This window comes from Nuphar pumila, chromosome 6 (genome assembly GCF_984573655.1).
Source record: "Nuphar pumila chromosome 6, dmNupPumi1.hap1.1, whole genome shotgun sequence".
In the NCBI taxonomy this organism is placed as follows: domain Eukaryota; kingdom Viridiplantae; phylum Streptophyta; class Magnoliopsida; order Nymphaeales; family Nymphaeaceae; genus Nuphar; species Nuphar pumila.
In genome coordinates, this window is record NC_143254.1 from 82,629,295 (window position 1) to 82,744,756 (window position 115,462).

At 38.6% G+C, this 115,462-nt stretch overlaps 2 protein-coding genes and 1 long non-coding RNA gene across 3 annotated transcripts; all 3 read right to left on the reverse strand.

The window, feature by feature from the left end:
* Window positions 1–923: 923 nt before the first annotated feature.
* Window positions 924–63,255, reverse strand: LOC149834970 (TIP41-like protein). Its single transcript, XM_090011629.1, has 8 exons — window positions 63,053–63,255; window positions 59,568–59,753; window positions 58,639–58,726; window positions 4,141–4,257; window positions 2,538–2,597; window positions 2,393–2,434; window positions 1,954–2,088; window positions 924–1,199 (listed from the first exon to the last, which is right to left on the reverse strand). The coding sequence occupies exons 1-8, from the start codon at window positions 63,217–63,219 to the stop codon at window positions 1,101–1,103; spliced, it is 894 nt and encodes a 297-aa protein (XP_089867755.1). The 5' UTR covers window positions 63,220–63,255; the 3' UTR covers window positions 924–1,100.
* On the reverse strand, window positions 7,936–8,583 carry LOC149834971 (uncharacterized). The gene is made up of 2 exons (XR_016432808.1): window positions 8,497–8,583; window positions 7,936–8,420 (listed from the first exon to the last, which is right to left on the reverse strand). It is a non-coding gene; the product is annotated as an uncharacterized LOC149834971 (long non-coding RNA).
* A 15,055-nt stretch (window positions 63,256–78,310) lies between the features above and the next one.
* On the reverse strand, window positions 78,311–80,722 carry LOC149834972 (cyclin-A3-1-like). The gene is made up of 8 exons (XM_090009495.1): window positions 80,431–80,722; window positions 79,747–79,990; window positions 79,585–79,660; window positions 79,390–79,466; window positions 78,950–78,983; window positions 78,682–78,831; window positions 78,455–78,589; window positions 78,311–78,379 (listed from the first exon to the last, which is right to left on the reverse strand). Exons 1-8 carry the CDS (start codon window positions 80,720–80,722, stop codon window positions 78,311–78,313), a joined length of 1,077 nt encoding a protein of 358 aa, XP_089865621.1.
* Between the last annotated feature and the right edge of the window lie 34,740 nt (window positions 80,723–115,462).

Here is a 115,462-nt window from a genome sequence, read left to right on the forward strand (position 1 = left end):
AGAATTTGAGGCTATTCTTTTGAAAAATTCTTCAGAAAGCAAATTTGGATCCGGAATTTGAGATGATATTCGAGTTTTGGACCTCGAATTGAAGAATATAATGCGATGAATCCAAACGGATACCGGACAGACTGTCTGAGCTTTTCAAAAAGTTATTTTGGTAATTTTGAGAATTTGATTTAAAATTGGATAACGAAGCTCAGATTTGGATTCTGATATTGGATCTGAATCCGAAACCGAGTCAGATGAATTTAATTTCAGTAAAATTTGAAAAATGAACTGGTATTTTAGATTTAAAACTGACTCAATTACTTAGAAAATGGAATTAGGGGCAAAAAGAAAATATTTAAAAGATTTTGAAAATTTTGGGGTGTTCACGGGTAGTAACTATTAGATACAAAAAAGGATAACCCACTTTTTCCCAACCAGTAAGATCATGATATATTTTGACTTATTTATCGCTTATTTAACACATGATGCACCAATACATGCTTTTTTTTAGTATCTCTGGTATCAGGTCTTATAGTAGGAGGTCTAGGAGTGGTAGCTCAAGAGTGGTTCTGCTGCTTGCTCTCCTGTATAAGCAGTTAAGATGTTTTACTCCGTTCTATAACTCAATCCACTGTACATTTATGATTCCCAACTTATTGGACTCAACCACCCCTTCATCGAATCCCTCTCTGGATTTCTTTCTGGTTCAGTCTCTCACTGAAATTTTTTGAATTCCAAAAATGATCCCAACTGGATTTTTTTTCTGGATCGACATCTGTGCAGAAAAGCCAATTGCACTTTGGTTCAAAATTGACAACAATCTCAAGGATCAAGGGTAGAATAAGATAGCTGGATGGTAAGGTCGTACTATCATAACCGAGGGGTCTTGGGCTCGAATCCCATGGGGGCTATCCCCCGGCATCCCTATCTTAAAAAAAAAAACTTAAGCATCAAAAAATATTTCTCAAATAAAAATTCTGGGTCAGGGAACATACATCTCAATTTCTCCCATATATGCATTGCAATTTGGATATGCCAAGTTACAGAAACCTTTTTATTTTACAGAAGTTAACAGTATTGGCAGTATAATGAAACATTTGGCGCATTGGTCACAAAGACAAATTTTGAGTCTTCTGCAAGATGACTGGGAGACGTTGGCTGATGAGGTTCGGATCACTATATGAAGCTGAATCAGATGGAAAGCCTCTCTGTATAACAGCAAATCAGTTAATGAACTTCAGTATCACTGTTATCATACAGCCATGCATAGAGGAACAACTTTTGAAGCAAAAAGTGATGAACCTACAGGCGCCCATTTTCAGAAATTATTCACATATTAAATCTCAAGCACTGTATGCTACACAGGAATGGTCATAACAGAAGAAATGAAGAATGAATACAAATGCCCCACCAACATAAGGCTTTGTCTGGAAGCTAGACGTCAGAGGGAGTGGAGTGGTTGGAAAAAATTAAAGAGGCATTCAATTCCTGGAACTGACAGGTACCTCCTAGCGAGAGATGAGCAAAGGGACAAATTCATCAAGTGCCTGGCCAACACGTTCTTTACAAACAGCCACCTTGAAAGTAATTTGACCGAACTCTCTAAATTCACAACTACTGCCCCAAATTAGCAGCACTCCCAAATAGAGGTCTACCCCCACCACAATGAATGTGTTGAAGCTAAAATGATATTCTAAACACAAAAAAATGATGTACGTGAAATGAAAAAAATAGATGGAAGAATAACATTAAATAGATGAGATGCATGCCAGTTTATGATGAGAACATATAGAAAAGAAATAGTATTTTGGCAAATAACTTGCATGGCAGAATATGAAACACATGAAAAAGGCACGTCCGTGTTCATCTGAACATGATCAATCATACCATACTTCTTAAATCAATGAAGATAACCCGTTCTACCAGAACTGATGGAAGATGTGTGTGTGATGATATACTTACAGCAGATAAAGCCTTGAATGTGCACTCTCTCCAGCAACATTCACGTAGTATGGTAGGTATTTTTTCCTGGTCATTTGTAAAACCGCAGTACATCCTAGTGTCTCGTAATCTCATCAGCACCCCATCCACTCTAAGCTGCAAGCCATATAAATAACTCTATTAAGCAAATAAACCCCATTTTGTGCTATAAAACTTTGTCCTGGCCTAAAAGTTCTATTAGAACTGTCAAACCCAATCAACGGTACAAGATTAACAACCAAAAAGGAAAACACAAGCAATAGTTCTCTATATGATTAATTGAAATCATCAAATACTATGAAAAAGAAAAAACTTTCAAGTAAAAGCCCAATTCCCGTGTAGTGAAGAATTTGACCACGATGCATCATTAGAGAGATCATAATAAAATCCAATATAAGTCCAAATGACAGCATAGACTAACCCAGAAACGCAAGAGAAGAAACCAGCAAGTTGGCATCACTCTCTGCAAATTAGAAGCACAAGGTGAAACAGTTCTCAGTAGCTTTTGCACCAAAAATTAACAAAGTTTGCATAAGGAAAATCAGAACAAGCCTTTCTGCACTCACCACTTTTACTGTTAAGAGTGAGACACCATTATCTGCCAACTCATCTTCATACAATACCACCTGTTTGGATCAAGCAAAAATGCCACATCGAACATACAGAAGAACAGAATTATTGAAGGCAGGCAGCAAACATGTCATTCAGGATCAGATTAGGGCTATGTCACATGGGTACGGGTGCAAGGGAACGGCTATATATATATATATATATATATATATATATATATATATATATATAAGAGAAAAGAGTTTGGGTCTGGATCCACATATGATCCAGACCCAAACTCTTTTCTCTCTCTCTTATATCTCTTATAAAAGGGACCTTTTTTGCTCTCTCTCTCTGTGATTGTTGCAGGAAGAAAAAGAGGAGGCACGCCCTTTCCCCCCTCTCTCTCGGATTGTTGCACGAAGAAGAAGAAGAGGTTCTCTCTCTCTCTCTCTTCCTCTTCCTCTTTCGTCGTCTTCTTCCTTCTCCTCCTCTTCCTCTTTCGCCTTCTTCTTCCTTCTTCTCCTCCTCTTCCTCTTCCTCTTTCTCTTTCTCTTTCGTTCTCTTCTTCATTCTCCTCCTGTTTCTTTTTTTTCTTCTTTCTTCTTCCTTCTCCTTTTCCTTTTTCTTCCTCCCTGCCTTCAAACAAGGGCAAAAAAAAAAGTGTTGGGTCGAGGTTGGACCCGACCCGATCCAAACCAGCACGTACCCGTGCTGCATCCGGTACCAGTACCTGTGTCGGGTCATGTCAACACGGGTACGGCTGCCTGGTTGCCGTGTCTATGTGACAGGATTAGGGCAACACCTAACATTACATGAAGTACGATTAAATTTATATTGTCTTTGAACATGATGCCTAATCCAAAACCAACACCAAACCTAAGCATATAGATCATGACCCAACCAAAGAAAACATGCATGGTAACTTGTTGGGCTTGATTTAGAATGGAGATGACTTGTTGCACCTTTTCACACTAACCAGAGAGACCATGCATGGTTACTTCTCAGGATTTATGTAGAATGGTGAAGATATCCTAGCTGGATGGTGGCAGTCCCATCACAGACCCATAAAACAAGTGCTGCAGTTGAGTAAAGGTTTGGAGCAATTATCCCCCCATCTAGCACATGCAAGTCCAGACAACAAATGCAGTACTGCCCGATTAGGATTTGGGCATCAACGACTAATTTCATGCATTAGCAGCTGGAGAATAGTGAAGCTGGCACTATCCAAACCCGATGGTGCCAGCACCACTAATTCCAGCTTCTACTATGGCAGAAAAGGGATGTGGAAGGGGGCAACATTACCCAATCCTTAACCACTGTTTTCACCCACCATCTTTTTGGCACTTAGCCTGCAGGTTTCTGGATCATCGAGGCCTGGAACCACCCTTGCTTCCAGCTTCAATTGAGCTGGAAATTTTGCATGTCAGTTCAAAGATATAAAGATTCTGCTCACATCAAACAAAATCCAACTCTATTGGAATATGATCAATTCATGATCTCTTCAATGTCAATTCGAACGAGACACCAACCAGATGACTACCATAAGGGTCGCCTTCCACTTAATCTGATCCAGCAGTGATATACACAAAAAATGTAAAATAGCGGGTTCCCAGATACCTCGTCAAAAAAGATTATAGGTTCTTTTGGAGCCAAGGCAGCAAGATCAATCCGCTCATCACAATCCTTCCAACGCAAACATCTACTTGAATCTTCAGGCACAATCCCCATAGCCATCTGGTAATCTAATAGAATGAGTTAGTTCGTGGATAGTTCAAAGGACTTTGAGTTAAAGCTCTAAAAATATAGAGCACATTGTTTGAAAATATAATGCCAAGAAATAACTGATAACACACAGCTCCAACACACATTATTCAATTCATGATAGATTATCCAAAAAGGCAGACCAGATCAACTAAGGGCGCCATCTTTTCTTAACATGAAATTTATAACTATATATATAGGGAATATATAGAAAAAATAAGAACAAGGGTGAAATGACAAGAAAATGAACAAAGATGAACAATAGAAGAAAGTATAGCAGATCAAGAACCGTCACATGGATATATATATGGGAGTGGGACACGATGCTGATAAGCTTAGTATGATATGATGATTTTCAAAAATTAAGACACAGGGACATGGCTGTACACCACATAGATGTATATTTATGTGTGTGTGTATAGAACAACAATTTTAATCACTACATTTAGGAACATCAAATAATGAAACTAAGTTGAAATTGAAATGTAATGTAATTCATGGCAAATTTTAAAAGAAAAATAACTCGAGTGAATATGAAATAAGTAAATAAAATAATAAAAGAAAATACATAATGTTGACTGTGCATGAAAAGCATGTCCGTAAAGTGTCTGAGTGTCATGTTGTGTCAATATGAGATGCACATGCTAAGTAAAGTGTCCGTGTGACATAGGATCAAGAAAGTTGTTAGACATTATTGCACAAAGAGAATTGAAGCATTAAGAAGAAGAAGAAGAAAAAGAAGAGCACTCAAAGGGTTAGTGCTTTATTAGCTTAAAAAAGAATGAGAATATACAACATATAGGGGTCAACCCCCTTTGCTACACAAGAGGACAAAAATAGTTGACTAGGGTCCCTAATGTTATGTTACTAAAATGCCCCTCAATAATAAACATATGTACACAGTTATGAGGGTAGCACATATACATGTAATATCAGTGTTGTGAGAGGCGTACGCCTCAGTACCTGAAGCGTACGCCTCAGAGGCGAGGTGCACGCTCAAGGTACTGAGGCGTTGCTGTGATGCGCCCCTCATCAACCTCCAACCAGTTGTGACCACCGACCACCGGAGTTGCTGTGCTGCAGCTGCTGCTCAGTCTTCTCCGACCACCGGACGACCGGCATATCCCTCGCTTCCGTACCAGCTGGGCGGGTGCTCCTTCTCTTACTGCCTCCCCTCCCACCGCTTCACTTCCATTCCAGTTGTGAGAGGCGTACGCCTCAGAGGCGAAGCGCAGGCTCAACGCCTCGCTTCGCCTCATCGCATTTAACAACCTTGTGTAATATGGCATTCTTTAACACTCCCTTTCAAACTTGGGATGATGAGAACACAATCATTCCAAGTTTGAAAAGAAATGGTTGGAATGCCTGTTAAATTATATGTAAAATATAGTTAGAATAGAATTAGTCTAGTTAGAATTAGTTTAGTTAGTTTTTTACTTTTTCTTCTTTTTCCTTTTCTTTTTTGGACTGTTTTTGGGCTTTTTGACTAAGTCAAACATTGACTAGTCAAAAAGCAAGAAAGTCGTTGAACTCCCAACGGCTCTATTTAGAGCCGTTGGGAGCCCAACGACTCCCTCTCCTCTCTCATTCATTGTGTATAAATATGGGGCAAAAGTCCCCTTATTATGTATGAATTTCAAGGGCGTTTTACCCTCTTAATATATATACTTTTCCTTCTCTTTTTGCATACCCTTTTTTGGGTATTGTTGTATGAACCCTTGTGGTTCTTGTGAGTCTTGATCTTTGGTGTTTTGGTTGAAGCCATTTGAAGCTTCGTTCGGTGTTGATTAAAGAACTCATGTTCTTACATGGTATCAGAACTCAGTTGTGATCAAGCAACTCTTATCGGTGCATCGAAAAGCGTATCATTCAAAGGTTGAGAAGAAAAGTGATATTCTTTTCAAGTATATGTGAAGTTGTGTTCTTACAAAAGCTTGGAGGAGCGCTCGTACTCACTATCCGTGGTGGAGTACATTCTTTCTCCTCTCTTCTTCTCTCTTCTCTTTGTCGTTTCAAACCTTGTAAAATGGATGACAATGATAATGTCACCATTAAACCCATTAAACTTAACGATACAAATCATGTTACATAGGCTTCAATTATGAAGCATTTTATATGAGGAAAGGGGTTGTGGAGATTAGTGGATGGGACCAATTTAGAACCTAAGCTAATTCTTACAAAGATTGAAGGAGAGAAAGAAATCCTTCCTACGATGGGCAATGTCACTTTGGTTCAAGAAGAGCTAATTCTTCTCATAATTCAGACAAACGATTGTTGTATTTTCTAATAGTTTTATCCCCTTGAACCATATTCTGAACTTGATTTTGTAAATTGCATATATGGGCAATATCTTTAAGAGAATACATTCTCTTAAGATAGTCTCAAGCATCATTGACATGTTCAAACTTTGTAAGGCTTGAACATTTCTTGATGTCAACGCAACTTACAAGTCAAGACATAATCTTGACGTGTCCTATTTTTCATTCTTTCCACTTTTTCTCGTAAGTGGGCATATCCGATCCAAATAAATCCCTTTGGCTCCTTGATTCAGGTGCTTCATTTCACATGACACCAAACATTGATATGTTATCTGAATGTTATAACTCAAATGGATCAAATGTTTTTACTATTGATGGCACATCCCTTGAAATCAAGGGAGTAAGAAATTTTGAATAAGGTTTTCAAAACTCAAAAGGATTTTATATTCCACAAGTTAGATATATCCCTAATCTCAACCTAAATCTTTTATTTGTATTACAATTGTCTGACCATGGATGTAATGTTCATTTCTCCTCTCGTGGATGTCGCAGGATCACCAGTCAGGGAAGCTGATTGGGAAAGGCCATAGAGAAGGAGGCTTGCACTACATAGATTTTTTGGATATACCCAAGAAGACATTATATTGTAATGTTCAAAAGGTTGACTTAAATCTATGGCACAAGAGACTTCGAAACCTTATTGTATCTAAGCTCAAGTTTTTTCAAAGATGATTTTTTTTTGTAATTTTGAAGCCTTTACATGTGAAAATGTATTCTGGAAAAAATGAAAAGATTACCTTTTCAAGAAAGAACTTTTGTCTCTTCACGACCATTTGAATTAATACATTTGGATGTATGGGGACCCGCACCTGTTATATCAAAAGAAGGTTTTATATATTATGTAATCTTCGTAGATGATTTTACAAGACATACTTAGATTTATTTTATTAAACATAAATCCAAAGTTTTTCCACACTTTCAAATATTTCATAATATAGTAAAAAATCTATTTAAAAATTATATCTCAATTTTTCGTACTGATTTAGGGAGAGAATTTTTATCAAAAGAATTTAAAGATTATTTGAACATACACAGTATTATACATCAAAAATCATGTCCCTATACTCCTCAACAAAATGGTTTAGCCGAAAGAAATCATAGGCAGATTATAGAAACAACAATAACATTACTTATTACACATCAAGTACCAAAAACTTTTCGGGGCGAAGCCACTTTAACACCAGTTTATTTCATCAAAAGAATGACATCTTTTTCGCTAAACAACATCTCTTTTGTGGAAAAACTTTTCAAACAAAATCCAAATTACTCTAGGTTGAGGGTTTTTTGGTGTAAATGTTTTGTTTTTACCAGAGTTGCCAGTCGAGGAAGCGGGAGCGGGAAGCGATACGGGAAGCGGAAGCGGGAAGCGAGGCACTTTCAAAAATTTAGGAAGCGGGAAGCGTGGGACCACTTAGAAGCGTCTCGGAAGCGACATAGGAAGCGTCTCGGAAGCGACATAGGAAGCGAACCGGAAGCGACCTAAGAAGCTATAAATTTCTAAATTGTAAATTATAAGCTACAAAGTTCTAAACTCTAAGTCTAACCTTAAAATTAACATAATCCACTACTTCACTTCATCATGCAAGATTCAAAATAAAAGTATACCAAAAAAATATTATAAGACCATGACAAAAAAGTAACATAAAAGTTTTTAAGTTGGACAACTCCAACTACATCATAAAAAAAAAAATAATTCAAGAGTTCATTAATCTGTCATCTTTCTCTTCCCCTTCAAGTCAGCAATAGATCGCGAACTTTCTGCATCATCACGTGCATCTTGTCCTCCACGACCATGTCTTCTGCTCCTTCCTTCATTTCCTATAATGAATACGTTAAAAAGTTAAAATGTTCAAAAACCATAATTTAAAATATAAAAAACACAATATCAACATACCTTGCCTAGGTCTCCGGCTAAAGAAACGATCAATCCGACCACGAGGAACTGATGGTCGCTCTTGTATATCTGCAGTTCTACTAGCTCTGATGGATTGATTTGTATCCTCTTGAACTTCATTTGTACGTATAATTATTGGAGGTAATGGAGCTCTTGGTTGTACATCTTTATGTTTGGATTTGGAAATAGTGCTTGATTGTTGTGCACTATCATCCAAATCTCTCCATCGCATATCCTCTAATCTCAACGTATTTTCTTCTACAATAGAAAGTTCTGGATTGATATCCCATTTTCGACTAGGCCCTTCTTTATAGCGACTGTTGCACCTTTTATAACAAGAATATAAAATATGAATGCTAATAAACAATCAATGATAAAAAAAAGAAAAAAAAATACCAAAACAAAAGTACAACACAGTTTAATTATACCTGTCAATCAATCGAAGATTAGAATGAATATACACTAAGGTATCAGCACGATCTTCATTGAGCCTATTTCTTTTAACATTGTGAATGTAACTATAGGTGCTCCACACTCTTTCTGCAGAAGATGTGCTAATAGGTTGAGATAAAACCTTAATGGCTAATGCTCTCAACTCCGGTGTATCACCACCATAAAAACGCCACCAATTAAGCACTGACATTGTAGGATTCAGTGCATCTATTCGTGCTGCATTTCGGCTAAATCTTCCACTTCTTGATGCAAAAGCCACAAGTTGTGACCTATAAAGTGTAGATAACTCTTCATTTCCAGAAGATATGACTTCAAGCGCAAGCATTGCACCGTCTAAGATATCATTATCCTTTTCTGCAAAAAAAAATGTTTAGTAACTATAACAAGAGAAATGCAAATGAAATAATAAAATAATTAAATCATTTAACTTTAAACTTTATTAAATAGATAGAATTAAATTTTTACCAGGAGAAACTCGTTTGACCCCTCCTGCTGCTGGGATTTTGAGATACTCCGACTCGTAATATTTTGGAGTAAGCATGTGGGTCTGGTTGTCCTTTTAGATTGTCTTTGATTTCCCCCAACATGTTGTCCATGCCTTCATACACTTCACCAATTATAGGGCCTTCCTGATCACAAAATTTAATCATCTTATAGATGAGTTTTGTAATCAATAATGCTAAACGTACAGAATCCCAATATTCTTCATCAAGAACAGTTGTTTCTGTTGTAACAGCCCTTTTTTTCATAATTTCATCCGTGCATGATTGCTTCCAATCGCTCCATCTATCTGAAATTACTGTGAGCCTTAAGCTCTCCCTCACATCAAGCAAGCGTTTCAAAGTAGTATAATGTGAAGCAAACCTTGTTTTTGCAATCTTTATTAATTCTAATTTTTCATTGCTTCTAAAGATTGCTAGTGCTTTTGAATGATTTGTGATATACTTCACAATTTCTTTACTCTGCAAATATGTTTCTCCCAACCAATGAAACTCATGTGCCAAATCCTTGAAGATCAAATTAAGTGTGTGCACAACACAAGGTGACCAAAAAATATACTTGTACGTTTGTTTTAATTCTTCACCTGCTAACTTGCAATTTGTTGCATTGTCTGTAATCACTTGCACTACATTAGAAGGCCCCACAAGTTTAAATCCCGTCTTCAAAAACTCGGCAATGTTTGCAGCTGACTGTTGCACATTAGAAAAATCGCTTGCATATAAGAACATCGAGCCAAAACAGTTTGAGGCAAGTATATTTATCAAGTGTTTGTTCTTGATATTTGTCCAACCGTCTGAGACAATGGAAACTCCAAACTCCTCAAACTTTTCTCGAAATTCATTTAACTCCCTGTGAACACACTCTTTCTCACTGTCAAGCAACGTTGTTCGCGCTTTTTCATATGATGGGGGTTTATATCCGGGCACTTTACTAACTGCAGATATCATCTCTTCCCAATATGGTGATCGAAGCACATTGAAAGGTATACCATTTGCACACAAAAATCTGATAATTTTGTGATTTACATCATCTCTTTCTACCTTTTTAAAGGTATCACGAATATCAACTGTTTTTCGGCTTCCACTAGATGATGTAGTCATACTAATAGGCTTCTTCGGAGTATCAATTCTTGATCTCCTCAACTCAAATGCACTTGATGAAACCTCCACTCGACGAACTTGCCTCTTAATTTTTTTTGCCAATTCTGCATTTTTTGCAACTTCAGGGCAAAAGGCAATCCCAACACTTTGTCCCTTTGGAGATCCCATGAGATGTGCAAAAACTCGAGTATATGACCCATGATAAATATTTTTTCAGTGCCTGCACATAAAAACTTGGGTTCCACCTTGCTTTCCTTGCCCACTCTTCTTTTGTTTCAATACATGGCGCCATAGCACTGTTGTTTTATGCATGCTAGGTGGTTCATCATCTTGGTCATCTTCAGAATAGTAGTCATCCAAGTCATATTCTTCTTCATCTTCCTCATCAAAACAATTTTCGTTTCGGTCCTCAAACTGATATGGACAAGCAGAAGACCTCTTCTTGCCCTTCCCAACACCACTAGATGATTCATGCTCCAAATTGTACAAAGAATCGTCATCGTCATCAGAATTATCGTGATCATAGCTTGAGATGGTCATTAATGAAGCAAAGAACATGCAAATATATTTGCATCATAAAAGTATCAGAATCAACCTAAAACACTTTAAAAAAGCTATTATTAACAGTAAATAATGGAGAGTGAAGAACACAAATCATTACTCATAATTTACCAATTACTAAAACAAATAAATAAACATCATTTAAGGAGGTGAAAGATCTATGATTCTATAATATACTATGATAAAGCAAACAAAATTTAAAAAAAAAAAAGTTCTTTCAAAAGTTTGCATTTATGAAAAAATGCCAAAATAAGATAACATAACAACGAAGAAAAACAAAATTCATATTGGCCGACTGTTACTAGCAATAATGATATTTATTTAAAATTTTAAACAACTAGCTGCAGCATACTAGTTGCCCCACTCTTCTGATAGAGTAAATGAGCCGAGCCTGGGTGTGCCCATGCTCAGTATATCAAAGAATTCATACTTAATAGGGATGATAAGCTCAATCATGCTTGGTATACATTTGTATAATATGTTTTTATAATATGAATTCAAGAATTTTCCTATAATATATTTTTTATATATTATAGGATACTTATAAGTATCTCTTTTGTTTTGTTTCTTTTATCATGCTTGGTTCACTTGATCAACATGTAAGTTCAGAATTCACATAAAGCAAAATCACTTCAAGAGATCAAGGAGAGAATAGATTCTAAAAGTCTGCAAGATCAAACACCATAATGAAACCATAAGACAACTTGTGGAGGCAGAACATGTTTTTCATTGACTTTGAAATTGAAAACAACAAATCAATAATCCATATATATCCAACAGTAAAAGAATAATAAAAGTGATCCAGTCAATCTGATCAGGAATCAGGATTCAAGCAATCGTCAAAATGACTTAAAAGTTAAAACCTACAAGAATGATAAAAAAATACTGCATTAACCCTTATTTCTAAAAAAGACGACCAAATAAACTCAGTTAAACAACCACAAAATGTGAAATGTTTCTCAACCAATATATTGTTCATTCATGGGTCTCAAATAAGAATATAAATGATCATCATATGATAACACAAAACAAAAGATAAAGACCATCATGTTATTGCAACGGAAAAATGAAACAAATAGGCTCTAACAATCCCCTATTCCTTAAATGTACTTTCTAGAGAGAATGAAGGAATCAAACCTCTGCTCACGAGCTGAACCTCACACCACACAAGTCAGACACCAGCCCTATATCACTCGAAAACTCTTCATCAAAGCAAAATATGGGCCTCCCGGTCCAGTTAAAAAAAAAATTAAAAGCTCAGTATTAGCCCAACTCCGATTCCATATGAAATAGATTTTTATCCATTTTTGTAGCCCAACCCTGACTGCAGCAAATAGTTTGATTTGTCCATATGAAATAGATTTTTATTAATAATTGTAGCCATTTTTATTTTATCTCAAAAAAAAAAAGGAGGATGCTGCCCCTGAACCCCTATCACACCAATTTTTTTTTCTTGCTACACCCCTATTTGCGCCCCCGAACCCCTATCAGCAAAGTTTTGTTCATTTCTGGGTTGACCCAGTAAATGCCTGAGTGAAACCGAGTCACTAGGTTGACTCGGCCAGTTTTTAAACCATCATTAGATAGTGTATCATGGAGACAATAAAAAACAACCCACTGCTTCATGCAGAATGAATAAAAAAAACGGCTGCGATAATGAATCAAAAACTAAAAAAACTACAAACAAACCCTTGATCTACAGGAACAAAAAAACCCTTGATATACACCCAGAAAAAAAAAACCTGCGATAGATCTACACCGAGAAAGAAAAAACCCTTGATCACTTTCCCCAAAACTACCCTATTGGATCCCACTGGTGTTGCTGACTGGAGGGGAGCTCGCACGACAGAGAGATAGAGAGAGTGACAGAGCGTGAGAGAGGGGGGTAAGAGAAGATAGCGTACCTGAAGGTGAACATCTTCATCTTCGGAAGTCGGTGGAGGCCACCGGAATTTTTTGAGGTCGCCGGAACTCGGAGCTCGCCGAAAACTCGAGAGAGAGAGAGAGAGAGGAGTCGGAACGCGTGAAAAAACAAAACCCTAAGCCCCTTTCGATTTTATTTTTTCACGGGTTTTATAAAATTACCATTTTAACCTCGGTAAAAAATATATTCATGTGTAAAAAAAAAATTTAAGGGCAAATTCGACCTTTCCATAATAGCGTCCCCCTTTAAAGGGGTACGCGCTTCCCTTTAAAGGGGTACGCGCTTCCCTTTAAAGGGGGACGCGCTTCCTCAATTGAACCTGCGCTTCCCCTCGCGTTTCGGAAGCGATGCGTTTCACGCTTCCGAAGCGCGTCCCGGGGAAGCGCGCTTCCCCTATTCTATAGGCGTTTCCGGTAACTCTGGTTTTTACAGATAAAAATGATAAATTTTCCCCTCGTGCAATCCCTTGTACATTTTTAGGATATGCAAGTCACCAAAAAGGCTATAGATGTTTTACCCTTAAATCTGGAAAATTATTGAAAAGGAGTCATCATTTATGACTGGGTTTGGATCTCGAATCCAGACCCAACTCGAGTTTATTTAGTCACATGTTCATTAATGGCCTATTATAATTTTGCTTGTTGTGTAATGGGTATTTTCGTACCCTAATATTTGTACCAGCCTATATATAATGATAAGCCAGATACCACAGACCCTGATTTGGGGTTTTTCGCAGCCACCACGTTCTTTCTCTCTATTCTTTATTCGTTCTTGTGATTGAACGACAGAACCCATGATTTCTAACATGGTATTAGAGCAGAAGATCCAATCTTGAAGATTGTGTCTTTATGAGCCTCAAGTCGAGTTTCTGTCTCTTTCTAAGGTATGTCTCAATCTGATTTCATCTATTCTCCATTTTATTCTCTTGTTCTTAAACTCAATCTTAAATCTATTCAAGTTAACGTGTTTCCTTCTAAAATCCGAGTTTTGGATTTGTTCACGTCGACTTTTCTTTTCATCTATTTCTTTTCTTTGTTTTTTTGTTCCTATTCTCTCATTGAATCTTTTTCGGATTAGATTCACCCTTTGGAACTTCTGTCTTTTTCCTTGCCATTCCAAAAATGAAAACACGTTATTTTCAGTAATGTGCCTCTTATTGGTTAACTTCATTCAGAACAGATTTTACTGCATCGCCTGATTTTCTGCCTCGGATCTGCAGATCGTTTAAAAAAAAAAGGCAAATCTCTACGTGATTTAAGGTGTTCTTTAGCAAATCGCTACGCGATTTATGGTGTTCTTCAACAAATCACTATGCAATTTATGGTGTCCTTTAGCAAATCGCTACGCGGTTTTGACTCTTTCTTCCTTTTAGTTTTCTCTTGTTTCTTGTTTTCGTCTTCTATCGACTATGAATTCATTTTCCTCTTTTCAATTTGGTCTTTCTTCCAACTTTCTTAGTCAACTTGTATCTGAGAAACTGAATAATTCCAATTTTCTAACCTGAAAGAGACAAATATCCAATTCACAAGAAGTCAGGATCTTTCTAGACATCTGGATGGCTCTGTTCTTGTTCCTCTAGAGTTCATATCACAAGAACGAAAGAATGGGGAGGGTGACACTTCTATCACCTCTGTTAGAAATCCAGAGTACATATCCTAGATGAAGCGAGATCAGGCTTTGGTTGCCTACATAACTTTCACTCTATCACAAGAGGTACTTGTGGCAATCCCAGATGATTGCTCAGCCATGCAGTTATGGCACCGGCTTGTTCAGACATATTCTCAAGTTTCTCAGGCTAAAGTTCTATTTTTAAAGAAAGAGTTTCAAATGTTGAGAAAGGAATCTATGACTATCATGAAGTACTTCAACAAAATGAAGACTATCACAAATCATTTGACCATCGTGGGTTGTATGGTCAGTGACAAAGATATGGTGCAACAAACTTTGAGCGGGCTGGGACCTGATTATCATATGATGATTACTTCCTTATTGTGTTTACCAGACATACCTGTTTTTAAAGATCTTCGTGCAAAACTCTTACAGTATGAGATGACTTTGAAGGGATTCTCTGAAGATACTCACACTCACATTGGAGTACAAGACGTTCTTACCACAAGAGTTACTTATGGTTGAGGACGTGGCAGGTATGAATCTCGGGAAGGAGGCGGTCAAGAGAGGAACGGACAAGGAGCTTGTGGAATATTGCTTACACACAGTATTCCTCCTAATTTGCAGAGGCAAAGGATAATACTCATTTGTTTTCTACGTAACAAAAAGGGGCACATCAAAGCTAATTGTTGGGTTAATCCTCAAAATAGAGGAAAGCAATTAGAGACAAGAAAGGGAACAAATAAATTGAAGAATAATGGAGAAGTCAAAAAGTTGTTATTATCTGCCTTGGCTGACTTGAATCTGAAACAGAATGATCAAGGCACTTGGTATGTTGATTTCAGAGCAACTACTCATGTTACTGGTGATATTGGTAAGCTTCTAAATCTTGTTCCTTATGTTGGTAGAAATAGTATAGTTAATGGAGATGGATCTCATCACCATATTTCTCACATTGAAAACTCTGTCATCCCTATGTCCAACTCTTCACTCGCTCTTTCAAATGTCATTTATGCTCTTAATATCAAGAAAAATATTGTTTCTGTCTCTAAGCTTATAGATGATATTAATGCTTCAGTTGAGTTTACTCCATTTTTTGTTCGTGTCAAGGACCTTCACACGAGGGAAACGTTCGCTAAAGGAAAGCGTCAAGGGAATATGTACGTGTTCCAAGAGAATCCTTCCACTCGTGTTCAGCATGTTGCTCCCACCTTGAAACTCACATCTTCTTCAGTTCCTCCTGAGAATGTTTTTAATCTTTCTGAATGTATTGAGCTGAATCTTTGGCATGGTCGTGTGGGTCATTGTAGTAGTCGTTTTATTGAAAAGCTTGTTTCAAGCAGTCTTATTCCTAAGTCAAGTCTAAGTTTATGTGTCAATGATAAAAAATGTTCTAGTTGTCTTCAGTGTAAGAGTCATGTTCTCCCTTTTCATTCTATTAATAAAAGAGCTTCAAGACCATTTGAAATTATCTATTCTGATGTTTGGGGTCCGGCTTTAGTTCCTTCCATGTTTGACATTCGATATTATCTCATCTTTGTTGATAGCTACTCTCGGTATACATAGATCTTCTTTATGAAATATAAATTTGAAACCTTCAAGTTATTTTAGAATTTTCATTCTTTTGTTCAAAATCAATTCTCTAATAATATCCTTTGTTTCCAATGTGATAGAGGGGGTGAGTTCTCTTCAAATGACTATTAATTTTTGTCCAGACTAATGGAATAAGCAGGCGGGTATCTTGCCCTCGTACACCTCAACAAAATGGAATTGCTGAACATAAGCATCGCCATATTGTAGAGAGTGCCATGAGCATGATACATGATAGTAATCTTCTAGTTACTTTTTGGGCAGAGGCCTTTCATTCAGCGGTCCATATCATAAACTGATTGCCCATGAATATCTTGGAAAACAAATCACCCTATTTTTCTTTGCATGGTGTTCATCCAAGTTATCATGATTTGCGTGTATTCGGGTGTGTATGTTATGTTCATGTTAATAGTTCAATGCGGCACAAGTTTAAGGATAAGGCCTTGAAGTACAAATTTGTGGGGTACGTTTATGATTATAAAAGATACAGATGTTATGATCCTGTGAGTAAGCGTATCAAAATATCCAGGAATGTTGTATTCGATGAATTAAATTTTGACCACAATGCTAACACTTCTCTTGAAATTGAAGTTTATCACCCCAGGTTGAATTTTGATCTCTTTTCTAGCGTTGATGATATTTGTCCTTCAGAATGTAATCAAAGAGATGAGGAAAACATGTCTGATGCTGCCCAAAAGGCTCAAGATAGTGTGATTTCAGAACCACTCTTGGCTCCCGAAAGGTATAAAGGCATTGTTTACTCTCGACGTGATAAAGAGGCCCTCCCCAACTCTGATCAGAAGATGAATTCTTCTTCTGTTGATTCCTCTGCTCCCAAAAGATCTACTCACTCTCGACATCCTATTGATAGGTGAGTTAGTTATGAGAATTTCTCGATGGATTTCCAACTCTTCTTAATCTCTTTAGGCAAGGAAGATCAACCCACAACATTTTATCAAGCAATAAATTCTAAGAGATAGATTGAAGCTATGAATGAAGAAATGGAGGCCCTTCATGAATGTGGTGCTTGAGATATTGTTCTGAAACCACATGATCGGAATTCAGTTGGGTCAAAGTGGGTGTATAAAATAAAGTATAAGCCGGATGGTACTATTGAGCGATATAAGGTTAGACTGGCTGCCAAGGGATTCACACAGGAGCAAGGACAAGACTATGATGAGACCTTTAGTCCGGTTGTGAAAATGAGAACTATCTGCATCATACTATCATTGGCTATTGAGCATCAGTGGACTATCAATCAACTGGATGTAAAAAATGCATTTATTCATGAAACTCTAAAGGAAGAAGTGTACATGGAACAACCCACTGGGTACGCAGAAAGGAACTCCAAAGAATATGTGTGCAGGTTAAAGAGAGCAATATATGGTTTGAAGCAGGCATCTCGATCTTGGTTTGACAATTTTTCCCTTGAAGTAGAGAAATATGACTTTAATTGGTCTCTTCTTGATTATTCTCTTTTCATATTCAAATGCAAAGATACAGTTACCCTATTATTGATATATGTAGATGACATTATCATTACAGGTAACTCTAATGAACATATTGAGCAGGTCAAGAACTCCTGAACCACAGGTTCCAGATGAAGAATCTTGGTAAATTGCTTTATTTTCTTGGAGTAGAAGTCGACAAGACTACTGAAGGCATGACACTCACCCAACATAAGTACATCATTGATGTTCTCAGCAAGGCAGGTATGAAAGATTGCAAGCCTCTAAGCACACCCAGTGTACTTCATCAGAAACTCAGCTCCCAAGATGGAGATTTGTATGAGGACCATATAGGGTATCGTAGGATAGTAGGGATGCTTCAATATCTCACCTTCACTCGCCCTGATATTGTCTATTCAGTCAATCGGGTATCTCAGTTTATGTATGAACCATATATTGGGCATATGAAAGTTGTTAAATGCATTCTTTGATATTGCAGACTGGGCAAGAAATCCAGATGAGCGCAGGTCAGTCTCAGGATACTGTGTTTTCATTGGCCTAAATCTTGTCTCATGGAGCAACAGGAAACAGTCATTGCCAGGTCCAGCACAGAAGCTGAATATAAATCAATGGCAGTTGCTACAGTCGAAGTAACATGGATTCGACACCTGTTGACAGAAGTAGGAGAATCCATATCTAGATGTATTCTCTTATGTGACAATCAGAGTGCCATCAATATGTCGTTTAATCCTATCTATCACAGTTGTGCCAAGCATATTGAAATTGATCAACATTTTGTAAGATAGAAGGTCGAAGAGAAGGAAATTGAACCCAAATTTGTTCGAACTGCTGATCAAGTTGCTAACTTGTTTACAAAAGGGCTTATCAAGGACCGGTTTTGGATGTTAAAAGGCAAGTTGTTCATGGTTCAAAACCATATACAACTTGAGGGATGAAAAGGAGTCATCATTTATGACTGGGTTTGGATCTCGAATCCAGACCCAACTCGAGTTTATTTAGTCATATGTTCATTAATGGCCTATTGTAATTTTGCTTGATGTGTAATGAGTATTTTCGTACCCTAATATTTGTATCAGCCTATATATAATGATAAGCCAGATACCGCAGACCCTAATTTGGGGTTTTTTGCAGCCACCACGTTCTCTCTCTCTATTCTTTATTCGTTCTTGTGATTGAATGACAGAACCCATGATTTCTAACAATTATATATATCAAGAAATGTGCCTTTCCTAAAAAAAAAGTTTTTTAGTGAAAACCTACAAAAATAGATAAGTACTCTTTTTTGTTGGACTTGGTCCCAAAGATTGATGAAGGTGACATTGATGAAAGTCAAGATGAGCAAAATGATCTGATAAATACAGAATCATTTAGTAATGATCAAAGTTGTATTCAATATTCAAGGCGGGAAAGTTTAGAGAAACCATGTGCTTTAGAAAAATATATTAAAGAGCATAAACAAATATCAACTATAAAGTCATCTAGAGTGTCAAAAGCTCCCAGAAAATTTATGTCATATGAGTCTTTTACAGCAAAATATAAAGCCTACATTGCCTTGATTCACTCCTACAAAAAGCCCTCCAACTATGCTGAAGCAAAAGATCAACCTGAATGGGCCAAGGCTATGACAACAGAACTTAAAGTCTTAGAAAAAGCAAACACCTGGACTATTCAAGATATTCCACCAGACAAAAAGCTTATAGGGTGTCGATGGGTATACAAAGTTAAAAGTAAGAGTGATGACACTCTTGAGCGGTTTAAAGCTTGATTAGTTGTCAAAGGCTATTCCCAAGAATATGGAATAGACTATAAAGAGACTTTCGCCCCAGTTGCTAGAATGACTAAAGTAAGGATCCTAATAGCCCTTGCCTCAGTAAAAAAGTGGTATATATACCAAATGGATGTAAAAAATGCATTTATAAATAGAAGCTTAGCCGAAAAAGTATACATGAACCCACCACTTAGCATCAACATTCTTAAAGGAAAAACCCTTCGCTTAAATAAAGCTTTGTATGGACTTAAGCAAGCCCCAAAGGCTTGGTATGATAAGTTTAGACAAGTTATGCTTGATTTTGGTTTTCAATCTTGTCTTAGTGACACTGCTTTGTTTGTTAAGAATTCTGATGCAGGTATTATTATTATTCTCCTCTATGTAGACGACATGATCGTCACTGAAAGTGATAAATAGAGAGTTGACAATATTAAAAAGTTTCTCAAAACACACTTTGAAATGAGTGACTTGGGTTTTCTAAAAATTTTCTTTGGAATAGAAGTTGTTTATTCTCCTAGAAGTTATTTACTAACTCAATCTAAATTCGCTTTAGATATTGTTGACAGATCTGGTATCTCAGATAAACGACAGGTTGATACTCCCGAAATTGTAATTATAAAAATAAAGATTGATGATGAGGAATCACTTGAAAATTCAACACCTTGCAGACAACTTGTCGGGACGCTGTCTTATCTCTCCATTACAAGACTTGACATCGCGCATGTCGTTCATACAATAAGCCAATTTCAGCATGCTCCTACCACTGTCTATATGAAAGTTGTTCTACGCATTATTAGATATATTAAAACTTCTATTTTTCGAGGACTTTTCTTGTATGCTTCTTCTTCCTTAGATTTAACTGCTTATACTGATGCAGATTGGGGAAGTGATCCCAATGATCGACACTCAACTACTGGCTTCTGTGTATTTTTAGGTGAATCATTGATTTCAGTAAAAGGTCTTTCTGTCGTCAACCGAAGCTGAGTACAAAGCCATGGTGACAATCACTATGGAAGTAGTCTGGCTCAGGCGACTGCTTCATGACATGGGTGTTGAGAGTACAAAAGCGTCACAATTATATTGTGACAACAAAAGTTCAATTTACATTGCCAGCAACCGAACATTCCATGAACGAACCAAGCATATCGATATGGATTATCACTACATACGAGAGAAATTTCTATATGGCATCATTGATCTTCCCTATGTTTCTTCGGAATATCAATTGGCAGATTTTTTTACCAAACATCTCGCTGCTCCTCGGTTTCACTTTCTCTTAGACAAACTTTTGGTTATCCAACCGTAAGTTTGAGGGGGAGTGTTAAATTATATGTAAAATATAGTTATAATAGGATTAGTCTAGTAAGAATTAGTTTTTTACTTTTTCTTCTTTTTTCGTTTCTTTTTTCGACTATTTTTGGGATTTTTGACTAAGTCAAGCATTGACTAGTCAAAAAGCAAGAGAGTCGTTAGACTCCCAATGGCTCTAAATAAGCCCAATGACTCCCTCTCCTCTCTCATTCAATGTGTATAAATATGGGGCAAAAGCCCCCTCATAATGTATGAATTTCAAGGGTGTTTTACCCTCTTAATATATATATTTTTCCTTCTCTTTTTGCATACCCTTTTTTGGTTATTGTTGTATGAACCCTTATGGTTCTTGTGAGTGTTGATCTTTGGTATTTTGGTTGAAGCCATTTGAAGTTTCGTTCGGTGTTGATTAAAGAACTCATCTTCTTATAATGCCTTCAAGTGTAAATGTAAAACCTGTAGATTTTTTAGATTATAAATAAATAAAGAATTCAACTTATTGATGAATTAGAGATGTATTCTTATTTTTATTTGCAAGTATTGGTATTATACAAGCTAAATTACCCAATTCTAGCCAATAATGGTAAAATAGTCATTTCTGTTAAAATGTAAAACTGTACATATATGTATATATAATAATATTATATTATTATATATATATATATAAATACATTTTTAATTTCTTTCTTTTCTGTATTTTTTTTCCTTTATTTTTATTTTTTGTCTTTATGTCATCTAGTTCAGTTTGAACTAGAATGACTGTTGCTAGTCAAGTCCTGTCCAGACTTGACTAGCAATAGAGCTGTTGGACTGACACATTCCAACAGCTCTAAATAGAGCTGTTGGACTGTGCCCAACAGCTCTATTGAGTCCTCTTTCAGCTGTGTATATAAAGGGGTGCAGCCCCTCTTGTATTTCACTCCAATGCTTCTTAAGCAATTGGTTTTTCATATCAATAAAGAATACATTTTTATTTTTATTTTGTTTCCAGTTATACCCTTTTTAAGGGTTATGCTTTAGTGTCATTCTTGACACTTGCTCTTGTTAATCAAAGCTCGTGTTTCGAAGATCCCCATTTCATTTCATGGTATCAGAGCCGCGGAAGTACTAAATCTTGAGGAAAAGCTGCCTCGGTTTCCGTGCCCGTTTGCAAAAGTGTTCGCCACTTGAAGAGAAGTGTTTTATCACTTCATTGGAGAAGATTTCACATCTTGTTGTATTGTTTTTTTTTTTTTTTCTTTCTCATTTTCCTTCTTGTTTCTCTTCTATCCCTATTCTTTCTCTCCTTGTAATCGATGGATGACAATGATAAAGTCACCATCATGCCTATGAAACTAAGCGATACGAACTATGTAACATGGGCTTCAATCATGAAGCACCATATATGGGGAAAAGGCTTATGGGGGATTGTGGATGGTTCCGATTCGGAACCTAAGCTATCTCTTACTAAAAAGGAGGGAGATAAAGACGTCCCTCTATCGGAAGAAGAGAAAATCAAGGCTATTGCCTCATACGAGAAGAAATGGAAAGAATGGAGAATATCTCATGCGAAGATAATGTCATGGCTTATCAATAGCTTTTACATTAAAAAATGCTCAAGTCTTGCCAAATTTGATCATGCCGATAAGGCATGGGAATACCTTAAGAATATGTATTCCCTTAAAGATATTGCACACGTGTGCAACCTCCAAGAAAAAGTTCGAATGATGACACAAGGAGACAAAACTATTCGTGAATATTACAATGGGTTGTCCGAACTTTGGGAAGAACTTTCCCTTTTAGAACCAAAGTGGCATTGTGCCGAAGACATCGAGCTTCGTCAGAAACAACTCGATGTTGAACATTTTTACCAGTTTATAACTGGATTAAGGCCGGAATTTGAAGGCACTAAATCAGCCCTACTTCACCGAGGAAAAATTCCTTCTATTGTTGAAACTATTGAAGAGTTAACAATGGAAGAAAATCGTCTCCGGAAAGGTTCTTTAAAAATTGAAGATGATTCCGTTTTAGCCGTGTCTAGACCAGGGAATCATGTTCGATCATATAGGCCTCCTCACTTTAACCGACAAAATGGTGACTATGATAAGAAGAAAGTTATTTGTCATCACTGTCATGAACCGGGACACTACAGGCCACAATGTCCCAAACTTAAGGAGCTGAGAGAAAAAAGAGCTGCAATTGCTGGATCGGAGCCTAAAGATCAGGATGCACCAGTTTCCCTGGCCCAACTAATGGAAATCCTTCCGCCTCTCATCAAAGGTGCCTCTTCCTCATCTGAAGCTTCAACCGGCGCAGCAGCCTCATCTTTTTCTGATTTAGGTAAAATTTCTTGGCTTCTTGACTCTGGTGCATCTTTTCATATGACCCCAAATAATCAAAGTCTATCCAAATGTGTTAAAAATAAAACAAGTGTGTCAAAGGTCTTTACTGCTGATGGGACTTCTCTTGAAATAGAAGGAATAGGAGATTTTGAAAAAATTTATAAAACAAAAAAATTTTTTATTCCAGAAATTAGACATGTTCCAAAATTAAATTTAAATCTTTTATCTGTATCTCAAATTTCTGATTATGGGTGTAATATTTCTTTTTCTTCTCATGGTTGTTGGGTACAGGATCGCCAGTCAGGCAAGCTGATTGGGGAAGGCCATAGAGAAGGAGGACTCTATTACATGGATTTTTTGGAAATGCCGAAGAAAGCTTTTTGTTATAATATTCAAAAAATAGAGTTGGAACTGTGGCATAAGAGACTTGGTCACCCACATATAGCCAAAATCCAACATTTTCCAAATCTAGGGAAATTTTGTAACTCTGAATCATTTGATTGTAAAGATTGTATTCTCGGCAAAATGAAAAGATTACCATTTCAGAACAGAACCTTTTTCTCTTCAAGACCACTTGAATTAATACACTCGGATGTTTGGGGTCCTGCACCAGTAATTTCTAAAGGAGGATTTGTTTATTATGTTATTTTTGTCGATGATTTCTCCCGACATACGTGGATGTACTTTCTCAAACATAAGTCTGAAGTATTTTCATACTTTCAAACTTTTCATAATACGGTTAAAAACAAATTTCAAAATGATATTACTATTTTTCGCACAGATTCAGGGGGAGAGTTTTTATCCACAGATTTTCAAAATTATCTTAAATTGCATGGCATCACACATCAAAGATCTTGTCCTTATACACCTCAACAAAATGGACTGGCAGAACGAAAACATCGCCATATTATAGAAACCACTAGAACTTTATTAATAGCAAATCAAGTCCCTAAAGACTTTTGGGCAGAAGCTGCCTTAACTGCCACCTATCTCATTAATAGGATGCCATCTTCTTCGTTACAAAATATCACTCCCATTGAAAAACTTATGAACATTTCTCCAGACTACTCTAGATTAAGAATATTTGGGTGCAAATGTTTCATATTTACTGACAAAAATGATAAACTTTCCCCTCGTGCGATTCCCTGTGCCTTTTTAGGATATGCTGAAAACCAGAAAGGTTATAGATGTTTTGACTTCAAAAATAATAAACTATATGTGTCTAGAAATGTTTCATTTCTTGAAAAGGAGAGCTTCTTTGATTTTAGAAAATTAAAAGACGTCACTGAGTACTCTTTTTTGCTAGATCTAACATCAACATCTGATGAATATGACCTTGATTGTAACTTTGATGATGATCCAAGAATTATTGATCTTAATGTTGAAAATGAAGAAGTTCATAGAGATACTAGTATTCAATATTCCAGGCGACAAGAGTCTAATACTCCATGTGCACTTGAGAAATATTCTAACATTCCAACTAGACAATCATCCCGAATCTCGAGGCCTCCAGAAAAGTTTGTATCATACGAGTCTTTCTCACCCACATATAGGGCAGTTATTGCATTAATTCACTCATATGAAGAACCATCCACATATTTTCAAGCAAAAAATGATATCAAATGGATAGAAGCCATGAAAGTTGAATTAGATGCACTTGAAAAGGCTTCTACATGGAATATTCAAGATCTTCCTCCAGGGAAGAAAACTATAGGATGTCGATGGGTTTATAAAATTAAAACCAAGAGTGATGGTACTATTGAAAGATATAAAGCCCGTTTAGTAGCCAAAGGTTATGCCCAAGAATATGGGATTGATTATGAAGAAACCTTTGCTCCGGTGGCTCGTATGACTACTGTCCGAACCTTAATTGCCTTAGCTACTATCAAAAAATGGTCTATTTTTCAAATGGATGTCAAAAATGCTTTTTTAAATGGAAAGCTAGTTGAAGAAGTATATATGGAACCCCCTCCTGGTCTAAGTATTCCTAAGAGTAAAGTCCTTCGCTTAGAAAAAGCTCTTTATGGACTTAAACAAGCACCAAAAGCTTGGTATGATAGGTTTAGTCGTGTTATGATTGATATTGGTTTTCAATTCTGTTTAACTGACAGTGCTTTGTTTATTAAGAATTCTGATGCAGGGATCATTGTGCTTCTTCTCTATGTGAATGATATGATCATCACCGGAAGCGATAAACAGGGAGTTGAAACAATCAAAACACTTCTTAAATCTTATTTTGAAATGACTGATTTGGGCTTGTTGAGATATTTTTTAGGCATTGAAGTTGTTTATTCTCCTAGAGGATATTTATTATCTCAGACTAAATTTGCTTTTGATATTGTTTTCAGGTCTGGTATTACTGATGATAAGAAAGTTGACACTCCAGAAGTTGTTAATGTTAAAATGAAGATTGATGATGGAGAACTTCTTGCAGACCCTACTCCTTACAGACAGCTTGTCGGGGCACTTTCCTATCTATCCATTACCAGACCAGATATAGCACATGCTGTTCATACAGCAAGTCAATTTCAACATGCTCCTACTTCTGTTCATATGGGAGCAGTCATGCGTATTATCAGATACATCAAGTCCTCTCTTTCACGAGGACTTTTCTTATCTTCCTCCTCTTCTCTTGATTTAATTGCATATACTGATGCTGATTGGGGAGGTGATCCCAATAACAGACACTCAACCACTGGCTTTTGTGTCTTTTTAGAGGAATCATTAATCTCGTGGAGGTGTAAAAAGCAGCAGAAGGTATCTCTCTCATCCACCGAAGCTGAATACAGAGCCATGGCAACCACGACCATGGAAGTAGTTTGGCTCCGACGACTGCTTGCTGACATGAGAGTTGAAGCAACAAAGGCTTCACAAATGTGTTGTGACAACAAAAGTGCGATCTACATTGCCAGTAACAGAACATTCCACGAACGCACCAAACACATCGAAATGGATTGTCACTATGTCAGAGAGGAATATTTACACGGGATAATTGATCTGCCATATGTCACTTCAGAATATCAGTTAGCAGACCTCTTTACAAAGCCTCTCGCTGCTCCCCAATTTCACTTTCTCTTAGACAAACTTTCGCTCATTGTACCGTAAGTTTGAGGGGGAGTGTTAAAATGTAAAACTGTACATATATGTATATATAATAATATTATATTATTATATATATATATATAAATACATTTTTAATTTCTTTCTTTTCTGTATTTTTTTCCTTTATTTTTATTTTTTGTCTTTATGTCATCTAGTTCAGTTTGAACTAGAATGACTGTTGCTAGTCAAGTCCTGTCCAGACTTGACTAGCAATAGAGCTGTTGGACTGACACAGTCCAACAGCTCTTAATAGAGCTGTTGGACTGACACATTCCAACAGCTCTAAATAGAGCTGTTGGACTGTGCCCAACAGCTCTATTGAGTCCTCTTTCAGCTGTGTATATAAAGGGGTGCAGCCCCTCTTGTATTTCACTCCAATGCTTCTTAAGCAATTGGTTTTTCATATCAATAAAGAATACATTTTTATTTTTATTTTGTTTCCAGTTATACCCTTTTTAAGGGTTATGCTTTAGTGTCATTCTTGACACTTGCTCTTGTTAATCAAAGCTCGTGTTTCGAAGATCCCCATTTCATTTCAATTTCAAGTATTATTTCAGACAAAATATTGATTAAATTATTTAAATTATTATTTTAGTGAGTCACAACTCATCTAGGTTTTTGAACTTAACAAGACACATTGTAATGGTTTTCGAAAAAAAATTGGTTAAAAAAGGGTATTTTGATCATAAAATAATTTACGAGAAATACTCTAATCAATAAATTACTATTTTAGAAAATACCAAAACCTTGAACTATTTAAAATTAGATGAGTAAGTAATGTGAATAAAATGTGAGGAACTAAATTGAAAAAAAATTGAGAATTTTATAATGGACCCGAACTTCACGCGGGTTGGACCCAAATGGATCTATCCGAACCTAAAATTTTAAGGATTTTACACAATAAAATAAGTATTATATACTAATTTTTTTATCATGGCTTTGTTTTAAAACAAATTTTGTCTAAAAATAACTATTATTAATTAATTAAGTTTAATTTTTTTTTTAGTTTTGAGAAATCAGTGTAGTTGGATGTAAACCGGATCCAAATAGCACCCTGTTTGCATGTTGCGCCTAAGAGGGGCTGGGTGGGGCCCACTAGGGCACCCGACCCCCTTCTCTTCACTTTTTCCCTTTTTCTCACCCAGTGGAAACCCCAATCTATCGAAGCCCTCCCTTCTTCCTCACCTATTCTCGCCGCCCTCTCCTTCCTTGGGACTCCACGAGCACCATCGCACACCGCCGCCACCACACCAGACCCGACCTGCTCGTGTTTTCCAGCCTACCCTCGGCTTCCAGCCATTTTACCCTGTCTTGTGATGTCCCTCTGCTTCCTTGTCTTCCTCAGTGTCAAGAGCGGCATCTTGCAACCTGAAGGGGGCTGTTGAACCCTCCTTTTCATCGGGATCGTGCGATGCAACTTTTCTGAAGTTGCAAGAGAAACCCGATTAGGAAGCATACGAAGAACCCTCGAGTGAGTCCTCTATTACCATATAGTATCCCCTTCTCTCTCTTTCACTATCCGTGTGGTTTTTGTCGACGTTTCGACAGAAATCCCCATCTCAGGAAGTTCATCTTGTTCTTTCGAGAACAAGATGGTATCCTCCAACGAAGTTTGATGGCAATCCTTGGTGTTGACGAGGCAACCACTCCGTTGGGAAATGTAATTTTTCTTGAGGGCGATGTGGGTGGCATGGTTTCAGACACTCCTTCGTTCTACAGTGTTGCCATTGTTTTGCTAGATTCTGGCAAAAAAACAAATGTAGATTGGTATGCGGGAAAGATGTATGGCCTACTGTGTGTTTGCATGCCATCAGTTTTCTTTTGGCATAATTAGATTTGCTTTAAAAGCCATTGTTTGCAAATGCAAGCATGGTGTACTTTGCTTTACAAACCGAATTCTCGATTTTATTAGTTTTTTGCCTTAGTCTGTCTGCAAGATGCAGCCAAGACAGATCTTTTTTTTCCTTCCTCTTTGATAATGGGTTCTTCCTTCATTAGGTGTGGGTGTACCAGCTGGACAAGGGTTCCTTATTTTTTTTTGCCGTGTTTCCCTTCACTGGGATCCGTGCCCAACAAGGTAGACTCATTTTCGTCACTCCCGTGGACTAGGTAAGTAATTCCCATCCCTATGGTGTTCGTACTTCTTTCGAATCAGAGTGATCTTTGTCGAATTTTTTCATCTATCTTGATTTTCTCGTTTTGCATGCCCAATTCCCAGCATTGGGAATTGTGCTAGGCTGCTATCAACACTTTGTCCGCCATGGCAACAAGTGTATCTTTCTCTTAGCCAATATCTTTTTGTGTTTTCCTTGTTTTGGATTGGATTTCTAAGGGAATATAATTTTTTCCTTGAAAGCGGGTGCCTCAATTTTCGTGCCATTGATGGGGCGGTGCCTTGGACATTGTGCAGACCCGTAGAGATGCTCCGCACAGCTGTCTAATCTGGTTTTGGACTCTTTAGTTTGTTGTTTCATGGTTTTCGCTAATCGGATTATAGATTTACATTGCAAATGTTGTCGCAGATATGCGAAAGCGTATTCCGATAAATTTATCGTTATGTGTGCAACACTGTAGCACTCTCCTACTATGAAAGAACACCCAACTGACCATATTTTGGTATTTTCGCTTGGTGTTGCATGTCACACACCATGTATTTGGTGTTTTTCCTATGCGGCAAATCTGTTGCAGTTTTAGCGGGACTTCTTTGTTTTCGAATTCCGCTACCTTTTTCATCGCATCGCAAAGGTAGGATCCCTAAACTAAATTTGTAGAATGTAAATTCTTGTTGTTTGGTATTAATCTAATGTATTTCAGTACTATATTGAGTAAGAATCATAGCTAGTACAAATTTAGTAACTCAAGTTAAAATTGCCTAATTAGATGGTCTTGCATGAATTAAATTAGCAATTTTGTTTATTTTGTCATTAGCATGATTAGTGTAGTGTATTAACATTGTTAAGCATGTTGCATAATGCCAAAGTTTGAGAATGTCTTGAAAATTTTGCCACACGCGAAGTGTTCGGTAAAATGTCTAAGTGAGATCGAATCTCAGTTTTTTAATGTAGTTTGTGAACATGGTTTCAAAAAGGGTCTTCAAAGACTGGATATGCATGTTTGAAACTTTGTTTCGAAATAGGTTTTATACATGCTATAGAAAGACTTTTAACTTCGTAGTTTGCGTTATAAACATGCACTTGAGAGTACGTGAAAGTGCGTAGTTAACCATGTTAACAAGCACATCACTAATACGGTCTTCGCATGTGCACGTGCCAAATGGAATGTACTTAGATGAAATCAATAGTTTAGTTGTAACAGTAAACAATGCTTAGAGGTATATATATTGTACTATGCCAATTGAGTTGCAGGTACGAAGATGAGAAAATAAATGATACTTAATGCTAAGTATCACTTACGGCTAAAAAAGCCATACACATTGAAATTAATGTAACTTGCAAATCGGGTATTTACCCGTGGTAGGTATGTGGTGCAAATGCATTATACAATAGATTTATTTTTTTTATATGCAACACTTTTCTACTCACACACACCACTTAGTTGTGGATATCTAAGACTGTTGTGATTGTAGTTCGGAGATCATGCTGAGCATAATTTGAATGTATGAGAATAAAAGTGATTTTATTGTTGTAGTTCAGAGATCATGCTCATAATGATTTTAGATAGCAGAATATGGAGTGTGTTTGCTGCAGGTAAATGTTTGAGCAAGCATTATGTGAAATGAGTGTTGCATGATTGATTGTGATTGATATGTCTAATGTAAATGCTTGTATGATGTAATAAATTGGTAAAGCATGTCACGTATATAAAATAAAAATTTTGAATGGATGTCTTGAAATAAATGAATCATATTGAGAATGCGAATGCGTTCTAACATGTATCAGGTTTATGTGTTGAATTATGATGTGGCATATTAAGTATGAAAAAATTTAAATCTTCTATGACATGTTCATGCATAGAAATACAACAACAACTACGCCTTCATCCCAAAACAATTGGGGGCGGCGATATGAACCAAAAAAGAAAATCATTCAGGGTCTTCCACATGAATCCTTCTCCTCCAATCATTTCTATTCAATGCCATGTCCTCGGCGAGGTTGAAAGCATTCATATCCTTTCCTATCATCTCCATCCATGTCTTCCTAGGCCTACCCCGACCTCTTTTAACTAATATATTTTTTCATTTCTCCATCCTTCTAACTGGAGCATCATTAAGGCCTTCGCCGAATATGTCCAAACCACTGTAAACGATTCTCTCTCATCTTATTTTCAATGGGTGCAACGCCTACCTTCTTACATATCTCCTTGTTCCGAATCTTATTTTTTATTGTATTTCCACACATCCATCTAAACATACGCATCTCAGCTACACTCATTTTTTGAATATGATGTCTCTTGACAGCCCAACATTCCATACCATATAGTAAGACGGGCCTAATAGTCGTCCTATAAAACTTTTCCTTCAACAGCAATGGCATTCTACGATCGCACAACACTCCAGTTGCACTCTTCCATTTCATCCACCCAACCTTTATCCTATGATTTACATCTCCATCAATTTCTCCATACTTTTGAATGATAGATCCCAAATATTTGAAACAATCATCCACCGATATTTCTTGCTCACCAAGCTTCACTACACTCCCATCACTACTTCGTTGCTTACTAAACCGACATTCCATATATTCTGTCTTACTCTTACTCAACTTAAAACCTCTTGCTTTCAATGTCTGTCTCCATAATTCTAACTTAGCATTAACCCCAGCTCTAGACTCATCAATCAAAACAATATCATCAGCAAACAACATACACCACGACACATTTTCTTGAATTGATCTCGTAAGCTCATCCATCACTATAGCAAATAGGAAAGGGCTTAAAACAAATCCTTGATGTAACCCAACCGTTATAGGAAAATTGGTTGTCACCCCTCCACAAGTGTGGACATTGGTTACTACTCCTTCATACATATCTTTAATTATACTAATGTACTTGAGAGAAACACCTTTCTTCATCATTGTCTACTAGAGAACATCCCTAGGTACTCTATCGTATGCCTTTTTCAAATCAATAAAAACCATATGCAAATCTTTGTTCCTCTGTCTATTTCTCTCAATAAGTTATCTAAGAAGATGTATAGCTTCCATAGTTGATCTTTTAGGCATAAAACCAAATTGATTCTCCGATATCATGACAACCTTCCTCAACCTAGACTCAATCACCCTCTCTAAAAGTTTTATAGTATGACTCATGAGTTTTATACCATGATAGTTTGTGCAATCTTGTATATCACCCTTATTCTTATATAGAGGTACCAAAGTACTCTTCCTCCACTCATTAGGCATCTTATTTGTCTGCCAAATCTTGTTAAAAAGATTTGTCAACCATTCTAAACCTTTCTCTCCCAAGCATTTCTAAGCCTCGATAGTTATACCATCTGGGCCAACTGCCTTTCTTGATTTCATTTTCTTCAAAGAGTCTGCAATTTCTTTCTTTTGAATCTTGCGCATGAAGTCACGATTCATCTCATGAAAAGGAATAGAGAAGTCTCCAAGATCCTGAGCATGACTTCCATTAAATAGCTTATCAAAATAATCTTTCCATCTCTCCTTAATCTCCTCATCTTTGACTAAAACCCTTTGTGTTTCATCTTTGATACATCTAACCATACCCAGATCCTTCGATTTCTTATCTCTCATCTTTGCAAGCCTATAAATATCCTTCTCGTCCTCTTTGGTATCTAACTTGTCATAAACCTCCTTATATACCTTATCCCTCGCGTTTCGAACTACTTTTTTAGCTTCCTTCTTTGTTATCATATACTTCTCCAAATTCTCATTATCACGACTCTTACTTAGATTTCTATAGCACTCTCTTTTAACCTTAATAGCTAATTTGACATCCTCGTTCCATCATGATGTATCCTTACTTAGCGGTGCACCACCTTTAGACTCACCCAATACCACCTTAGTCACCTTTCTCATGCCACCCGCTATCTTATTCCACATTGATTTTGAATCCTCCTCGAGACACCAATCAGCTTCCTTAACTACCTGCTCTACAAACATTCCTTGTTTAGCTCCTTTCAATGCCCACCACTTAATTCTAGGATCTATCCTATATCGATCACTTTTGCGGCATTGTCTAATTCTAAGATCTAAAATTAAGACTCTATGTTGTGTAGCTACACTTTCTCCCGGTATAACCTTACAATCGATACAACAACCCCTATCTCTCTTTCTAAGTAGGAAAAAAACTATCTGACTCGTATTAACCCCACTTTTAAATGTTACTAGGTGAGACTCCCTCTTCCTAAACCAAGTGTTTGCTAAGATCATATCATAGGATAAACCAAAATCTAAAATCCTTTCTCCACTTTTGTTTCTTTCTCCTATACCATAGCCTCCATGGATACTCTCAAATCCATCCCTACTAATGTCTACATGTCCATTAAGGTCACCGCTGATGAAAAGCTTTTCTCCATAAGATATCCCTTGTACTACTCCATCTAAATCTTCCCAAAATTGACGTTTAATGGAATCATCTAAACCTACTTGAGGTGCATAAACACTAATAATATTAATAATATATGTACCTAATACTAATTTAATAAGTAAAATTCTATCACCCTTCTTATGGACCTCAACTACATTATCTATAAACTCACGACTCATAACAATCCCTACTCCATTCCTATTCTTATTCATTCTTGTATACCAAATCTTATATCCCCAAGGTTCTATCACTTTTGCTTTCTCACCTACCCATTTGTTCTCTTGTAGACATAAAATATAAATCTTTCTCCTACACATAACATCTACTAACTCTACCAACTTACCAGTTAAAGACCCTTTGTTCCAAGTGGCTAACCTAATTTTATGGTCTTGGACTATAACTTATTTACCCCCACCCGTCCAACAAAGTGAGGGAACCCTTGCCTATTTGATACCACACCTGGGCGCCGATGTGAAGCGTCGCTTCCGGGGGACGACCTAGCAACCCTTGTCCATTTATCACTGCCTCCGGGCCTATAGAGTACAACATGTCACTCATTAGGAAACGCTCCAACGAAATTCTCATATTGGTTCATATTCATAGGGTATGACTAAGTTTTTATGTTGGTTGTCACTGGCCTACCGCAACCCTCCTCCTTTATCCGGGCTTGGGACCGGCAGTGTATAACTAAACAGTTATATACATGCATAGAAATATATGTGAAAAAAATCATGCGTAAGGCACGTTGTAATTGATATCATACATGAAAGCATGTTAAAAATGAATTATACATGAGAGAATGTGTAGCATAAATCATGAGATGATAGGATCATGCATGAAAGTAATTATGATTATGTCATGTACATGCATAAGGACATATAAGTTTAAGTCATGCATATGCCATAAATTATTTTAGTCATACGAGAATGCATGAACGGTTGATATCATGCATGATGGCATGAGAGGGTTATCCTGTGTGATAATGATACTTGAATATGACCTATGACTTAATAATAAAGGTAACCCTGAAGTTATAATTTCACAAACAATCTCATATATAAATAGCCCATCTTATGTAATCTTTTATTTTAATCTTCTATTTTTTAGTTTAGTTACAATAGGATAGCTAGTTACAATAGGTTAGTTTTATCCTTTTTCTTTTAGGACTGTTTTAAGCTTATGTTTTTTGACCAAGTCAAAAAGCATAGTCAAAAGAAAGAGTCGTTGGACCCTCCAACGGCTCTATTAGAGCCGTTGGAGAGTCCAACGACTCTCTCTAAGCTCCACTCTAACTTGTATAAATATGGGGCAATACCCCATGTATTTGTATGTTTTTTTGGTGTGGATTTTCCCCACTTGAATGAGATATTTTTCTTTTGGTGTATATACTCTTTTGAGTATTTTTTATGAGTATATTGAGTGAACTGTTGTGTTCATTAAGAGATCTTTTTGTGAGCTTGCTTTTGGAGTTCCGTTTGAAGCTCTATTTTCTTTCATGGTATCAAAGCAAGGTTGAAGCAAGTTCTATCGGTGCATTGAAAAATGTGCCACCGGTTTTCTTGCAAGAAAGTAATTTCCCTTGAAGTGGTGATCGTGTGGAGGCGTAAAAAGCTTGAAGAAATATTTATACTCACCATTTGTAGTAGAGTATCCTTTTTTTCTTTTTTCTTTCTTCCCTTACCTCTTTTCCCAAAACATGTAAAATGGATGACAATGATAATATCACCATTAAGCTCATCAAACTAAATGATTTCAACTATGTCACATGGGCTTCTAGTATGAAGCATCTTATATGGGGGAAGGGTTTGTGAGGATTAGTAGATGGAACCGTTGAGGAACCTACTCTAATTCTTACAAAGGATAAGGGGGAAAGAGAAATACCTCTCACGGAAGTAGAAAGAGTTAAGGCCATATCCACTTACGAGAAAAGTGAAAAGAATGGCGTATGGGACATGTCAAGATCATGTCATGGCTTATCTCGAGTGTTGATATAAAGAAATGCTCAAGTTTAGCAAAAATTGAGCATGCAAATAAAGCATGGGACTATCACAAGAGAATGTATTTCCTTAAGAATATTGCACATGTGTGCAATCTTTAAATTAAAGTAAGAAACATGGTTCAAGGAGACAAGAGCATTAGGGAATATTATAATGGCTTGTCGAAGTTGTGAGAAGAATTAGCTCTTCTTGAGCCAAAGTAGCATTGTCCACAAGATATTGAACTTCAACAAAACCAAATCAATACAGAGCATTTTTTTCATTTTATTAGTGGATTAAGATCAGAATTTGAATCCACTAAGTCTATTATTCTCTATCGTGGAAAAGTACCTTCAATTAAAGATACAATAGAGAAATTGAGTATGGAAGATAATAGACTAAAAAGTAGAATTGCTAAAGGCGATGACGACTCAGTTCTAGAAGTCTCAAAACCTGTAACTTTATCCGGACTTACAAACCTCCCAACTATGGAAGAGGAAATGATGATTTTGATAAAAAAAATCATTTGCTACTATTGTCGTGAACCTGAACATGTGAAAACACACTGTCCAAAACTAAATAGGCCTTATGAGAAAAAAGTTGCATCCGTCGGACCACCACAAAAATCTAGTAAAAAATACATTGAAAGTATATCTCTCGCTCAATTGGTGGAAACACTTGGACCTCTACTCAAGGGAGCATCTTCATCTAAAAGAGCCACAGTCTCTTCCGTGAGCACCTCCGATCCAGGTAAAACTCTATGGCTTCTTAACTTAGGCGCTTCTTTTCACATGACTCCAAATATTGAAATATTATCCGAATGTCATAACTCAAAAGGATCCAATGTTTTTACTGTCGATGGAACATCACTAGAAATCAAAGCAATAAGGAATTTTGAAAAAGTTTCTCAAAACTTAAAAGGATTTTATATTCCACAAATTAGATATATTCTCAAATTAAATCTCAAACTCTTGTCTGTTTCTCAACTATCTAACCATGGATATAATGTTTCCTTCTCCTCTCGTGGTTGTCAAGTGCAGGATCACCAATCAGGGAAGCTGATTGGGAAAAGCCATAAAGAAGGAGGCTTATACTACATGATTTTTTTGAAAATTCCCAAGAATACATTTTGTTGTAATGTTCAAAAAATGAACTTGAATATATAGCATAGGAGACTTGGTCATCCTAGCATATTCAAGCTTCATATGTTTCCAAATATGAAAATTTTTTGTAAATCTGAAACATTTAAGTGTGAAGAATGTATTTTGGGAAAAATGAAGAGATTACCTTTTCAAGAAAGAAATTTTGTTTCATCTCGGCCTTTTGAGTTAGTGCATTCAGATGTATGGGGTCCTGCACCAGTTATGTCTGAAGGGTTTTTTTCCTATTATGTCATTTTTGTAGATGATTTTACAAGGCATACTTGGATTTACTTTCTCAAAAATAAATCCGAAGTATTTTTTTACTTTCAAATATTTCATAAGTTAGTTAAGAATCAATTCAAGAATGATATCTCTATCTTTTGCACTGATTCAGGAGAAGAGTTTTTGTCAAAAGAATTTAGCGATTATTTAAATCTACATGGTATTTTACATCAAAGTCATGTTCATATACTCCACAGCAAAATGGTTTAGCAGAACGAAAACATAGACACATTATAGAAACAACAAGAACTCTGCTCATTACTCATCAAGTTCCTAAAAAAATTTGGGCCGAAGCTACGCTAACCGCAGTATATCTCATTAATAGGATGCCATCATCTTTGTTGAAAAATATATTACCTGTTGAAAAACTTTTCAATCAAATCCCAGATTATTCACGATTAAGAGTATTTGGTTGCAAATGTTTTGTTTTCTCCAACAAAAATGATAAGTTTTCCCCTCGGGTCATTCCTTGTGCATTCCTTGGTTATGCAAGCAATAAAAAAGGCTATAGATGCCTTGATCTCAGAACTAGGAAGTTATATGTGTCACGAAATGTATCTTTTTAGAAAACAAAAGTTTCTTTGAAACTAAAAACCCTAGAGAGGTTGATGAATACTCCTTGTTGGACTTAGTTCAAAAAATTAATGAAGAAGTTGATCAAGAAGATCAAAATAGTATAATCAACGTTGAAACATCTCATCCAGATTGCATTCAATACTTTAGGCGAGAAAATCTAGAGCAACCTTATGCTCTAGAAAAATATATTAAAGCACAGGATCAAATAGAAACTAGAAAATCATCTAGGGTGTCAAGAGTACCCAAAAAAATTGTAGCCTACAAATCTTTTTCACCAAAACATCAAGCATATATTGCCCTATTGCACTCTTATATAGAACCTTCAAACTATAATCCAGCAAAATAACATTCAAAATGGGTCGAAGCTATGACAGCTGAGTTAAATGCCTTGGAAAAGGCAAACACGTGAACTATTCAAGATATTCCACCTGGGAAAAAGCCCATAGAATATCGATGGGTATACAAAGTTAAAACTAAGAGTGATGGCATGCTTGAACGCTTTAAAGCTCGACTAGTCGCCAAAGGCTATTATCAAAAATATGAAATAGACTACGAAGAAACCTTTGCACCAGTTGCTAGAATGACCACCGTAAGAACTCTAATAGCCCTTGCCTTCATAAAGAAATGGCATATCTTTCAAATGGATGTCAAGAATACATTTCTCAATGAAAGACTAACTGAAGAAGTTTATATGAAACCATCTCCTGGCATAGAAATTCCTCAAAGAAAAACTCTTCGGTTACATAAAGCCTTATATGGTCTTAAGCAAGCCCCTAAGGCTTTGTATGATAAATTCAGTAAGGTTATGCTTGATTTTGGCTTTCAATTTTATCTTAATGACACAACTTTGTTTACTAAGAAATCTAATACAGGAATAATCATTCTTCTTCTCTATGTGGACGACATGATCATCACAGAAAGTGATAAACAGAGAGTTGACAATATCAAAAAAAATCTCAAAACCAACTTTGAAATAAGTGATTTAGGTTTTTCAAATTTTTTTCTTGGAATTGAAGTAGCTTATTCTCCTAGAGGTTACTTACAAACTCAATCTAAATTTGCTCTTGATATTATTGATAAGTCAGGAATCATAGATGGCAATCATGTTGATACTCCTGAAGTTGTGAACATCAAAATGAAAATTGACGATGGGAAACCCCTTTAGAACCCAACACCTTATAGACAACTTGTTGGGGCATTGTCTTACCTCGCCATCTCAAGACCTGACATTGCACATATTGTTTACACAGCAAGTCAATTTCAGCATGCTCTCACTTCTGTTCATATGGGAGCTGTGTTACGCATTATTAGATATATTAAAACTTTTATTTTTAGAGGACTGTTTTTGTCTGCTTCTTCCTCATTAGAACTAACTGCTTATACTGATGCAGATTGGGGAGGTAATCCAAATGATCGACACTCAACTACTGGGCTTTGTGTATTTTTAAGAGAATCATTGATTTCTTGAAGATATAAGAAGCAACAAAAAGTCTCTCTTTCGTCAACTAAAGCCGAGTACAGAGCCATGGCTACAACCACCATGGAACTAGTCTAGTTGAAGCGATTGCTTCAAGATATGGGTGTTGGGAGCACAAAAGCATCACGGCTATACTATGACAATAAAAGTTTCATTTACATTGCCAGCAATCGAACATTTCACGAATGGACCAAGCATATCGAAATGAACTGCCACTACGTACGTGAAGAATTTCTATAAGGAACATTTAAGCTTCCATATGTCTCCTCAGAATATCAACTGGCAGACTTCTTTACCAAACCTCTTGTTGTTCCTCGGTTCCATTTTCTGTTAGACAAACTTTCTGTTGTTCAACCGTAAGTTTGAGGGGGAGTGTTAAAAGTTGTAATCTCATAGACAATCTCATATGTAAATACCCCATCATATGTAATCTTCTATTTTTTAGTTTAGTTATAATAGGATAGCCAATTACAATAGGTTAGTTTTATCCCTTTTCTTTTAGGATTATGTTAAACTTATGCTTTTTGACCAAGTCAAAAAGCAAAAACATGTTAGACATTTCTAGACTTATGCTTTTTGACTTTTTGAGTCAAAAAGCATAGTCAAAAGAAAGAGTCGTTGGACCCTAGAGTCGTTGGAGAGTCCAACGACTCTCTCTAAGCTCCTCTATAACTTCTATAAATATGGGGCATGTTAAACTTCTCTAAAATCGATAATCAAGAAACTGCAGAGAGGAAAGAGAATGAGGCAACAACTAATCACGTTTTTCCATAGTGGAAAAATCGTGATCTCTTAATTTTAATATATGAAACAAAACCTAATTCATGATTTTTACAAGTAACCCTAATAAGTTACAAGTATTTACAAGTATGTCCAATATATGCTAGACATGTTACACAAAAGTAGTTTGGATCCGGATTCGGATCCAAACTTAAATATAAATACAAATACACAATATCTGCCCTGCCTAATAATCCCCCTCAAGTTGTGCATGATTTTGAATCATGAACAACTTGCTCTTTAGGAACCAAAAATGGCACTTTGTGAGTCCCTTAGTGAACAAATCAGCCTCTTGGTCTTCTGTTCTAACATAATGAGGCTCAATCTTTTTTTCCTCAATATTCTGCTTGACAAAATGCTGATAAATCTCAATGTGCTTGGTCTTGCTGTGATGAATAGGATTAAGAGATATTTGAATATCACTTTGGTTGTCACAAAGGAGAAAGCAACTAGCAATCGGCTCATTTAACTCTGTTAACAAATGTCTAGTTCATGTTATTTCTGCCGTAGCAGCAACCATCGCCCTGTATTCGACTTCCGTGCTAGATCTAGCCACTGCCTTTTGTTTTTTACTACTCCAGGAAACAAGATTGGCACCAATGAAAACACCATATCCTGAAACTGACTTTCGATCATCAGGATCTCCGGCCTAGTCTAAATCTGAATAAGCAATGATGTCATGAGCAATATTTATGGATCTGCTTTTGGTGTACAAAAGTCCATCTCCAACAGTACTCTTCAAGTATCTCAGTATCCTTTATAATGCATCCATATGTCCCATCCTTGGCTCATGCATGAATTGAGATATTTGATTGACTGAATATGTGATATCAGGCCTATTAAATGTAAGATAATGAAGCATCCCCACTAAACTCCGATATTTGGTGGGATCATGATACAAGTCTCCGTCTTGCGTACTTAATTTCTGGTTAAGCACACTAGGAGTAGCAAGAGGTTTGCAATCCTTCATTCCAGCCTTTTCTAACAGATCCAGGGTGTATTTATGATGGGTCAAAGTCAGTTTATTACATTGATTATCCACCTCTACTCCAAGAAAGTACCGAAGGTTTTCAAGGTCCTTCACTTTGAATCTTTGGCTCAGAAGATCTTTAGACTCTTGAACATGGTTCTCACTACTTCCTGTAATAATTATATCATCAACATATATCAACAAGAAGGTAGTAAACTCCTTACCTCGAAAAATAAAAAGAGTGATCCAATTGCGATTGATAAAAACCATGTCCTTGAATTTCTAGAGAGAAACTCTCAAACCAAGATTGAGACGCTTGTTTCAAGCCATAGAGTGCTCGATTTAATCTGCAGACATACTCCTTTGAATCTCCTTCTGTGTAACGCCCCAAAATTTCGACTTGTGATTTCGAAAACATCATCGAAAAACCTTTCAAAGATTTAAAGTTTTTACTTTTAAAAACGACAGCGGAAGACATTTAGAAAGGAACACAAGTCAACAATCCTGGGTACGTTAGCTGAAAGACCACCATTCACAAGAACAACAACTTAAAGGGATTGAGGAAATAAGGCAATAGATTAAAAATCTGCAGTTTATTACAAAATGAACATCTTCTCAAAGTTCAATAATCTAAAGAAAAACTCAAAAGACTCAGAGCCAAGCCGCCAGCAGAAAGAGGATAAATCTTGAGCCATGTTGCACCACGCCATCGGCCGCTTGAGAAGTCCTACTCATCACCTGCCCATGAAATGGGTCAGTTTCAAAACAAACCAGTAGGTGCACGAATAAATAAGTAGAATGAAAATAAAGCAGGACATTCATGAGATAAGCAATTATTATATTAAAACAATCAATACAATTGTAATCTATTCTAACAAGTGTAATATGTGCAAAGAGCTATTGTTTGAAGCATTTCAAGCAGTGTAAGTCTCAATCATCTACAACTATTCAAACAAATATTCTTTAAGTTCTGATATTAACTGGCCTGTGGGTACGCATAGACGCGAAACGTAGAAACAACTGAGACCGATCTGGGGGTTTATTATGTCAGGTGTTTTCATTAACCCGAATGACTGACTGAGTCCGCTCCTAAGGGGACGGTCAGTGACCAAGAGAGTAAATCCCCAAAGGCATTCGTGGCCCATGGATGCATCCAACTTCTGTAGAAGTACCTGGGAGTTACCACCTAGGATAATTTATGGTAATCCCAATTCCCCTAACTCCGATAACTGGGGAAGCCGAGTCTTTTGCCCGTGGGGTGGTTGTTAACAACCTGTCCATCGGAGTTTTTGTACCATCCATCATCTCCTTTGATGAACCGTGAAGGTCGAATGGGTACGACGGGGGTTTCTTACCCGCCGCCCCATCCTATATGTTCTGGTCTATTAGACCCACTCGAGCATCTTGCCTGTGAAGGTGAGTTGTTACCATTTATGTGATCTCAGCATTGTGCTAAATGCACTAATCGAGGTTGCTACAACCTCATCATTCAACCATCGTAACACACATGGGACGTACTTGTCCAAAAGTACGATCGTACCCACCTAGAGGTACGACTACGATGAGAGGGCAACATATAATGTTTTATGATTCTTTTGGTTCATACATGACATGTATTGCTCTTTGAGCAATTGGCCTGTGAAGGCCGGTATTATCTCATTGATATCAATAAAGTGTTAAAATGGTTCACTTCGAGGTACTCAATGACCTCTCGTACTATTTGTATCATACCTGTCTTAAGGTCTGATTACGATAGTAAGTTCGTGGGTTTCTCGATAGATAACCCATCACAGTGTTTCATAAAATCAGTATTATACTTGGCATGCTCGAATACTAAGAAGCAAGAAGTCTCATACAAGATTCATCAGGCAATAACCAGTAAGGCATCTACAGTAACTTACAACCGTGAGCAAGGCGAAAATACAGTAATAAGATCTTTCTAGCAACGAGTTTACTCGTAGGGCTCACAATAAGCATGTAATTTCAAAAGAATACGGATGCGGAAACACAACACAGACAATCACCAGTTAAGTAATCTTATAGGTAAGCATGTATGCCAAATAAACCATTCGATCATGAAATCCTTATATCTTATTTCATTCATACAAACTCTTCGTGCGACTTTTCCCTACCTCAGGATGTCGTGCAGCTGTGTGCGTCTACGAGTGTAGATGATACGAGGGTCGGGCCGCGGAGCGCGAACGGGACCCGTTGCGTAAATCTGCAAGAGTGTGAAACATTTAATTATGTTAATCTAATTAATGGTGCGACGAGGGCATGGGTAGGATTAGGCGACAGGGACGAGCCACTGCCGAAAACAACAAGGCGGCAGGGGACCTCGGCCCCTTCCGACTAAACCATAAATAGCAGGGGCTTAGGCCCCTGCCATGCGTTACCTTGTTTGGTAGGGGCAGAGGCCCCTGCCCTTCGCTTCTTTGTCAGGCAGGGGCCGCATTCGCTATTTTGGCAGGCAGGGGCTGAAGCCCCTGCTATTTATGGTTCAGTCGGAAGGGGTCGAGGTCCCCTGCCGCCTTGTTGTTTTCGGCAGTGGCTCGTCCCTGTCGCCTAATCCTACCCATGCCCTCGTCGCACCATTAATTAGATTAGCATAATTAAATGTTTCACACTCTTGCAGATTTACGCAACGGGTCCCGTTCGCGCTCCGCGGCCCGACCCTCGTATCATCTACACTCGTAGACGCACACAGCTGCACGACATCCTGAGGTAGGGGAAAGTCGCACGAAGAGTTTGTATGAATGAAATAAGATATAAGGATTTCATGATCGAATGGTTTATTTGGCATACATGCTTACCTATAGGATTACTTAACTGGTGATTGTCTGTGTTGTGTTTCCGCATCTGTATTCTTTTGAAATTACATGCTTATTGTGAGCTCTACGAGTAGATTCGTTGCTAGAAAGATCTTATTACTGTATTTCCACCTTGCTCACGGTTGTAAGTTACTGTAGATGCCTTACTGGTTATTGCCTGATGAATCTTGTATGAGACTTCTTGCTTCTTAGTATTCGAGCATGCCAAGTATAATACTGATTTTATGAAACACTGTGATGGGTTATCTATCGAGAAACCCACGAACTTACTATCGTAATCAGACCTTAAGACAGGTATGATACAAATAGTACGAGAGGTCATTGAGTACCTCGAAGTGAACCATTTTAACACTTTATTGATATCAATGAGATAATACCGGCCTTCACAGGCCAATTGCTCAAAGAGCAATACATGTCATGTATGAACCAAAAGAATCATAAAACATTATATGTTGCCCTCTCATCGTAGTCGTACCTCTAGGTGGGTACGATCGTACTTTTGGACAAGTACGTCCCATGTGTGTTACGATGGTTGAATGATGAGGTTGTAGCAACCTCGATTAGTGCATTTAGCACAATGCTGAGATCACATAAATGGTAACAACTCACCTTCACAGGCAAGATGCTCGAGTGGGTCTAATAGACCAGAACATATAGGATGGGGCGGCGGGTAAGAAACCCCCGTCGTACCCATTCGACCTTCACGGTTCATCAAAGGAGATGATGGATGGTACAAAAACTCCGATGGACAGGTTGTTAACAACCACCCCACGGGCAAAAGACTCGGCTTCCCCAGTTATCGGAGTTAGGGGAATTGGGATTACCATAAATTATCCTAGGTGGTAACTCCCAGGTACTTCTACAGAAGTTGGATGCATCCATGGGCCACGAATGCCTTTGGGGATTTACTCTCTTGGTCACTGACCGTCCCCTTAGGAGCGGACTCAGTCAGTCATTCGGGTTAATGAAAACACCTGACATAATAAACCCCCAGATCGGTCTCAGTTGTTTCTACGTTTCGCGTCTATGCGTACCCACAGGCCAGTTAATATCAGAACTTAAAGAATATTTGTTTGAATAGTTGTAGATGATTGAGACTTACACTGCTTGAAATGCTTCAAACAATAGCTCTTTGCACATATTACACTTGTTAGAATAGATTACAATTGTATTGATTGTTTTAATATAATAATTGCTTATCTCATGAATGTCCTGCTTTATTTTCATTCTACTTATTTATTCGTGCACCTACTGGTTTGTTTTGAAACTGACCCATTTCATGGGCAGGTGATGAGTAGGACTTCTCAAGCGGCCGATGGCGTGGTGCAACATGGCTCAAGATTTATCCTCTTTCTGCTGGCGGCTTGGCTCTGAGTCTTTTGAGTTTTTCTTTAGATTATTGAACTTTGAGAAGATGTTCATTTTGTAATAAACTGCAGATTTTTAATCTATTGCCTTATTTCCGCAATCCCTTTAAGTTGTTGTTCTTGTGAATGGTGGTCTTTCAGCTAACGTACCCAGGATTGTTGACTTGTGTTCCTTTCTAAATGTCTTCCGCTGTCGTTTTTAAAAGTAAAAACTTTAAATCTTTGAAAGGTTTTTCGATGATGTTTTCGAAATCACAAGTCGAAATTTTGGGGCGTTACAACTTGGTATCAGAGTCAGATCAAAAAGAGGTGAATCTTGACTATTGAGCATCCCATCGCGCTGTAAGTAAGTCTTTGATATTTTATATCATGTTTAGACTAAATTATATTATTGCTTCTATTCGTAGTACCGTCCGAAAGATGGATCCATTTGTTGGTTCTAGTGGTAGTCACGGTAGGGGCACGTGTAGGGTGTGTGGCCGTTCCGTAAGGGAGAGGGGCGAACATGGGATGTTCAGGGCTGGTTACTGGGCTAACCACCCTCCTCTACCCATTTTTACGGATGAGCAAGGTTTCCCACTACCAATCGCCTACCAGATACCCTTGGCAGCAACGTGGGCTGAGGTGTATGCTCAAGAAGGTGGTTTTGCGCCTTCACACGTTCGGGTGCACCATCAGACACCACAGGAGTCATCGGGAGATTTTGTTCCTCCTGAGTTAGCAGAGGAATGCGTATTCTGTGGAGAATCAGGGCACACCATGGATGCTTGCCTCCGCAAGGCCGAGCATGATGGCAGGATCGCAATTTCGACTGCAGGCGAGCAACCACCACCTCCAGCTGACCCAGTAGGCGGTGTATCACCCACATACACGTCTGCAACTGATTCGTCAAGTTATAGTCTTGGCTCACCGGAATATACTCCAGCGACGCCCCTCTACGGACAGGAGACCTCCTACGGGGAGTCACTTCCCTTCACCCCTACGCGCAGATTCAGGCGCACAGGCAATAGAAGGGAATATCTTAGGAAGTACTCTAACCGTCCCTAAGGGGAGGTAGCACTTACCACGTTTTGTTGTAGTCTGTGAACTCATTTATCATTATAAGAATAAAAACTTTAAATCTTTGAAAGGTTTTTCGATGATGTTTTCGAAATCACAAGTCGAAATTTTGGGGCGTTACATTCTGTATATCCTGGAGGTTGTTCCATGTATACTTCTTCCTTCAAATCCCCATAAACAAAAGCATTTTTCACATCTAGCTGGCTTATTCTCCAACCATAATCTATAACCAATAAAAGAACAATGTGAATTGTGACCATTTTCATGACTAGACTAAAAGTTTCATAGTAATCTTGTCCACATTATTGGGTGAATCCCTTTGCTACGAGACGAGCTTTGTATCGCTCAACACTCCCATCCGGTTTGGATTTGATCTTGTAAACCCATCGCGACCCAATAACATTCTTATCTGAAGATCGAGGAACAACTGTCCATATTTGACATTGGTACAAAGCTTCAATCTCTTCATTCATGGCTTCAATCCATTTTTTGGAGTTAATAGCTTGATGAAAATGTCTAGCCTCAATCTGTGACAAAAATAACTGAAAATCCATGGTGAAATTCTCATAACTAACCCACCTTTCAATAGGATGTCGGGCTCTTTCTGATCGTCTGATCGGGAGTGCCACTGTATTAGAAATTGAAGAAGTGGTGTCATTGGGCGAATGAGACGTAAGAGCTTCTTGTTCAATATCATTCGGGGTCAAGATAGAGCCCCTCTCTCTTCTCCTATAAACCTGCCCAGTAAACTTATTAATCTCTAGAGGATTTTCTATTTCAAGTTCCTGCATTCCACTGTTTCCATCTTGAGAGGATATCCCTTGAGCACAGGAGGAAGAGCACTCGTTGTTTGTTTCAGGAAAAAGCTCTACACTGAGCCATGGATCATAAAAGAGCGCATTCATATTGGTTTGGGTAGAAACATATTCTCCATCTCTAAAATCATTTTCATCAAAAACTACATTTCTAGATATCTTGATTCGCCTGCTGTCAGGATCATAACATCTGTACCCTTTATGATGATCTGCATATCCAACAAATCTGCACTTTGATGCTTTAGCCTAAAATTTATTTCGCAGAGAAGAGTCGATATGAACATATAACACATGCAACAGCCAAAAAATTTTAGTTCATCATAATTAGGATGCTTCCCAAATAAAACAAAATAAGGTGATTTATTTTCTAAAATTTTCATGGGCAGGCGATTAATAATGTGAACAAAAGAATGAAAAGCCTTTGTCCATAATCCTATAAGAACACGACTTCCGTGCATCATGCTCATAGCGCTCTCCACAATGTGACGGTGTTTTCGTTCTGCAACTCCATTTTGTTGAGGCGTATGTGGGCAAGTTACTCTACAATTTATTCCACTATCTTGGAAGTAATTGATAAATTCCCTAGAGTATTCCCCGACCATCATATTGGAAATGTAAAATATTACAAGAAAAATTAGTTTTAATAAACGCATGAAAACAATGAAAAATAGAGAAGACTTTCGATTTATTCTTCATGAAATATATCCAAGTGAAACGAGAGAAATTATCGATAAAAATAACATAATATATGTTGCCAGAATTAAAGGAATCAGGGGTTGGTCCCCACACATCAGAACAAACGATTTCAAAAGGCCTTAAAGTTCTCTCATTTATTGAATGAAAAGGAAGAACATGACTCTTACACAGTTGAACTAGAACATATTTTATCATCTGATATAGGATTCAAGCTAGATTCAGGAATAAGCCCATTAGATACCAGTCGTTCAACAACGACTCGACCAAAATGACCAAGACATGAATGCCAAAAATCAGGCTTATTACATTTATTTGAAGGTTGCAAACTAAACACACGAATACTCTTTGACGACATAGACTGAGGAGAGGACTTCAAGGTAGGTCGGACACAAGTAGAAGGATCCTCCTGAAAGACATACATATTTCCTTGGCGTTCCCCTCTAGCGAACGTCTCCTTCGTTTGTAGATCCTTGACATAAACAAAAGGCGGGGTAAATTCAACGAAAGAATTGGTATGATCAACAAGCTTAGAAACGAAAACGATATTTTTTTTAATATCTGAGGCATGAAGGACATTGGAAAGATGAAGTGAGGATTTAGGAAAGGGAATAGAAACATTTCCAATGTGAGTGATGGGATAGTGTGACCCATCTCCAGTGACGATATTACTTTTTCCAAAATAGGTGGTTAAAGTAGAGAATTTAACCGCATTACCTATGACATGAGTAGCTGCCCTTGAATCAATGTACCATACTCCTTTATCATCGCACTTCAGATCAAGTTCAGACAACGTGGCCAAGAGAAGCTCTTTCACATCTCCACCAAACTTTGAAGAGTTCTCCTTTCATCCTGACGAGCTCTCACCCTTTTGGAACTTTCCTTTGTTCTGTGGATTGTGCCAATAATTGGCTTTGATGTGACCTCGCTCGTTACAAAGGTAACATGTGGGTACATTTTTCACATTATAAATAGGTGTAGCATTCGGGGTAGGCAGTAACCCACACACCCCTAGTGTACCTTGTCATCTGCCGCCACCAAAATTACTATCCCCACGTCCCTGACCAAAAGAAATGCCAGTAGTAAGAACATGTCCACCAGTGTCATGTGACATCTGCTAAAATACATGTAATCAATATATATATATATTCAATCATACCCGATAAGGGTATTCCTGTAATTTTGTCCAATGAGGACATTGTATTCTTTTTTTCATTTTTGTTTTTCTTTTCTTATTTTCCATTTTCTTTCTTTTATTTTTCTGTTTTCTTTTCCTAAAAATGCATTTAATGCATTCATATTGGGGGTCCCAACGACACCTTGTTGGGCCTCACAATGTGGTCTCTCTCTTACTTTTCTCCCTCTCTCTCATTCCTTCTTGCCTATAAATAAGTGGGGTATCCCCCTTTGTAAAGTATTGGCTTCTTCAAGCCCTCTCTTGCATTTATAAGAATTTATGTTTGCAAGCCATTGTTGACCTTTGTGTATGTCCTTTTTGGACTTGTTCTTTTGCTTTTTATATGTGAATGTCCATTATAGGACATTGTTTTTTATTTCCGCATATTTTATTACATGGTACCAGAGCCAAGTGTATGCTCTTGATATAGCTAGTTGACTAGTTACATTTTTCATTTTGTATTTCACTTTCTTGGTTTGTCTTCTTGAGTTTAAAAATGGAAGGAGAACAGAAAATTGATCTCTCTTTCAAACTTAATGGTTTCAACTACATGATGTGGGCCGCCACCATGGAGAACAACCTCAAGGGTAAAAAGCTTTGGGGATACGTCATGGGCACTATTCCGGAACCACAACTCCAACTCACCACGATGGATGGTGATCAAGAAAAAGCTGCTTTTCTTGAAGGAAATGCCCGCATGAAGGCCATTGAAGATCACTAATCTAAAGTGGAAGATTGGGAAAGCAAGGATGCAAAAATTCTTGCTTGGTTCATGAACAACGTAGAGCTTAAAATTTGCACCAACATTGCTAAATTTCGGATGGAAAATGAAGCACGGTTCTTTATGAAAGGTATGTATACTCAAAAAGACCTTGCTCGTCAGTTCTTTCTCCAAGAAAAAATCTGGACCATTAAACAAGGGGAAATGAGTGTAAGAGATTACTTTAGCACCCTTGGACCCTTATGGGATGAGCTATCTCTACTAGAACCAAAGTGGGTTTCTAATGAAGATGTGGAACTAAGAACAGAACAAATGAAAAAAGAACACTTTCTAATTTCTACATGGGCTTAGGCCCGAATATGAACAAGTTAGATCTTCCCTACTTCATGGATGTAAGCCTCTTCCTTTAGAGAATGTCATAGCCGAAATATGCCAAGAAGAATCTCGTCTTGGCATGATTAAGGGAGGAGATGAAGTTTTGGCCGTGTCTAAACCCGGCAATCATGTGAAAGCCTATAAGCCTCTACACTTTGGGAGGCAAAATAACTATAACGGCAACTATAGAAAAGTCATTTGCCATCATTGCCAAGAACCGGGTCATATAAGACCTAATAGACCTAAGCTAAATGAAGCACCAAAAAGTAAGGCTTGCCTCCATTGAAGAAATTACTCAAAAGAAGGAGGAGACTATCAAAGGGAAGGAGTCCTTCTCTCTTGCTCAACTATCGGAAGCACTTCAATATGACTCCTCTTGAAAATGGGCTTTTCGATTTGTGCAATAACTCTAAAAACTCTTATGTTTCAACCGCCAATGGTACATCTTTACAAGTAAAAAGATTTGGAACTTTAAATGTTTTCAACAATTTCTTTGGGCCAAACGTAAGAGTGGTACATCAACTTAATTTAAATCTCCTTTCTGTTTCTCAAATATGTGATCATGGGTGTGAAATCTCCTTCTCAACTAAGGATTGCTCTATACAGGATCTTCAGCCCGAGAAGCAGATTGGGCAAGGCCATAGGAGGGGAGATCTCTATTACATGAGCAACTTGAAACTTTCCACTAACTCTTTTTGTAATCATGTCCAAGATAAAAATATTGAAACTTGGCACCAAAGACTTGGACATCCAAGTTTCTCTAAAATGTACTCATTTCCTTTTGGAAAGAAATTTTGTAATGAGAAACATTTTGTTTGTAAGAATTGTATTTTTGGAAAAATGAAATTCACTCCTTTTCCAAATAGGACTTTTGTGTCCAAAAGACCTTTTTAGTTAATCCATTCGGACGTTTGGGGCCCTTCTCCCGTCATATCGAAAGGAGGATACTCCTATTATGTTACTTTCATTGATGACTACACTAGATATGTGTGGATCTATTTTCTTAATTTAAAATCCAAAGTCTTTGACTTCTTCAAGAAATTTCATATGATAGTCAAAAATCAATTTTCAAGTAATATCTCTACTCTTAGATCCGATTCGGGTGGAGAGTATCTATCAAATGAATTTCAAAATTATTTGGAAACTAATGAAATTTGTCATCAAAGATCATGTCCTTGGACTCCCCAACAAAATAGTCTAGCCGAAAGAAAGCATAGACACATTGTAGAAACCATTAGGACACTTCTTATTTCCAAAGAAATTCTAAAGAATTTTTTGGCCGAAGTCGTTTTAACTTCAACTTACTTGATAAATAGAATGATATCTTCATCCTTACAAAATACATCTCCATATGAAAAATTATTTGAAAGAACACCCGATTTCAATAGATTAAGAATTTTTGGGTGTAAATGTTTTGTCCTTACACATAAAAGAGATAAATTATCTCCTAAAGCTATTGAATGTGTTTTCTTAGGATATGGAGAAAATCAAAAGGGTTTTAGATGCTTCGACCTTAAAAATAAGAAACTATATGTGTCTAAAGATGTAACATTTTTAAAAAATGAAAATCGTTTTGAGAAAACTAAAGATATTGACGAAAGCGAATATGCTTTCTTATTTGATCTTCTCTCTTAAGAAGATGTGACTCCTCAACAAGAGGAAATCTCTAATGATTTGTTGAATGATCTAGAGGATATTCCTCTTAACAATATTGAAAATGAAAGTGATCGACCTATCCAAACCTATGTTAGGCGTGGTCAACAAGTTTCCATGAGTGCCTTAAAAAAATACTCTCACAGGTCCAACATAGAAGAAACCTCTTTAAGGAGATCCAACTGAATCTCCAATCCTCCTAATAAGTTTGTTTCCTATGAGTCTCTAACACCAAAGTATAAAGTGTGTCTAATTGTGTTACACTCTTTTCATGAACCTTCACATTATAATGAAGTCAAAAACATTCCCCAGTGGGTTGAAGCCATGAACTTAGAACTTAGTGCCCTTGAAAAGGCAAAAACTTGAGAAATAACCTCTTTACCCACTGTAAAGAGATCTATTGGATGTAGATGGATCTTCAAAATTAAAACTAAAAGTGATGGGTCATTAGAACGCTATAAAGCCTGCTTGGTAGCAAAGGGATATGCTCAAGAATACGGTATAGACTATGAAGAAACCTTCGCTCCCGTAGCTAGGATGACTAGTGTTAGGACTCTTATTGCGGTTGTGTCAGTTAAAAAATGGCATATTTATCAATTAGATGTTAAGAATGCATTCCTAAATGATGAATTAAATAAAAAGGTTTACATGGTCCTCCACCAGGAGTATGTATTGGTAAAAATAAAATTCTCAAACTTAAAAAGGCATTATAAGGGTTAAAGCAAACTCCAAAGGCTTGGTATGATATATTTAGCAATGTAATGACAAGTTTGAATTTTCGCTCATGCTATACTGACACTGCCTTGTTTGTGAAAAGTGCAGGGTCTTCAGTAGTGATTCTACTACTTTATGTTGATGATATGATCATCACCGTAAGTGATGAGTAAGGAATCAATGATATTAAGAAAGTTTTAAAAGAAAATTTTGTCATGTCTGACCTTGGTTTCTTAAGATATTTTTTAGGAATTGAAGTAGCGTACTCTCCCCGAAGGTACATTCTCTCTCAGATGAAACTTGTTGCTGACATTTGTTCCAAGTCTGGCATCTCCAATGATAAGAAGACAGAAACCCCTGAAGTTATCAATGCAAAGTTAAGGTTGGAAGATGGAACACTCCTCGAGGATCCTACTCCCTACCGCCAACTTGTTGGGTCTCTGACCTACTTATCCATCACTCGGCCAGACATAGTTCATGCAGTTCATTCAGTCAGTCAGTTTCAACATGCACCTACAACTATGCACATGAGTGCAGTCTTAAGGATAGTCAGATACATCAAAAACACCATAACTAAGGGAGTTTTTCTTTCCTCTTCGTCATCACTTGATTTAATTGCTTATACTGATGCTGATTGGGGAGGAAATCCCAATGATAGATTCTTAACTACTGGTTTTTGTGTTTTCTTAGGTGATTATGATTTCTTGGAGATGCAAGAAGCAACACAAAGTATCATTGTCCTCAACAGAAGCGGAGTATCGTGCAATGGCCACTACAACCATGGAGCTTGTGTGGCTTAGAAGTCTTCTCAGTGATATGGGCATAGTCATCTCTACCCCTCCGAAGATGTATTGTGACAACAAAAGCGCAATCTATATCGCAAGCAATCACACCTTCCATGAGCGTACTAAACACATCGAGATGGACTGTCATTATGTTCGTGATGAATACCTAAGAAGAACCATAGCACTGCCCTACGTTACATCCGAGTACCAGTTGGTGGACTTCTTCACTAAAGCCCTTGCTGCTCCTCGTTTTATGTTCTTTCTTAACAAGCTTTCGATTATATCCCCGTAAAGCTTAAGGGAGGGTGTTAAAATACATGTAATCAATATACATATATATATATATATATTCAATCATACCCGATAAGGGTATTCTTGTAATTCTGTCCAACAGGGACATTGTAGTCTTTTTTTCATTTTTGTTTTTCTTTTCTTATTTTCCTTTTTCTTTCTTTTATTTTTCTGTTTTCTTTTCCTAAAAATACATTTAATGCATTCACATTGGGGGTCCCAACTAAGAGTCGTTGGGCCCCCAACGGTCACAATTGTGACCGTTGGGAGCCCAACAACACCTTGTTGGGCCTCCCAATGTGGTCTCTCTCTCTCTTACTTTTCTCCCTCTCTCTCCTTCCTTCTTGCCTATAAATAAGTGGGGTATCCCCCTTTGTAAAGTATTGGCTTCTTCAAGCCCTCTCTTGCATTTATAAGAATTTATGTTTGTAAGCCATTGTTGGCCTTTGTGTATGTCCTTTTTGGACTTGTTCTTTTGCTTTTTATATGTGAATGTCCATTATAGGACATTGTTTTTTATTTCCGCATATTTCATTACAACATCCCCTTCAAAGTCATCTCATATTGAAGGCAGAAAAATAGTGGTCAGACGTCAGATTTGATATACAGATCAGATCTGAATGAAAAGATTATAAGAACAAGAATCTAGAGAAGAAATAGAAAACAGAATATTAAAGATGAGATGCAGAATGGAAAAGACGCAGAACAGTAGAAGATTAGAGAGGAGATAAGAAAGGGAATAAGATCTCTTAGAGACACACCTGCTGGAAAAACTTTCATCCCTCGGATCAAATCCGCTCTGATACCATGTTAGACTTTTTCAAAATCGATAATCAGGAAACTGGAGAGAGGAAAGAGAATAAGGCTGCAACTAATCACGTTTTTCCATAGTGGAAAAATCATGATCTCTTCCTTTTAATATATGAAACAAAACCTAAAACATGGTTTTTATAAGTAACCCTAATAAATTACAAGTATTTACAAGTATGTCCAATATATGTTGGACATGTTACACAAAAGTAGTTTAGATCTGGATCCGGATCCAAACTTAAATACAAATACAAATACACGATATCTGCCCTGTCTAATAGGGCAATACCCCATGTATTTGTATGCTTTTTTGGTGTGGATTTTCCTCACTTGAATGAGATATTTTTCTTTTGGTGTATATACTCTTTTGAGTATTTTTTGTGAGTATATTGAGTGAACTATTGTGTTCATTAAGAGATCTTTTTGTGAGCTTGCTTTTGGAGTTCCATTTGAAGCTCTATTTTCTTATAGGACTATGGGTCCATTTGAGGCGCCAGTGAATCTGGGCTCTCTGAGATGGTTGGGTTCGTCCTGATCTCTTATCCTCTTGGGAGAGGGAAGGGCAGTACAAGGCTACAAGCCTTGTAGGACATATTGAGTTTTTTAGGGCTGAAGGTACCTCTTGTCCTCGTCCCACGGAAGTTAGAGGACAAGTCTACCAATGAATCCTAGGTGGTATTACTATAGCTCTACAGAGTTAGGGATGCATGCCCGATTTTTCATCGGCGATTTTGGTTTGGCATAGGCCAAGACCTGAGACTTTGGGTCTGTTCGTCCAACCGATGCATTGCAGGGTTGAATCGCTCAGAAAAGAACCAGTTAAGACATAAGGGGGCAAATAAAATACATAAAATAACAAATACTCCTATGGTTGTTTCTGGATATCTATACTCGCTTTTGTAAAAGATAAGTCTGAATAAACAAGAGAAACAATGAATTAGATTTCTAGAATCACTGTTATCATATGCATAAACATATAGATGTAAACATGTAGAGACTATTAAGGTTTGCATGGTTATTGCATATGAATTTTTACATGTGAATGAAAAATACATGTTTATTTTGATCATGTGACTAACATGTTGATACAAGTCATGGGCCTGGTTGTTGCACGTGAGGTGCGTGTGTGTGAGACACACAAAAAAGGTCAAATCAGGGCATGTTCCATTATATATATATATATATATATGAATGCAAAGTGCATAAACGTTCTGAGAAATGACATGTGAATTAATAATTTAGATAATGCATATCTTAGTCATGAGTTGGATGTGAGTATGCTTCTTTTGAGGATAAAAAAAGTGAAAGTTTACGTTTACATGAATTGTTGTATTTTACTTCACTTCAAAGCATGCTATGAATTATACATTCTCATTCATTTATGCGAACACCTGTCATGGACATGAATGAATATAATGTTTAATATCATGGATAAGAATAAATGTGAGTTTGAGTTTCATGCATACAACTTACGTAATTATGAATGCCATGGAATGAATGATGATAAATGTGATTGAATGTTATGTGTATGTTTTAATGTGGATTCTCTTAATCTTCATTTTCTTTAATGATGGGAATCACACTTTGATTGTACCCTTACAAACTTGATTTGTATTCTCAAAATTTAGTTTCGAGTTTCCTACGGGCAAGTGGTTGATGCCCTACAACATTCCAGATAACCTCGTGGAGGACTGAAGCGAAGTGCGGGTTGTTGCGCAGCTGAAGGCTCCACTCTTACCTATTACGATCCCTGGAAGACTCAGACAATTTTTTATGGTTATAAACTTCTGGATCTTTACATTTGAAGAATTATAATACTTTGGAATGAGAATATTTTTGAATTCTGCCATTTCACTTATGCAATGGTTATGCTTACGGTTTGAAAATTTTAAATCTTTACGTAACTCCTCAATTGTTTTAAACCTTAAATAAATTTCGTTTTACGCATTTTTCTACGTGTGAGGATCCTTTAAGTAATAACCTCAATCGAGTTGTGTTTATGGATGATTTTGTATTGGATCTAATATTGAGAAGCTAATATACACTCGCGCTCAGGTGGATCGTCTAGTATTTGAAACAGTTAGAATGTGGCTATGGATAACTTATTGACATATTACTTTCAGGAATGATACGAAACTTTATAACGAATAAAAAAAATTTAAATTTTTCTCAAAATTTTGGGTTAGGTTGAATTTTTTAGGGACGTTACAGTAAACTTTTGGTGAAACAATCTGCCATCTGCCATCTGACTAGCAGTCCCAATATATGACAATGATATAATCTCTTTCAAGTAAGCTCTACGAGTGAAGTAACAATCTATATCAATGTGCTTTGTCCTCTCATGGAACTCTTGGAGTTTTAACTATATGAATAGCACTCTAATTGTCACAATAAAAGGTAGTGGCGCCATCAATAGTGACACTCATATCATGCAATAACTACCTCAACCATGTAATCTCTGTTGTGACTTGAGTCATAGCATGATACTTTGCTTCTGCTATGGACAAAGCTCTTCTATGATATCAGGGAGTTTTCCAAGAATATACAAAAACCTAGTGGTAAAATGTTTGTCTAGAGATACTCTACCAATGTTTGCATCACAATATGCCTTCAACTCTAAGGCAGAGGACACAAAATAATAATGCATAGTGCATGGTGTATTTTATGTATCTAATAATTCTCAACACAGCTGCAAGTAAGATCTAGGAGCATTCATAAATTGACTCACAACATGCACAACCAAAGTGATATCAGGCCTCGAGATGGTCAAGTAAATCAAACTCCCTACCAACTTCCTATACATTGTAGGATCATCAAGAAGCTCTTCGTTTGAATGCTTTAGCTTGCAGTTGGCTTCCATGGGAGTATCCACATGTTTCTTATTTTCAGCTAGTCTTGCTTTGCTAATCAAATCAATTGCATACTTATGTTGAGTCAACAAGTAGCGCCTCTCAAGGAGTATGAAACTTCTAGCCCCAAGAAATAATATAGCTTGCCCAAGTCTTTCGTTTTAAAGTTTTTTGCCAGCCAAGATTTCACATTCTCAATCATAATCTTGTCATCCCTCTTAATTATCATATCATCTACATACAACAAAAGTATACATTGTTGTTGATTCGAGGATGCAACAAATAGTGCAGGATTATGAAAGCTTTACCTAAAACCCAACTTCATAACTACAATACTAAACTTGTCAAAACAAGTGCTTGGATCTTGTTTCAAACCATACAAAGTTCTCTTCAACTTACATATTCTACCTTATCAACTACTCCTTGAGGCAACTCCATATGTACTTCTTCTTTGAAATCATCATTCGAAAAACATTTTTAACATCTAATTGCCACAAATCCCACCTCCTAACAGCTGCCACTGCTAACAAAGTCCTGATAGTAGTCATGTGTGAAATTGGAGCAAAGGTCTTAACAAAATCTATTTACCCCTTTGCCACAAGCCGAGCCTTATATGTTTCTATTGATCTATCAACCTTAGTTTTGATCGTATACACCCATAATTTTCTTCTGGCAAACTAACTAGCTCCCAAGCTTTTATTTTCTCCAATGCCTCCAATTCTTTAGACATAGCTTTTTACCACTCAGTCTCTCACACAGCTTCAACATAAGATTTTGGTTGATGATAAGATCGAAGCATGGCTGGAAAGACTTGGTGAGTAGCATAAAAACTAATAATAAAAAACAAAATGATTTGGTGGAATGGAACGTCGGGAGCTTCTACGCACTTGAGGAATGGAAAGAGGTTCAGGTGCTTGCTCATCAAGATCAAGTTGGGGGACATTGGGACTTGGCTCCAGCGAAAGTTCACCTTCTTGATTATGCTACTCAAGGAATGATTGAGAAGGAACACCTAATGGTCTCCTACTTTAAGTAATCCACTCTTTATCCTTATCTATCTCTGAATCTTGTGTGAAAGGTACTAAGAAAGAAAATGTACACTCTTGGCCCTCAACTTGATGATTATTTTTATAATATGGCATGTTCTCCAGAAATTCTACATGCCTTGAGGTCCAAACCAGAGTTACCGGAAACACCTAGGTAAGTGGGGAGGCGCACTTCCCCAAAGCACCATTTTTTAATGGGAAGCACACTTCCCTTTTATGGGAAGCGCGCTTTCCATCACGCTTCCCCCATTTTTTCAAATTTTTGTTTGTATTTTTTTTTTTTTTTTTGCTTCCCCTCGCTTCCTAGGTCGCTTTCGGTTCGCTTCCTTATTCGCTCCTAAGTGGTCCCACGCTTCCCGCTTCCTAAAATTTTGAAAGTGCCTCGCTTCCCCGCTCCCGCTTCCAGTATCGCTTCCCGCTCCCGCTTCCTCAACTGGCAACCATGGTTGAGACTTGAGTCCTGTAGATGTCCGGTAGTCTACCTGACATTGAATAGTGTAATTCATATGAAGGATATAATATATGTATTACAAGTGTTGGTGCTGCCCTTCTAACCCTGTACCAGAGTTATCAGAAGCGCCTAGGCGTATGGGGAAGCGCGCTTCCCCGATACGCGCTTTAGAAGCGCGAAACGTCGCGCTTCAGAAGCCCGAAACGTCGCGCTTCCGAAATGCGTGGGGAAGTGTCCCCCTTTTTTGGGAAGCACGCTTCCCTTTTATGGGAAGCGTGTTTCCCTTTTATGGGAAAGGTGCTTCCCATTTATGGGAAGCACGCTTCCCCGTGCTTCCCCCACGCTTCCCCACTTTTTTCATTTTTTTCGCTTCCTAGGTCGCTTCCGGTTCGCTTCCTAGGTCACTTCCGAGACGGTTCATAATTTTCTTCTAAGTGGTCCCACGCTTCCACGCTTCCTAAATTTTTGAAAGTGCCTCGCTTCCCGCTTCCTCGACTGGTAACTCTGCCCTGTACATATGATTATTTTAGAAGGGTTTTTCTATATTTAACTAGGAAGTGGCATGCTATATAAGATTCTCTTCTCATCTTCTTCCTTGTTATCTCTCTCATGGTTGGAATCCTATTGTTTAGATACCAGACTATCAACATATACAGCATTGCTCAGAATTGGCATTGGCATGCTATCTACTGCTTCTGACATCTCATTTTATGGAATCTATACTCTGTTACAATGACTAAGGTATCTTTGTGAATGCCTTAGATGTATGATGGTATCACTATTCACATATGAATAACTCAGCATGTGAAGCTTCATTTAAATCCAGCAGCCTTAACTTCAAGAAGTTTTATGTGGAAATATGACCATTTTTTCAGAACATGAAATGGAACCATACACTTTTGTCATAAGTTCTTGAATTATCGACTGAGAATAGCGAATCATACAAAAAACAGGCCAGAAAATAAAAATAAGCTTTATCAAATATCATAGTTTCATGCATCAGTACTTCTGTATGAGTTAATTTTTATGCTCATTAAGTCGATTGAAATGACATTGGAGAAAGAAGGACTATTTGATTACAAACCTCTGCCCTTGGTTCTAAAGCTTCACTACCACAATAAGGTGTTGTGAATGTATAGTCGTAATCAAGTATCACTTGCTGGTGAGGTTTGCTGTAATAACAAACAGAATTAGGATGGTGATATACTTAACAATTTGTAGTAGAATAAGCAATAGTAAAAAGTGTGAACAGACAATAGCATATGGTATGTAAAGAGAAAGATGTCACACTGGAGCCAGGGAAAGGTAACTATGCCTACAATGTAGCTGTTGTCAATGATAATAAGTTAGAAACAAGAATTGTCAAGGTCTGAAAAGTAGACCGCAGCTAACTCAAATAAAACAAGAATTCATTCACTGAGACAGGATTAATAACCATCTTGATGGATCACCTATTTGAGTTAGTCCAAATTGCAAGTAGCAATAAGTAGATGCCATCTAGATGTTCTGACACAGCACCATTCAGGTTGAGTCATCACAGTTTGTGAAACTCTCACAGCTGAATCTGTCCATCTCCACTCACTCCGAAGCAGAAAACGTTTCAAAGAGCAGATGGGAACTTTCAAAGATGTGCTTTTGATCTATGGAAAAAATAAATAAATGACTTGAACATGTTAATGTAACAATGAAATATGATTTTGCACCTATTTCTGAAACTATTTTGGACCAAAATTGCAGAATCGTAAGTCACCATTTTGTAAAAAAAATTCCTGCCGCTGGTTGGGGATCAGGTAAACACTAATTTGGGGTCAGATATGGTGAACATCCATTGAGACCTCTGTTTCATGGGTCAAAGCACAACCATAAGGATGACATGAGGGATACATTTCTCAGAATCTGCAACACTTTTTCTCGATAGGGTCTTTATTTTTTTTATAGGAAGAATCTTCAACAATTAATAGTAACTAAATCTGTCTAGCTTTCCACAATGAAGGAGAGAGCATGTGCACATACCTTCTGAATTTCCATTTTGCTGCTGCAGGGACTTCAACAGGTGGTAAGGCTTCCTGTTTCCACCCAGTAAGAGCATTAAAGGTATTGAAATAAATCTTAATCCCGGTTCCTATATGATGAAGAACTAAAGAACTATCTCCAAACACCATCTCAGGCAGGTGCTTTGTTCCAAGCCTTTCTTCCCATCTGCAAACACAACAATCATGTAAATATTATAATTGATCATTTAAAAGAAGTGTATGCATGTGTGTTTTGTTTGATGTGTGTTTGTGTTGCTTCTGTGTGGTATAGTAGAAATTATATCATATCATGCAGCATGAAATATTTCAACCTCATAAATGTAATAAATACAAGTTGACTCAACCACAACCTGTTCACACAGCAAATAATGCCTAGCTTGTGCATGGCAGACGATACAAAGCTATACGGTAGCCAAATTTGCAAATAATGGGCAAAAAATTCTGCAAATGGTCCAATAACTTCACCACAATAGAAGAAAATTTACCTTTTTTCTTTAAACAGAAAAGGTTACTCCCCAAAAAATCAAATGACCTTTGCTTGATGCAAACAAAGTGTTGCTTGCAGATGACATGTTTTGGAAAATGCTACATCAACATTTGTCATTTTCACCAAGTTTCCAGTGCATATATTATTCTCTTTTTCATTTTCATGTATTTAAAGTTTATCCTCATACTTGTTTAAACTGGCAACAACATCAGTCAACTAATCACGTATGAAAGCCATCAAGAAATGATTCCTAGAGGGAACAAATTGAAGCTTAGATGCAGTGTTATTAAAAATGCGCCTCAAGGCGCAAAAAGCGTGCCTCGCCTCAAGGCGAGGGGCTTTATGCCTTGAGGCGCACATATAAAGCGCAAAAGTCTCGAGGTGTGCATCTCATACGCCTTGAGGTGCACGCCTCGGGGCGAGGTGCGCCTCAAGCCGAGGCGTATACGCCTCTAATTTTTTGGTCAATTGAGGGTCAAAGCCCCCATTTGACCAAAAATTAGGGGTTTCACACAGTTTTAATTGATTAGGTTAGTAAAAAGGCATTTTCACGCTCCACCTTTGCCTGCTCGATCTCCGGCTCCTCTTCGGCTCACGCTTCCCTCTCCTCTCCTGCTCGCGCTTCCCTCTCCTCACCTGCCCATGTCGCCACCACTGAGCCGGCTCGCTCTCCCTCTCTCGGAGGTCAGGTGTGCTCTTTCCCCCTCTCTCTCAATCATTGATGATCTTCCCCCCTTTCAATGAGTGTGTCTGCGAAAATCAGCAACTCTGCAACTGTTGTGCTGTTAGCGTGCTATCACAGGCACGTCTAGTGCAGCGTCCCATCTCCTTTAGATGAGCGTGGATGCTTTTAGCGGGCCCAGCCCACACATGAGTTCTTGCAAACCATTTGTTGCAGCATTTGATGGATTTTGCAGCCCACGCGTGGTCTCTACTTCCGATGGTAGAGATAAACCTGATGCCATTCATCCATGCAATGAACAGCATCCCATATAGTGTCTGTTGAAAAACCTTAGCTGCTTTCTTTTTTTGTTTCCTGTTTTGTTTTTATATTGTTGAAATAAGTGTCGTTTGCATTTCATTTATAATGAATGGTTTTTATTAGCATGTGCACACAGTAGATTGCTGTATTGTTCTACTTTTTGTTCCCTTGTTGTATTTGTATTAGCATTTTATTTTCATTGGATGTTCCCTTGTTGAAAAAAACAAAAATCTGTTCATTAGATGTTCTCTTGTTGCATTAAATTATATCGTGCTATGTCTTTATCCTCTTTTCTCCTTATACAGGATCATCTAAATGGTCTTTAAGATTTAGAATATTCCTTTGGACATTGAGATCACGTTTGGATGTTATTTATTGTTTGAATGAAAATCATTCTAAGGTGTTGTCAGATGAGCTGAATTTTCTTTATAGATCACAATATTGACATGATATACTTTTAATATTGATTTTCACTTATCATATTTTAATATTAATGAGATTTTTTATTTCTTGTTGGTTGTTGCTTCATCAATAAAGAATTTTTTATTTATTTATAATTTTAGATATTTTTTATAGTTTTTTAAGTTTAAAAAAAAATTTGAGGCTTACGCTTTACGCCTCGCCTCATATTTTGGTGGAGCGCCTCGCAACGCTTTTCACAACACTACTTAAATGTAATTCACTATAAAGAGATGGGTAGGGATGTGAACCACGTAAAACTATAGTTGGTGATAACATGGCACATAATTGGATTTAGCTATCTAGTTATAGTTGGATAAGATAGAATTTTATGTAAACTACTTTAAAAGCATAGAAAATATAGCATGTAATATGGAAACACTACAATTTGAAAGCATCAAATAAATATATAACTAAAGAGAATGAAAACAACACAAGAAATATAAGAATGTTATATGCAACTCATCTGGGTTAGTTTTCAACCTACTAATACATAAAGTTCCCTATGCCAGTCAGACAGGAACTTGGTCCAACCAAGGTTTCAGCCCCAATGCAACATTGGAAATGTGCCAATACCTCATTGAGTTTTGGATATTCCAAAGAAAAGATGGGGGATTTCTTTTTAAAACCTTAAAAAGTGACGCATTTTTAATCTTATCACTTGATCAATTCATGTGCCAGGAACCAAGATTTTCAAAATTGGATGCGAAAATTGAAGTTTGGTGTTTCAAAAGATCTTAAGATCTCTGAACATGTTTTGACATCTTGAGTCATTTCCATAAATACATAATGACTTCACTACTTAAGCACATCAAATAACCAACTTAATCATGCAATCAAAACACAGCGGATATTCCTCACAAACAGGTGCATGAGTGAAAATTGATCAGAAATGAACATCTGATAACTTACAAACAGTCTAGTGGCAGTAACAACAAAATTTTATCGTTCAATACAGAAGAAATCCGAACAGACCATAATATCCAGTTCGAAACGTTTCCTTACTAGAGATCTGTTTTCCTACCAACGCAACTTGATCAAGCAATCTATAACTGTTCTTAATAGGCCATAAATGAGAAGGCATGACATCGTAGTATTTTGCTTGTCAACAGTTGGCCTTTGCTGAAGTTAGAAACGTCCAAAACATCATATCAACTTCTCATTACAATTAACAAAAAAACATCATTTTAGAAATAGAGGCAAGAATTGACCATTCCATTTGGGTGCAAAACAATCAGCACGAAAATGCCAAGATTGAAAGAGCTGCAAATGCCAACAAGAGATGTCATTTCATGTCGTTTCCTTATAAGCATCAACCTCAACAGTGTTCATCCTTCACCAACCAAAAAATTTAAGAAATCAACCTCAAATTTTTCATACACTCTCGCTACCAAACTAAACATTTCGTTTGAAAAAACATTGTGGGCATCTCCACTAGATCCATTCCAACCGAGATACAACTCTCAACCGATAAGATACAAGAAAAGGAAGCGAGGCAACAGCAAACCAACTTAAACAAAGGGAAGGAATCCGTTACTGTTGGAGGGAGAGAGAACTGAGGATGGATTTCTTGTGGGTCTCAATGATCCACCCATTGAAGCACACGCCGGTCCTCCCATCGGGCAGAGGTTGGGGAACCCCACCCTTCAGCAGTTCTCTGGTCTCCTCCCTTCGCTCCCCTCCTCCTCCTTCAGACTTTTCCATCCTCTGGAAGACCAAGAAGACCTTACACCACCCAACCCCCTTTGGTTCTTAACCCTCTCGATTCTGAAGGTGGGCATCAATTAGCATAACCCCAAACAGTAGAATTGGCACCGCCTCACTTCTCCGATTCCCGTGTTTGGCAAGAGAACCGCTTTATTCCAACAATTCCCCTGTCTTCAACTCCACTGTAAAAATAGCGGGAGGCATTGGCAATTCCCTGGGAGTGAAACTGGGTCGGTTCGGGTCAGGTTGCATCAGACCCGATTTTGAACCAGTCTGAATATCAGATCCCGCACCCAAACAGGAACCGATTTGAATCAGGTTCGGACTTGGTTCTGTATTTATTTACAATCAAAATGGGTTTGGACTTGGTTCTATATATATTATTTATTCGTCGCCAAAATGGGCCATTGTGGACAGGTATAGACAGCTCAGCTAGATACCATATCATGCATTTTACAGATCAACTCGGGTTCGTTTTGTATGGGATTTGGTTGTATCGGGTTTTGATTGGGTATAAATCGGATCTGTCCATAATGGCCTCGGACTCTAGGTAAAAATTGGTAACGTTAAATAAGTTTGGGTCCCTAAACAGTTCGGATTCAGTTTAGTTTGGGAATAAATCGGGTAGGTTGCCAAATAGATGAATGAGGCCAAGATGGGTAAACTTGAGTAGAAAACTTATTAAATTTATGGGTAACTAGCGTTTAATAAAAATATTATATATGTGGTTCGTCTCTTGTGGTGAAAAAGTACTATCTTTTTTTTTATTGACAGAGAAAGATGGGGTTAGGCAGACCCCTACCAGTTATTCAACGATACCATTGGGATTGGAACTTGCAACGTCCAACACAAGGTGACGTGCACTAACTCTTCCTGCCAGACAAGCGGAGCCCTCATTGGTCCAAACGTACGGGCTTGGGGGGAAGGTGCTGACCCCTTCATCCCAGAATTCAACTCTCATTGGGGAGAGGGTTGTGTATGTTCGCCCCCGATGATTCACTGAATCCCACGTCCGTGTTCGGGGGATCGAATGAGCGCTACGTATTCATGCACATGGGGCTCGTATTCCCGTGTATGTTGACATAACTTTGCATCGGACTCTGGTGCTGTTGCAAAGACTTAATCACCCTTACTTGCTTTTCTTGCCCTGAAATGACGGTTCGAGGAAATGACAAAAATATCCTCCATTCAAAAGTTGTGAAATGACGGGTGGGGAAAAAGACAAAAAAGTCCTCCTTCCAGAAAGTTTGATGTTAACCATTTAAAGTGGAGACGTTCGCCTGCACCATCTGCTGTAACAGTGCTCCCATTATCAACGCAAACTTTGCCTTCGTCTCCAGTCGAGCTTTCCGCCTTGTTTTTTATCCTGTTGTACAACACACTGTCGCCTTCTCGTGCCTGCCTTGTGTTACAAAACATTCCATTGTCTTCTCTTCATTTCTGCTGTCGTTAGGCATCATGGAAGAAAGCAATGATTCACAAACATTCCAACCAGTGCCATTAAGGCATCGTGAGTAACTTTTCATCTCATCATGCTATTGATGAAGAAGGCATGTCGTCTTGTGTGCCATTAAGGCATTGTTTAGTTATTGCAGGTAGATCTTGTTATTACGAAGGTTGGAAACTTATCGATATTTGTAAGACGCTGGGACCTGTTGACAAGAACGCTTGTTTGCAGATGCTAGGAAGGGCCTCTACCCCATCAGGTATCCTACAGTCACTCATCATATGCATTGTATCTCAAACCGCTGCATTAGTAACAGACTCTCATTTTTGTGAGATACATTTTTGTTAGTTAATATCGATTTGTTTGCTATTATGTTCAAGTTCTTCCTTATCGATTTGTAATTTATTGTGCGATATATTTATCGACCTTTTAGATAGTATGTTTTTGTATCGTCGAGTTATAAGTTATAAATACTGAACTGCCGTATCGATTTTCAATATCTGACAAATCGCTATACATATCGTTTTGTAAGATATTATATGTTTTGTAATATGTATTTGTAAGATATTTGTACACAGACTTTGAAAACGTTTGGGTGCAGAAACACATCTTGACACGCATGGCGGGGCGATTTTCGCATGCATATCGTTGCTCTCTCAGCGACTTCTATTGAACTCGCTTTAGAGCCTCGTGGATATTATGAGAGTGTTATCGTCAACACACATGTACGACATGTTTATTTTATTGGCATGGTAAGCGACACGTCGATGCTCAGCATAAGCAAACATCAAACCGCACTTGCTTTGATACTTTCATTCATTAAATCGTTGCTTTGACTTGCGTAACCCTAGTGGTATCCGTTCTTATATGCATCCTGATTAAATCATAGTAAACCTATGTCGCTTGCTAACGGAAATTGATATATTGCTTACAAAACATTCTACTGTCTTCTTTTATTTGTCGTTGTTGTTAGGCATTAAGGAAGAAAGCAATGATGCACAAACATTCCAACCAGTTCCATCAAGGCGGCGTGAGTAGCTTCCCAGCATCATGCTATCGATGAAGAAGGCATGTCATCTTGTGTGTCATTAAGGCTTTGTTTGGTTATTGCAGGTAGATCTTGTTCTTACGAAGGTTGGAAACTTATCGATATTTGTAAGACGCTGGGACCTGTTGACAGGAATGCTTGTTTGCAGATGCTAGGAAGGGCCTCTACCCCATCAGATATCCTACATTCACTCATCATATGCATTGTATCTCAAACCGTTGTATTAGTAACAGACTCTCGTTTTTGTGAGATAATATCGACTTGTTTGCCATGTTACTGCAAACACAAATTGATATATTGCTTAAAACATTATTGAGCTTATCATCAGGTTGTAATAAAGACGATATAGCTCAATCAATAGAAAGATCTGGAGAATTGAATATCTATACTTATGACCCAACTGAAGAATTGAACATCTGCACTGACGATGCACATGAAAAGAAAGGTGCAGGCATTAGACCCACTATTGACTTGAATGTTTCAGTGGAAGAAATGCAATTCAATGATGAGGTAGACTACCATGACAACGCACATAATAAAAGTGTATGCACCGGGAATGTACACGGAAGTACACCTGACTTCAATGTTCCAGGAGAAGAAATGCAATTCAATAATGATCCTGATTTTGATGTCAGTACACTTAATAAAACCGTAGGAACTGGGAATGTACATGGAATTGCACTTGACTATGTTCCTGTAGAAGGAATGCATTTTAATAACGAAGAAGATGCATATAAATTTTACAATGATTATGCTTTAAAAGTTGGCTTCAGTGTGAGAAGGTTTTCTTGGTCAAAAAATGCACAGGGTGTCTTGGTTAGAAAGACATATGTCTGTTCCAAGCAAGGTTGGAAGAAATCAATGGGAAATCCAACTAGGAGCACGCCAGAATCAAGATGTGGATGTCAGGCGAGATTGGTTTTGAGAAGACATCCGAATGAGAAATTTGTTGTGCGTACTTTAATCAGTGATCATAATCATGATTTATCTGCATCATTTATGACTCCTATGCTAAGGTCACATCGTAAAGTAACTGTAGCTCATGCTGCAATGGCTGAAATAGCCGATAGCGTCGGCATTGCACCAAGGAAGACATACAATTTGTTTACCCGCATTGATGGTGGTCGCGAAAATGTGTCATTCACACCTTTGGATCTTAGAAACCACTTAAGCAGGAAGAGGACAGATAACATGAAAAACGGAGAAATATGTTGTTTGGTTCGTTACTTACAGAATAAATCAAGTAATGAACATGGTTTCTTTAGTGCAATGCAAGTAGACGCAGATGGATATGCCGTGAATATGTTTTGGTCAGATTCAAGGTCTAGATTAGATTATGAATGCTTCAATGTTGTGCTTGTGTTTGATACTACAATAAAGATTAACACTGAACAGTGGCCATTTGCGCAGTTTGTGGGAGTGAACCATCACGCACAAAGTTGTATATTAGGCGGTGATTTTGTGTATGACCAGACCAAGGAAACCTTTGAGTGGTTGTTCAGAGTATTTACACAGGCAATGAACGGAAAGCATCCTGAAACTGTACTTACAGATGGTGATCACGCAATTGCGGCTGCAGTGCTTCATGTGTGGTCAGATGCACATCATCGCCTGTGTTTGTGGCATATCTTTCAAAATGCAGCAAAGAACATATGACACATATTTAATCAGAATACAGGGTTTGACAAACATTTTACAAGGTGTGTACTTCATAGCGTAGACGAGGTCACCTTTAAGTCAGATTGGGACAAAATGATTAAGACATAAGACCTTGCTGACTGTCTGTGGTTACAAAATTTATATGCAGAAAAAGAGAAGTGGGCATTGGCATATGGAAGACAATACTTTTGTGCAGGTATGATAAGCACACAAAGAGCCGAATCTATGCATGCCACGCTGAAGAAAACTCTGTATTCATGTTTAACAATGTTTCGTTTCATGGAACAATATGAATTATTTGTAGACGGTCTAAGACAGAATGAGCTTGAACAAGACGTGAAATGCTTCAATACACGACCTCTAACTTTTGGCATGAAAATATTGATGCGACCTGCAGCTCTGTATACACTAACTGTATTTGAATGGATCAAGAAAGAGGTGTTGCATGTCATGAATTGCAAAATAGAAGAACTTGTGCAAACCGAGAATATGCACAAATACCATATTTTTTGTCAGGGCGAAAAGCATCAGGAAAGGCAAGAAGCGCATGTCACGTACAATGTCGACAACGGAAGGGTAGAATGTTCGTGCAAAATGTATGATTTCAAAGGTATCCTATGCTGTCATGCATTAAAGGCACTCAATCAAGAGAAGATACAAGAAATACCTGAGTCTTACGTAATGCGAAGATGGACGAGACGCGCGAAGATTGAAATGCTCGTTATGGACAATGCGAGTAAATCTGGTGTTGACGAGAAGTGCCATATAGCCTCCCGTTACCAACAACTGTGTAGGTCATTCATGCATGTTGCTGATTTGGCATCGAGAAGCGAATAAGGCTATGCATGTGTGAGAAAAGCTGCAACGAAGTTACTTGAAAACGTGGAGTTAATTCACATTAAGTCTGTTGCAGCGAATGAATACCAACCGAAGATAATGGGATCGAACAACGTAGGTCAAAATCATGTCTCGCTTGACACTCCCGAGAAGTTGCGCCGAAGCGTAAACATTATCTTCAACAAGTCAGTAGTGAACGTTGTTGATTATGATGGACATCACTGTATGGCGATTTGTGGTTATCGTTGAATAGCGATATGTGGCATCGCAGCGTAGAACATTGTTGATTATTGTTGGACTGTCAATCTTAGCGTGATGCAAAGGATTGTTCAAGTGTACTGCGATGTGTGGCATCGCAGCGTAGGACTGTCAATCACTGTGCTGCGATGCCACATATCGCTATTCAACGATAACCACAAATCGCCATACACCTCCAGTCAACTTCTTCTCCAGCAAATCTTTCGCGTTCCCGACACCTCCACTTGCCTTTTGAAATCATTATTGTTATCTTGTGAAAAGTTGTATCCATATATTATAAATAAAAGGCTACTCAATGTGTATTTTCCAACGGATACCTATATCTCGTAAGATTCCATCTATATGAGTATCGTGTAGTGTACTGGGGTCATGAATTTACTTTTGGTCGCATTATTCTCAGATCGGTTTCCTCATAGCCATTTTGGGAGTCGATGTCAGCGAGTGGATCTATCGCACGGCATACCATGCTCCTTTACAAGATAATGGCGTTGATTGCGGCGTATTTGTAATGAAGTACATTGAAGCGATATACAATGGTGCAGAACCCTGTTTCGACGCTGTATGCCATTCCTTGGCCTCTGTTATTGGCAATTAAGGGCATCTCTATTGCTTCTAGTTTACAATCTGTTTTCGCAGGTTGATATACCCGGATTCCGCGAAAAACTCTGCAAAAAGTTGGCGTCCTTTCTAATTTCGGAGGAGAAACTGACGGAGGCGAGGATCTAAAAGGCTTGTAATTGATAAAAGATGTGCGCTCAACCCGCGTGATTGACAGTCGCAGGGTGAGACTGCGATGTGTGCAATGAACAAAGACTTCTAATGTTCGAAATGATAATATTCAACATCGCTATGAAATATTGTATGCTTAAACATCGCTTTAATATCGCGTTCGTATTTTACGAATAGTACAAAGCGATACGCTTGGTGGTCTAACGTCAAACTACACTGCTACGCCCATGAAAACCTATGCCAGCATTTAAAAATTGCTTGAATTTTAAACGACGGTTTCTTCAATTATGATCTTACAGACCTATGAAAAAGGTATAGACGGATACGACAACTATGTCGAAGCCGCCCATGCACTCGATTCAAGAATAAGTCGTGTATGCAGGAATTGTCGATTATGTCGGTTCCTTATTCGCGAAGCAAAGTGGAACTGTGTGTTGTGTCATTCAAATATTAATGAAACGTCCTATCACCCTCCGTTAGTTTTCGAGTATATACGTCAGTTTCATTAAACCAAAAGCAAATCTTAAATAAAAAAGCACTCCGCATTAATGAAAACAATGTCATGCCAGAGGGCTATTCTAAATGGTAGTCAATGCGATTGGACCGAATCTTTGGGTCTCAAATAAATCCACAAGTACGTCTAAAGAAATCGCCTTAGGTGTACATTACCGTCGGTTCATCAATACAGCGATTTCTAGGAACAAACCTTTCTTATTGATAAGTTCACGTAATGCGATATTTAGAAATATCTTTCGCCGTACAGTATTCTTCATTGCTTAAGAACAACTTTACCAGCATTGGTTATGCGTATACAACACAAAACTATTTCTGAATACAATTTACTTTTCATAGAACACCCGTCAACGGAACGAGATGAACACCCATCACCAGAACGACAAATCCGCTTAGACCTCGCTAGGGAGAGGAAGAGGACTTGGCGGAGCTCCTGCTGGCCACCCTCAGCGCGACTGCACCTACTGGGTTACTGTCGAGGAGGACGGCGAGAACGGTGATGGAGGGCCTCGTTAGGTTGTACAGACAGAGCAATCGATAGGTTTCACTTTATACTATTCTGTCTGCCGTTCGTTTTAAACTCAATCAATTTTCCGCATATTTCGTCGCGTATTACCGGCATATGTTCCTGCAACAAAATAGGTAATGTGAAACCAATATATAACAGGAATACCCAATAACATCGGATACGAAGCTCATACAGCGTGGAAACAAGGTTGTTCTCCATTGTATATTGCTTCAATATGCTTCATTACGAATATGCCACAATCGACCCCATTACTTTGTAACGGAGCATCGTCAGCACAGAGCAACATCCACTCACCAATGTCGACACCCATTTGCCCGTTAAGGAATCCCGCCTGTGAAAAAAGGATAATATATTACAGTCCGGTCCACCTCGAATAGCTACTTCACCTTTGGGTACAAGCTTACCAAATGCATAGCATCGCGTTCTACGCCACTGTGGCAGTCCAATGAGTTGTAGCACCATAGTTGTTGCCAGAGTGTAGGAAGTAAAATCTGCGAATCGATAAAATCATTTTTCGTTCCAGAGACTTATCGTGATGGGGATGTTACGAATAAACCTTGGATAAGAGGTTTGTTCACTTACCTTTCCAAATTTTGAAATGTCTATGCACTCATCATCGCTGTTCCAACAAGGTAGTGCATCTTCGAATCCTATGCCGTATGGCTTTCGCCGGACGTACATCTGTTGCACGAAATAGCAATGTTTAATCACCAAGAAACTTGAGTACGTCATGAAAGCAAACAGAACAACAGCGGCACAGACATACCATGAAATACGGGCTGATGATGCGTACTGTATTGCTCGTTGGGTTGCTCTGAATGTAATTGACAAAATCATACATTGTCTGGTTGCACAAAGTTACGAACTTCAGAACATGCAAACCGATGACCTAGAAATTGATAGTGGACAAATACTTACAAAATTACTGATAGTGTTCCCATCTGCAAATTCATCTTGCATATGCTCGATGTCATCTACGAACTCGTCAGGGCGTTGCCGCCCACCCGAGACTGTGGTCGTTGCACTGAGTGCACCATGAGCGTGGTATTCAGGATTGGACATTGAAATTATTGTCTACAGTAAACAATACTAGTCCAAATACGACATGAAAAGCCAAATGTTCACTAAACCGCTCAAGCGTTTCAAAGAATATACCTCTTAAGCGCTAGTCCTGGTACTGTGGATGTGGTTGTCTTATTGTTCAGAGCCGTGCGTGGCCATTTTGCTGCCATCGTCCACTCCATTGGCAACGTGCTTGGTCGTTTAGCTCCCATCCTCCTATCTGTTTGCTCTGTGCCTGGTCATTTTTCTCCCCTCATCCACTCCTCTGGCGCCGTGCCTGGTCGTTTTGCTACGATCGTCCTCTTCGTTGCCGCCGTGCCCGGTTGTAGTGCTCCCATCGTCTTTGGCGTCGTGCCGGGTCGTATTGCTCCACTAGTCCTCTTCTTGTCCGCCATGTCTGGTCGTACTGCTCCGATTGTCCCCTTCTTCGGCGTCATGCCTGGACGGAGATATCGATGGCACCTTTGCAACGAAGATACTGAAACGCCGTCCTCACCTACAAAGGTAAAGTCCTTTAACGTGCAGCCATTTTTTGAAAACAGCCCACTAATTAATTGATTGCGTTTAAAAAAAATATAAATACGGCTTTTCGCATGCCGCCTTTTTTTGATAACCGCCGCCAAATTAAATGCTTGTGTTCGAAGTATTCAAAAATACGTCTTTCTATGCCGCTCATTAAGTTTTAAATATTCAAAAATACGTTTTCCACGTGTGATTTGACATTCGAACAATACCCACAAATCACTATGCTGCGATGCCACAGATCGCTCTCCGACTCAAAGCACGAAGTATTCAGCGATGGCAACAAATCCTTTCCTTATCTATTGATTATTTAACACAAATACCTTTTCACGATTATCGTATATGGATACAAACCTTTGTGCCGTCAGAACTCGTTAAATTATTGTTCATAGCTTAGATCGCCAATACTTTGTGCGCTATTCTTTCGAGGCGAAGACAAATACAGCGATTGCTAAACAGAAATGCTATATCTTAGCGATGCCAAAGAGGTTAGGCAATATTCTGATAAAAGCTTTGAGCACAGCCAAGTTTATCTTTCTTAGGGACAAGCTCAAGCTCCGTGACCACCCCTTAAGCTTGAGGGGGCATATTAAGGATATCGATAACATCAGGAACATGTTGAGCTGGAGAAATCGGATCCTAAAATCCAAGAGTTGATTCAAAGAAAATCGGATAAGAATAAACAATCTGATAACAACAAATGCAAAGCTAAGGAAAATATTCTGTATCTTCCTAAGATAGAATTGCCTTCTAAATTGCGTTGTAATCTTTATTTAAATTAAGATAATAGACCAGGAAAGAGTGGAGAGTGAGGTTTTCTATTATTCACGTAGATTCCTATTAGAATCAAACCACGTGCATTGTCTGTTGCATGTGTGCCTTCATTCAATTATTATTTTTAACTTTTCTTTTTTCTTTGATTCTTCCACAGATCCAGCCATTTCTCAACTGATGGCCGAACTCAGTTTTGATGGTGGAGTTTTTTTTTTCCTTTTAGAAGAGAAGAAGGGGTGAGAAATAGGCCTCCCTCCCCCGTTCTAAACCAGGTTGAAAACGTAGGGAGAACCTGTTTTGCAAAATTGGGTTTTCCACAAAGTCAGAAAGATGTAATAATAAAGAATTAAACAGTAAAAGAATTTCACGTTACCGCAACTTATTATACAATTACAACAAATGTATAGCGTGATAAAAATGAAAATCTAGGATTTATTCCGAGTCACTGGACGAATCTGATGAAATTTCATAGACTTGTCTCTCACTTTTTATTGGTGGACTGTCTATCCTGGGTGGCCTCCTCGTTGCGAAACCTTGCCTAAGAAGACTGGTCATCATGTCCACCACTGCATTCAATTGGGTCCCCATAGTGCTTACTTCTGTCCTTAATTTCTTATTCTTCCTCTCAATAAGTTCGAACCTTGCGGCAGAGACAGTCTTCTCTTTTGAAGCAAGTGTTCGGTCTTCCTCGTGATTTGTTACTGATGGACTAGTCGTATTAACCAGAGCGAGACGACGTTTTGGTTGTAGAGGCTGGGCTACAACATGAGAAGGGACAGTTGGGAGGCATGGGTTGACAATTTTCTCAATCTTCCGATTTCGCCGCATTGATTCCCAATAGCTTTCGAAATAGAAGGGATCAAATTGTAGTTCTTCATGATCATACGGTACGGCAGGGAAACCACCTGAGTTCCAATTTAATAATTCGTCCCTGTAGCGATCGCTCCAATTCACGTGTCTGCCCCCACCAATATTCATCTTCCTTCTCACCTCAAAAGGCTTATTTGGGATAGACTTCCCCAAGCCAGATTGTAGGAGAACTCGACTACCTTGCTGCAACTCGGCTTCAAAATTGCAGAATAGCCACAGATCGCGGTCAGACAATCTGGCAGCCTCCGCAACAACGTCTTCATCATTGCCCCCATCTCCATAAGGTCTCCACAAAACCTGTACATTGGTAATTCTTTTTAATAACGAATGACAAATATATTAAAATTTATTTACGCATGATATGGCAACAACGATATGCACTACGGAAGACAATCCTGCAACGATGTATACTTAAGAATGCTGAACATTACAACGACTTATAATACTCAATGGTAAATGCTGACGTGATTGTAAACAATTTTAGAACGTTTACCTCGTTTAATTGCAGCCCATCTAAAATGGACTTAGCAATATAAACTGCGATGTTTATTCTGGCCCAGCGACCGATCTTTGGAAAACCACAAATCGGAGGGCCACACCGTGGACGCAATGGGATAATATGTTCCAACGCCCAGGCCTAACAAAAAAAATATTATTAGCAACGCCACAGACTACAATGAGATTTGTCTACAAATACTAAGTATGTAATCAACAAATACCTGAACAAATGGCCAAAATCTGCCAACTGTTTTCGTACCATTACTCGCACGGTGGAGTTGACTGTACACGTGTGCGAGGAACCGACGATTCAGTTTTCTAGAAAGAGGGCATTTATTTCTGTAAATTTTCAGCGATTTCTATTGTCATTTCATTCTCCATTTTAACTTTAACGATACATTACAACCACCTGCGGAACGTTTTCCCGCGATATCGATGGAGGGCAGTTTTGTCATTTTCACGAACCGACGATTCAGTTTTCTAGAAGGAGGGCATTTATGTCCGTCCGAGGAAGAAGAACCGACGATTCAGTTTTCTAGAAGGAGGGCATTTATTTATGTAAATTTTCAGCGATTTCTATTGTCATTTCATTCCTCATTTTAACTTCAATGATATATTACAACCACCTGCGGAACGTTTTCCCGCGATATCGATGGAGAGCAGTTTTGTCATTTTCACGAACGTCGTAAATGAGGCAGAGCACGACCGGAGCGAGCGCTACAGAGTGGCCTAGAGAGAGGCGCACCGCCATTTCGAAGACTCCCCTCCTCACCCACTGCCCCCTCGAGCAGCAGATCACGCTGCGGCACAACCACATCACCAAGAACGCCTAGTTCTCTTGCATGGAAGGCTCCTCCTCTTCTTCTTCTTCCTTGCCTCGCGCCCACTCTTCCATCCACATAGCAAACGTCACCCTGCTTGAACCACGCCTAAGAAGCTTCTTGAATCATTCCTTCAGTTCTTTGCCGGATTCTGCACTGTTGCTTTTGAAATTGTTGGGGTCCTCTCGAGCGAGCTCTCCAAGCAATGAGAGTCCCATCATCGCCAAATCTTCCAAGGTGATCGTCATCTCTCCCCACGGAAACACAAAGGTGTTGGTCTCCCAGCACCATGCTTCAAACAGAGCCCTTATCATGTTGGCCTGACACTTTATGTTCCCTAAGGATGCCTTCAAAGCCCCGTAGATTCCAACCTTGTTCCAACCTCCTCCGAACTTGGGTTTCAGTCGCCGGAACCAGTCGGACAGCCCGGGCAGCGGCCTCATTGCACCTTCTAACCTGCAATTTCCGGACCAATCTGCCCTGACGGACTTGATTTCGGCTTCGAGGGGTGGCATTTCCATCGACGTCTCAAACGCCGCAACCTCCTCTTCTTCTTCCACCTCTCCAACGGTTGGCTGCAACAGTTGGGCTTCACCCTTCCAAACCTCACGCAGCTGTCGTAGGCCCACGTCGATGGTAGCCATGGTCGCCTTGGTTTTCCTGACATAAGAGTCTTGAGAGAGTAGAGGAGGGCCTCACCACCCACCGAATAACAAAAAATACAACGACTCAACTTCAAGTGCAGTAAGGACCCAGAGTCGAATAAATTTAGAGGCAGCTCATCAGTAAGGACCCACAACAGTCAATGTGCAGGTCAGTCGGTGCTTGATGGAGCAATATAGGATCTTGTGATGGATGTGCACAGAAGCAGAAATAGAAGGGAGAGAGAGCGAGAGATGGTTGATGAGCCCGAACGGGTAGCATCCTGTGAGGGCAAAGGGCCATGAACACGCTGGGAGGAGCCCTCAGACCCCCCTTCTGTAAGGGTAAAAGCTCTGAATCAGACTCCATAACTCTTCAAGTTGAATGATGCTACCCACACTGAGAGGAGCCCCCAGACCCTCCTCCTGTAAGGGTAAAAACTCTGAATCAGGCTCCACAACAGTAAATGTGCAGGTCAGTCGGTGCTTGATGGAGCAATGTAAGATCTTCTGTTGGATGTGCATAGAAGCAGAAATAGAAGGGAGAGAGAGTGTGAAAGGGTTGATGTCCAGGGGAGATATCTTTCTCGGATAATCCTGTAGTGCAGAGACTGGGTCTTAAATAATCATCTTCGGGGCACTTAAGTCTTTACAACCACTCCTTTTCAAGAACCGTCATTTTTTTTGCACCAATGGAGGAGAGGGTACTTAAGTATTTGCAATCGCATCAAACTCTAACGCTAATTAATGCTGACAAACATGGGGATACGAGACGCACATGCTTACATACGTGGTGCTCTTTGGGACCCCCGATCATGAGATGTAGCTAACTGCCCTGTTCGGGGGGGAACATATAACCTGCTTCGCTCATTGGGTGTAGGGGATCCTTCACTGGTGGGCTCCGCAAGAGCTTGGGTGTCAATGATCCCACCCAGAGATCACCAGATTTAGTGGGAAACTGTCATTAAAAAAGGAAAAAAATGGCAAGCTTTGTCTTATCTTAGTGTGTCAATGGGACTGGTTTGACCCAAACCGCCCCGTATCATACCCTATAGGGTTAGGTTTTGGTGATAAACAAGAAGGTCCGATTAATATATGGAGCATGGTATGCTTTCTGAAATTTCATACCAAACCCAGGCCTGACCTGAGTATCGACCAAGATTCGCAAATTTTCAATGTAAAAAATAAAAAATAATATTTTACTGGGCATGATCTGCTTCTGATTCATGGAATCCTTATAGAATCCAAGCATGGTTTCTCTTACGGTGAGTCCAACTAGACTAGGGTCCAAACCTGGTACCATCATCTCAAATCAGGTTTGGGTTTGGTTTCACCTGAGTCTGAACCAAACACGACCCATTGACACCCCTAGACCTACCCGTGTCTATACGACCATTACTCTTGAATTATTGAAATATCCAAAGTCGACATAAAACATTACTGTTCTAGCAGCTAAAGAGCAGTCTCCATCGTAGTCTACTAGTCTAGATGAACCCTAAGTTTGACATAGTACTCTCTCTCTCATATGTGAGTCTTTTTGTTGCAGCAACAGGCTAAATACAGTTTGCAATAGTGCAACCGATTAAGGTAATCGCTATTTTCGTTCTGAAGAGCAAAGACAATAAGGCCTCTTAAAAGGGACTGCAGATACTCTTTTGTGGAAAAGGCAGTCCAGATGCATTTATCAAATGCCATTTGAATTTGTGTGTGCATACATGTGGAGTGTACATAAGCAACCAGCTGCATTATGCACCCCCCTACACATCACTTCAATTCCAATGCCAGAACTTTTACTGCCTTAAATTTCTGATTGTATGTTGTGTTCAATGCAGTGGGAAGACCACCCTGGGACACCCAGAGGTTTTACATTCATGAAAGGCAACTGCAGGGATATTGGAGCCATGAATCCATCCCCAACCGCCCTGCACGTGGTTCTTTTTGTTATCAAAAACAAAAAATGCTAACTTTGTTCCGCACCAGAACTTCATTTTGCTACTGATATGATGCCATATTTTGAAAGTGTCATATAAAAGTATCAGATATGTAACTTCGATATTGTTCTCAGGACTGCCTGCCCCTTAAACTGATTTGTTTGAATTGCCTATTCAAACGCTACTGATACAACATGTTGCAAATCAGGCTGGACTGTTTTGATTTGTTCCAAAAAGTTAATACATCAATAATGTACTGCTTTTATAAAACATGCATGCTATTGCATTCACAAATCATGCATTTCTCCTAAATGGATGAACATCTCTTTGTAAAAGACAGATTAGCTCAAGTCATCACCATCGAATGATTCAAGGTGAATTCTAACTGAACCCAAATCATCAGCATCAGTATTCTACATCCAAATGTTAGAGATAAAAAAAAACGTCAGGGCTAGTCCTAAGTATTTGCACTCGTAAAGCTCCCCATTTTACAAGATAAATCACGGAAAGAGTGAATCTCAAGTATCATTCTTGAATTATATTCATGCAAAAGAATTGCATTTGGCATGACCTATTTCTCTGAGGGTCTACATCAGTTAACACACACAATATCGTTCAGCTGATAGCAAGATGGTTCCACCCCACCTTCAGGAAGGCAGTACACACTGGCTTTAGGAATGACCATACCACTTGACGAGCAAGTAGAACTTTGGTATGATTATAAATGTTACCTGCAAAGAGGCACAACTGAATTGCCTTTCTGATAGGCAAAGGGAATTGGATCATGGTTAGGACACTCTTGAGCTCCCAATCACTAAGAAATACTTCACATTTTCATTGAGAAGCTCCTGATAACTCCTTACACAGAGCATCAACGAACATCAGTTGGTAAGGGAAATTTAAACCCCCAAATCCTGGAACTCAGCCACAGAAACTCTGGGTCTATCTGTCACTTGAGCTCTTCAAAGAAGCTAGATGGAATCTCTTCAGGAGAAGTCAAGGTTGACACAGAGTTGAACTGTCGCAACATGCAACTAAAGTCAATGAATGAATCGGGCACACAAGGAGCAGTTGTGAAGAAACAAGGGACTACCTTGCGCTGTTTATATTTTTCCCTCACTGCTACTAGCGTGTACTTCTTTCTGTTCAACTGCAAATCGTGTATGACTTGGATGCAATCCTTGAGCTCTGATACTTTATAACCAGTTTGATTTTGCATCAGCATGGTCTGAAATTTTGTTACAAATTAAATGTTTTGTTTCTCCCACATGAATATCTCATGATAGTAAGAGATGGAACCAACAAAGTCGACAGACTTACCCAAGGACGAGCCATTGGATCGATGGTGAATCTTGCCACAAATAAAATAGATGCAGCTATTTGAGATGGCGAGAATTGAAGACAACCATATTCCAATAAACTTAGTTCTGCTAAGTAATTGCACAAGAACTCCAAAAGCTTGTTGGCAGACTGCAGGAAAGAATTTCAAGATAGAATCAGAAGGCAACCCATAATCAATGAATCTAAACCCAGATAAACAAACAAGATGGCCACAAGCAAGTTGCTCAAAAGCAATATAGCAACATACCTTGTTTTTCCCTAGAGCTGCCATTGTGAATCGTCTGAGAGAAAGCAAAAACAATACAGCAAAATCAGTGGAACTATTTTATATATATATGCCGTATCAGAGAACCAAACCAGACAGATAGAGTACACCACTAAAACCAACACCATATGCATTAGTTGAACAGATGGGTTCACTCTGCTATTGTGTGAGTGAACAACAAATTGCAACTTCTGATAGATTGATTCAGTAGAATCAACACATTCTTCCCTATCCACAATAACAATGGAAGGAAGTGGCAAATCATAGTGGTCATGTTGGCTTAGCCTGGTTCGCCAGATACAATCATCATTATTAAGATAGCAATGAATGAGTCCAGAGAACAGAAAAGGGGCAGACAATCTCTATCTACACTTTGATAAGAAACATAAGCATAATAAGGATGAGGGGAGCAGTTTTCTTGCCTTAAGAAGGTCTTGATTGTAGGATTACTCATCTCAAAATTCAGAAACATGAGTATTTTTCTCTCCATTTCTACCACCTTCACATACAAACCAGGCCATCACTTAATCAAAGGGCAAAAAGTACACCAAATCAAACCCCAAAAAGGAAAAAGAAATGCATTTTAGAGACGAAGACATAAAAGAGTCTCATTATACCTCCTCTTTGGTGTAGGTATTGTCAGTTATATAACAGAAATCCTCAACATGAGGAGGACTAATCTCTTCATACTTACTGCAATAAGGAAAAATGTGAGATATAGTAGCCAGATAAACCAAGAAGCAAGGATAGAGCAAATGGGCAAATGGATGAACACGTACGAGGCAATAAGCATACATGAAACTCCCAAGAGCTGAAGTTTCTGTCTGTGGAGTGCGTTAGAGGAGAGGAATCGATCAATGTAGAAGATGGCGAGGTACAGAGTGTCGGGAATAAGCTTGTATTCTTCTGCAACTTCGACCAACCAGTCCACCAAAATCGATCTCATGTTCGCATTCACGTCGTTCTGAACGGACTCCATATAGTTTGGGTTCGGCCTTCTCTTCTTCTGCACGTCAGAAAGATAAAAATAGAATTAGAGACCAAATATCTCAACGCAATAACCAGGCCCACATCAAATTCACAAAAAAAAAACAGGGCATTACCCACTTCCACGATCGAGTAAGAAAAGAACTCCGACGTCTCGGAAGTGGGGAAGATGTAAAGAATAATGGAGAAAGAAACAATATATCTTGGTAGTGTAAAAATGTAAATTCACTCCCTCGAGAACGCTAGGAAGCAAGGTAAAAGCACAAAATAAAGGAAAAGAAAACTAATGATCGATTGAAACAACGAATCCCGCCTCAAATTTGCGTCAAAGACGATGAACAAGAACCCAAATCCAGAATCGAACAGAAAACCAAGAGCCCCATCTCAGAATTCGCAGAAAAGAAAGACCAACAAAAAGAAACCACCAAACCAAGGGGAAAACTCGAAGAAAATCAAGTTGGGTACCTCGGAAGACCGAAGATACTCGTAGATCTCGGACGCATACGGCCCGCACATCTGTGGGTCGTCGCCGAAAGGATCGGCATTATCGACACAAACGCGCTTCTTCGCCGCCCTCTTCCTGGCAGGGGCAGGGACGGTCGACGGAGCGGCGCCGGAATCGATACCAGAGAGGTTGGTGAGCTCGCCCAAGACGACGCGTCTCTTCTGGGGAGGAGCAGAAGAGAGGGCAGAGGCAGAGCCGGCGGCGGCAACCCTCTTGGAGCTCGCCCGCGTGACTCGAACCCTGTTCTCTTGGTCGGCAGACATGACGATGGTGGTGCGAGTCTAGAGAGAGAGAGAAGAGGAAGAAGAGTGAGGAGGGGGCGCTATCTCTTGTCTCTGCGAGAGGCTTCTCTCTTAGCGCCCCCTTTTCTACTCTCCGTTTTGTTTCTGTAAACCTTAGTGAAAATTATGGCGCCCTTGCGCTGTTGCTGGTTTCAAAATTTTTTGTTCCCACGCTTTTCACTCGCATTTAGCTCTCTTTTCTCTCTCTTGTTGCTGGTTTGGAAATTTTTTGAACTTTGGAATTTAAGATTTGAGGTTGACTTGTTTCAATTTCTGAATTCTCAATTCTGACTCTCACCTTCTCTCTCTCTTAGTTACTTATTAGTGTTTAATGTCCAGCATTGTGGGCCTAAGTAGTAAATCTATCAGCAAATGGTGCCCACTTGACTGTTTAATTTGAAAGGCTAAGCCAACCTGGGCGGCTGGGCTTTTTGTTTGGTAACTTTGGTTTACTGTTCATTATGAACATCAAGATGGTAAAATCATTTCTTTGATTTCAACAAGTGGCTCCTTTAGAGATAATCACCAAGGTAGGTGGAAGAGGCAAGTTAATGTGCACCCCTAGTCCACTAAAAAAAAACCCTTTTTCAACTTAGAAACCCTATTTCCACTTAGAAATGGCTTGATTGCAATCCTTGTTTAGACGAGATGAATGCTTTATAGAATGCTCCCTGGCTGCTGGCTGCTGCTAAAGATTGCTTGTTCCCCAAATTGAGCACTACCCACATGAGAGATACAGTGCTTGAGGCACATAAAAGCGGACCAACTTGCCAAAATTGATACTCCTGAGTTACTAGGTAGGGCTACTGGGCTTGGCCAAATAACACGCCCCCTAGTAGTGTAACTGGATCAGGTATGTCTGACCCAAATAAATATTTTAGATTGATTAGACACAATTCGACCCAATCTTGATAGACCCATGGGTACAAGTCTAGTTTGGAATTTAAATCCATCTCAAAATAGATCGGTTCATGAATAACAATATAAACCCGAATGTATTCATACTGAACCTTATGGCTGTCAATGGTTCAGGTATGCTATCCATCAGGGTGTACCTGAACTTGCTCAAATAACAAGTTGTTAGATTTGAGTTTTGTAAATGAAATCCTAAAGCCAGATCTGTATAATTTCAGAAGCTTACGTATTATTAATAATACATGTAAGACGCTAGGGTCAGATTGAATATCTGGCAAAAAAGTCGGGTTTGTCAGATATTCGGGAAAAATCACAACCCAAACCTAGCCCACACACTACACAGGTCTGGTTAAGGTTGACCCAAACAATATTCAGGTTATCAATTTTCATGCCCATGCCTGAAAAAATCAGATTCAGGTCAAGTATTCTGATACAAAGCCAACTCATTGACAGCCCTACTTGACCTCTTTTCTTGCCCAACCCAAATGATTCTATGCACCTGATAACTGACCCAACTTGAACCATATGCATGTTGGGTGTTTGGCAAGACCCCTACCTGTGTACTGCAAAAAGATTTAGAAATATCTATACAAAAATCAATCTAAGGTGTGGGAAGGGTGCTAATATGGTGGCTTATCCTTCCCTATTCTGTCAGATTTGTGTGTGGCTATATGGGCCAGTGTACATGTTCTAGCTTTTGTACAAAATTGAGTTATGCACTGAATAAAAGAGAGAAGTCAGTGAATGAGTTTAAGGTACATGTACATTACATCCTCACCCTTCCAAATAAGCGTTAATGAGGCAGACTTGATCTCTATAATCTATATACAATAAATTGAAATTTGGAAGGCTAGAACCCGACTGTTGGAAACTTTCAAATCATTTAAACGTTGTCTGACCCACTTTTGTAGCTCATGCGACAAATCGAGGTGGGGGATACGCCTTCTACCAAAAAGGTTGACCACTTTCTTCCAAATAGGTCTGAGCAACTAAAGAATAGGTATTGGATGCAAGAAGAACATCGGCTAGGGTATGAGATTCCAAGCCGCTGCAGACAATCGTGCATTAATATTTTGTTCTCTACAACAAAGAAGAGGGTGAGAGCAGCCCTAGGATAATGGTTCTTGCACCATAGTATGTATTTGGCTAATCGTGAGCTTTTTGACCCTTCGTTTTGGTTAAATTCAAAGGCATGCTTTGTTATGCTCCTCAAGCCTCTGAATATCTGGGCCCCCCTTATCACGAATACCTAGCCCCCCGCCCCCCTCATCACGAGGCTTACATAATACATCTTGCCGGCTCAGGAGGTGGATCCTATGCAGTTGGTCCTTCTCATTCCACAATAACTAACACAATTTTCTCCAGCTTCTTTATGACTGCACTAGGAAGCTTAAAACAAGTCATGCAATGAGATGGGAAGTCTGATAGCACCGATTTCATTAAAGTGACTCCCCCGGTCATGGATATAAGATGCCCCCCCCCCCCCAAACTATCTAAGTGGCCATGGAATTTATACATTAAAGCTTCACATTGGAAAGGTTTCAATACGCCCACAAACAGAGACAGAGACAGAGCCAGGTAGGTGGTGAGAAGGGAGCCTTGAGCCCACCCGCTCTTTTGCAAGATTTGCGAGTTTCGAATTCTCGATAACTTGAAAGAAATGAAGCTTGATTTCGCATTATTAACTATCATACATGAACTCTTTTCAAATTCATGGATTGTTAAGATAAAGTTCTCGATTGATCTTCCCGAATCATTGATGAAGAATGAGTGACCTCATGAGGTGGACCTTATATGACTTGGGATGATTCTTCTTTGTCTTTCCTAAAAAAATAGACGTCTACTTAGCCTTTCCATCACCACAAGGAAGAGATAAGGAGATATTGGGCCGCCTTGACGAAGACCCCTGTGAAAACAGGGGCCATTGATGATGATGAAAAAAAAAGGAGTGGGCATGCATATCGTGATCAGGTAGACTCATTCATTGCAAAAGCCAAGAAAGAGTAGGGATTCCTTTAGAAAGCTCCAATGCATGTCCTTAGCCAAGTCAGTCTTGAACAGAACGTTGGCTTTCGCGATGTGATGAAGGGTGTCAACCATCTCGTGAGCTATAAGCACGCTCTCTTGAATTGTTCTTACCTTGATAAAGACCTTTTGGTTATATGATGGGCCTCATACAATCCACTATAATTTTGGTGAGAACTTTATAGACAAAATTGCATAGACTTAACCAATGGCGGCTCAACTTGTTTGGTAGGAGCTGTTAGTGCATGTCACCATGTGTTGGGACATTGCAAGTTCAAAACCCAATGGTATGTTGTGTAACTGGTGGGGGTCTGCCTAACACTGGCTTGTCTTTCAGAAAAAAATTGCAGAGACTAATGGGTCGGATCTGGTAGCTCCTTCTACCTTCCGAATTAATATGATATTGGTCCCATTTGTACTTCTAACCAACCAATGAGTTGAGATGAAGGATTTCACTACACTGAAGAGGTCAGGACCCACTATTTCCTAGAAGAAATAAAAAAAAAAGAACCCAGAAAGCCATCGTGTCCAGGTGCACTAGATCCATCTAAATCAATGATTGCCACTTTGATTTCTTCATCACTAACTATAAGCAATAGCTGTTGGTTTTCTGTAGAGGTCACTTGAGGGTCTGCTATACCAACAAAGCCATGTACCGTTGATTATGATCCACTAAAAAGAGTTTTGAAAGAAAGCCACTTCAACTTGTATATCTTTTCGAGTTACTTCCCAAGATCCATCCCCTTTTTGGAGTGAGGTGATATGGAGTCATTGGTTCCTTCTAAAAGAAAACTCCTTTAACGTGGTTCGGTCTCAAGATGAGATCCTACATCCACGGTGCCCTCTCTCACTCTATCGTCACTTCTTTTTGAGAGAGGGTTTCCATTAATTTTTATAAGTCAAGATACACGTCTGATCCCTTGATTCAAAGGATCAGTCAACATCTGATTTGCATGACAATAGGAGCTATCTTTAACAAATGTATTTGCAGTTACATATTTCTAACAACTTTTTGTTTGCGTCACCACCCTCTCTTCTTTTACCAGTGGTAAATGGCGTGAATGTTGGATATGGTCTGGAGTCCGGATCCAGTTCGTGATATCGGCTAACACCCCCTCTCAAGAACGTTTCATTCACCATGTTGAGCTTGATGGAAAGAAAAATGTGTTGATCCTTTACAATGAGTTTTGTGAGTACATCTGCAATTTGATCATGAGTTGAGATGTATTTGATGCACAATTCTTGTTTTGCAAGTTTATCTCTAAAGAAGTGAAGGTTGACTTCTATATGTTTGCTTTTATTGTCAAAAATTGGATGTGATGCAAGACAGGCAGCTCCAATATTATCACACCAGACCAGAGGAATTCTGAATTTAGTGATTCCAAGCTTTTTTAGTAGGAACTTTAACCTGGTGAACTTAAAGAGAAAAAGAAAGACAAGAATTTTTAACGTGGTTCGGTGAAGCACCTACGTCCACAAGCTATCAACCACCTTGAATGAGTTTTGGTGGTGATTATCCTTATGTATTTATAGATTACATAGGGATTTCTCCTTAGGAGAGTTACAGAATGGTGATTTGATTACAATCCCTTGATTAGCTCTTTCACCATTTAATTCCTCAAACTGTTTCTGTTGAGAAGTAATCACGCAGGGATTTCTGTCCACAAAATCAGCGTCTTGCCTTTTGGATGGTTGGCCAGCTGAGCCCAAGTAATTGGGCACAATCAGTGGAGAGGATTGACACCGTTGAGAATTTCTTTCCTTTTGATATTGAATAGTAGTTTCCTTTTCAGCCCCCCTCAAACTGGGCGGGGCAGATGTCAAGCCCAGTTTGTCGCGTAAAAAATTGAAGGTAGAGCTCGATAAAGGCTTGGTAAAAATGTCAGCAAGTTGTTGAGCAGAAGGAACGTACTGAGTAGCAAGCTGGCCGAGAGCAATCTTCTCGCGTAGAAAATGATAATCCAGATCGACATGCTTCATGCGGGAGTGAAAAGCATGTTTAATGGAAACTTGTAAAGCTGACATATTATCACAAAATAGTACGGGTGGAGTAGCCAAATATACACCCAAGTCTTTTAAAATGTATGTGATCCAAGTGAGCTCAGCGGCAGCCGATGCCATAGATCGATATTCGGCCTCAATAGTGGAACGAGCAACAGTGGGCTGTTTCTTAGCCGACCAAGAGATGCAGTTGGTTCCCAAGAAGGTGCAATAGTCGGTGGTGGAGCGTCGGGTCAGCTGACAATCGGCCCAATCCGAATCAGAAAAAGCTTGTAAGGACAACTGAGATTGAGGAGAGAGCGTATAGCCGAGCGAAAGGGTGCCACTAACATAACGAAGAAGCCTCTTGACAAGTTGAAACTGTCCGGTAGTGGGTGCGTGCATGAATTGGCTCACATAGTTCACGCTGAAAGTAATATCCGGCCGAGTATAAGTTAGATATTGAAGGCCGCCGACGAGGCTGCGAAATAAGGTAGGATCCGAAAAGGGCTCATCGGAAGCCGAAACTTGATAAGGAGCAACCAAAGGCGTGGAGACAGGTTTACATCCAAGTAAGTCGGCTCGCGCAAGAAGACTATATGCGTAGCGTTTCTGATTGAGGAACAGTCCGGTGGCAGTGGGAACGACTTCAATCCCTAAAAAATGGTGTAATAATCCAAGATCTTTCATAGCAAATTCATGACTGAGTGTCCCGATGAACTGTTGAAGGAAGGTGGAAGAGCTGCCAGTGAGGATGATATCATCAATGTAGAGGAGCAAGAAAATTGTATGCTGCTTGTCTTTGTAAATAAACAAAGAGGAATCTGAAACACTAGCATAAAATCCCTTTTCCAATAAAAAAATTCCAAACCGGTCGAACCACGCTCGTGGGGCCTGCCGGAGTCCATAAAGAGCTCGGTGAAGGCGGCAGACATGATGCGGACAAGTAGAATCAATAAACCCAGGTGGTTGTTCAATGTAAACGGGTTGATCCAAACAGCCATGGAGGAAAGCATTCTTGACGTCGAGTTGACGAATTTCCCACTGAAAAGTCAAAGCAAGGGTGATAACAAGCCGAATGGTGGCCGGTTTAATAACCGGGGAAAAAGTTTCCAAAAAATCAATTCCAGGAATTTGATTGAAACCCCGAGCAACTAGGCGAGCTTTCAGGCGATCAAGAGTCCCATCACTCTTGACTTTGGTTTTAAACACCCAGCGTGTTCCAATAACATTCATGTCCTTGTGGCGAGGAACAAGAGTCCATGTTTGACACTGATGTAAGGCTTGGAGTTCTTCGTGCATAGCGGCTACCCAAGCTGGTTGAGTGAGGGCTTCTTTAACATTTCTTGGCTCAAGGGGAACACTTAGGGTAAGGATGTAGCGAGGATTGGGTTTGACAATGCCAGCCTTGGCCCGGGTAATCATAGGATGGGGATTAGAAGGTAAGAGAAGAGGGGATGAGGATGGACTTGTAGTAGTGTGAACCGGGGAAGGAAGAGTAGAAGCTAAGGAATCAGAGGAAAATGTAAGAGCAGGGAGGCCGATAACTGTGTGGAAGAGGGCAGATCTGGATTGTGCATTTGGGTGAGAGGAAGAGAAGGGGCAGTCGGTGATGAAGTTGGGTTTGAGAAATCAGACCATTCACTATAGGAGGTCGGTAATGAATGAGAGATAGGATGGGAGTATAAAAGGCCCGGTTGATGAAAGGGGAAGAGTTGTTCATCGAAAACAACATGACGGGATATGTAGATGCGGTTGGACGGGGGGTATAGGCATCTATAGCCTTTGTGAATAGAGCTATACCCCAGAAAAACACAAGGTAGAGACCGTGGTTCGAATTTGTGTCTAGCATAGTCTCTAAGGTATGGGAAACATCGGCAACCAAAAACCCTAAGGCTTGAAAATTCAGGAAATTTGTGGTACACAAGTTGAAAGGGAGATTGCATGTTCAATGTGGGAGTGGGCAAGCGATTTATTAACCAAACTGCAGTTAAAAATGCGTCAACCCAATACTTCAAAGGAACATGAGCATGAAAAAGCATAGTTAGCCCCAATTCAACAATAGTACGATGGCGGCGTTCCACTAAACCATTTTGGGCTGGGGTTTTGGGACAAGCTTTTATATGTCAAATTCCATGGGAACGCAAGTAGGTGGCCAAGGCATGGCTGTTGAACTCTCCTCCTTCATCGGTTTGGAAAACTTTGATCTTTTTATCAAATTGTCGCTCAACCAATTTATGAAAATCAAGAAAGACTTGATATAAATCAGATTTAAATCGAAGAGGGTACATCCAAGTAAAGCGGGTGGCTTCATCCACAAAGATAGCATAAAACCGGTATTGTTGAACTGAGACAATTGGGGCTGGTCCCCATAAATCGCAGTGAATGCGTTCAAGAAGAGTAGTAGAATGCTCTTTTATTGAAAGGAAGGGGAGACGACACATTTTAGCAAGTTGACAACTAGAACAAACATGCTGGTTTTTCAAAGAACCAGAAATGTTAATATGCTGTTTAGAGGCCAAAAAATCAACTATCTGAAGGTGTGGATGTCCTAATCGTTGATGCCATACATCTTTATTAACTGAACGAAACCTGGAGGAGAAAAAAACTGTTGTCGGTGGTGAAGTGGATGCCTTCTGAAATGCGTAAAGATCGCCAGCTCTATGCCCGGATGCTATCACCTTGTGGTTCCTCTTGTCCTTAACAAAAAACCCATCAGCAGAAAATTCAAAAAAGCAAGGGTAATCTGAAGTTAACTGACTGACCGAAACCAAATTTTTCTTAATTTGTGGCACGACAAAAACATTTTTTAAGGGAAGACCATGTTTCTCGGTTTGAAGTATAGTATTCCCAATATGAGTAATATGTAATTTTTCTCCATTTCCAACCATAATTTCATCTTTTCCTCTATAAGAGGCAAGAGTTGAGAGGTTACCTGGGTCAGCCGTCACATGGGTGGAAGCTCCGGTGTCGGGAAACCAAGTTTCATCGTAGCCATCAACTATTTTCATGGCTGCCAAAGCTTCAGGTACTTCCTGTGCCTAAAAAGCATGATTGAATCGATGCCAGCAATTTGTTGCACTATGATTCATTTTGTGGCATATTTGGCAGCGTACCCCTTTATTTTGAGATCGGTGGCTGCCTGCCTCAACATTCTTTTGCCGACTAGTCGGATTACCCTGCTGCGCAGCTTGAGTAAACTCTCGTCCACGAGAGTTGAAAGACGGTTGTCTATTATTTTTAGACTTGGAGTTAGCATAGCGCTTGTTGAAGAAAGCAACTTGCTGATTTCCATTGTCATGATACATATTTTTCATAGTCTCATGGTTTTGAAGGAGAGCAACCGTATCAATGTAAGTCGGTGTGGGAGGTTTCATCATAGTGGTGGTAAAGGATTCATAATCCGGTCCTAATCCACTAAGAAGCCAAAAAACTTTAGATCGGTCTTCAATAGGCTTTCCGATGGCAGCAAGCTCATCACAATTTTTTTTGAAAGTAGAGATATATTCAGCAATAGATAGATCCCTCTGTCTATGAGTCTGTAATTTTTGCATAAGAAGGTGCTCCCTCTCTTGACATTTATGAGAGAAATGTGTCAACAGAGTGTTCCATACCTCATTAGATGTTTGGAGGCCAATAACCAGGCCCATCACTTCTTCGGCGAGAGTTCCCGTAATCCAACCTCGTAGAAGACGATCTGATTTGCGCCAAGCCTGATAGTGGGGATTAGGTCTTTCCTCAACTTCTCCGGTGGTTGAGATGATTTGAATCCGAGGAGCAGGGGGAGCAACATCATCTTCAATAAAATCTGTCATATCTTGGCTTTCGATGAGGCCAAGAAGCTGAGTCTTCCAAAGAAGAAAGTTTGACGAGTTTAGCCTAATCGTCACAAAGTTTGCAACATTGAGGTTATATGGATATGGGTAAGCTGGAGAGGAAGTAGCGGAGGAAGTAGCCATGGAAGCGATCGTAGGATCGTGAAGCTTTGATACCATAAAGAGAAAAAGAAAGACAAGAATTTTTAACGTGGTTTGGTGAAGCACCTATGTCCACAAGCTATCAACCACCTTGAATGAGTTTTGGTGGTGATTATCCTTATGTATTTATAGATTACATAGGGATTTCTCCTTAGGAGAGTTACAGAATGGTGATTTGATTACAATCCCTTGATTAGCTCTTTCACCATTTAATTCCTCAAACTGTTTCTGTTGAGAAGTAATCACGCAGGGATTTCTGTCCACAAAATCAGCGTCTTGTCTTTTGGATGGTTGGCCAGCTGAGCCCAAGTAATTGGGCACAATCAGTGGAGAGGATTGACACCGTTGAGAATTTCTTTCCTTTTGATCTTGAATAGTACTTTCCTTTTCAGAACTCTGCAACTGTATTTGCCAAAGCCCGGTATTCAGATTCAATACTTAATCTTGAAACTGTTGACAGCTTCTTTGAACTCCATGATATCAGATTTGATTTAACATATATAGCATATCCACTTTAGGACTTCCTGTCATATGGGTTCTCTGCCCAATCAGCATCTGTATATGCATTAATAGAGTAATCTTGTGATCTCTTAATAAGAAACGCACGCTCAATAGTTTCCTTGAGATATTTGAGAATTCTTTTGACAACCTTCCAATGTTCATCAGTAGGGGCGTGCATATATTGGCATATCTTGTTTACTGCAAATGAGATATTTGGTCTAGTAAGAATGGTGTATTGAAGAGCCCCGACGATGCTTCTATAAGGACTTGGATCTTTAAAACTTGAACCAAACTTTGGAGATAAAGGAGGAGACACAGCCATAGGTGTATTTGTAGCCTTGGCTTCTAATAATTTTGTTATGTTCAGGAACTCACCAATGCATCCTTTTTTGAGATAAAATCATTCTGTGAGAGTTCTTTTTTACTTTAATACCTAAGAAGAAATGTAAATCTTTAAGAGCAAACTCCTTTCCAAGCCTGCATATGAGTTGATGAACAAAACTTTTTGAATTTCTAATTATTATAATATCATCAACATAAATGAGTGCATAAATAGTATATTTATTATTTTTTAGAATAAATAATGAATTATATGTTTTTGCTCCTGTAAAGCCCAACCTTTGAAGAAATGTGCTTAGTCTAGAAAACCATGTGTGAGGTGCATGTTTGAGTCTATATAGAGCCCTTTGGAGTTTACACACATAATTAGGATGTTTGATATCCTCAAATCCTTAAGGTTGACTCATATACATCTCTTCCTCAATATACCCATGTAAGAATGCATTCTGGACATCAAGTTGTTGCATATACCATCCTTGGTCAACAGCCAATGAAAAAACAAGTCTAATAGTGGGGGGTTTCATGACAAGACTACAAGTTTCAAAATAGTCAATCCTTTCCTGTTGACTATAAACCTTGACGACCAGCCTTGCCTTATGTCTCTAAAGTTCCATCAGCCTTCCTTTTGATTTTATAAATCCACTTGCATCCAACGATGTGATGCTCTTTGGATCTGGGAACTAAGATCCAAGTTTGATTCTTTTTTAATGTCTCAATTTCTTTTTCCATGGCAGAGTTCCAGTTTGGATCTCTCATGGCTTCTTCAAATGTCACATTTTCTTTGTCTTGAAACAAAGAGACAAGAAAAATACTTAGCAATGAATGTTTTGACACACCATAGATCTTTAGTTTCAAGGTTCCATCTTGGAATCGAGTTATCATGTGATGAGTGCGGGTAGGTGCCATTTGAATGTTGTTAGAATCTTCATGAGCTTTGATGCAATTTTAAAAACAATATTTTTAAATAAAAAATTGTGCACCAAATAATAATTTAAAATCAATTCTTGCACTCGTTGCAGAGTAGCAAGTCAGATCGTCTTCACAAGGAATGAAACTTAGGCAAAATAACTCATTGAACTTTACTTTATTAATAACCGAAAAAGAAAATTATACTATCTTTAATTACAAAGCTAATTAAAATAAAAAGAGACAAAAACAATAAAATTTCTAACTAAACTCAGGCCCTCAGATGAAATTCAGGAAGCTTTATAATCCTCTTCTTTGTATATCCACCTCAGCCCAACCTCCTCCTTATGTTGGCATAGTAGGGACCTGTAATATAAAAAAAGCCAAGGAAACTACTACCCAAATATATTCAAACTAAATAATGAATGATAGTATAATTAAGAGGGACAATAAATAAAAAGGAGACCTACCCTAAAGGTTTACAAAATTAAGAAAACTAAATTATGAAGGGCTCTTACAGAGGGACATTACAATTAACTAAACTACCCTATTGAAATTAACTAAATTAAATTCAACCAACTAAAAACACGAATTCAAAGAATGAATCTAACTAACAACTAATCGACTAAAAGACAAAAATTAACTAACTTGAATTACACTAACTAACTAAAGAGATCATGTTAACCATATTCAAGACTTGAAACTTAACTAAAACTAAATAACTAAATAACAAGAAATAGCAACAAACTAACAAACAAGAATCTATCTAACCACTAATATGCTGAAACAAGTTAACTACTTAACAAATAACAAAATAAAAACTAACTTAGATCTAAATAATTATCAAGAACCAGATTCAAGACTAACGATTTAAACTATTTTAAAACTAAAGAAAAGACAAGATTACTAATAAATAACACATGCAGCTAACTAATAACTAATAAAAAAACATGTTATACAATGTCCTAACAAATTAACAGATCTAGAATAAAACAAAAACTAACCAACAACTATTTAATGAATTAATCAAATTAAACTAGGAACATGAATCGGCTATTTAAGAAATATCAAAACTACTATGCAAGATGGAATCAAGAACTAACTCAGATTAACTAACAAGAATCAACTAAAAACTAATCTAATTAATACATTAAACTGGAATTAACTACAAAAATTATGATTAATCTAGAAACAACAAAATAAAAATTAACTATTCAAGAAAATGATAATTGACTAAATAGTAAATTGGCCAATATAATTAAATGTAAACTAATTTGTGTCTAATGAAATTAACTAATTAATTCTGATTGAATCACCTAAAAACATGAATTTAAAATTAATAACTAACTATAAAAAATGATATTATCCAATTCGGCTATTAATTAATCTATCTTAGTAAAAATGCTAATTACACTAAAACAACTAATATGTAATCTAATTAATGAATTGAAAATTTCTATAAATAAAAGAGTAATTAACTACTGATAAATACAAAAAAAATTAAATATCCTATTCGATGAAAATAAAAATTAATTATAATATCTAATTATTCTATCGATTAATTTAATTTAATCAAATAATTGAATAAAACTAATTTAAGCAATTAACAAAAATAAAAAACATGAATTAAACATTAACTAAACTAATATAATACTGAAAATAAATAGAAAATATCCAGATCTACTTACAAAAAATAAAAATATTTAAAAGAAACTGCAGAAAAAAACCTAAATCGGCTATTGAGAAATATAAATAAATTAAATCTAATTAATACAAAAAATTAAAAACTTAGTCTAAACTAAATCTAACCTAGATTTGAACCTAAACTAATAAAAAATCATGAAAATAAATAAAAAACTATTTTAAACCTAACAATTTCAAGAAAATATAAAAAATATGAAGAAAAATACTAAAAATCAAAAACCCTAATTTATCTATTTTTATTTTTAGAAAAACCTAAATCTAAAAACCAAGAAACTCGGATCTGATCTCAATTACTCTAAACTTAATCTAATCAAAGCAAAAATAAAAATATACTACGCTACTAATCTATACATACAAATTTTACAAACCAGAACTTTCCCAATGGGCCTTTTCAGTTAAGTTTTTGGACCCGGACAAAACAAGACTCAACCAAAACACTAAAAAGAAAAAGACCAGACACCTTAAACGTATTCTAGACACAAAATAACACCTAATACAAAAAATTCAAAACAAAATGAAAAAGAAAATGGGCCAAGATACAAAATACGAGTTTAAAGACCAAAAAATAGAGACGGGGAGGAAGGCACACCTCAAGGGCGACCCGACGAATGTGGGGTTAGAAGGGAGTGGACCTATATCTTGGTTTTCATGACACAAACATCTTTTTTATCGTCGGACTTCAGTTTTGCTGCAACACGTTGGAGACCGAGTTGACGATGAGGGAGATCGTGGGTGGAGAAAAGAAACCGATCGGTTGCAAGGAGAGATTTCTCGACCGCCGATCGTGAAGGTAGATGGTGGTTCACACCAAATCCAAGTTGAAAGTCTCTAGTCATGTATACCTGTAACTAAAATGACGAAAAGTAACACGCAAACACTCAAGGGAAAGAAGATAAAAAATTGCAGGTGAGGAAGAACAACAGGAAAGAAGTCAGAAAGCAAAAGGGAAGAAAGAGTTTGGAAGAGAGGGTGGCAAGAAACCCTAGGAGAAGACAATGAACACAGGTCTGGATGTTCACTATATGTAGAAAAACTTTTTACAAATTTCAAATCAAGGCCTATTTTATACTATTTATAATTTAATACCCAACACTTTCTAAAATTGCTAAAAACTACATGTGCCATTTTTAAAGAGGGTTTTTGTGAAAGTATTCACGTGTAGATATTAGATTTGGGTTTGGAGGATGTGTGGACCAGATTGAATATCCATTTGGCATGATTTGGATCAGATCTAGATCCAAATCGCATCAGTACAAATCTGATTTCTCATGAAATGCTTTAATTTCTTCGTTTTAACTCTTATTCTGACGAAATTTGAACCATATCTTCTTCATACCTAAAACAACATAAAAAATGATATTTAAGCTATAAGAGTTTATATAATTATATATTTTTATGATAATATAATATACATTTCCTGCATTATCAAGCTTGATCCAAGGACGTCATGGACTGAGTGTGATCTTGACCATTGGGCGACATGAACTGAATGTTCTCACCTTCAAATCTAGCTTCATTAGAATGATTTGAGTTAGACCCAACAATTGAGTCATTGAATCTTTCTTTTCCATAGAAGGGAAGCCTTAAAATAATCGGGTCTTGATTAATCTTTTCATTGAATGCCAAATCCTTGGCCTTACTTCCACTTCTAAATGTGGAATTGTATTCATCAAATCTGACATGACGATAAATAAATATTTTCCCAGTTTTTAGACTTAGGCAAAAATAACCATGGTGTTTGGGAGCATATCCCATAAACATGCATTTTTTAGATTTGGCCTCCATTTTGTGTTTTCTATAAGTGCGCAAGCATGGAAAACAAGCACAACCAAATATTTTCAAAATTTATAATTTGGTTTCACTTTAAAGAATACTTCAATGGGACTTTTCCCTTTAAGAACTTTAGTTGGAGTCCTATTCATAAGGTAGGTGGAAGCACTGAAGGCGTAAAACTAGAATTTTTATGGTATACCGGCTTCCGCCATCATAGTAAGACCACATTCAACAATATGACGATGACGCCTTTCCGTAGCCCCATTTTGTTCGGGCATGTGAGGGCAAGACACCCGATGACCAATACCATTAGATTCAAGAAATTTTAAAAGGCCTTGATACTCGCCTCCCCAATCTTATTGAAGAAACCTAATTTTAGAGCGTATAACTAATTCAACATGGCCTTTGAATTTTTGAAAACTTGAACTAAATCTGATTTTTGCTTGAGTAGATATAACCAAGTGTACTTAGAGTAGGCATCAACAAACAAAGCATAATAATGAAAGCCTTCAATGCTAGTGACTGGGGCCGGATCCCAAACATCAGAATAAATAATATCGAGCAAACTGTTTACTGGTGTCGCGGACTTGTCAAAAAGTAAATGATGGCTTTTTCCTACTTGACATGCCTCACACACCTTATTTTCAATGAAAATTTGAAAAGGCAAACCAAACTTATTTAAAATTTTCACCACAATATCAAGCGCAGGATGTCCCATGCGCTTGTGCCAAAGTTCAGTGGATTCTTTTTTTATAAACACATGCCTCCTTATTTTCAGCGAGAGTCATTTTGTAGAGTCCTCCTTCACTTCTCCCTTGAATAAGAGTTCTCTCTGTGTTGCAATCCTTCACATAGCAACAACTTGAATGAAATTCAAAAAACATATTGTTATCTTCAGCAAATTTTTGAACTAATAGAAGATTTTTTGAGATCTGAGGCACATGCAATATATCATTCATCATGAATTTATCAAAAAGAAAAGAACCGATATGCTTGATACTCAAACCTGACCTGTATTCGAATATGACGTTGTCATCACCTTGGTATTCTGAGTGAATTGACAAGTTATTCAAGTCACTTGTGACATGATGTGATGCGCCTGAATTTGGATACTAGTTGTTGTCGCCACTATAATCATTGTGCAAAGCCACATGATAAGCACTAGGAGGAGACGTTGGGTTGTTTTGAACATAAGATTGCAACTGATAACATGTTCGGGCTAAATGGCCCAGATTTTCTCAAATCTAACATATAATGCACGGTTTATCATTTTGGTGTCGACCACCTCTAAAGCGAAAAAAACCTCGTTTGCCATAGCCTCTTAGAGTAAATCCTCAACGATTTTGGTTTTCATAATTAGGTTTGAATGTTGTGTTCACAGATGCATTAATCTGGCCAGACTCGATTTCATTGATGCCAATGAGATGTCTTTCTTGAATCAGAAGAAGACTATAGAGTTCATTCAAAGAGATTTGATCTGGTCTAGTTTCTATAGATGTTTTAAAAGCATGAAAATCAACGAGAAGGCCTTTCAACAGTTGCATAACTAGATCCTCTTCAAGAATCGGTTTAGATGCAACAACCAACTGGTGAGATATGAACCTGGCCTGCTGAAAATACTCGTCGATAGATTTGCTTTCCTTCTTGAGGTCCTGAAGTTGACCTTTTAGTTGCATCACATGCGATCTTGAATGAGACACATATAACATCTTGAGAGAGTTCCAAACCTCGAAGGAGGAACTTAATCCAATTAATTACTTGATTATAAATTGATTCACTTAATGAGGAGATCAACTAACTCATTAACAATTGATCATGTTTTAGCTAGGCATTATACAAGGGATTCAATTTTGTTGATCCTTTGACATAACGAGGAGGACACAATTTACTACCATCGACATAGCCCATAAGATCATAGGTGATCAGAATGAATTTGAATTGATATTCCCATAACAAGTAGTTTTCGGATGTCAATTTGATAGATAATAAATGGTGAAGATTAGTGGGAACCTGAGGGAAAACTAAACCGTTGACGTTTGAGGAAGAATATTGATTACCAACGCCACTGAATTGAGAGGATGGCATCGAGCTTGAGGCCATGATTGTTGCGCTCTGATACCATAAAAGAAAACTCTTTTAATGTGGTTCAGTCTCAAGATGAGATCTGACATCCACGGTGCCCTCTCTCACTCTATCGTCACTTCTTTTGAGAGAGGGTTTCCATTAATTTTTATAAGTCAAGATACACGTCTGATCCCTTGATTCAATGGATCAGTCAACAACTGATTTGCATGACAATAGGAGATATCTTTAACAAATGTATTTGCAGTTACATATTTCAACAACTTTGTATTTGTGTCACCACCCTCTCTTCTTTTACCAGTGGTAAATGGCATGAATGTTGGATCTGGTCTGGAATCCAGATCTAGTTCGTGATATCGGCTAACACATTTAACTGACCAGGGCATGAAAACAAACAATGTTGTTGGCTCCCTCGTCTAATCATTTGCATCTAGCCTTTTGTCTTAAAAAAGACATCTATAGAAAGAAGGGTTTGAAGCTCATCATCAGAGCTCCATGAATTTCAACATCCACCTTCGACTGATGTTGGTCAAGAGTTTTAGATACCTCTCCTATTCTTTCAACAAGGTTTCCAATGGATCATTTGTTTCAACTAGACAATTTTTTGTTGGCATATTTTAAAATAGAATTCAACACATATCAGTAGATGCCATGGTCGATACAATTCGCGGGTGCTTGACGTTCTCCTCAGCCTATTGACGCCCACGATGATCTCAGGCCTTCAAGTCGATGATGAGTAGGACCCTAAACCCAAATGGGAATTACGAGGACACGGACAATAGGCTTCAACTGTAGGCTACCCTCATCATGTAGCCAAGCCTCATATTTATAATGGAGGATAAGGTGGGGTTCAAAATATGAACCCCTTTACATTCTTGTAACCAATGCCCTACTAAATCTCACTAATTGCCTACTAACAGTCCACTAACCCCTCATTAATGTCAAACTGGGTCACATTATGGGTTGGACTCAAACCAAAAAGGCCAACATTCTTTCACTTGACCCATTGACACTAAAAGGGTACTAAATCGAGGTTTATACCGTTATCTCAACTTAATTCTTCATGTAGGTTCATATGCTATCTTGTATCATAAGAATGAATCATATGAGTCATGGAGATAATCACCTCTTTATGAAATGTCATATTTTCATGAACTACAATACAATTCATTTTCAGTGCTTTAGCATGTTAAGATTACATTTTTGAATAAGTTGGTCTTTAACCTATTCTATTGGTCATTTTAATATTATTATTTTGTTATTCTTTCTAACCAAATGAGAGATTCTTTATGCAAAATCAACAAAACACAAATCCATAGAGAATCAATTCATTTTCACAAATGTGATCACATAATATATTGTCATACATCAGAAGGAATCAAACAGACCCATCCCCTTTACATGTTGGGAATAAAATCCTGGTGCTAACCCTTTAGTAAGGGGATCTGCAGTCATTTTCTTCATACCAATTGTATCAATACATACTAGATGATTCTCAGTCATTTCTTTAACAACAAAATACTTTAACTCTATATGTCGATATGAAGTTAAGCACTTGTTGTTATTTGAGAAGGGCGTTGCTTCATTATCACAAAAGATCTTTAGTGGTCTCTTAATAGAGTCTATAATCCCAAGACCCATAATGAAGTTTCTTGTCTATAAAGTCTGAGATAAAATCTTGTATAAAATCAATAATTTTTGTTCCAATGGATTTTAGAAATTTCTTTACTGTTTTGTAGTGAGAGATAACAACTCAAATATTTTGAGTCACTCACAATTGAAAAAGCAACAGGTTAACAATATTCGAACACTCCCACTTCTCGTAGACATCCTTTTAAGTGCTCCCACTTCTCATAGACAACCTTCAAAGCAGTTGTTCTATTCTTCGTATGAGTGAGAGATTAATCATTTTATACAAGATTTATATTGAAAAGGTAAATGTGAGATCCTTTATTATTCATCTTTTCTGAGACAAGCATAATTAGGCCATTATAGTTCCACTTAGGTAGAAAGGATAATACTGATAGTTGTTTTGTCTCCTCAATTCACAAGGGATTAACTTCAGTTGGTGAAACTAACAGATCATGTAACCAAAGAAAATTCAACACTATACCTTTGAGTACAAACATGCTTCATGAGTTGTAATACACATCTACTATTACACCCTGTGTGAATTTTGAACACAATGACTTACTTTTTGGTAGAATCATCATTTCATAAAGTCACACACAATCATAATAATGAATCTTAATATGGTCCAAAGAATCCTTAATCAACGCAGCTCAGATTACTTTGATGATTGCATGAATTAGTTAATCAAGATATTTTACCGAAATCATATTCATATTATGGAGCATGCCCATGCACACATGTTAATGCATGTATATTCCACTACAAGAAAAATGCTAATTAGCGACAAAAATTTACGACGGATTTTTTCCGTCGCAAATTTGTAATGGATTAGCGAGAGAAAACTATTTGTCACTAACATTTGAAATATTTGCAAATGTAGCGATAGAAATATTTCCCTCGCTAAATTCGTCGCTACTTAGCGATGGATTAGTGACAAAAATTTTCCGTCGCCAAAACACTACAGAAAAATACTAATTAGCGACGAAATTAGCGAGGGAATTTTTCTATCACTAATTCATCGCTATTTAGCAATGGATTAGCGACGAAAAAATTCTCTCGCTAATTTTTTATTTAAACCGTCCCACCTGAGGCACACAATTTTTCCTCCCTCCATTTTTTTCTCCTCCCGTTCGATTTAAACTGCCCTTCCTCTGACGACGCGCAGCGGCCCTTCGAGCCATGACACTGGCGTCGGCCCTCCGAGTGTCCTCCTCCTCCCGCTACCTCTTCCCCGTGCCGTCCTCCTCCTCTCGGCGGTGCCCCTCACCGGTCTCCATCGCCCGTCCCGCCTCTCCCTCGCCTGAGGCCCTCCGAGCGTGACTGGCGTCGGCCCTGGACCATCCTCCTCCTCCCGCTACCTCTCCCCCGTGCCGTCCTCCTCCTCACAGCGGTGCCCCTCGCCAGTCTCCACCGCCCGTCCCGCCTCTCCCTCGCCGGATCCCGTCTCCACTACGACCCCAAAAAGCTCACAGTTGATCGATCGATGCTGCTCCTCTACCCCCTTCTGCGTGTCCACTCCTTCGCCGACAGTTTATTCTGTGAAGCAGGCGCTAGAGGTCCTCTGACCGTCAACACGAAGCTTGTCGGTCTCCTTCTAGAGGGAGTCGTTCTCCTTCGCCCAATCGGCCGCCTGCCACTGCCCGCGTCCCTTCTCCCGCCGTGATTGGCTCACTGCGGAAGAGCGTCCTGATGCCGGAACGCACCGGTTCTGTGAAAAAAAAAATGTTCCCTGTCGGAGAACGCGTCGGCAGAGAGCAATTTTTTTTTAAAATTTAACGACGGATATTATCCATCGCTAATTTAAAATAGTGAAGGACTTGCAATGGATCATGTATGTTGCTAATCTGTTGCAAATTAGCGACAAATAAGTTCTGACACTACTTAGCGTCGAAAAATTCGTGATGAAAGTTATCCATCGCTAATTCGACGCTAATCCGTCACTAAACCATTTAGCAACGGATTTAGGTCGTCGTTAATCCACAGGTTTCTTGTAGTGTTCATGATGAAATATGCATTATATCATCAAAATACAAGTTTATGCTTCAACTTATATGCATAAACTAATTTTGATGATAACACATTAAAAATGTCATGAATTTAGTTATAATTAATGCTTAAAAACATTATGCATAGCTTAAACAACATATGTATTAGAAATGCATAAGTCATGCTTCCTTAACAATAAATACTTATAAAGAATGAAAAATAACAAAAACATACTCTTATGGGTAAAAGTCGAGGTTCACAAGTTGTAACCGGTCTAAAAGTACTTCGAACCAGTCTAAAACAACCTCAAATCAGTCATATAAGGGTTCGAACCAGTTCTGAAACTAATGAACCTGTACAAAATATGAACAAAAGCTCATAAAAGCCTATAACCAAATAAGAAAATCCATGTTCTTTCATGGATTCATGAAAACAGGGTCTCTACATCTCAAAACCGGTGAAAAATCAATAGGAACCAATCAAAAATAGCTCCAAACTAGTCTCAAAAGGGGTCATATCAGTCACATAACCGATTCAGGTGTAAATAATATACAGGCCACTTTTTGGATCTGATCTGATCCAATCCAGATTCAGATCCAATTTAAATGGATCCCAAGTTGGATGACCCTGTCTGAATCCAACCTTGATCCAGACCCATAATGACAGGGTCCCAAATTAGATTCAATGATCCAAAACTGATCTATACCATAATAGGAACCAAGTTAGGTCCAAAAACCATACACGAATTTGTTTGGTTCTGGATCTCGACCTGATTTATTCAGATCAGTCAAGACCCAGACTGGTTGATCCAGATCATGACCCAGTTAGTCTAGATCAGACCCAGACCTAGAACCCAAATGGGTCTGGGTCTTGTTCAATCCCTCAGAATGGGTCTGGTCTGCCTCAGGGATTGGGTCCAGACATCGACCCAGACTCTCTGAATCAGACCCAGACCTGGAACCCAAATGGGTCCGGGTCTGAACTAGGGTCGGGTCTGACCCGATCTAGCCGGTTCCTTAATAGTTCCGGTACTTGGATCAGACCCGACTAAAATGTGAGGCAGACCCCAATCCACCAAAAATGGGTTTGGATCGGGCTTACCACCAGGTCGGTACACCCGATCCGACTCGAGTCACTACACAGAAAAGGGGGGGCGATGGCCTTTCGATTTTTGAGAAAACTAAAAGGCTTTTGGTTTTATGAGAAACCGAAAGCCACAATCGACTGGGGGAAAACTTCTGCCCCCGTACTGTGGATGGCGTCAGTTAGTCGGTGACCCCGACAAAAGTCACCCCCTGTTCTGGTGACAATCCACAATGGAAAAAACCCAACAAATACCCCTGTCAACAAAGGAGTTCACGTTTAGGCCACTTGATCCATATGTCGGCCGAAACATCACCGGTAACGACGATACTTTGATGACCATTCTTTTCTATCGGCGAGGCCGCCAGCGATCAACGACCTCTCTCACCTCTCTGGCGAATGCCACTGGCGAAAGGTAAATGGTTTCGAACTCTATTTTTTTGGGGGGTTAACCATTTCACCGACATCCGATCATGGTAGTTGGTCACCGACCAGAGCAGCCGGTTGCAACGGTCAGTCGATGGCAATGACAACCTTTTGGTGGAAGAAAAGAGAGAGGAAAAAACCCCTTTTATTGTTGTAAAAAACAGATCCGATTTGATCTGCTATAAAAAAATAGAGCCAGATCCAGAGGACAACTCTGGCGAAAGGACGACGACGTCGACATTCGTCTCCCGGCTCCCCCTTCCCGACAAAAACCATTTTTCGCGAATGGGGCCTTGAGAGACCGGACCTCCCCCTACGATTCAGAAATCCTTTAGCAGGGGGTAGCAGCACGAAAAATTTTCGGCGAACCCGAGTACGACAAGGTCGTCGGCCACCGGTAGCAGATGGGCATTCTGCACGTCGGCCCCATTCCTGCTACCCGCCGTCACCAGCACAACGACTGGCTATGAAATGCCACCTATGACGGTGACCAACTGTCACCGGTCTACATTCGTCAGCAACACAACAGGCCTGAGCCAGCCATCCGCCAGCGTTGACATGAAGAAAAAGAGAAAAATATGCCAACATCGGTGAGCGTTGAATGAACACTTCTGATGCACACACACACACACACACACAGAATGCACAGAACTGTAGGCCCATAACCCAATGTTGGCATATTTTAAAATAGAAACCAGAATGGTAATTCAACATATACTGATAGATGTCATGGTCGATGCAACTCTATCCTACTAAATCCCACTAATTGCCCACTAACCCCTCATTATTGTCAAACCGGGTCATACTATGGGTTGAACCCAAACCCAAATGTCCAACATTTGCACTTTAGGTTAGACATCTTTTTAAGAAGCTTCAACATTGGGCGTCGGCTCGATCAGGTCCTCCACACCTCTTGCACTAAGGAAGCACATTCCCCTTTTTTTGGTACAAAAGTTAAAGAACTTGAACATGGATGGGGGTGGGGCACTTTGTTGGTGCTGAGTTTCTGGCAATTGTGGTGGAGACTCCCTTGAAAGTATAGTCAAGGCATGAATGGGGAAAGATTGCAAGCCAATTTGCATTTTCAAAGGTCCTGTCCAAGGTTGTTAAATGCAATGAGGCGAAGCGAGGCGTTGAGCCTGTTATGAAGCAAGGCGTAAGCCTCGAGGCGTTGAAGCGTAAGCCTCGAAGCCTCCAGGACCCCCTCGGTGTGCTCTTCAACTGGAACGCCTCCTCCTCGCTGGCGCCCTGCGATTGGCGGAGGCATCATACGTCGTCTACATCTCTGGCCGCGTCACCGAGCTCCGCCTCCCTTGCCTCTGCCTCCAAAGACCCCCTCTTCCCTTAGTTCGGCCTCCTCTCTGACCTCCGGAAGCTCAGCCTCCGGTCCAATCTCCTCAACGACACCATTCTCCCCTCTATCGACCAATGCTCCATCCTCCGCGCCATAATCCTCCAATGCAATGCCCTCTCCAGGATGCTCCTGTCAGAAATCTTCAACCTCACCGAGTTGCAGATCCTTAATGTCGCCCAAAACCTCTTGACAGGGAGAATCCCCTTTGGAGACCTTCCAGTGAGCCTCCAGTTCCTCGATCTCTCGTCTAACTCGCTCTTCGAAGAAATTTCGGCCAATGTGTCTGCCTGCGTGCTGCATCTGCTCAACCTTTCGTTCAACCGGCTGATCGGGGAGATTCCAGCGAGTTTTGGAGAGAGTGCTTCTCTGGAGTACCTCTGGCTTGACGGAAACCTACTTCAAGGAACCATTCCGATGTCCCTTGCCAAATGCTCTCTTCTTTGCCACCTCAGCGTTTGGGACAACGACCTTAGCGGCGAGATTTCGGCAGGGATTGGCCAGCTTCCAAACCTTCAGATGCTCTCTCTCTCGCACAACAACCTCTCCGGGGTGCTCCCGTCCTCGCTTTTCTTCAACGCCTCTGGCTCCTCACCGCCACTGCCCAGAATCCTGCATTTTGGGTTTAACAAGCTCACCGGCATCGCTCCGCCAGAGAACAATGCGGTCGACGGGGTCACAAGCTCGCTGCAAGTCCTCGACCTTCCCTTCTGGCTGGTGAACATGATGCGTACACCTTAGATGCGAAGCGTGCTTCTACGCGAGGCGTACGCTTCACCCATGCAAAGCATGCGCTTCGAGACTCAAACGCCTCACTAGAGCGCTTCAGTACTTTTTGCTTAAGCTTCGCCTCTTAGGCGTACGCCTCTCACAACACTGGTCCTGTCTAGCTTACTAGCTCTGAAAGCCTGGCCCTTTTGCTAGTTATGCAAGTGAATTTGCAAGTATCATTTATCGAGACTCAACCCATTGGGTCCACTTCTATCCTGAGGATGGAGAGTCCTATTCTAAAGATTAATTTTGGACCGATCCCATAGGCAAATGATTATGCTATTAGGGCACATTTGGAAGTGAGAAAGATGTAGGAAAGGTGATACAAAATGAAAAATTTGTACAATTTTTTTTACCATTCCAAATGAGAAGAGTTTTTAGCTGAGAGTTGTTATAAGCAGTATATTTTATGAGAGGAAACATTCCTCCATGGGATCAGGAAAATTTTGTGAGCCCTCTTTCCATCTCACCACCATCACCACCCACTACAATCCATCTCACCACCACCACCAACTCACCCACCTCCCAAAAAGTCGCCCTTCCCATAAATTTTCACCATCCATCTTACTACCACCCACCTCCCAAAAAACTGCACTGGAGAAGCTCCACCACCACCCTCGCGATGATTTTTCACCACCACTACCACCACCCACCATCACCCACCTCCCAAAAACCATGTTAGAGAAGCTTCACTACCACCCCCTCATACTCTCTTTCATTTTTTTAAGATTTTCTATTTTATTTTTTTCATGCTACCCAAATAAATATAAATTTTTATTTTTGAAAATATATCATATCAAAACTTCTCATAGGCAAAAGTTTCTTTTACTATGAGAGTTTTTCTTGCTTCCAAATGTGCCATTAGGGCATGTTTGATGGCTTGTCCAAGGTTGGACAAAATGAACAAAAAAACAGAACATAACATTTGTTCGTTCCCATAACAACTATACAAAGTCCAACATTTCTTTGGACTATACTTAGAAGCTATGTTTCAAATGTTTGTTGTTTGATGACGATATGTGGACAACTTGGGCAGCATGGATAATGGGGATTACCTTGTTTTGGATCTATGACCTAATCCGTCCACCATTTTTCATGTTTTAACAAGTTTTATGGTTTTTGGCTCATATATGGATCTAATTAAGAAATTATGTCTAAAATCATAGATTTTTGCCCTAAATATAGATCTGAAATTTGATTTTTAACCTAAATATGGATTTTTGCCCCAAATATGGATCTTAAATTGTATATTTCCTTGGATATGAATTTTTGCCTCGAATATGGATCTGAAATTGAATTTTTGCTCTGAATATAAATCTCGAATTGAATTTTTGCTCCGAATAGAGATCTCTAATTAAAATTTTGCCCCGAATATGAATTTTTGACCTAAATATGTATATCGAATTGGTTTTTTGCCCCGAATATGATTTTTTCTCAAATATGACTCATAAAAACATGTTTTTGATTGAAAAACATGATCCAAGAGTTGATTCCTACTAAATCGAGCATGCTAAACACATCTATGAGGTTAGATTGTGTTAAAACAACTCGCATCTTGAAATTCAAAGTAGATTGTAGGTACAATTGATTATACCAAATATAAACCCATATATAAAGTTTTTAAGTATTATTTCATTATTGCATCAACCTTATGAAAATATCAAGATAAAAGATGGTGTTTTCAAAATATCCACAATAGTTATACAATGCCAAAGCAAATGACCCGTACCAAATCTTGGCATCTCTTACAGCCCATCCAAATGCTACTTCTGTCCTTTTTCAAGCCTTTGCATCTCAATTCATTTCCACAAGGTCAAGAACATACTTTACCGATTGCCTTAATGAAGGGATAACTTGTAATCACACAAGCCCTAGTGTTCAAAATCCAGAAACACAAAAAAAAATTCAATATATACCACAGAGTGAAAACTGAAATTACTACCCCATTTGAGAAAACAAAGTAACTAAAACTCGCAGTGGAAGCTTTGAAGGACACCCCTTGCAAAAGCCTGAAAGTTGCTCAAAACAAAAATAGTGTAATGGTGTAAAAAAGAAAAGAAAACAAACCCATAAAATAAAGAAATTCATAAACTATTTTCAAGGATGTAATTCATGAAGCTCCCCCACTTGCAAGTTGCAACTACCAGTCTAAAACTACCCTTTAAACAAATAAATCCACATTCCTAATACAAGCATGCACAACATTGCTAGATCCGGATAATATGCCCTATAGATTGTATAAAGAATTACCATTGAAAATTTTCTAAATCCAGAACATCAATGCTAAGGTCTTTCTCAAGGTGCTAGCAAAGGAAGGGCCATGGACTTGACAATGGATTGCCTTCAACCACAATTATGTGCTCAATGGATTGATTTAGATCCAGTTATAAGTTGGATTCATATATGATCTGAATAGTCTCGAACAAGATCCAGATTTAGTTCTGATATGGATCTAGTATTGTTCCATCTAGCCCCATACTAGATACAAACCCAATTTTGTCTAGATCTAGTTCAACTTGGATCGGTCTAGGTCAATTGGATCAAACTAGACCCAGATTTGGTATGGTCCAGTTCAAACCAAATCCAAACAGGGAACTAAGCCCCCCCTGTGAGAGTCGACTCGGTCTGGTTCGATCAAAATCAGTTTGGTCGACCGAGTCGGGTTTAAAACTATTGACTAGGCTTAATCTAGACTGAACTGAACCGAGTCAGTCTTGGTCAGACCCTGGCCCGATCTGGGTTCACACCCGGATCAATTTGGTCTAGTTCACTAAGAACTGGTTCGATCGGTCAAGACCGAGAATGTTTTTTTTCTTCTGGTTCAGTCTAGGTCGCACCTAGACCAACCCAAGACCCGAAAAACCCAACTTGGTTTAGTTTACTCCCTAAAATTGAGTCGGTTTTGCTAACTCTTGGGTTGGGATTTAAGGCAGAAGGGGCACAACCCCTTCCCGACCTCCCTCCTCACTGCAGAGGTTGTCGTCTCTCTCTCTCTCTCTCTCTCTCTCTGCAATGATGCCGGTAGCCATGGTTGCCAAAAAAATTTTAATATGCCGGCATTCATGGTTGTTGGCCTTCCAAAATGATATAGGAAAGGGGAAGAAGGGTGTACCTGTCAGCAGTTCATCTCAACAGCGTATTTCGATAACCTTCTCCCACTCTCTCTATCGCTCTCTCAAGTTCTCTCTCTCTCTCTCACCCTCCCACTCGATGATCATGGCGTCACCCCCTTTCTACGATGAGTGGGGAAGATGGTTGGGGAACCGTCTTCCCCATTCGATCGGTTTTTCCCTCATTTTTTTTACCTTCCCCTCACCTGACTTCGTCAAGTGTGTTTTACAATTCTACCCCCCTTAAATTAAGATTTGTTCTAAATCTTACTTGAAAACAGTTGTGCACAAATGTCTATCTTTGTTTCATAGCTTCTGCTCATTTGCATATAAGATTTCTATAGGTTTCTCATACTCAGGTCATTTTGGATTTTCAATACTGACTTGACAATATCTAATATATAGGAGGGATCAAACACATACTTCCACAATATAGAAACATAAAATACATTATGAATTCTAGACAAGGAAGGTGACAAAGTTAATTGGTACACTGTCTGATCAACTCTTGCGAGTATCTCATAGGGTTCAATATATCTTGAACTCAATTTTTCCTTCCGACCAAAATGCATTACTCCCTTAAAAGGAGATATCTTCAAGAAAATATGATCACCTTTCTCAAATTCTAACTTACGATGTCTTTGGTTTGCATAACTTTTCTGTCAACTTTACACTGTCAGTAAATGCTCTCGAATGAATCTGACTTGGTCAGACATATACTGTACCAATTCAGGCCCTAACAATCTTTTTTCTCTGACCTCATCTCAACACAAGGGTGTTCAACACCATTGGTCGTACAATGCATCAAATAGAGCCATGTCTATGCTTGCTTGAAAGCAATTGTTATAAGCAAAGTCCATCAGAAATATGATGTCATTTCATGAATTACTATACTTTAAAATGCATGCTCGCAATATGTCTTCCAAGGTTTAAATGATTCACTTTTACTATCTGTCTGTTTGAGGGTCGAATGTTGTGCTCATTTTTAACTGTCTCTATTGTCTCTTGAAAACTCTGTCTGAATCGTTAAGCAAACTTGGATTCCCTATCCGAAACAATTGAATCGGGTAATCCATAGAGTCTAATTATTTTTCTGATGAAGAGTTGGGCCAACTAGTCATAAGTGTGAGTCATCTTATAAGCTAAGAAGTGAGTTGACTTAGTTAGCCTATCCACAATCACCCATACTGAATCAATCCCATTTTTGGTTTTTGAAAGTCTTGAGACAAAATCCATAATAATATCCGCCTATTTCCACTCAAGTATGGGGAGTAGTTGTAGTAGTCATGTGGATCGTTGGTGCTCAATCTTCACTTGTTGGCATACCAAACACCTGCTTACTAACTCAACAATGTCTCTCTTCATTCCGCTCTACCAAAATATATCCTTCAGATCTCGATACATTTTGGTATTGCCTGGGTGGATGACATATCTAGAGTGGTGTGCCTCATCCAACAACTGATTCTTAAGCTAATCATCATAAAGAATGCACACTCTATAACAAAATTTGAGAAGACCTTGATCATCTACCTTGAAGTCTGACACCTCACCCTCATAAGTTCTATCTCTAACTTTGGTGATCTCTGGGTTTGAGGGTTACTTTTCTTTAATCTGCTCTCATAATTCTAACTTCAATATGGTTTGCACGAACAATAATCGACTTGATAAGCACTGAGCATCTGCTTTCTAATGAGTGATCGAGGAAAACAAATCTCACTATGTGAGTCTGGCTAAAGCTTATGACTTTCTGCTAAGAGCATCAACGACTACATTCGCCTTCTCTGGGTGATATTTCAGTTCAAAGTCATAATCTTTTAGAAATTCAAGCTATCTTCTGTCTCAAGTTTAAATCTCTCTGCGAAAACAGGTACTTGAGGCTTTGATGGTGAGTAAATACTTTAAACTGCTCGTCGTGTAGGTATTGTCTCCATATCTTAAGCGCGAATACAACTGCTTCTAGTTTCAAGTCATACGTTGGGTAATTAACTTCATGTGTTTTCAGTTGGCGAGATGCATAAGCTATCACCTTACCATACAGTATCAGAACACAACTCAATCTCTTATGAGAAGCATCACTATAAATAGTAAAGCCCGCAATTCTAGAAGATAAGACCAAAACTAGAGTAGTGGTCAAATACTTCTTCATCTCCTGAAATCACCGCTCACACTTATCATTTCACTCAAACCTTATGTCTTTTTTAGTGAGTTTGGTCATTGGAGCTGTCAGTATAAAAAATCCTTTCACGAATTGTTGGTAGTACCCCAGCCAATCCTAAGAAACTATGAATCTCTATAGGATTCTTGGGTCTAGCCCAATTGGTGACCACTTCAATCTTTGCAAGGTCTACTATAATTCTCTCTTTGGATATTATATGACCAAGAAAAGACACATGGTCCAACTAAAATGAACACTTTAAAAATTTGGCATAGAGCCGATGTTCTCTAAGTGTCTCCAGAACTATCCTCAGGTGTTCTTTGTGTTGCTCCCTCATGGTTGAATAAATAACAATGTCATCGACAAATACCACCATGAACTTATTCAAATATGATCCAAAAACTCTATTCATCATATCCATGAAAGCAGATAGTGCATTAATGAAACCAAAATGTATGACTAAAAACTCATAATGGTCATATGTTGATCAAAAAGTCATCTTAGCCATATTTTCTTTCTTAATTTTCAGCTAATGGTAACTCGATCGCAAATCCAACTTCAAAAAGTATGCAACTACATGTAGTTGATCGAATAAGTCATCAATCCGAGACAATGAAAATTTATTCTTTATGTTCACTGCATTTAATTGTCGATAATGTATATACATTCGCAGTGATCAGTCTTTTTTTTTTTTACAAATAGAATTGGAGCACCCCAAAGAGATATCGATGGTCATTATAAAACCTCCAATAATTCTTTTAGTTGCTCTTTAAGTTTCTTAAGTTATGCAAGTCTCATTCGATAAGGGGCCTTTGAGATGGGTGTTGTTCTCAGAACAAAATCGATGTGGAACTCAATCTCTCGATTAGGAGGGAGACCTGACAGTTCTTTCATAAAAACATCTGCATATTCTAGAACTATACCCACATCTGATATGATGAGGTTATCTCTCCCGTTGATCTTCATATAAGCACAAAATCTAATGTATTTTTCTCAAAAGTATTTATTGGCCTTCAAACATGATAGGATTGTCGGCTTGTGTAGTTTTCTAACACCTTGATATGTGAAGGTTAGAGTATGGGGGTTTTAGAAACTAACACACTTTCTTCTTTAATCAATAGTGGCATGATGATTCGACAATGAGTTCATACCTAGGACAACGTCTATATCTTTGAAGTCGAGTTGCAACAAGTTCACAAGCAACTCATGGTTCTCTATCCTCACTACACCGTTGTTATACATAGTGTCTACTATAGTGGATTCTCTTATGGGTGTTTTTATCAAGTAAGAAACAATCAATCGTAAATGTGCAACTAGTAAAAGTTTTTCAAAGGTTGAGGTGGTGAAACTATGTGTAGCTCTAGAATCAAACAACATATATAATAAAATACCATAAATAAGGAGTGTACCTTCAACCACCTTAGGGTTGATGAGAGCTTCTTGAAGAGAAGTCACATATGCGTGACCTAGTACTGCAGGCTTCTGCTTCGGGGCTGCATTGTTCCTCCGGTCAGGCTGTGGGAAGTCGTTGGTATAGTGACCCATCTGCTAACAATTATAACACTTGACATTCTTCAGGTCACACTTGCCTTCGTGCCTCTGAAGACCACAAGTCCTACATGAATTGTCAGAGTGGGCCGAATTTTGAGTCGCCTCTTAACTTGATGGCTTCCCGAATTCCTAAGTTGCTTACCCTAGGTCTGACTACTGGTCTAACCTCCGTAGTGTTTCTTATGTTCTCACTAGAACTTCTTCTAATACTGAAACTTTCTTCGAGAGGACTCAACCACATCGTTGCCACTGGGTTTGACATTCTCTTCTGCCCTGGGTTTTTCCTTTTTATGGGGCTTTTTCTTCGTCCCCAGCTCTCAAAATTCATACCTTGAAGCATGGTCCATGAGCCGACTGTATTTCTTTATTTGCAATGGCCCTACTAACCTCAAAATTTCAAGTCTCAAACGCCTCTCAAAGCGTCTGCACTTTTTATTCTCGTTTGCCACCAAGGACTTGGCAAAACGGGAGAGAGTTAAATCGTGCAGTATACTGAGCTAAGGTCATGTCCCCTTCCTTCAGCTTTTTGAATTCTTTCTATTTTTTTCCCCTCTGGCATTTTAGAAAGAATTGTCTGTGGAACCTCCTCACAAAGGTGAACCAAGGCAAATAGGTGTCATGCTCTAGAGTATCTCGGATGGTTCTCCACCAGTATTCTGCATCGCTAATCAGGTTCGACACCGCTATCCATACCCTCTGATCCTCCAGATACTGAATGACATCTAAGGCTTTTTCCACTTGCATAAGCCAAATTTCTGCTATGAATCTTTCGACCCAAGATGTGATGCTTTAAAAGACTGTTTGGGGTTATCCTTATTGAGCTTGGGTAGTTTGCAAGAGCACGTAGATGATATGATTTGTAATATACTCAGGAGGTATTGTTGTACTTTCTTCTACTAAGCTTTCCATCGGTGATCCTTGTTGGATCTCAATACTCGCTTTTCCACCACTGTGTAGAGCATGCCTCTCTAAGGTATGAAAAAATGTTGGCGCTCTTTGAGCTGGTGCATCTCATAAAGTGTGAGACGATAAAGGCACCCTCCAAGATGGTTTGCCAAGGCGCTCACCATCACCTATCACTGCATCAGGTTGCCCCATCTCATGTCTAACGGCTAAGGTGTCCTTAGATAGATAAAATGTTCTCCTACAAGTAGTCATATATACTACAGTGAAATCATCACGTAATGAATTTATCATTGTTAAAGTTAGGTTATTTTCACACAAAATTCTACCATATGCATGCATTTATGGTACTTATTCAGTCAAAAACATTTTATTTATTAATAGCATTTCAGTACACATGAAGAAAATAAAATAAGACAAGGCATAACTAAAATAGACCAAACAAGATTAAATATCTATAGACGCAAAAATATCATGTCACTCCTCAATTCATCTGAAGCTTACTTCTCTCCCTTCGTCTCTTTGTGTCTGCTGCGGGTGTGGCACAAGAGGGGCATCCATATTGTATGAGGGCGAAGCTAGAGTGTAAGTAGGTGAGGCGAGGTTAACAGTAAAATTTGAGTTCTCACCTTCCTCCCACAAACTTTCAAAGGTTGTCCATCTCTGTGTCAGTCCTAGGTCACCTCCATTAAGATGTGCAGTGTTCCATGCTGTCTTTGTGGCCTGAATTGTTGTCGTCCTTGTTTCTTCAACAAGAGACTCCATGCTCGAGCCTAAAGCTCCTCTATTAGATGAGCTCCTGGCAGTTGCATAGTTGGTCTGAGACAAGTGTCGTCCCCGTGCACTAGCCATTCTAGACATTCCCCGGGATGTAGAGTACACGTTGGGGGATGCTCTCCTTGTGACTCCTCCTCAAGCCATCATTCAATCCTTCATTGTTCGCTCACGTATTGATTGAGCTTTCTAACAGTAGGACTGGTGAGTCCCTCGCTCATAAGACTATGATTGTCATCTCTGAGTAGTGTATCAGAAGGCGTTCTCTCGGTACACATCTTTTCCCCCGGCTATGATATTGATCGGAGGGGGTCATGGTGTCAACTCTTGTACTATTTGAGTCATACTCGTCATGACTTCAGTAGCCATTGTCATTGCGAAGACAAATTCTTCTCTCTCTAAGACTGTTGGCTAAAAAGGTCTTTGTGTCCTAAGCGCTCCATGATTATCGCGCTCGCTAGCCATTTCTAATCACAAAACAACCTAATCACTATCATATTTTTAGTGAGTAGAGACTTATATCATATTCTATGTCATTGAACTTGTTATGAATAATATACCTTTTGTATAAACATGACTCTAATACCACTTTGTAACACTTTGATTTGGGACATCAAGAGTCCAAGTCTGGTTGGTATTACTTCCAAGAGAAAAAATATACATAGTTCACACAGAGAAAACATGTCTAAATTTTTTTCTAATAGACTCAATTGTTTTAATAAAGTTCATCATTCATAATATATAAAAATAATAATTACATGAGTGTTCAATAACAAGAAAATAAAACTAATTGTATATTCTGTTGCACAGTCAAAATAGTTGATCACGCCTTGCCTGCACTAGTGTGCTTGAAACCTACAGTTGTAATTATACATGGGGTGAGTCTACAATTCAGTAAATAATATTTATAAGTAATAAATAATTTTAACTTACAACTGTAGTAGTTTCTAAGCCCTTAATTTGAGTTTAGTTTTCGACATACCACACAAGGTTTATATATTTTAAAATGATCCATTAACTATTTCAATCTAACACTCACTTATAGCAGACCATAATACTAGGTCAGCTATACCGGTCATAACCGTCTATAGGCGTAGTAACCCATGTAAAATACTATAATTCTAAATTGTTGGCTAGACTATAAACCATACGTTCTCAGTGATTCCTAGATCATCAAGCACTGCAATGAAATAATAAAGAGGACCCCACTGGTAGCTAGCTAGGTGGTCAGGCTAAAACAAAACATGGTTCATGCTATATCCTAACCACAATGACTTTAAACAATTCATGATTGTTTAGAGTATCAGATACTGTGTGAATATAAAATCCTAAGTCATATCTTAGGTCCATTACCTTAAACCTTACTCTCAAGCTCACATTTTATTCATTTTTTCACGAGTTTCAGCGTGAAATAATCACAATAAGTCTCATTCTCAATCTCAAAATGATATCAGGGTTCACACTTTGTATCACATTAAGCATGCAATGAGGTAGAGTCTCTACATCATTAAATCACCTATGTTTCACTTTTTATGGTGGCTGCACATGTCACTACTTTCGAGATTTAAGGGGTTAAACATTCTAATTTCAATTTAAATTCAAACGACATGACCAAATTTAAGAGACTCAAGGCTAATCATAATCTCATCATAATACATGTTATTCAAAAATTATAACATAAATATGTTGTCATAAGACAATGTCTTATTCTAATATGCACTACATATCACGACTGATGTGTGCATATAGTTATCTCATTACAATTAACTCATGCATGATCATTTTGTGAAATATCATATTCACATTCAAGAGCTACATTTCTAAACATGCTAATATATAATAACAATAATAACATACAACACAATATGATTTATTCACAACTAAGATTACTTATAATATTCCTTATCTCAAATGCAAATGTTGCACTTTGATCGTAATCTAATCTTAAGTCGCTCTAACAATAAAATCTGATATTCACAAGCATGTTGACATTAATATACATATATTATTTATATTTTAATAAAATTATCAAAATACCCCTTCTAAGGTGATCTATCAGACTTCAATTTTTGTGTCCCTAGTTTGATCAGACCCATAGGATAAGAATATTCTTCTCTACGATACGAATCCAACGCATCAAACATCACTCAATTCTGAGTTTGGAATGTGAAAACCCTATTTTACTTAATTGAATATTGGGTACACACAAGGGTAATTTGATCATTTCAACTTTATAATTTGATCTGACTCATCTTAGGTAAAAACATGTTCATTCTGAGTTTAGAGTACTAAATTTAGTTAAACCAGTCTCAATCCAATTGGGTTTGGTTTCAAACTCACTTGAATTTTCAAAAAAATCATAATGAATCCGCTTACTAACATATGTGGATTCATATCCAGTTTGGGTTAACTGGACTGGACCCAACTCTTACAATTGGGTTAAGTTTTGTCTCAGTCAGATACAAACTAAACTAGTTCAATTCTGTCCCAATCTATTCCTGACTGAACTAGATCCAGTTCAATTTCAGCTAAATCTATACTAAATTACAAACTTGATCCAGATCCGGTTCTGCCCTAGATCCAAAACTGACAGACTAAAACTAGACCTAATTCTAATATGGATTCAAAACTGATCCATCCAGCTATGGATTAGATTCAGATCCAACTATAAGTTAAAAAAAGAACTAATCTGAATAGTCTCGAACATGATCCATATCCACTTCTAATATGGATCAAGTATTGTTCCATCCAACCCCATACTAGATCCAAACCTAATTG

Excerpts from the sequence above, each read along its gene's own strand:
- LOC149834970 (XM_090011629.1), bottom strand. The coding sequence starts at position 63,219 with ATGGAAAAGTCTGAAGGAGGAGGAGGGGAGCGAAGGGAGGAGACCAGA. Across the intron at positions 59,754-63,052 it reads AGTTCTCTCTCCCTCCAACA|ATGGGAAGAAAGGCTTGGAA; the intron begins GTAACGGATTCC and ends TTGTGTTTGCAG. Across the intron at positions 2,435-2,537 it reads CACTCTTAACAGTAAAAGTG|AGAGTGATGCCAACTTGCTG; the intron begins GTGAGTGCAGAA and ends TCTAATTTGCAG.
- LOC149834972 (XM_090009495.1), bottom strand. The coding sequence starts at position 80,722 with ATGTCTGCCGACCAAGAGAACAGGGTTCGAGTCACGCGGGCGAGCTCC. Across the intron at positions 79,661-79,746 it reads TCATGTATGCTTATTGCCTC|TAAGTATGAAGAGATTAGTC; the intron begins GTACGTGTTCAT and ends TCCTTATTGCAG. Across the intron at positions 78,832-78,949 it reads CAGCTCTAGGGAAAAACAAG|TCTGCCAACAAGCTTTTGGA; the intron begins GTATGTTGCTAT and ends TCTTTCCTGCAG.